This window comes from Pinus tabuliformis, chromosome 5_1, assembly GCF_031772625.1.
Source record: "Pinus tabuliformis cultivar Carrire ecotype Pingquan chromosome 5_1, CPIR1, whole genome shotgun sequence".
In the NCBI taxonomy this organism is placed as follows: Eukaryota; Viridiplantae; Streptophyta; class Pinopsida; order Pinales; family Pinaceae; genus Pinus; species Pinus tabuliformis.
In genome coordinates this window covers 244020158-244164336 of record NC_142305.1, presented here as the reverse complement: position 1 = coordinate 244164336, position 144179 = coordinate 244020158, and the positions used below count along the sequence as shown (strand labels likewise).

Sequence of the window (144179 nt, the reverse complement as noted above, 5' to 3'; positions counted from 1 at the left end):
AGTCCTATTGATTTATACTCTTAATATATAGATCATATCTTAATGACTTAATCTATATAAATAATGTCAAAATTAATATTTTAAAGGAGAAAAGAATAAAAAAAAAGGTAATAGATTAAAAAAAAATTATAAATATTTTTATGATTATATAAATGATTAATAATAAAAAATTTAAATTAACTTAATTTATAATTAGATTAAAACTTTAAGTTCTTTTAATAGAAAATAATTTAAATTTATCAAAATATATTTCATGTTATTAAAATATTTCACAACAATAAATTCGGGAGTAATGACATTTTTATTTAAAGACTTAAATTATTAAATCGAATTGTCTTTAGTGAGACTTTTTGGAATCTTTTCCGATGGGTTGTTGTAGTCTAATTTCTCTAAAATTCGGCAAGAATTTATTGAAATTACAAGCTTGATAGGTAACCCCTACAATTAAAGTGCCCTAGGGGTTTTTTTGGGTATTGAATCCATATATAGTAAAAATACCAGTTTAAATAACACAAATCAAGATTTCACCTCAAATTTTTCCACCAAATTCCAACACTAGAAAATCCAAAAAATCACATTAAAAACAACTCGTTATTAAATAACATATTTAAAACCTTATAATTTACTAAACTCCTTTCCTTTCCTTAATATTCTGTTAAAAGTTGTGAGTTACTCATTTTTTTAAGTTGTGCATATTAAAGACTTAAAAAAGGAATCTAAAGAAATGAAAACCCATGTTTAACATATGCAAGATGGCTTTTGATAAGATGGTCACTAACCTTCATATTTTAAGAATTTCCTCATCTTATTCTAAGATTTTCTTTTAACATCCATCAGACTCCAATTCCAACTTGATAAATTCCATCACCTATTTCTAAAAACTTTTCATATTTTAACAATTTCCTCATCCTATTCTAAGATTTTCTTTTAACATCCATCAGAGTCCAATTCCAACTTGATAAATTCCATGGCCTATTTTAAAAAACTTTTTAAGCATGGAGATTCTCTTGAGATTTCATATTTTTTTTTAATACATATGGTTTTATTTTATTTTATATTTTTGGTGACATCCACATGGTCTCAATCCTACTATTCATGATTCGAGGTACGCTTTTGGAAAATAAAAATCCAATCATATTTTAACAATTTCCTACATTCGTTGGACTCCCATCCCAATTTTGGTGACTCCATTCTCTATTTTTAAAGGGTTTTTTTCTTGTTATATGATCGTTAAATGACAAGGTTGGGACTCCAATCCCAATTTTGGTGACTCCATTCCCTATTTTTAAAGGGTTTTTTCTTGTTATATGATCGCTAAATGATAAGTTTGTGATCGCTAAATGATAAGCTTGGGAAACTGTATTGAGAGCTCATATTTTAAATTGTCAAGTGGTGATATTTATTATTTATTATTTTATTTTTGTCATATTCATATGGATTCAATTTTATTATTATATATATATGAGAGGTTAAAAGCAAACATCCAAAAGATTTAGATTTAAATTATATTAATTATATAATAATGTGAATTTTAAGTTTGATTATTGAATTTTTAAATAAATTTGGTTATTATTTTATTGATGATAAAATAATATAATAATGTGTATTTACGAAGTTGTGTTTAGAGGCATTCTCTAATTTAATTTGGTAGAGATGTTGTAATGTAATGTCCTATTAAATATTTTGATTCAGTAATAAACATAAACATAAATTTAATAATTAAACTCTTAACTTCAAACCTATGAAGTGCTAATAGGAATCAAATCTCCTTAAATGTAAACCCTTTTTTAGTGTGAAAAGAGATTTGATATCTCTCGATACTTGGAAGATCCAAAATTAAGATAGACCTAAACTTTTATATATATATATATATATATAATTTTAAAAAAATTTAATTTTTTTTACTAATTTTTTTCACTTAGTTATTATATGATAATAAATCATTACAAAACAAATATTAAAAATAGTATTTGAATTTTGAATTTTTTATTATTATTTAATGTAATAAAATTTGTTATAATTATTATAAAATAACAATATTAGCACTTTGGGATGAAAAAATTTGTCGACTTTGTGATACCAAGAGGGTTGAAGATGAAAAAAACTTTCTCTTGGATTGCCCAGCACTTACTCATATCCATCCTCATTTCCAAAATATTTGTCACACTACCAACTTTCTTGACTTGTCCAGTAAGTAAAACTATAGTGATGTAAGAACGCTTCTTTCCCTTATTTTTTATCATAGAAATAAAATATTTAAAAGTATCAATTAATCTATTACTTTCTTAAAGTTTGATAGACCCCATTGGTCTTGCGGCGGTGGCACCGCCGCCGTCGTCATCGTCGTCAAATATTATAAAATGAATTTTGATATCATTATTTAATTAAAGATTTTTTTTTTTAATTTATCATTTTATAATGATGTAAAAATTATTTAAATCTTTAGAAAAGATAAAATACATGTCTAAAAAAACACAAACATATAAAACCAACATCCAAATGAATGAGAGTCTATGGTTTGATTTTTTTTATCTCAGACTGTTATTAAACAATTTTTATCATGATCAATCATTATTAAACATTTCATACATGGTGTAAGAAGCTTTAAAATTATTATGATTGAGAAATAATTAGTTTCTATGCCATTTAATATATATATTCTTATATTTGTGTTGAGAGGTGCTCTCGATTCCAGTATGGAAGAGATGTTGTCACGTCTTGTCCTGTAAACATTTTAACTCCGTCAAAATAAAAATAAAAATAACCCTATAAAAATAAATTAAAAATAAAAATAAAAATGACACATGGTATTCATGTGGAATATTGCCTATTTAAAAGAGGAAATTAAACCAACCTAGATCCATCTTAACTTTGGATGTACCAAGTGCCATGAGGGATCAAATATCTTTTCATTATAAAGAGATTTGCATCTCAAGAGATTTGATCTGTCTCGACGATTTGGTGTTCATTGTGATTGGTGTGTGTTTTCATTTCACAAGAGGTCAACTTCTGAGAGGCATAACTTTTGCATTCAAACCTTGATATACATCTTTCTAGATCGTTGGCAAGTTCTCTATGTATAGAATAACTTTACAGGGTGTATCACTTAAGCATCAAAGTTTTACCATTTAAAACATCAAACTAACCCTGAAAGGTTTCATACCCCAATTCTACAAACTAAGTCTCACCGCTAAAACTGCTCTTGTAAGTTGATTCTTTCAAATTTTCCACTCTAAAAGCATTGAGATGGATGAAAAATTATATAGCAACCGAATTCGGATTATATATCCCCATTTTTGGAGGATTTTGGTCCTCAATATATTTTACTGAAAGAGGTGAGGAAATTTTCCCTCTACCTTCTTTTAGGAGTACCATTTAGCCTTACCTAGAAGTTGTTCTTTCAACCTAATCTTCCAAAGGTCATATTGCCTCTATCTTGTGGTTTGGACCTCTTCTGCAAAATTGGATCCACTGTCAACTCTTCTAGACCATTTGGAGCTAAGTCATATATGGAAGATAGGATTTGTTCATATTCCTAATTGAGCATGGATGTCTCATAGAATTTTAGTTTTCCACATTCACCACTAAGTAAATGCACATATATGGTAATAGCTTGAATCGATAGGCATTATGTCCCCATTTTTCAGTATCTTGAATGTATCATAACACAGAGCCTTGATTTTCCTACCAAGACCCTATACACTTTCCTTATTCAATTGTGAGCATACTCTGTCTCCCATTATAAATAACTTCTATGTTTTGTGTTGATTATGCCTAGCTTTGTACTTTTCCAGTGGCTTCTTGAATATCTTATGTACTTGCAGATGAATTTTCCTAAGCTTGTTTTGGATATTCTACACCTTCACCTTTGGCTATCACTTATGGACAAAAAGGAGGAGTGAGGAAATGTCTCACAAGGGATATTTTACAGGAATATAAATATAAACACACCAAATTTTCATCCTAAGTCTTCGCATGCTTCCAATTATAACTCCTTAAAAGTTGCAACAAAGTCTTGTTGACTACTTCTATTTTCCCATTTGTTTGTGGATGGAATGTTATATATTGCTTCAACTTTGTGTCCATATTCTCCCACGGTTTAGTCCAAAATCCACTGAGAAATCTAGTGTCCCTATCTAAAACAATTTTCCTTGGTATCCCAATGTACACCCAAACTTGTCCAAAGAATACATTTGTTGCTTCTTGCCAGTTAATGGTCCTTTTAGAGCATGAGAACGCACATCTTTCTAACCCTATTAACTACCATGAATAGAATTCATGTCCCTTCTTGGTTGTTGGTAAACCTCCCACAAAGTCCATTGAAATGCTTTCCCTAGGATAAGTGGGTACATGTAAGGGATGGTATATAACCTATTTCATATTACTAGTCATATTAGTACAACAATGTATACATCTTCTTCTGAACCTAACTACATATTCTTGCATTCATGACCAATACACACAACTCTGCAAATTGGAAACTATATTCCCTATACCAAAATGCCTTGCAACCTTGGAGGTGTGAGACTCTCCAATTAGTTATAGTCACTCACCTTTAGGAATGCATAACTTGTCCATCCTATAAAGTATCCCATTTTGGGGATGATAATCAATTTTGTTATCTCCATTGTCTGCATGACTCTAGTTCCACAACTATTGAAACACCTCCTTGAGGCGTCATCCTTTGTATACACTTCTTTGTATGCATCATGGGTCAAATGTTCCATGTGCATCAAAGTTCCCATAGCCATAATTTTTCACGTCGGTGGTCTCAAAAGAATGTCAATCAACTTGTTTGTTTTTCCCTTCTTGTACTTGATCACTAAATGAACTTGTTTTAAAAACTCCATCCACTTGTAATTCATATTACGTTGTAACTTACTATGGGCCTACATATATTGTAATTGTTGGTGATTTGTGTGCATGGTTATCTCCTTTCCCATTATATAATGTTTCCATTTTTTATAGCTTGTACGAGGGCATAAAGATCCTTGTCATATATAGGGTAGTTAATAATTTTCCCCATGAAATACTTTGAAATGGTAGCATACCGGAATTCTTCCCTTATCAAGACCACTCCCATAACATATCCACTAGCATTTGTCTCCACTTCAAGGGAATGTTGCAAGTTTGATAATGCAATAAATAATGCTTGATTGAATTTGTTCTTCAACTCTTCAAAGGCCTTTTATTGACCCTTCCCCCATTGGAAACTCTTACCACTCACAGTTATGGTGTGGAGTGGTGCAGCTACCATTGAAAATGAGGCTATGAATTTTCTCAAGTATTGTGCTACCCCAACCGAACTCCTATTGAAAAAATGCAGCAAGAAATTCTTAATTTGATTTTGCCTTGATTAAATCAAGAAAATTCGAATTTCCACTCACAATGAACACTAAATCATCAAGACGGATCAAATCTCTTGAGATAAACTTTGAAATATCAAGATGCAGAAGAATGACACTGCTATGCGGTACCTGAGCAAGTTCACACAATGTCGTATTAAACTTGGTGGGGTTGGTGCTAATGTTACAAAAGATTACTTGGTAATCCTAGCCCTTCTAGTCCTTCCAAGAGCTAGCATAGCTACCAATATTTGGTGAACAGGAGGGATAAACTAACAAATTATTAATGCTTATGGTCTGATTTGGTACATGAGGAAATAAGGTAGAATACTAGAGATGGGACCTCATCCAAAGAAGAGGAAAAGGAATTTTCTCTAGTCAGCAAAGGAATGAAGACCAAGGGAAAGAAGTCCCAAGGTGAGGCCAAATCCATCCAAGAGAGAGAAGAAATACTTGTCCAAAATTAAATGCTTCAATTTTCATGAATTCATGCACTATACTACTAAGTGTCCACAAAAAAATTCTAGAAAGAAGGAGTTTACAGTAGTAGTAGTAGGTGAAGCTTTGGCTTCACAGTTTGAGCTAGATTTCACCATTATCACATGCATGGAAAACATTGTGATGGGGACTGTGTGGTACTTCGATTCAGGTGCCTCATTCCACATGAATGGGTGTAGAGATTTTTTTAGTTACTTGGAGCAGAAATATATCCAGAAGAATATTGAGTTTGGAGAGGACGGAAGGTACAATGCGATCAGGATTGGTATATTCACCTTTTAGAGAGATTCAGGATCCCCTCTCAAACTCAATGATGTCATGTTTGTTTCATACCTAAAGAAAAACCTCATCTATGTTGCATTTTTGGAAGACAGTGGTTATGATGTGATCTTCAGCAAAGGAAAAACATTCTTGAGACACATAACCATAGGACAGGTGAATCAGATCGGGATTCAAGTCAAGAACCTATATGCACTTGAGGTAGAAGATGCATGCACAACCTTGAGGAGAAAGGCAAAGATTAGAGATATGGTGGTTGAGAGGGATCATGATAGACCTCTCAAAATGGAGCCTCAAGAATTTTTAGAGTAGACACAAATGGAGAGGCATATAGGAGGCAGAGTGGAGACATCCACTCAAGTAGAGACCTATAGTAGGGGGAGAATTTGAGCCAAGTGGGAAGAGGGAGCACATGTAGCCATACCTCTAGGAGTGAGGTCGGGTGATGTATATCCCTAGTCCAGGAGTTGCAAAAAAATGGGCAGGGTCCATTGAGGTGTTCTCCTCATGGATCACTACCTTATTGCAGGGGCCCACAGTATTCAGTAGCAGGAGGATCAGTGTAAGCTAGATACTAAGGAGTGTAGAGGACTGTTGACAGTAGAATAGAAGGCTCAGTAGCAAAGTTAACAACATCACAATTTTCCCAATAGACAGTTGCAGACACAATTGATTCAGTTTTTTTTTATGCTTCTCAGTCGCAAATGTTGCAGTAGCAGTAGCAACACTAAGAGGTGTTGCATGCAGTACATTCCACAAGTTCAGGATAGGGGTGATTGATAATCCATTTCCTGGTGAGATGGAGTGTTGAAAACATGCAACAATAAATTCTTAATTTGATTTTTCCTTGATTAAATTGAGAAAAGTCGAATTTCCACATCAGCAGATAACTTGGATGCAGCTAACTTGTGTGACATGGCTTGTGCCACCCAGTTTACTCAGTAAATTCGAGTTAATGAGTTGGAGTTCACTTTGCATTTGTTGATTTCTAATTTATAGCAATCCAGTTCAATTAGTTTCAGTAGTACTCAGTTAAACTAGTTCTAACAGTCAATAGAGCTAGTGCATGGTCAGTTGAGTAGTGGAACAACAGTCTAACTCATAGATCATCTTGTAAATTGATGCTTGCAACTAAATTAGCTCATGCATGCAGATAATTTGAGTTCCCTAGTTGTGTTGGAGATTCCAAGGCTGTGTACAATTAATTATATACTAGATTGAGTGTATTGTTTATTGTATTGGTCAGGTGATCAACCTTGAGGAATTGCACAAGCATTTTGGAGGAAATTCCTAAATAATAAGGGCCTATTTCCTAAGAAATTGCACAAGGAAATAGGGGCTCAAGCAGAGGCAGAAATTGACTAAGTATAAGTCAGAACCTCTTAGGGAGAAGAGAGATAGGTTATTTTGCAGGTTGTGCTCAATTGAGAAAAGAAATTGTAATGCATCTTTATTCATCAGATTAATGCAAGCAGACAAAGGGGTTTTAAGCAGATAACTTTCCCCTGGAAAAATACAGTGTGCATGCATGTTATTTATCATTGCATGTTTATTATTGATGCTCTAAATTGTGAATTGAATTCCGCAGAGAAGTAGAGTAGGTTTGTGTCTTGTGATTTTGAATAAAATTTCATGAGCAGTTGCAAATCTACATCATAATTTCTACACCTTATTGGGCCACTAATTTATCATTATTATTACCATTTCTTGACACATATTTCATCTATTTCTACCATTCTTTATCACGATATTTATTATATAATTCCATTTCATAATTATTTATGCTCTTATGGATAAGTAATATTTGTTCTCCTTTATTTTTAATAAATTGATGATTAGTATGCATGATTTTTCCAATGCTGGTTTATTAATTATTTTTTTATAACATCACTCACGATTTTAGCCTCCAAGATCTCTTCTAGATTGCAAATTTGATCCTCAGCTCATAATCAAATATTTCAACTCGGAAATTTGTTGGGATAAAAAGTGACAGTTTTACATTGGACATTTCGGGAAAACGAAAAAGAATCTTGAAAATCTTAGACACATGTTTTGTTCAAAATGGACCTGTTGTACCTCTGAGATAGTAGTAGGTCAGCTACCAATGCCAGAGCATCTAAAATAATTTTTTTGGGGTTTTTGGTTTTAATTTTGGAAGACCAATGAATGAAGACAGATGTAGAATTGAAATAATTAATCCTTTGGATAATATTAATATCTCAGTAAAGGGCTGCTATAAAGCTTTACACAGTGATATAGATCAAAATAAAGGTGAGAAGAAGACATAAAATAATATGATTATCACAGTTTCCAGACTATAAAACAGAACAATCATAAGTATGAAAACCTTCTAAACTACGTTCCAAAGGTTCAAGGCAATATACTTAAGCTTGCAAAAGATGTTGATGATTTATTGATTAGAGGGGATTAGCTAAACAAACAGTTCATTAATCCATTCTCTTAATAGATGATCACTTCAGGAGCTTATAGGAATAAATTGAGACGCAATTATTCCTACCTAGATATCTCTATAATTCATAAGCATATGAAGAAAAACACAATGATTAATAACTGGAAAAACTTACAGGATAACACAAACTGTGTAAAACCAAATTCAGAATCCTTTGCTTTGTATTAAGGTTCTAGAAAAACTGAGTACATCAATTGTCTATAAATGCTTCCTTCAAAGGTGCAACAAGGTTCAAAGTAGAATGAATATTCACAACTTAACAAGCAATGAACAATGAATCTTGAACTTCGAACCCATAACAACTCGAGAAGGGAGTTATTTATACAATAATGAAACTAAAAAATATCCTAAAACTGATTGAGATTTATTCTAGGAAGGAAAGATCTTCATACAAGAAGATAGGGGCAGCTATTGAACTGCTTCTTGTTGTCCCTTCTATTCAGGTTGTGCTGGCTTTGTTGTTTGATATTTTGCCCTTTAAGCTGCTAAATTGTTTGTATCCTTTATGTTGGTTGAATCCTTCATTTTGATCTTTCATCTGATACTTTTTAAACTCTGTAAATATCCTTTAACCCTGTTGAGTAACCTTTACTGTGTCCCTTTTTACCTTTACTGTGTATTTCAGGTTTTTACTGTGTTTTTCAACAGTAAATCCTTTAGGTTTTATGTTACAGGGTAAATTGATTTGATATGATATTCATATTTGTCTTCAAACTGTATGCAGGCTTTTTCTTTGTAAGCCTGGAACAAAAGTTTTTACCTACAAAACACAAAAACTGTTAAGAAAAACAAGGGTGACAGAGAAGGTCATCAATGGCTTTACTGAGCTTGAAAGGATATTGGAAGGAGTCCAGAGCATATCGAAAGGTAAAACAATGGTTTTATTGGTCACAGCAGCTTATTGAGGCTTCACTGTAAAAACAAGCAAAACATAGCAAAATGGTAGTTTTTCGTTTAAACAGAAAAAGGTTTTCTTTTCGAATTATGGTGCAAAGTGAACAGTGGCCATTTTGTCGTTACGCAGGAAGCGGTTTTGGTTTTCATCGCATCGCTTATAAGGCATGGGCAGTTTTGGGAAGGGTCACCCGATATGCTCTAGAGCCTAACACGTAGCAAGGGGAGGTCAGTGGAATACCGTTTTTCGGGTGGGTAATGCCCGTACAGAGAACCAACCTGAAATCGTTGAGGGTTGTTCGATTTGAATGCATGTGATCGGACAAGAAAGAGCAGTATGCAGGGGCCAACGATTAATTATGGTGGTATGGGCTATATTATGGGTTAAAACTGAGATTAGCGGTTAAAATGGAGGCTTAGGTTGACTTTTCATTTAAATCGTAAAAGCATTTTAACAAAGAAAACCTTTGCAAAACACGGTATGGCAGACTTGAAAAAGTATGAATTCGGGCGGATAATGATATTAGGTCTGGGTTCATCGCATATCACAATCGCAATTTAGCAAAGGAAAGGCACATTGCAAAGGAATGTGATAGGGGCCGGACGCGATGTAGGAAATAAACCATGGATAATACTGTGTCGGGTCCGGGTTCCCATTGCATATTGGAGATTGCAATGGCGGAGGGTAATGCTATTAGCCGGGACTTGCGATGGAGTGTTAGGCCCCTATACTACTAGTGTAACCCCTTATTGTTATCAGTATAACCCACTTATTATATTGATGTACCCATGTAGTGCCCATATTGTTACTATTGTGCCCCATAGAAGCCCACTATTGTTATTATTGTGCCCTTATATTATTATTGTTATGTCGGCTTTGATTATGTTATGACCCCTTAGACTCCTATATATAGAAAGGAGGTCTTTTCATTTGTATCATCCAAGAATTGTTCATTTATGTAATGTAAAGGAGGTTGCCCCCTTGAAGAGGCTAAATTCTAAGGCGTTGATCTATCTTTTCTATCTTTTCTTGAGCTGGTTTCATAACATTTGGTATTAGAGCTTTGGATTCTAGGGTTTCGCTGCTCCAAACAGGTCATCGTGGCATTTTCACTATAACTTTTTTCTGTGACGTTTCAGAAGTCGCAAAAAAAACCCATTTTAGAAGAAATCGTGTTGAACCGTGGGTCCGAATTTCGTAGCTTTTCGCACGATATTTGCGGAGATATGATCTGAGGAAGTTGGTCTTTTTGTAGACTCCTGAATTACATTCAAAACAGGTGACCTGGGGAAAATCGTCATAACTTTCTCTCTGGGGATCGGATTGAAATTTCGTAAGAAAGTATAGAAAAAGGACGGACTGTAGTTTCTTATATGCATGTTTCAGATCCAAAGGTCGAAATAGTGACTCGTGGCACGTCGTACAAGTTCGCTCTACTGAACTAGTCTATAAGCAAGTCACTGTGGGAGATTTCACATAACTCTTTCTTGGAGAATCCAATTTGGGTCAGACTTGTGGCATTGGAAAGAGGACACAGAGGGCTACTACAGCTCACAAATTTAGAACTAGATGATTGGAAAGTACATAGATACATCAGAGGCAATGTCGAGCTCCTACAAAGTGAAAAAAGGTGTGTAGATTTTCTTAAATTTTTGCTTAAGCTTGGTTTGAAAATTTATTTTGAAGGCATTCAAAGGGCATAGTAGAGCATTATTATCGGTAACTGATGCCGCGAGGAAAGAAAATGCAAACACCTAGTAAGGAACCTGAAAGCTCTAGCATGACTCATGAAGAAGAGGAAGAAATGCAACATGATATATCAAAATTACAAGACCAAGTGCAACAACTGTCCCTTGCACAAAAAGGAACAGAATCTAAGATGGATGGTTTAAAGAAAGATGTAGAAGCTAAGATGGATGGTTTAAAGAAAGGTGTAGAAGCTATGATGGACTGTTTAAAGAAAGGCGTAGAAGCTAAGATGATTGACGTGGAAGCTAAGATGGATGATTTGAAGATAGATTTGAAGACAGACATGGACGAATTGAAGATAAATATGAATAAGTTGCTACAAGAAATAGTCCCTAAGGGTGAAAGTGTACTAAAGGAAACTCATGATGAGAACAAAAGAAATGTTAATCATGATTCCATAGACGCTAATTTTGGATCGAAGACTCACCATATTCCAAAAATCGATATGAGGAAGTTTGATGGCAAGGATCCTGCCACATGGATATTACAGATGGAGCAATTCTTCGATCTCAATAATGTGCAAAACACACAAAAGGTACGTATGGCAACTTTATATTTGGAACCAAATCAGTTTGTATGGTATCAATGGCTTTGCTCTCGTAAACCATTTATCACTTGGGAAATTTTTACAGAAGAATTGATAGCACATTATGAGGATACAAAAAGCAACACTTTTTTTAGCCAATTGATAAGTCTCAAACAAAAGGGTTCAATAATGGAGCACATTGAGGAGTTCCAAAAATTGAACATAAAGGTAAAAGATATTCCAGAGGAGCATAGGATTGATGTGTTCATAGGGTCTTTAAAGGATAATATCCAACATGATGTTCGCCTTTGGGAACCTGATTCATTAGAGAAGGCATTCAGGTTAGCAAGAAAAATGGAAAGCAAAATTATGGCAATGAGGAAGCATACCACTCACAACTATATAGAAGTACATATCAAGAAGAAAGATCACATCGAGCATCAACAACAAGTTCTCCAACTTTTAAAGGATAACGCCACTTCGGTGCAAAATCAAACGAAACAATAGGTAGATAAACATCGTAGTGAAAAATGTTTTGATGTAGGTGATTGGGTATTTTTACTGCTACATCTCAAGCAAGCTATTTATGAGAAGGAAATGTTGGCAATACTACATGCACTTAAAAAATGGCAACCTTACCAAATGGGAAGACTCTTCAAGGATGAGGATGTGGAAGCATTGTTTTGTGCTATTTATATTATCCAACCAGATTGGATAAACAAAGCAAGGGATGAATGGAAGAAGGACGAAGAAGTATGGCCACTTATTCAAAAGTTGCAAAAGATTCCAATTCAAACAATATTTCCAGAAATTGAAGAGGAAGGAAAAATCATATTGGAACCTGGAGCAGTCACAGAAACAAGAACCCGACAGCAACGAAATCGATCAATTTCAGAGTATCTCATCAACTGGAAGAACTTACCCGCTGAAGATTCCACATGGGAGGACAAGAATTTTATACAGAAGCATCAAGAACTACTCAAGCGTTGAGGACAACGCTTTTTGAAGGAGAGGGGCATGTTAGGCCCCTATACTACTAATGTAACCCCTTATTGTTATTAGTATAACCCACTTATTATATTGATGTACCCATGTAGTGCCCATATTGTTACTATTGTTCCCATAGAAGCCCACTATTGTTATTATTGTGCCCTTATATTATTATTGTTATGTCAGCTCTGATTATGTTATGACCCCTTAGACTCCTATACATAGAAAGGAGGTCTTTTCATTTGTATCATCCAAGAATTGTTCATTTATGTAATGTAAAGGAGGTTTCCCCCTCGAAGAGGCTGAATTCTAAGGCGTTGATCTATCTTTTCTATCTTTTCTTGAGCTGGTTTCATAACATGGAGGCGTATACGATATGGCATGAAATATGAAATATATTTGGGTCGGGTCCGTCGCACATCACATATCGCAATCACGGTTTGAGTGCATGCACGTTGAAAGGCTTGCGATCCGCCGATGCGATGTTTTATTAAATACATAGTTTTAGTACAAAACTTATGGTTTCAGAATATTTTATTAAAGGGAGTTAATATATACGGGAAAAGGGACTTTTAGGGGTTTAATACTATAGGTTAGTGTTAATAGGAAAATATGAGCGGAAAGGGAAAATATACGCGAGGAGGGGAAATATACTAAGTATTATGCTTTTCATGGGTTATTTGATTTTCGCATATACTTCAATACTTAGGCTAAAATTCTTTTTGTGGGTTTTTCAGGTAAAAAGGGATTTAACATGGGGTTTTCACTTTTCCTAGGCAAAAAGGATTTTGACCTTAGGAAAAGGGATTTTTATGGGAAATGAATGAATATGAATTGTATGAAGGTAGGAAGGGGAAATTAGTAAATATAGGGATGAATGGGGATGATGGAAGTTAATTAATTGATCTTGTAAACCTTCATTTGCTTTGTGTAATTGCCTCATGGACATAGAAACATGATAAATGTACATTTTTTCTAATCAATAATCAAACTTTTGCAACCTTTCTTCTACTTACCCTTTGCTTATCCTATCATTTTTTCTTCACTTAATGGGTGCATTTAAGCTAGCAAACCCTTTTCCTTTCTTTTTATTTTACAAAAGAAAACTATCTAATTCTAACCTTATAACATCCAAGGGCTCAGATTAAACTGATGAGCACCTTATTATTCTCTACCTAACTACTGATCTGCCAAGATTAAACAGTTTGGCCAGATCTTTATTCTCTAACTATAACATCAAATTTAAAGCATGAAGCAGTCAAGATTAAACTATTTGACTGTCATGGGTTGTGGCATTTAAGACAAGCTGCACACAACCATTATTTTGCAGAAAAATAGTAGTGGCATTTAGACTTGCTCACTTTCAGAGTTTATTTGTTTTCTTTTCTTTCTAACCTAACATTTTCTTTTTGCCTTGATTTTTTAGGACATCTAACCTAACATTTTCTTTGATATGGACATCATCATCAAGATATTTTCAAAAACATTTTATTCACTATTGTTATGTCCATATCCTAACTTAACATTTTTTCAAATATTCTATCTTATCAAAACCAAAAAATGCTACAACAGGACCAAATTAGTTTTTCAATGAGAAATTTTCCAAAATTTGGTCTAGATTGAGAGAAAAGCAAGGTTCTTCGAAGGACATTTTCGTAGATTTTCTGTTGTGGCCATTTTCCAAATTGCTCCAATTGCAATACCAGATTCGACTTGTTCCAGTTGAATCATGATGGAAAGATCTCTCAGATCTTATCTTGCTCATTGATATTTTGTAATCAATCTAAATTGTACGGGAAATAATTTTGTAATCAATTTGTTGTAAATTTCCCTTTGTTATTTGTGCATTTAAAAGACACAAATCAGATAGAAAAGGGAGATAACACATATAAAGGATATCATATATTGAAGGGTCTTCCTTTCACATGTAACAACAAAACTTTAGTTTGTAATTGCTTTTTATGAATTAATGAGAATATTAGCATATTGTAATTCAGTGTAGTCTATAATTCTCAGCCACTGCCGTGATCGGAGAGTTGGGCGCACTCTTTCGATCAGGTGTTGTTGGATACAGTTCGTGTGGATAGGTATATTTTTTAATTATATCATTACTTCTTTATGATTGTTGTTCGTTTCTTTGTTGCTTTATTATCTTGCTATTATTTCATATTTCTGTTATTTCAGATTGTTGTTACTCAGAGTTAATGTTATCTAAGATTGTTGTTATTTGGTTTGTTAATTTCTGCGGGATTTATTTAGAACTCTTTTAGGCCAATGACCTTGTATTTCGTAGTTGATCAATGATGGGTAGGGAACTTGTGGCCTACATAGACCTTGCACGATAACCTTGAAATAATCAGATGGACTCGGATTCACAAATAAATGTAAGAGGGACTAAATCTATAAACCTGTATTAAGACCCCAACACTTTTGACCTCAAAAAAATTTGTAAGCACTAACCACTTCATGATGGCCTCCATCTTGGTAGGGTCTATCTTGAGTTCCCCTCCACCAATCACAAATTCTAAATACACCAAAGATAGTTGTGAAAAATCACACTTCTTGAGATTTACAAGAAGCTCATGCTTCTTCAATGTCTCTAGATCCTGCATTAAATGTGAGATGTGTAACTCCTAAGCAACATTGTAAATCAATATATCATCTAAATAAATAATAAAAAATGAATCTAGATATGGGCACGATATATCATTCAATAATATCATGAAAGTAGCTAGTGCATTGCATAGACAAAATGGCATGACTAACAACTCATAGAAAGGTTGTTTGGTTTTGAAGGTGGTATTCTAGGCATATTCTTCTTTGAATTGAATTTGGTGATACCCTGATTTTAAATCCAACTTGGTGAAGTATATTGCTTGTTGAAACTAGTTCAATAAGTCATTAATCCTGGGAAAGGGGTACCTTCTCTTGAGTGTAGCTTTGTTTAACACCTACATTCAATGCCCATTCGCCAAGTTCCATCCTTATTAGGCACAATTATGATGGGTGACCCACATGGTGAGGTACTTGGTTGAATAACATACAACTCCAATAGTTGTTGCAACTGCTTCTTCACTTCAATTGCTTCTAAAACAAGGCATTTATATAGCCCAATGTTTCGCAATGAGGATTCCGGAAAAAATGAATCTCGTGCTCCACTTCCTTCTTAGGCATTAGCCCTTTAAGTTTCTAGAACACTCCCCTGTATACATGCAATAACAATTCCAGTTGTTGTATCTATTCATTAATGCACCCCTATAGGGATGTCTTTGCTCACATTGACTCTTCTACAAATTTAGTTTCTCTTAAAAACAATAAAACCTATTTCTTGTTAGAACTAATCAATTTCTTGGCTTGGTCGGCATTTACCAAAAAAAATTTAGGCTTGCTCTTGTGCCCATTGATGATGATGGATGTTACATCATTGATGAGACAATACTAGTTGACTCTCCACATGAAAATTGCATCTTTCGTGTACATATAGGTAATCCCAAACACAACCCCACATGTGCCACACACATAAAGTGGAACTACATTCAATTCTACTTCATCAATAAAATCAACACTAACAAAAAAATTTGTTTCACAATGTTTTGTTACCTGATTTATGCATCCTTATTTACCCATCCCAATGAATATGGGCTATGATGATATTGAACCTCCAATCCTAATTTGTTGACTAAATCTAATAAAATAAGATTTTCATGTGATCTTGAGTTGAATATAGCATCAATTTTTGTCTTCTTGAGTTGTATCTTTATATGGAATAATATAGTCATCTCCTTCTCTTCTTCTTGTCAAAGGCTACTCATATTCATGCCCTTATACATTGATGTGCATAAAATCTTATCATCCACACTTTAGTTTCTTTTCATTTGATTGCTTGAATATGTGGTTATGATATTTTTCTTATTCCCATCCTTCTGGTTCTTTAGGTTGAGTTTTGTATGGAATTTCCAACACTCCTCTGAGTCAATGTGGCCATAATCTTATAATGGTTGCAGTTGTTTCTAGGATCTTTACACTGGTGTGTTTTTGTTGTTGCCTTCTTGTTAATTCCCCCTTTCACTTTCTTCTTCCCTTCTTTATAAGCTTCCTCTTGTTCCTTCTACTTTAAACTACTCGACTTCCCTTTCTTCTAACCCGTGTTTTCCAGGTATTTCACCTACACATAAACTTCGTCCACAATCCTAAGTCTAGATAGCATCACTTTCTTTCACAAATTGCTATGTATACCCTCGAGATACTTAAGGAGTACATATGGGTTCTTCCTCAATTTTGTGGTGTACTCTTATACGCTCTACCCCTATCTCATCTTGAACTAATGGCATCAAATCCGTTGGTCCTCTACATACCCAATAGGATATAATTGAGACCTTTATGAGACTTTTAAAATCCTCCTAGTTAGTTGTTGGGGGATCCCCCTTAGGATTCAAAGTTTATGTGTGGATTTCCCACCAAGTTAGGGCATGGACTTCTAATTTCAAATAAACAAATGAAATTTTATGTTCCTCATAGTGAATGCTAAAGTAAACCTCTTAACTATTGCAACCATTGATTTAATTTCAAAGAACCAATATCACATTAGCATGGCTTGATGTCCACCTTTGCTTCCATCTTGAAGAGGGACTATGAATGGTTCATGATGCTCAAACTTGGTTTCTCTTTTTTAACTTTGCTAGACACCTCCTTTGGTTCTTCTTGATCCCTCAATTTCCCATTCAATCTAACCTCTGCATTGGAACCTCCATTTTCTCCAAATGAGCTGATATTATTGGTTAGGGTTGCAATGAGAAGGCTCACATTATGATTTATGTATGTGACTTTCACTTCTAGTTGTGTAAACTTCTCCTCTTTTAAATCTTGAGGATCATAATAAACTAATTCATTGGCCATGGATAAGGTTTTATGACGTTTTGCTTAAACATATTTGATCTCCTGCAACTTCCCAAAAAATACCCAAAGAATCCTACTTTCATACCAATACAATCTGTCAGATTACCATGGATATTCCATTGGATAGCTCATCATAACAAATTTGATAAAAATGGACTAAAATCTAAAATCTATATTATGAGGGTTAATTTTCCTTATATTGGTGGATTTATTAATTATTTTTTTTCTACTTGTGCATGCAATAGATAAAATGTGAAAAATAGTGAACAATGAAATACAAACACACATTAATAACAATGAACAACAAGATATGGTTTGGGAAAACCTTTCAGGAGAAAACCTAGCTAGAAGGTGAGGCTACTTTGCTCTCTTTTTTCTAAATGGAAAAGATGCAAATACAAAGGGGAAGAAACTCTCTATGGAGTTACCTCAGACCTGTGGCCCATGGGCTATTGTAGAACACAGGCCCTTTTTTATTTATTTTCTCTTTTATCCACTCTCAACTACTTTGTTTTAACATGGAAAAAATAGTGCTCGAATGGAATGGAACCCCCTTTCCTCCTAGTGGCTTGGTTATAACATAACCAGATAACCGTCTAGGGGTTAATTTTGACTCCCTAAACTCTTAATTAGAGTTACAACTTTGAGCCTTTTAGAGTCTTCTCCATAGTCTCCATGTGGTTATCCCTTTCTCCATGAGTAACAAGGGTTGATGTGACATGCTTTCGAATTATGGTGGTCAATCATGTTATGTAAACTTTCAAGGGGGATAACTTTTGCATCCCAACTTTGATTGACGTCTTTCTTGAACCATTGAAAAGGCATTTATGTATAGAATAACATCATGAAGTGTGGCTCTTTAGTGACAAATTTTACCCCCAAAAAAAAATCATTTCATTCCTCAAGCAGGCCCTAGAAGGTTTCAAACCCAAATTCTCCAAATTGGGTCTCGCTGTTGAAACTGCTCTTCTAAGTTGATTCCTTCAATTTTTCCACTTTGAAAGCATCGAGATGGATGAAAAATCATATAGTGATCAAACCTGGATCATAGTGAATGCATTTTATCCATGAATATGTAAGTTAAAAATGAATAAATGAAATATGTTGATAGGGTGGTATTAAATGATTTGTTTGTTAGTATTATTTGATGATTGCGTATTGACATATATGTTTATATGAGCAAGAGAGTTTTGTTATAGATTATATTGAGAAAATGTTGAATATGAGTACCTAATGAGAGCCCATACCCACGAGGGAGTGTTCAAGATATTTTCAAGATGTGAGTTAAGGACATAAAAATACTTTCACCAAACCTACACCAACTAACCTAGACTCATGCATCACTAGAGGCTAGAGAGTCATATAGATAATAGAACGTTAAATTCCTTATAAATGTTAAAATTTGGATAGACCCTCAAATAAATATGGTGACTTTCAATGCTCTACAATCACCCATGCGATGAGTTAATATACCATCCCATGAGGCATAAAGACTAGTCTTGGTAGAGGGGCTTGTGCCATGGTGAGTGGGATTCTCAAGCATCAAGAGGAGGAAAATTGGGGGATATGAGGGATGGAAGGTTGATTTATTCACCTTAACACCAATATGGGGAAATTATGCTTCGAATGAAGAACCACTGATGGATGTCATTTGATATTTTATTTATGGGTTTTATCTATATTAATTATGCCATTACACACTCATTATTTATGCATTAAAATATTTATTTTGGAGTTTCATATGAATGAAAGATTGACCAGATTTGGCTAATACTACTTAGGATTAATGTGTATGTTACAATTTTCCATATAATACAATAAATATAAGGAATCTAATATCATAAATATATGAAACTCAATGAGGGAATTCAAACAAATATGTGGATATGATTGAATTTTGATGAAGTTGTGTGTTTAGATACATGCATGACAACCACGTGGAGGGCCAATGATATCTAAAAATGAGGGGGGGGGTGGGGGTTGGGGGTGGGGGCGGGGGGGGGTGGGGGGGGGGGGGGTGGGGGGGGGGATTGGGGAAGGCGGGGGGGAGATGGAATCATCATTTTCACTTCTACTATGGGTTTTTCCTTTATGTGATAGAGTGGTGTGGATCTAGTCTAATATATTTGAGTGTATCACTTTATGTTCAATTTGTGTGTTGAAATTTGTCTTTAAAGAGTTGAACTGGCTAGCAAAGGGGAAGTAACATTAGAAAAATGAGTTGAAAACATCATGACAATGTAAATGGAATATTGGTATAGTTTTAGTGGATGTAAGCACAAGGGACCTCATCCTTTTAGGTTGAGGGGTTGGTTGGGAGAAGAGCCTTCTATCCTCCATTAATTGCTTCTACTCATAGAAGACCACCAAAGATCATCACCTATAACTGAGGTAAACCATGTTTTGGAAGTTAACAAACATGTAAGTAAATTATGGTAAGTTATATATACTAGTTTTACTACTTAGTATTTAGAATTAAGTAATTGGTAATGAGTTTTATGATTAATAATTTAAGATGAATGTGAATGTAGGGAATATAGAAGTTGTGTTAGATATAGAAATTATAATTGAAGGCAAATATAAATACTTGTATGCTTATGATACTAAAATGAAATTGTAATTTTAAAATATAACAATTGTAGAGTTTTAGTATTATTCAACTCAATTGGTTTCTTAGAAATGAAATTGATTTCATGGTTAAGATATTCTACATAGATGATATTTTGGTTTTTCTAAGCTAAACAAGGAAATTTATACTTGGCAATTTTTGTTTAGAATTGTAATTGCTACAAAAATTGTAATAAGATATTATAAATGAAAGTTAGACCTTTATATATGGGGTATGCTAAAGATAGTTGGCGGTGGAAGCTCTGAAGTTTCGAGAGGATTGTCATTTGGTACATAAACTAGATTGTGATTTGGCTCTGATGTTTATGGCTTTAGGTTATGGGTGATTGTAAGTGTGGTGAGAACAACGTCGAGTATGCACAGGCTCCCAACCTGTGCATTCTCTTCAGTTTGGTGAGCTTTGTATCTACGTTTTCAGTTGGTTGGTGGGTTTTGTAGGGAAGCTCTATTAGAAACCAACTCACAGGATTTGCGATCTTGGAGCAAGGGTCTATTGGAATTTGTATTGTTGCTAGTTTGTTTTGTTGTGGGAGGGTGTTTTGTCATTTTGGCTCATGGGTAATCGTCGACAAGGAGACGTAGGAACTTTTGGCACCTTCTTGGTATGTCCTTTTTCTCTGGTCACTGGATTTCATAGATTTTCTCCTGCAAGAAATTTGGGTGTGGGTGAGTTTTTTTTCAATTATGTCCCCTCTCCCTCGAAAGTGGTGGAACTGTTCTGGAACTGTCTAGTGGATATTGGTAGTTATGGTTTGATTTTGAACCCTGATAGTTGTGGGGTGGGGGTCTAGAGATTGGAGTGTCAAGATGGCTCTTTATGTTTCTGGAGTCCTTCTCCCACGGTCACTCATGGTAGTGTAGTCCAAATATGTTTATGGTTTTGTAGGCAAGAGGTGTTTGCAACCTTGGGGGCTATTAGGTAGTGTTTGAAGGCCTTCCAACTATGTTTCTTGGGAACTAAGAAATTGAGATAGTCCCTCGTGCTTGGGTAATAACCAAATGAAGGTTCTAGTTGCTTGTGGCATCTATTACAATGCTCAGGCAGCGAGGGAAGGCTCGACGGGGGTTGGTGCCTCGTGGTTAATTGGCGAGTCATTTTGGTCAGGTGGAAGATGTAGATGGTGATGGGGGCGTAGAGGCGACCTTCAAAGGTGAAATTTCTCAAGATTGGGTCCCTTCTCCTGGTCAAGTAGACCTACCACCTTCCATGGATTCTTTAAACCTACAAATGTGTAATATCACCACACTTTTGAAAGACTTGGGGCAGCAACGACGTGAGGACTACAACAAAGCGATAATGTTTATGAATGACCTGCAACAGAATCAGTGGGACATTGGGACATCCTCGAACGCTTGGCTTCACTTAGGAGGAGTCAAAGGAGCACAATTGATCATTTTAATCAGAGGGTCAACTTGCTCACCTGGAGTTTCATGTACATGGGGATCCTAGACCTCTGGATGCATTGAATGCAGGTAATGCAACACTTCCTCATGTTCCTTGATGGCAGTGAGTTGTATGTTAATTCTTTATGTGTTTTGGGCTTTGTGCTCATTTTTTTCTGGCTACTATGTAAATTTTGGCAGTGTTTTCTCATTTTTTATATTGCTCGTCTAACCAACAAATCTGGTAGGAGTTAGGCCAGGAGAGCAGGGATACTCATGGTTATCTACTATAAAGTTTTGGTAGAAGATGGTTGACCAACAAAGAAAAAGAAAATTAGGCCTTTATAAAACAATTATTTGTATTATTTCCCATCTTTATAATAATAAATTACATGCTTATAACTATTAATTACATATTTAACTAGAAACCAAGTTTCTTTTTGTGTAAATATGTTCTATCTTATGTATCCTCATTGAAGTAAATAAAAAAAAGGAGTAGCATAGGATTAAGGCTTTCCATAAAGCTCATATTTTAGCAAGAACAAAATTTCCCATCATTGAGAATGATAAAGTAAAAAGTTTACATTGATAACACGTGTAATAACATCTCCTCTCAAAATCGAATTGACATGAGAGATACATCGAAAAAACTATTGCATGGAACATGACACCATATCACATATGAAAATACTTGTTTTTTTTCATGATTAAGGATAAGGAAATAAAATATCATGATAATCCTCCTTTCTCATTTGGTCTCACATATTAAGTATAATGTTCATTATGATTCACTATCTAAATCCCTATTTTCTTTGTTATCACTACACCCCACATTTGAATTGAAAGGTTCATTTTCTTGATATCTTCTTCTTGGTGATAAGCTTTTAGCTTCAAAAGTGAGATATCTCTATAATGGGTTTCCAAACTTATTCGTGAGACCTTACCATCTATGCCCTATAAATCTGCGTGCTTTGTTTTTCTCAACCTTTATCTTTATTAATGACACTGAAAAAATTTCCCATATAATAAAAAAAACACACCTTATATACTTATCGTGGCCAAAACACTAAAATTTAGTTCTCACACTCTATATATATAATTTAATTCTTAAACTTTCTAAACATGCTCTCAATGCTCTTTACATTTGGATTTAATCTTCAATAAACTAGTGTAAGATGATTTTCTAATGTTATTATGCACTTCTCAAAAAGAAAATCATAAACTCGATTCTCTTTACAACACTTCAATCCAATCTCTATTAAATTATTATAAAATGACTTTTTAATATCATAAAAAAATTAAAATATAATCACTCAAAAGAATTTGTTAATATAAAATCAAACTTTCATAAGTTGAATTTTTACACTGTTATTAGTGTGTATCACTATTGTCAACATAAATAATTATGTACTAATATAATTACAACTATCTACCAACTTTAATCATTCTAAAAAATCAATCACTCCAAATCTTTAATGTTCACATTTTCTATATAATTTATTTATTTATTTATATTAAAAAAAGCAATATCATAGAAATTGTCATTTACATTATATTTCATAATTGTAGTCATGTATATAAAAATAAAGATAATATATTGTGTTATAAAAAATAAAAAATTAATACATGAAATACGTCATTTACATCACACTTCATGGTTATATTTAGATATATAAAAATTAAAGATAATCTAATTTTTAATAAAAAATATTGTTTTATTTAAAAAAATTATATATATATATATATATATATTATTATTTATTATTATTATTATTAATATATATTGATGATTACTGTTGGTTTGTTATTTAAGAAATTAGATTAGTAGTATAGGTATAAATTTTTTTGATTGTTCATACTGTTTTTTTTAACAAAGACGGTTATATTTTGCATTAATTTTGAAAAATTGTGGCCAAAAATGCCTTGGTATAGATTTGCAAAGAGAAATGGCAACATTATTGCAAGAGCTCCCTACACATAATTCCTAACTTCTACACAAAAAAAACCATCTATTTCTATTGCACTGATTATGTAAATTCTTACAAATTGGTAAAGGAGAAGACTATATCTGCACTTCATTGGTCACATCAAATTTGGTGGTCTATTAATGCTTCTTGAAAATGACACTTTCCTTAGCCTTGTTATGCCTTGTTGATGGAGTGTTCCTCTACCGGGGGTTGACTAAAGTTTCGATTATCTGAACCTGAGTTCTCTACAACTTTCCTCTCCTGGATCGAGATATGTTGCTCCTGACTTCCAATTCATCTATGATGCACATCGATGACTTCTTGTAGGATGTGTATCACCTTCTCAATATGAATACACCATTGATTTGTTTTGTTGATCACCTCTCTTATTGAGGCTGCATTGGATTGTAAATAGTTGATCTCAGTTTGGCACTCTTCATTCCACTTCTTTTGCAATTTCTTAAATTGATCCAGTTCAACTTTAAGAGAGAGACAATGGTTATAAGGGGTATTGGAGGCCATTGTGAATTTATTATAACCAAGAAGGAGTAAAGGAGCATAGGGGAGTAGAGGAGTCAAGAGAGGGTAAGGGTAAATGGGAAGCTAATTGTGAGGTGTGATCGCAAGGGGAGATTTAAAGGCATGCGATCACAAAGAAATTAGTGGACCGAGAGATTGTTATCTTTGCACCGGATCAACAATGATGATGTAAAAGGGATCATCCTCTAAACGAATCATCCTATGAGGTTGTTTAAATCTGCAGAGAAGGATGAGATCTGACATTGAAGGGTCCTTGTATTATCAAAGGTACCATGGATGCTAACTTTTATGTGCAAACTTGTCTCAGATTCATAGGTGGATGAGACTAAATTCACAAGGAATCTATGATCTGAGCACATGGTCAGGGAATGTGAATAAACCATAAATCAACATTTATTTGAGCCTCACCTTGGGATTAGTGGTAGGCTTGATTTGCTTGGTTATCTGCTACTATTTTTTTTATCTCTTAAGACATGGTAGCAAGATAGATCCCCCAAGTGTGTTAAGTGTCATCGAACATGGGATAGAATTTAACAAAACTTTGCGTTTTGGGGAATGGAACCTTCAACCAACTAGTGGATGAGCAAAGAAGAGTCTCCTAGCACAATGGGATTTCGAATGCGGAGGTCACAAAATATTATGACACCTAAGAGAACACCATAAGATTTTTCTCTATTGTTTGATTCATAGTCGAGGTATCATTCGTAATATGTCTTTTCTTTCCCTTCAAAATATAATATGACTCCCCCTGCCCCTGCTCTACCTGGATTATTTTTTAGATGCCATCAAATAAGAGACAGGTCTAATTTTGCTCTTTTAACCATATCTTAAATGCATTGTCTTTCAATTTGATTTTTCAGTTAAGGAGAGCATGAGTGCTTCTAAGAGGAATGTGGGCGATATGAGGAATTTTTTCCAAGACATATTGAAACCACGATGTCTCTTTCCCCTGCAAGCTTTGTTGATCAAGTTTGTTGTTTCCTTTTGAAAGAATGGTTTCAGTTGTGAGACCCCACACTTTTTCTAGAATATTTCTTTTCTCTGGCTTCTTACAATGAAGGTACTTTTATTTCTTGCTAACCAGAGTTGCTAGCAAAGGAATGTGGAAAGCTTATCTAGAAGCACTTTAACAATTTTTTTCTTTTTGAGAGTATAGGGGTTACTTGAGTTCTAATGTGTAAAGAATTTTATGATGTTCAAATGAGAATTTAAATGAATTGGGAGGGGATGGAACAATGCCTTCCAACACATTTGAGAGAAGGGACGGGAGAGTAACAAATATGGATTGTTTCCTCAACATTCATGTAGAAGGGGCATCTTGAAGGGCTAGGTATGTTGCATTTTCTGAGTTTTTCGACTATCAAGATCTTCCCCCCAAGGAGGGTCCAAATGATGAGCTTGATCTTGGGCGGACTTTCTACTTTCCAAATGACCTTCTAGTAAGGCTAGAAGGGTTGTTGCTCTTGATCTCCTTGAAGTGCACTGTAACCACTTTTAAATGAGTAGTTTTTCCCTTTTAAATCCATTTGAAGTTGTCATGTTTCTCAAGCTGAATAGGTGTTACACATTTTAAGCGCTTGAGAAGAAGAGACCATTAATGAAGGAGCTCAACTACAATGGGTGGGGATTTATAGTCCCTCCAAGATGAGTCATTTTGAACGCAGGTTGAGATTTGTGCCAACTTGGTTATGCCTTTTCTTTCACACCAAATCTTGAGTTGTTGGATTTCTAGGATGGATAATTTTGATTTGTTGAATATACTATCTTCCCAAAGATTAATCTCTTGTTCGCCCTTAGGAATTCCAGATGTATGGGATTGGATAACAGGGAAGATTTTTTTGCACAATTTCCAAATTGAAGAATAGGGTCTAATTAGGATCTGGATTTGAAGAATTTATTGATGAGAAGCATTCAAATATCTTCTTTTAATGACATTCTTCCATCAAGCAGGCCCTTCAATGACTAATCTCCATATGATTTTTGCTCGCAAAGCTAAATTCATCAGATTAGGTTGTTTTATGGCTATCCCCCTTCTTTCATATGGGCTATTACCTTTTTCCAACTGAGGAAATTGGATTTTTAGAGTCTGTACTACCTCCCTGCCACAAAAAATTTCTTAGGATGTGCTCTATTTGTTTTTGAATCCTAGCAGGTGCTTGTAGAATAACATATTGATATATGGGAGGGATGATAATATGGATTTGATTGAAATGACCTTGCCTACCAAATTTAACCACGGTGTTCCCCATCGTTGTAGTTTCCTATTCATTTTGTCTATGGTCTCTGACCATACCTCAACCTTCACATTTTTATAAAAATTGGCATTCCTAAATATTTGAAATGTTTCCACTCTGACTTGTAAGGAACCTCAAATATTTGTGAGATGTGCCTGGGATTCTAGGATAGGTATCCAACCATATACATTTCTCTTTAGCTTGTTGAGTATTCCTCCAACACTTCCAGGAACTGATCTAGAGTGTTCTTGAACCTTCTAGCCACAATGGGAGATGCTTCTCTTATTAATAATGTATCGTAAGAAAATTGGGAATGATTTAAGCTTTTAACTCCTTAGTTGTAGTGTATTCCATTAATCAACCCTCTTTGTCTGTCATGCTCAAGTTTCTTGCTAAGGGTTTCTGCCATAATTATATAAAGGAAGGGTGATATGGGACACCCTTACCTTATTCCCCTTGTGCTCTGAAAGAATTTACCTGGTCTTCCATTTACAAGTGTAACTGTCTAAGGCTTATAGATGTAAGCTTTGACAAGATCAACAAAATCATTAGCAAAACAAAAATTTTCTAGGACAACATAAAGGAAAGAGTGCCTTACTCTATCAAAAGTGTTCACCATGTCGAGCTTGAGAATGAAACCTTGTTCTTCTTGGGAGTGGCTTGAATGGATAATTTCATATACTAAGATAATATTATCAACAATCTATCTTTTCTGGATGAAACCACCCTGGTTTTGAGAGATCGGCTGAGGGAGCAGAATTTTGAGTTGATTTGCTAGAATTTTGTATGATGAATTGCACAAATAAATGGGACGAAATCGATTGAAGGTGGTTGGCCTAGTTTCTTTGGGAATTAGAGCTAGGAAGATTGAATTGGTATTACCCCCTATTTTGTGCTTCTACTGAGCCCATTGAATCATCTTAAGGAGATATTTTTTGATGAGATCCTAATAAGAGCGGTAGAAGGTTATGGTAAATACATCTGGGCCTGACATCTTGATTGGATGCATGTTCCATACTGCCCATTGCAATTCTTCTTCATGCACTCGCTTTGTTAATGTTGGATTCGCTTCTTCTGATACCATTTTTGGAATTTTCCTAAGGATATCTTCAAAGTTGGCAGGAATTGGATCTGTTGTCAATGATATTTTGAAGTGTTGGTGTTCCTTCTTTGACTGCTTATGGCCCTTCAATGAGGATTTTTCCTTCTCTGAATATCAAATCAAATTAATTTTTATTCCTTCTGGATTTTGCTTGATTATGGAAAAAAAGATGTATTCTTATCACTGACTTGTATCCATAGGCTTCTAGATTTGATCCGCCAACTCTCCTCTTCTTTCCTATTGGTTTGGTATAATTTCCAACATAGGTCCTTTTCTTTGGCTTGCAATTCTACTGGTTTTTCCTCATTTTCTAATATTTCCCACACATTTTCCAATTCCTTTTGAAGATCGATCTTCCCCTGAGCTTTGTGTTTGTAGCTCATTTTTGCCCAACTTTTTAAAGCTACTTTCACAAGTTTTAGCTTTGTCTCCCAAACATAGCTAGGGGGGCCATTGATTCTGGTGTGCCAAGCTAGTTGGATTTATTGTTTGGCATATTCATTAGTGGGCCAAATGGGGTTATATAGAAATGGGAGAGGTACCAAGTTGATGCTTTCACGAAATATTAAAGTGACGGGCTTACAATCATATGTAGTTGTTGAAATAATTCTAGATGATATCATTCGAACACCTGCAATGAGAATTTTGTGGATTACGAATCTATCCAACCTTTCCTTGATATTGCTTGGCCCTATGCACTTGTTGCTCCAAGTATACTTGTCATTCTTTGGCTTGATATCCATTAGGTTGTGCTAAATCCATATAGCCTCAAGCTTATCTTTGCTTGGATTTGGAAGGAATAACCCACCTCTTTTTTCTCCAACTTTAATAAAGAGGTTAAGATCGCCACCTAGTATGACATGTTTATTGTCTTCATATTCTAGATTGGTTGCTAATGAACTTCAACATTGTTCTTTGTCTTTGTAATGTGCAAGGGCATATATGTTATATATTGTAAGATCTTTCCCACTTTCTTTATTATGTAAAGCAGTCTTAATCCAATGATGATCTCTGTAAATTCTTTAGATATCCATGATTGTTTGGTTCCATGTAGTGCAAATTCCTTATGATGCCCCTCTTACAGTAATTGTTGTTTCTATGAAATTCCTGGTCATCTTGACTACAAATGACATTTCCTCCTCATTGAGCTTGCTATCCTGGAGTAGTATAACTACAAAGTTTTTTTTTTTTATCTAGTTAGGTATTTTATTACATTTGTTTTGGTTGCATGCCCAAGGCCTCTGTAGTTCTAGGAAACTAGATTCATTATTTACCTTGTGAGGGGTGGCAGAGCCCTTGCATTTCCCTACCTAGGTCTATGTTTCCTTCATTACTGGCCCTTTATCTAGATATGTGTCCATTGGTTGTTGAAACCCCATTGCCATGTTTTTTTGTGCTGCTTCATCTCAAACTTATTTATTATTCTTCCTTCCAGTTTTCTTTTGAAGCATTTTTGGAGGTGCTAAGACCTCTTTAGATTTGGTTATAGTTAGAATTCCTGCAAAGGAAGGGTAGAGGAATTCAAGAGAGCATAAGTTGTTTTAGTTGGGAGGGAGGTAACATCTATTGGAGTGAGATCATATACAAGAGGATTGTCTAATAGAGTGGGGGACGATGTATTGTTCTGACTCATATCAAAATATAATGAAGGTGACATTGAAATGGAGCAAGTGGATCTTCGAAGGTTTCCTCCTCTTCATGCTCAACGATGGTAGCAAGATGATCATCTAGATCTAGAACAATAAGGATATTATCCAAGGATATGAAAAAGTTGGGGGAAGAGGGATGATATTTCATAGTTTGAGGTAAGGGGTTGACATTTGAGGAGGAGGGAACAAAAGAAGAGGGTATAAAATGAGGGTGTGCAAATTGTGTAGTGGGTTTGTTAGGAGTTCTAGAATTTTTGCATCTAACAATTTCCCATTATGATTCTTTAGCCTCTTGTGATTCCTCTGATGATTACTTTGGACATCTGTTAGCGAAATGATTGTATTCATGACATACCTTGCAGTTGAATGGAAGTTATTTGTAGTTGAGTTGTTGGATTTGCGTCCAACTTTGTACTTTTAACTTCATTGCCTCTAGTAACCCTCTAGCTAGATCAAATTCTACACAGATCCATGCACATGCATGCAAGTTCTCCTTTTGTTCACTTAAATCGATATATTTCTTGATTGCATTACCTATGGATCTTATCGATTCATCTCTCCAGTAGTGGAGAGGAAGATGGGGAAGGTGAACCCAAACCGAAACTACATTAGGTATGTTGAGCTTAGAATCGAAGTCTGGAGTCCATCAATTTGAATAAAGTCCCCTTGAGTCCATGAAGTATTGTCTGTTCCTAAAGATCATATTATGATCTTCCATGGATTCGAAGTAAAAGTTGAAGTATCCTCTTCCACAAAAACAAATCGAGATTTGCCCTTGAATTTTTAGAGTCTAGTTACGTTCTATCAATTTTTGCACAGTTTTTGGTGAGGGCCATAGTCCAGTGAATTTTTTGACCAATCCATGCTCTATAAGAGAGAGCTACTTTGCTGGGGATGGTTGGAGGCAAATCTATCTCAGGAATTGAATCCATTCACTTGAAAAACTTGGATACTAAAGGGCGATCCCGAGTTAGTCCAGGCAAAGAGATGGGTTTCAAGAATGCGTGAGTAGTTGGATCAGTAGGAGGAGGAGAAGGAGGGGACCGCCCCCATAGAGTGGTATCGATAGGGGTCATTAGGGAAATCTAAACCAGAGGGCGAGATCAAAGTCATCGTTGCATTTGCTTCAGAGCTAGAGCGCAGTATTACTGATCTTGCACTCACAAATGGAAAGAACTTGAAACCTCCTTTCACACTTGAATTCATCATAGCTGACCTCTTCCCTTACTGATTCTTCATACTATTCTTAACTTGGGATTCTGATAACCAAAAGATTAAACAAAGTATTGCATAGAAAAGCAGGGATAGACTAGGTAACACAAAAATGCTATTAGAAATTAAATTGTTGTTGCACAAAAGCGCCTTATTGATCTTCATTCTGCAAGGGTGTCCTTCGGGCTAGGTGGTTATGGATATGTGTTAGAGTCTGATGAAGAATGGTCCATGTTTTTCAGACTCTTAGCTAATAATATGACCTTTCTGTTGATTTTTTCCACCTTCTCCAAATGCTTTGTCATGCATATGATAATTTATTAATGTGTGTTATCCATGTCTATGAGGACTCTTCCCATTAAAGTTTTTATGTTATAATACAAGTTGGAAATTTCATGCATGTATGAGGAGGCTCTGGCTTTGGTAGAGTTCCCAATATTTGGGATCTAATCTCTTGTTTCCTGCTCCATGTGTATGTGAGGAATGAACCTCTAGGATTGCCTAACTTTCCCTTCCACGTCATAAATAACTCTTTGAATAGCTAGAGGGATGATATCCCAATAGCTTTCCATTATTGCTTTGGAAGTTGTTTGAGCTTGAGTGCCACAAATGGAGGGAGGAATAAAATCGGAAGGGGGGGAGGGACCAGGTCATCCCTGCCTGCCTCTGGGGAGTGGACCAGATGGTCTGCATCTAGTCATGCCAAGGGGAAATAAAACAGGGGTGGAGCAAAAGGGGAGAGTGACTTGGGAGGACAAAAAATAAAGGGGGACGATAGAAGGGGAGGGCAAGAGGGAAGCTAGGAAGCGCAACTCAGGTAGGGGGAGATAATTAGTGCAATAAGAGGGGGAAAGAGTAATAGGGGAGGAGGACAACATGGGGATGAGAGGGATGACTACAAAGCGACCATAGAGAAAGAGGAAGAGACTAGAGAGAGACGTAGAGGGGAGAGCAATGAGATAGACGAGGAGAAACTTCTAGGATAGAAAAAGACCCCCGGAGCAATTAATCCCAATAAGGGAAGGAGAAACCAAAAGCCAATAAACCCTGAAATTGAATGAAAACCACTTATAAGAGAGTTTAATTTGACATACTATTTAATTTGAATACTAAAATATAGTCATATACTTTACTATATGTATCGACTCTTCTTCTCAAAAGATTAATAAAAAGGGAGAAATGGATTTTGAGATGGTTGGATCTTTGAAAGATTAATTTTAGAATTTAAAATCAAGTAAGCTAATATTATAGCAATGTGATTTATTTTCCTCATTACAAATTTGACAATTTTTTTAGGGATGAATAAAGTTATACCATCATTTTACATCTTTGTATGGTGAAGGAATATCTTCAAGATTTTTTCTCAATTTTGAATCAACTCAAAACTTCAAAAAAATTAGTTGGAGTTCCAAATTAATCAATGTTTTGACTTCTTATATTATTGGATTCTAATAGATGGAAAGAAATTTACTACAAGATCAAATAATTCTAATTGAAAGTCTAACATAATTTATCACAAGTATCAAAGGCTTACATCATATAAATCATATAGCAATTTGCAAAATCAAACAATGAATTTAGATATATGAATCTCAACCTTTGCACACATAGACCCATACATAAACTAATTTGCAGAGATTAGTTATCAAACTATGATAAACCCATTATGTTAGGGTCCCACCCTAACCCCCTTATTTATGTCATGGGATCACGTCATAGTCAAGAGTCAATAAAGCCCATATTAATATTTGTAAGTGGTTAACCCGCAATTAATGACGGGACCACAGTTAGTTGCAAATGGGCAGTAGTATTAGATAGATGGTATTAATAAAACCCACAGTATTGGCCCGTGGTATTGCATGTATGAGTCATATATAAAGGATAGAGACTCCCTGCGAGGAGTATCGTGTCTTATTTTTGTAATCAAGCTCTGCTCTATTGGAGGTTGCCCCTTCGAAGAGGCAAGTGAACATTACTCTTTGAATAATAAAATCATTGCTATTCTGTGTTATGGGTATATTTTCTTCGCATATTCTATATTGGGTATCATTTTGCAGGTTAAGAGCATAAGAAGTGGTATCAGAGCACTTTCCAAGGCCGGTGGGATCTCCAATTCTTAGCAAAAAAAAAAAATTTGGCTAGAGACTTGTTCCGACGTCTTTAAACCACGGGATCTGTCGTTGAGCGCATAAACCTGCGGATTTGGGGAGGCATGCACGCAGGAAATACAAGAGGTGGTCACGTCTGTTGGACTCCCTTGTAACCCCTGTGGGTACCCCTTCGAGTAGTAGCTTTAGACAGAACCGCGCACGGACTGTCTTCCACATACCCTCTGGGTATATCGGAAGCCCCTAGGCTCCCTTGAAACCTCGCCATAGATAAACCATCGGCCGTCTTGTGGCTACAGTACACCGAGAATAGCACTTGGAGAGATTACTCGCCTGTACGATAGGGTAGTCGGGTTGTACGGCTAAGGGTACGGTCGATCCTCCTTAGTTAGAGCCCTGAAACATTGGGCCGAGTACTACTGCCAGACCCTTATGTATATTGCGATCTGTAGCACCTGACACTCCTCAAGAACATAGTTCCCTTTTCTATCGGGGGATCGCGCATCATCTCTTCCAGATCCGCTGGTGCAACGGGGTGCAGCAGCAGCCGACATCAGTCCCGCAGTCTTGAGTTCGCAGATCAGTCATTCCGATGTATTAGAGCCAGCCGATCCGCAGCAGCAGTCTGTTCCACCGCCCAGAGCTATTCGATCCACCATTCAGATCTCTCAGATCCACCAGATCGGAGTTGTTGTGAAGGGTTCCTATACCGAGGTATAATTTTCGCAGGACTTTTGGCTGCATGGACATTTTGAGGATTTGGCAACTGCAGTATTGATCAGGAAGGAGTAAAACTCCGTTAGGAGTTTTCAAAAAAAAAAAAAGTCTGAGATCTTCCAGGGCGCTTATTGGTGATCTAGCCCATCAGAATCAGGACGACGAGCTGAGCACGGTGGTACCATTCAATTATTAGTGAAAATTTTTAGGCGGTCCCAATTTTTCATCAAGTTGGTGTATGGTAGAAACTAGAGCTCAAGCAATGGCCAATGAAAGAATGGACGAACTTGAAAAATCCGTCCAATCCATCAATAAGCAGCTTACCAGACTATGTCTCCAGGTCCAGCAATTAATCCCGAAGGGCAAGGAGCAAGCCCAAGAGGAGGAGTATAATGACAATGAATACAATGAGGGTGAGTCTAGCCACTCTCCTCACGTCTGGCACACCCACCCACCACCCAGTCAGCGACCTCCCAAGTTGGATATGCATAAATTTGACGGTTCTCACTCGTCCGCATGGATAGCACAAATGGAGCAATATTTCAAACTGAATCATATCTTAGATGATGCAACTAAGCTTATGTTGGGGAGCATGTACTTGGACAATGAACGGTGGCAATGGTGGGAATGGCATCAACGTTGCAATGGACCTTTTAAGACTTGGACCCAATTTACCAAAGCTCTTCGAGACCGCTTTGAACAGGAGGACTCTTTTTTGGGTCGTCTTACTAAGCTCCGACAGACAGGTACAGTGGATGAATATATTACATCTTTTGAAGCCTTAGCCTTCCGCACTTGGGGTATCTCAAATGTGTTCTACATGGAATGTTTTATTAGTGGTCTTAAAGAAGCCATCAAAGGTCAAGTCTTACTGCACCACCCTCCCACTTGGACAGAGGCTTGCAAGGTAGCCCATAACGTGGAACGTGCATTAGCAGCCCAATACAGTCGCCCAAATTTCCCCGCTAAAGGTCGTCCCCCACAGGCTCACAACACGACTCAAACACTTAAGGTCCAAAAGGTGTCACCTGCGGAAATGGCCGAAAGAAGGAAGCAAGGACTATGTTACTACTGTGATGAAAAATACTCCCCAGGTCATAAATGTAAGGAGCCCAAATTTTTTCAAATAGATGCCACTGACTACAGCTCAACAGAGGAAGATCCACCACTTGAGGAACATGAGGCGCTAGAAGAAGACAACCCAAAGGAGAATGTCTCTGACGAACCAGTTATTTCACTGCATGCGTTGGCAGGGATTTCTTCCCCTCAAACTCTCAAAATCAGGGGTTTTCTTAAACATCGCCCAGTAGTAGTCTTGATTGATAGTGGAAGTACCCATAATTTCATCCATCAAAAAATCGCAGAAGCAGTGCATTGTTTTGTACGAGCAGTTTCTAACTTCCAAGTCCAAATTGCGGATGGGGGCACAATGAAATGTGGAGGCCGCTGTGAAAATGTCAAACTTCAAATGGAGGATTATCAGTTGAAAACCCACATGTTTGCCATACACATGGGGGGTTGCGACATTGTCCTCGGCGCTGAATGGCTCCGCACTCTTGGGCCAATCACAATGGATTTTCAGGAGTTATATATGAGTTTTAAGCAGAACAACCACACACATACCCTCCGTGGACTCCAGGCGGGAGCCCCCTCTATCATCAGTTCGCATCGGATGGAAAAGTTGTTAAAAAAGGGCAATCATGGAGTGGTAGCTCAAGTTAATGCCATCCAGGTCGTCGAAACCAAGTCTCTACCAATTCATCCTGAGATGCAACAGATTTTAAATAACCATCTGCCGGTCTTTGACAAGCCTCATGAGCTTCCACCCTCGCGAGGGGAACATGATCATAACATCACCTTGGTTCCAGGGGCCCAACCCCCAAATGTGCGGCCATACAGATATTCGTTCACCCAAAAGAATGAAATAGAAAAAATCATCAAGGAACTTTTGGAAGCAGGTGTCGTTCGTCCCAGCATTTGTCCTTATTCATCCCCAGTGGTCATGGTGCTCAAGAAAGATGGGGAGTGGCGGATGTGTCCCGACTTCAGGGCCCTCAATAAGTTGACAGTCAAAGATAAATTTCCCATTCCGGTGGTTGACGATTTGCTGGACGAACTCAATGGGGCTCAATTCTTCACTAAGCTGGATCTTCGCTCAGGCTACCACCAAATTCGCATGAAGGAAGTCGACATTCCCAAGACTGCTTTCCGAACTCATGAAGGCCATTATGAGTTCCTGGTCATGCCATTCGGTCTTTGTAATGCCCCCTCTACTTTTCAGAGTCTTATGAATCACATTCTCAAACCATATCTCAGGAAATTTGTCCTTGTCTTCTTCGATGACATCCTCATCTATAGTGGCACTTGGGCTGCACATCTTCAGCATGTAGATCTACTTTTACACCTGCTCCGCAAGCATAAATTATTTGTCAAGATGTCCAAGTGTTCGTTTGGCATGGAAGAAGTTGAGTATTTGGGCCACATTGTGGGGCGTGAAGGTGTCAAGGTGGACCCCAAAAAGATCCAGGCAATGCAAGAATGGCCTCAACCTAAGACCTTGAAGAGCTTGAGAGGATTTTTGGGTCTCACAGGCTATTATCGTAAATTTGTCCGCAACTATGGCCGCATAGCGAAGCCCCTCACTCAACTCCTAAAGAAAAATTTCTTCTTCTGGAATGAGGAAGCACAACAGGCATTTACCGCTCTCAAAAACGCCATGTGTTCCACTCCAGTCTTAGCACTACCTGACTTCACCAAATCCTTTGTCATTGAATGTGATGCTTCGGGGACCGGTATTGGGGCAGTCTTAATGCAGGACGGGCGACCTTTGGCCTTCACAAGCCAACAACTAAGTGGGAGGAATCTGGGCCAATCCACCTATGAAAAAGAAATGATGGCCATCTTACATGCAGTCGAGACCTGGCGACCTTACTTATTGGGGCGACGTTTCCAAATCCGCACAAATCATCACAGTCTTAAATATTTTTTGGAACAACGCCTATCCTCCCCACAACAAAATAAATGGCTCGCCAAAATGCTGGGATATGATTATGAGATCATTTACAAGAAAGGGAAAGACAATAGTGTAGCAGATGCATTATCTCGCTAATTTGAGGAAGAAAGTACTCTGCTAGCAATTTCCCTCCCCATTCCAGAATGGATTGAAGAGGCTCGCAAGGAATGGTTTTCACACCCCGGGCTATCCCAACTCATTTCTCAATTGCAGGTAGATCCAAATTCCACCAAGGGCTACTCGTGGCAGGATGATATTCTTCTCTACAAGGACAGAGTCGTAATATCCCCAACATCCACCCTCAAAGGTCGCATTTTGGCAGAATTGCACTCATCGCCCATTGCAAGACATTCGGGCTTTCAGAAGACGTATGCTCGCACCAGAAGATCATTTTTTTGGACGGGCATGAAAAAGGACATCCTTACTTTTGTAGCAGAATGCGATGTCTGTCAACGCCACAAAGGGGAAACCGTCAACACTCCAGGCACATTACAACCATTGCCCATTCCGACATCAATTTGGATGGAAGTTTCTATGGATTTCATTACAGGTCTTCCAAAGTCCGGGAACAAGTTAGTCATCATGGTGGTTGTGGACCGACTATCGAAGTATGCTCATTTCTGCGCCCTACCCCACCCATTTACACCAACTTTGGTCGCTCAATATTTCATGGATCAGATTTTCAAATTGCATGGCATGTCCACTTCTATTGTGTCCGATCGCGACCCGATCTTCACCAGTAATTTTTGGCAGGAACTCTTCAGAATACAAGGCACTCAACTAAAACTTAGTACTTCCTATCATCCGCAAACAGATAGTCAAACTGAAGCCGTCAACAAATGTCTAGAAACCTACCTTAGGTGTTTCACTTCAGAAAAGCAACACCTTTGGGTACAGTGGTTACCTCTGGCTGAATGGTGGTATAACACCAACTATCATGCCACCACCAAAATGACTCCCTATGAAGTAGTATATGGTCAACTTCCGCCTTCCCCTACCTCTTATCTCAAGGGGTGCTCCAAAGTGCAAGCAGTGGATCAACTCCTACAACACCGCACAACCATGCTCACCCATCTTAGAGAGAATCTTCATCAAGCTCAGAACCGCATGAAGCAACAGGTAGACCAGCATCGCTCAGAGCGCCAATTTCAAAAAGGGGATCAGGTCTTTTTGAGGCTGCAACCATATAAGCAAACATCACTCAAAGACAAGGGTTGTCAGAAGCTATCTCCAAAATTCTACGGACCATACCAAGTACTTCAGCGCATTGGAGAAGTGGCTTACAAGTTGGCTTTGCCACTTACTGCAAAAATCCATCCAGTTTTCTATGTATCGTGCCTCAAGAAAGTGATCGGGAACAATTGCCGAGTTCAAACCAGTCTACCTGAATTGGACGAAGAAGGGTCAATCTGGCTTCAACCCGAACAGGTTCTAGACATAAGAGACAAACACCTGCGCGGTCGCATGATTAAGGAAGTCCTCGTCAAATGGAAAGACACCTCTCCGGAAGATGCAACTTGGGAACCAGCCACTATTCTTCAGCAGTTTCCACAGCTTCAGCCTTGAGGACAAGGCTAGTCTTAAGGGGGAGGGCATGTTAGGGTCCCACCCTAACCCCCTTATTTATGTCATGGGATCACGTCATAGTCAAGAGTCAATAAAGCCCATATTAATATTTGTAAGTGGTTAACCCGCAATTAATGACGGGACCACAGTTAGTTGCAAATGGGCAGTGGTATTAAATAGATGGTATTAATAAAACCCACGGTATTGGCCCGTGGTATTGCATGTATGAGTCATATATAAAGGATAGAGACTCCCTGCGAGGAGTATCGTGTCTTATTTTTGTAATCGAGCTCTGCTCTATTGGAGGTTGCCCCCTCGAAGAGGCAAGTGAACATTACTCTTTGAATAATAAAATCATTGCTATTCTGTGTTCTGGGTATCTTTTCTTCGCATATTCTGTATTGGGTATCATTTTGCAGGTTAAGAGCATAACACATTAGAATATATATTTACCAAAAGATTGTGCCCATATGTTGATTTCACTTTTTCCTTCTTTTTGAGAGGCATCAAGGATTAAACAAATGGTATAATGTAATAAATTCAATTCAAAGATTAAATAGATGAATCACCTTCATGTAATCCTTTAAACTCTACTTCAAAATAGACATATTTAATTGGACTCTAGTTTCTAGATACTACCATCTAAAGAGCATCTTTCACAAATTAGGCTAAGCTTAGAGAGGAGATATGCACACATTGGGTAAATTAAAATCATCCATCACTTATTTTGAGAATGTATATCTACTTACATTGATTGTGATTATTTTAAAAAAACTAAACATTACATTTTTTTAATAAAATTGACTTTAGTATCATTTCACCACTATAATAATAATAATAATAATTTTATTGTATTTAATAATTATAATTTTTTATATAAATTAAATTAAAATTTATTTTTATAATAATATTTATATTTAAAATTATAAAAAATATCATATATATATATATATATAAATTGAATGTGAAACTTTATAATAAATTTTTTTTTATTACACTAAAATATATATAAATATTTTTTAAAATACAAGATGGTTTTATTAATTTTTAAAAAATCCACATAAATGAAATTATATATAAATATAATAATGAATATTTAAAATTTTAATAAAGTTAATACATAATTAAAATATCTAAAATAATAAAAATTATTATTATTATTTTAAAATTAATTTGGTGGTTGATTATGATTCTATTTTTTATTTAACATTAGTTTCTTTATTATCAAATATTTTGCACAATACTTCAAAATTATATATTAATATATTATTTTTTATTTTCTTATTATTATTAATTTATTAATTAGAGATTGTATTGTGACAATGTTTTTTAAAATTTGTTGGATTTTCCTCTATCTTTTATACTATTATAATTTCAATCAATATCATTTAACCATTACTCTACTAGTACAATGACATAAAAATTAAATTTGAATATATTAGAAAAATAAATTGATAATTTATATATATATATATATATATATATATATATATATATATATATTTTTTCCTTTTGTAATTTTCTAATTTTTTTTGCTTGGCCTTTCCAGTGCTAATTCAATCACTACTTTTACCAAAAAAATTATATAAACCACTCTATTTAATATATAAATAATAAATTAAATAAAAAAATCTATATAGATGATTCCATTCCAATTCAACCACTACTCTGTTTTTAAAAAATTCATATAAGCCACTCAATCTAATATAAAAATAAAAAATTATATAAATAAAAATTAAATGAAAAACCTACTGGGAAAATTTTTAAATAAAAAACCTGGTTTCTAAGAGGTCACAGGCAATGGACATGGTGACCTGACACATCATCCCATAAAAAAGTTTGCATAAACCTGTCACATCAACTAAAAATGGGATGAATCTATTCCAACTAAACACATCATCCCATAAAAAAAAGTTTGCATAAACCTTTCACATAAACTAAAAATGGGATGAATCTACATTTAGAGAGGATCCAACTAAACATTGAATTGATTAAACCTGTCACATCAACTAAAAATGGGATGAATCTACATTTAGAGAGGATCCCAACTAAACATTGAATTGATTTAAAGGGCGTTGTTTATAGAGAGGCAAATTTGTTTGGATATGGTTATTTTTTTCTCAATAAATCTAATAATGTTTTAATCTTATTTATGCTCGTGGAAATAAATTTAGTATTGTGAAAAAAAATTTAAATACTCAAAATTTTAAAACTTACCCCTATAATTAAAATTTCCAAAAATTAAAAATTTCCACTAAATTTTATCAAAACATTACCCGAATATTTTGCAAAAGCCTTATCAGACTAAGCGGATCTACAGCTGCACACCACAACGTACATGTTTCAACATTATTGGAATCTGGATTCTCGGAATTTTGGAAAGTGGACTCTGAGTGAGTCGGACCAACGTGGACTTCCATCCAATCTTCCCGGCGATGCCCTGCTACTTTATGCTCATGATAAAAACCAGTGGAGACGGGCTAAGGTTCAGTCTTCATTCCCTTTCAGACGCAGAGGCTTCATTCCATTTTACACGGGGAAAATATGTTGAGATTTTTGCTTGGCAGTAATAGCCTGAGGTCGAAGGTTCGATCCTCGGGGTCTCTCAGCAGCTGCCGTTTCCTCTCGCAGCAATCAGGGACCTCGGCTGTCAAAGATGTCAATGAACTGGAACTTCCACCGTTCGACTACAGGCCGCGGCTTTACAAAGGTCCCTCCGCCGATGAGGTTTTGCAAAAGAGGAAGAAGTTCCTCGGCCCCTCTGTCTTTTATTATTACCAGAAGCCTGTAAGTCGATTCCTCCTCGTTTTGCTCATTTTAAAATACATTCAAGTTTCAAAACCCTTGTTCTTTTTAATATATGGGCGTCTCGAATTTCCTCTGACATAAATATCACACCTGTGATTTGCATGTAATTATAAGTATATAGTCTCAGGAATTTGTTAGAGTAGCCACAAAATCTACCAGGTATTCTGTGCTGTTGGAAATTTCTGGCCTGAAAGCTTCTTCCTTTTGCTTCTCTTTTTCTAAAATGTTGTAGTTTTAAAGAGTGGTGTTTCCATGATTTCACACTCACTGAACCGTCATTTTTTTGTTTTAAATATGCGCGTCTGCAATTTTTCCTTGACATAAATATCGCACCTGTGATCTGCATGTAATTATAACATACATAGTCTCAGGAATTTTGTGAGTAGCCACTAATTATAACATACATAGTCTCAGGAATTTTGTCAGTAGCCACAAAATCTACGGGGTATTCTGTGCTGTTGGAAATTTTTTATTTAAAAGTTTGGGTCAGATTATGGTGAAACGTTTAGCTCTAATTTAATTAGACTGTTTTTTTTTTTTTGAAAATTATGGAAATTTCAGTAATATTTTGATAAATTTCAGTGGTTATTTTTGTAAATCTAAGTTATAATTAGATTATTTTTTTCTTTGAAAATTATGGAAATTTCAGCAATATTTTATAAATTTTAGCAGGGATTTTTGTAAATTCAGGTTATAACTGTGAAACTTCAAGATTTTAGGTACGTCAGATCAGAAATTTTTGATGGTTCTGAATCTATTTCCACCATAAAAAAACATGATTTAAACAGATAAGATTTGTTGTAACCATTATTAATCATCCGGTAATTCCTCAACTGAGTAGACTTGTCCAAAAGTTTCTGCCTTTGCTTCTCTTTTTCTAATATGTTGTAGTTTTAAAGAGTGGTGTTTCCATAATTTAACACCCACTGAACCATCATGATAGGGAATGGTTATCACCCAGTAAGCTAATGCTTCCATCTTTCTCTCTTTTCTAGCAGGATCGGTTTAGTGATTTATGTGGACATTACTAACTACTTCACCAATTCAAGCCTTTTGAGTTTTAGTATTTGGAATTGATTTGTAGTAGTGTTACTAGTATGTATGTTTAGTATTTTAATTAACTTTATATTTCAAGTCCAGATTTATCAGGGTTTTAAAAGATCAAATTTTTTAAAATATAAATATTTAATTATTTTAAATAACAAATTTTTTTCTATGTAAAAATCATATTTTATAATATTTCTACCTGTGTAAATCTAAAATTTTCCCTATCTTTTTATATATTAATTTCTTTTTTTATATATAATAATATATTATTATAATATCAATATGTTTTTTTCATATATATATTTAATATCTTCTTTAGACGGGAGGAAATAGGTTAACCGCCCAAGACCCAGAGGTATCTGGCAGAGTGAAAGCCTGCCCCCTTACAGACCACCAGCAAGTTATCAAAGATGGCTTGATTTTCCTTGAATAAAGATAATGAATCAGTGAGAAACAAAATCGCTGTCATCATTATTGGTTTGACAATTGAATTATAATAAATTTTCCAAGTTTAAAAAAAATAAATTAATATTATTATTTATTTTATATATAATTACTGTAATCGTTAAAAAAGTATGTGCTCCATCATAATTATGTACAGGATCTCGCGACTCTCAGTGCAACTATCATAATATATGATATATTTATTATATAAAGTGCATTTTTATAAGTTAAAGTGCTCTGTAGTAGAAAATTGGCATTTTCAATTTTAAAGGATCATCTCATCTTTAATATATTCTGTTTTTATTGGCATTTTCAATTTTAGCGGATCGTGTAATCATTATATATATTAAAAATATATTTATTATATTATATTATGATTTTAATATAAAAATGAAGGTTATTTAATTTTTAATGATAATGTTATTGTTTTAGTTTGAAAATAAAGACTATTGATAGTGATAATAAAAATATTAATAATAAAAATATTAATATAATTGGGATTAAACTTTTTAAATATATTTATATTTATTATTTTATGTATGTTATGTAATTTTATATATTATTTTAAAAGTTTTTAATATAGATAGAAAAAAATGATATATTAATTTGGTATTTTTCTTAATTAAAATAATTAAAATTGAATTATTGTTATTTATAAAATTAATTTTAAAAATTTAAAGACGAGAGTTTAATATGACAAGTAAAATATAGTTGAGTAGTAAAAAATCGTTATTTATTTTAGTATATGTATTTATTTTATTCTCAAGAGATTAATAGAAACGTGAAAATGGATTTTGAAATAGGTTAGATATTTAAAAGATAAATTTTAGAATTAAAATCAAGTAAACTAATATTATAGTAATATAATTTTTTTTCCCTATTGATTTTACAAATTTTACAAAAAATTTAGGGATGAGTAGAGTTATTCTATCATTTTACATTTTTGTATGGTGAAAGAGTATCTCCAAGAATTTTTGCCAAATTTTGAATTAACTTAAAATTTCAAAAAACTAGTTAGAATTCCAAATTAATCAAAGTTTCAATTTTTTATGTTATTATATTCAAATAACAAGAAGGAAGTTTGCTACATGATTAGATGACTTTCTTTGAAACACTAATATGATTTATCACAACTGCAAGACTGGACTGGGGTTTCCTCCGCATCCTCCTTGCTAAAATTGGTCTGGGGTCTCAAGGAATTAATTGGGTGATGGCCTGCGTTGAGAACGTTCAATACTCAGTAATCATTAATGGTCTCCCAGCAGCTCCCTTTAAGACGGAAAGAGGACTTCGTCAAGGATGTCCTCTCTCTCCTCTTCTTTTTATCCTAGTCATGAGCACTCTCAGTTCGCAGATCAACAAAGCTGCTACAGAGCATCGTTATGCCCCGATTAAGATCTGCAAGAACATCTTTCTTTCACACAATCTGTTTGTCGACGATATTCTTACTTTTGCTATGCTATGCAAATCCAGTTGGTTATGTCTCTCAGGCATCTTTCAGAAATTCCAATCTGCAACGGGCTTGGTCATTAACAGAGCCAAATCCACTTTATATCATAGTGGCTCAAATCTGGAACTTGCGCAATGGATTGCTGATCTCTTTGGTGTCAATTTGGCATCAATCAATGACGGATTCAAATACTTGGGCTTCTTCCTCAAGCCAAAGGCATATTGAAATCAGGACTGGGCATGGATGATCGACCGTTTTTATAGGAAGATTTCAAGATGGGAGATGCGATTTTTATCCCTTGGAGGCAGATTAATTCTCGTCCAATCTGTTCTTTCCCAGCTTGCGGTCTATTGGGCTCATCTCTTTTATTTGCCTGCTGCTATTGTAAGGAAAATGGTCTCTTTATCAGCAAATTTTCTTTGGGGAGGGCGTTCTCATCATTCTAAGATCCACCTGGCAAAGATGGATATCATTTCCAGGCCCAAACGGTCAGGCGGTTGGGGTCTTCTTCATATGCGCTCATTTGGCAGGGCACTCCCCTGCAATTCTCTTCACAGGGGCGTCTTTGGTAACGACATATGGAGTGCCATCATCAATCAAAAATACTTGAAAGGCAGGCCTTTGGTTTATTGGTACAGGAATAAGATTCTTGGTTCAAAGAGAGGATCCGCTATTTGGCTGGGATTCAAAAAGGTACGGGACCTCTTTTTCGATTTTCTCAAGTGGCGCTTTTCCTCCGGCTCCAATATCATTATAGGCGTAGATGCAACTGTTTATGGTCTGGAAAAAAAGCTCTCCCCAGATTTGATATCATTTCTACACACTCGGGGTTTGTTCACTTGGGACAAATTGATTCTATCATGGTCATCCTCCTCGCCGATCTGGAAGGGTGCTGAGGATCTTGGTCTACCTCCTTTGCTGCAACAGCCTTGGGAACTGGCGAAAAAGTTCTTTGTAGACAAAGGCATCATTCAGACAGGTGATACTGACGAACTGATATGGTCCAAGCCGAATTCAACACAGCCAGTACGTGTACAAGATTTATATGGTGCTGCCTCGACTTACCAACAGCTGCGGCCATCTCCAATCTTCCCTTACAAATTTTGGAAAGCTCATTGCCCGCTTAAGGCAATTTTATTCTCTTGGCTGCTTTTTCTAATAGAAACCTCTCATGGGAGGTCCTTCAGCGAAAGGGGTGGTCGGGCCCAAGCAGATGTGTTATGTGTCGTCAAGTGCCGAAAACGAATGCCCACATGTTTTTCCAGTGCCCAGCATCGGCCCAAATCTGGTATGAACTTTCATTATCTCATGGTTTTGCTCAGCAGGTTTTTGCTTCTGTGCAGGAGGGATTCAAATGGTGGTCAGCTCAAAGCCCAGAATTGCAATCTTTATTCATCATTACCTGTTGGTGTCTCTGGAAGTGGAGGAACGCCTGCATTTTCCAGGACTCCAAGGATCCTATTCTCTCTTCTCTCATTTACATATCTGCGATGCTCACTCCAGCATGTCAATGATGTTTTTCTTTTCATGATGTTCAGCAAATGGTTTTGCTTGGCCTTGCTTATATCTTCGGTTTTTTCAGGATATGTTTTGTCATATTGGGTTTTCTCATGGACTTATCTAGGCTCCAGGCCTGCTAATATCTACTGAATGCTCAGAACTGCCGGCCATCTGCATGCCGATTGGTTTTTGGCTCTTATGTATCTGCTTTATATTTCCTTAATATAAAATATGATGATTTTCATTCTGAAAAAAAAGATCATATAATAATTTGGAAGATTAAGCAATGGATTTAGATATATGGAATCTTTATAAGCTCAATCTTTACACATATGGACCCATTTGCAAAGATTATTTGTTATTTGCATATATTAACTAAAAGATTGTGTCTATATCTTATTTTCTCTTTTTCTTTCATTTTTCCTTCCTTCCAAGAGTGTAATGTAATAAACTCAAAGAGAATATATCTTATTTTTTCTTTTTTCTTTCATTTTTCCTTCCTTCCGAGAGTGTAATGTAATAAATTCAAAGAGAAAATATGTGAATCGCCGTCATGTGATCTTTTAAACTCTCCTTCAAAACATACATATTTTATTGGACTCTAGTTTTTGAATACCATCATCTAAAGAGAATTTTTGACAAATGGGGCTAAGGTTCACAAAGGAAATGTGCACACGTTATGGGTAAGTTTTTTTGTATTTTTGTTTTTTGACAAAGATGAGAAAGTTTACTATTAAGTCTGAACCCAGACACAACAAAATACTTGTGAAGTTTTACATTCTATTCTAGGACACAAAAACTTCATAGAGGATTATGAGAGGAGTTTCAAAATTTACATCAAGTTTGTTATTACTATCATACCTAATAAACAAACTATTGCTACCGCAGGCTCGACCAAACTTGTCGCATAATAAAATACATTTATATAAAGTAAACATAGCTTACGAGGAGGACCAATGGACATTTTGTTCAAGGGGCCGCCATGGGCATTGTTGGTCATGCTTCAGTTTTCATCAGGAGTTCTCTAGAACTGCATGTTTGCAAGTTGGCGTCGAATCCAATCAAGCTCGTCTTCCAACTGAATAATTTTGTATTCGTGCATTTGGACTTCCTTAGTCAAGAAGATAATGCTACTGATTGATGACAAATTTTCTGACGAATGTCACTAATCTCTTCTTGTTTGTCAACTGGAGGATGCGGGTAGCGATTACAGGGACTGAACCTGCCAAAAGCAGGGGGGCACCTTTGTTGTCCACTTTGAGCTAGTGTCCCAAGTTGCGAAGAGAAGAAGATTGAACAAGAAGGACTTTTTGAATAGGAAGGCTTAGTGAGGCACAACGTCAAAAGAGAAAATTAGAGAGAGAGAGGATGACAACATAACACTTTAAAGTATACCTCTTGAGGGAGGACCAAATAGGTGACTCTGGAAACAGACCCAAGGAACCGTGTAATTGACTCTTATTGTTCACTTGAGCTTCTGCATTGAACACGCGAGGTGATAGAGTGTACTTTCAAATAGAATTAGAAGTCGTTGTTGATGTAATTAGAATTTACAAATTTATATTCCAGAGAAAACCAGAATTTGCTATATCCATTCGATGGCGATGTATGCCTATGACTTGTAGTAGTAGAGACAAGACCATAGTTGAGAGAGAGCACAAAAATTCACAACTTGTTCCTATGAAGAAAAGAGGGTCGAGTGTGCTTCCCACATTCAGGATGGTAAGCCTCAACACTTGGATTGAAGGATTGAATACATAAGACATAGTAATGACTGCAAAGATTACAATATGTAAAACTTTGAACCATCTACATCATCATAAGCATGAGATCATCCACCATGAATGCAACTCGCAATTCAAAGAGATCCCATGCTTCTAGGGGTGATGCCATCAAGTGTTTCATAAATTTAATCCATTTGTTAACCATCAAGCCTAGTACAAAGATGGAGGGGGAGGAGCAGAGGTGTTTGCAAGTTATCTGCCTTGCATGCCCTAAGTTAATGTTCCCATGGCTTTCCTTCACACAGGGTACCACCTCATACGATATAGACTTGTGCATAACTCCACTTGTTGATTGTTGAATTAATATCCAAGAGGGGAAGCAACAGGGGCTTGGGAGGGAAGCCTATATCATTTTCCATGATATAACACACAGATTGGTTTAAGGCATCAATTCTATTAAGAGGTATGGGGCTAGGACATCCTTTCTATAGATCACGGAATAACTTTCCAGCTTAGAGTTCCATTAACATCGCATTGCCCTTCATCTAGTCGACATGCGAGGTTTGCCTAAATATCTGCTTCTTTGTTTTGGCTACGAAGTATGTGCAAAGATGACTTATGTGAGAATGATTCTGCGATGCAATTAATTCTTCAGAGGAGAAGGGAGAGAAGGTTGTTCTTTGGAAGAAAGCCTAGTTGGAGGTGTTGGATTGTGATGAGGGAATCCTCCAAGATGACTATGGAAGAGATGCATCGATCTTTTTCCCACTGAAGATTCAAGTGAAGCCCATACATTTCCACAAGATTATTCGTTTTTTGGCCCAGTCCCCAAGCAAACTTTACTTCCTGATTTCCATCGGGTTTTAAAAGAATCTCTCCCCCTCCTGCGACCCTTACATTATGGGTAAATTAAAACCATCCATCACTTATTTGGAGAATGTATATCTACTCATAGTGGTTGAGATTATTTTTGGAATACTAAACATTACATCTTTTTCAATGAAATTGACTTTAGCATCATTTCACTAGATATTAATAATTTTCTTTTTAATAATGATATTTTTATCTTTCAATAATTACAAAAAATATATAAATTAAATTATATATATATATATATATATATATGAAATTATAAAAAGACACCATATATAAATTGAATTTGCAACTTTATAATACAAAACTCTTTATTACAATAGTATATGTACCAACTTGGATCCATTTTAACCCCGGATCTATCAAGCATTGAGAGGGATCAAATCTCTCAAGACGCAAACCTCTTTTTTGAGCACAAAACTTGTGGACATGTTTGCACCTCAAGAGATTTGATCCCTCTTGGTGTTTGATATATCTGAGGTTAAAATGGATCTAGGCTAGTTTTAGTCATGTGCGACCATGGAGAATTTGTTGAACATCTAATTATTTTGATAATTTGGAATATGCTAAATATGTAGTATGGTCACTTTAATTTTAAATTTGCTAAGTTATCTCAATTTGTTGAGATGAGAGAGACTGTTAATAACTTGAATGATGAAAAATATTGAAATAAAACTTTTGAATGCAAAGTGACAATGTAATAGTGTTGAATTATAGAAAATGTGAATAATAAGAATGTAGTCAATTACAAATAGTGTTCATTGTGATCAATCTAAAACTATTTTCTTCTATTGTTCTTCTGGTCACACCTGTTAGTTTCGCCATCTTTTCATATGGATCATATGAAAAGGGCGGTTAAACTTGCAGGCCATTCAAATCTTTAGTTCAAGCTATTGTAGTAAATGTCATACCTCGCCTCTCTTGCTCTCTGATATTAATAATAGTTTTCTCCAAAGTCAATCATTGTGACTTACGGAGTGTTAAGTCCCAAATAAGTTTCAATGATAGTTTTTTTCTATTACCTCGGCTGAATGCTAAGTGACTAACACATTGGAATGATGGAAAATGTGAATAATAAGAATGTATTCAATTATAAATAGTTTACAATTTCAAGAAGAAAACAATTGAATTGAACATTTGATTTAAGATGAAAACTCAAGTATTTTATTTATGGTTGAATTAGTGTGACACAAAAATCAATGCACACTATTAATCTAGTTGTGTCGAAATTAATGTACATCACACTACTACCTACATCATATCAAAAATCATCTACACCGAAATCAATGCATCTAGTGCAAGTAATCGAATAGAAATAGAAAACAACATCTACATTGAAATCAATGCATCTAAAGCAAGCAATCAAATAGGATTAGAAATCAACATGTACACTGAAATCAATGCATGCGCTGCAAGAAATTAAATAGGATTAGAAATCAATGTATCTAGTGCACACAATCAAATAAGATTAGAAATCAACAACTACACTAAAATAATGCATCTACTGTAATCAATCAAATAGGATTAGGAATTAACATCTACACTAAAATCAATGCATCTATTTCAGTGACTAACATTGTATCTCCCCCTCCCTCTTTCTCCCATCTGTCACTTTCTCTCTCTCTCCGCCTCTTCCTCCCCCTTCTCTCTCTTCTCCACCATCTATATCTATATTTCCCTCCATTTGTCCTCCTTTGTCTCTCTAACTCACCCCCCAAACACACACAATCTCTTTCTCCATATCTATCTCTCCGTCCCTCCCTCCCTCTCTATCTCTCTCTCTTCTTCCCTCTCTGCCCCCTCCATCTATATCTTTATCTCCCCCCATCTCTCCTTTGTCTCTCTATCTCACCCCTCAAACATACACTCTCTCTCTCCATATCTATCTATCTATCTATCTTTCTCCCTCCCTCTTCCTCTTGCACCCTCCCTCTTCCCCTTCTCTCCATCTCTCTCCTTCACTCTCTCTTCCCTCAATGCATTCATCAATATTTTTTTTGTACTTACACTGAAATCAATGCACACTACTAATCTAATTACTTTGAAATTAATGTAAATCATACATATAGCTACATCAAATCAGATATCAACATCTACACTAAAACAAATGCATCTAGTTCAAACATTTAAATAGAATTAGAAATCAACATCTACACTAAAATCAATTCATCTAGTGCAAGTAATCAAATCGGATTATAAATCAACATATACATTGAAATCAAGGCATCTAGTGCAAACAATCAAATAATATTAGAAATCAACATCTACACTAAACTCAATGCATCTAGTGCAAGGAATCAAATAAAATTAGAAATGAACAACTATACTAAAGTCAATGCATCCGGTGTAATCAATCAAGTAGGATTAGCAATCAACAACTACACTGAAATCATGCATCTATTTCAGTGAATAACATTGTATCTCCTCTCTCTCTCTCTCTCTCTCTCTCTCTCTCTCATCACATGGCATCTATATCTAGATCTCCATCCATCTCTCCTTTGTCTCTCTATCTCACGCCGCCCCCTAACTGCCCCACCCCACACACACGCACTCTCCATATCTATCTATGTCTCCCTCCCTCCCTCTATTGCTCTCTTCTTCCCTCCTCCCCCCATTTATATCTCTATCTCCCTCCATCTCTCCTTCTTTGTCTCGCTATCTCACCCCCCAAACATACACACTCTTTCTCCATCTCTCTCTCTCTTCCTCCCTCTTCCTCTCCCCCTCTCTCTCTTCCTCTTCTCTCCCTCTCTCCTTCTCTTTCTCTTCCCTCTCGCTCTTCTCTCTCCATCTCTCCCTTGTCAACCCCCCTCTCTCTCCACCTTTGTCTCTATGTATTTATTCTTCCCTCCATCTCTCTCGCCCTCCAACTCCATCTCTCTCTCCCTTCCTATCTCCTTCTCTCTCTCTTCCTTCGTCTTTCTCCCTTTCTCTCCCCCCCATAATACTCTCTCTGTCCCCACCCTCAATTTTTGCCTCCCTTACATTTTACATTACATTATATTTTGCATTTTGCATTTTACATTTTACATACTTATTATCCGTACACATCTCCCATATATATATATATATCCTTGACATTTAAAAAATATTGATGTCTAACATCTAACACCTACACATCTCTCCTATACTGGGCTATAGAGTGCCTCTCGGTGCAATAAATATTTTTTTAAATATAACATAATTTTATTATTTTTTAAAAAAATCATGAAATTTTATAAGGAGTTGTCTTTAGTGCGACTTTTTGGACTTTCGACAGAAAAATTTGAGGTTAAATCTTGATTTGTGTTATTTAAACTGGGTTTTTAATGCATATTTGCATTCAACACCCTGAAAAACCCCTAGGACGCTTTGATTGTGCAGGGATTACCCATCAAGCTTGTGATTTCAATAAATTGTTGCCAGATTTTACAGAAATTTGACCAGAAAACCCATCAGAAAACCCACCAGAAAAGCTTCCAAAAAGTAGCACTAAAGACAACTCCAATATATAATTGACATATTTTAAATCATATTTTTTTGTTATTTTAAAATTAATTTAGCTAATGACTATCACTCTATTTTTTATTTAACATTAGTTTTTGCATTATTAAATGTTTATGTTTTGCACATGAAATGACTAACATTAGTTTTTGCATTATTAAGTGTTTTGCAAGACGTAGCCTAACTTATAGACTAAATGACCATTTTCATGACATATTTTCTAGTTAATTTTAATCAAAATATGGCATAGATTTTTAAAAATTTGAATTTAAATTGTTTAATATATAAAATTAAAGTGCCCAAAAATTTTTAGTGTTCAAAATCCATTTATACATTCAATAAAATCACATTCTTTCTTAAAATTGTTTTGAGTGATTTTAATAAAAAATTCTATTTCATAAATATTTTACACAAAACTTCAAAAAATATTTTTTTATTTTTTTATTATTATAAATTTGTTTTTTGTTTTTCTAATTTTTTAATTAAATATTTTTATTGAAAAATATTTATTTTTAAAGCTTTCTTCTATATTTTTTACTATTTCAAATTCAACCATTATCATTTAACCATCATTCTATTAATAAAAAATAATATAAAACCAAATTTTAATATATCATAAAAATAAATTAATCATTATATAATTTTTATGTAAACAAATAAATATATTATATTTCCTTTTCTTATTAAATATAATTTTTTTATTTTTATTACTATTCCAATTCAATCACTACTCTATTTTAAAAAAACTCATATTCCCAATACTCTATTTTTAAATAACTCACATATATATATATATAAACCACCTTCCATAGGTTTGATTTATATCTCTGGTTTGGTTTAATAAAAAATAATATAAAAATCAAATTTAAATATATCATAAAAATAAATTAATCATTATATATAAATAAATAAATATGTTATATTTCCTTTTCTTATTAAATATAATTTTTATTTTTTTTATTACCATTCCAATTCAACCACTACTCTATTTTAAAAAACTCATATAAACCCAATACTCTATTTTTAAAAAACTCATATATATAAATAATGTTTGATTTATGTCTCTTCTTTGGCGGTCCGACAAAAACCTTTGCAAGACATGTCACACCAACTAAAAAGGGAATGAATCTACATTTAGAAAGGGTCCCAACTAAACATTGAATAAATCTACAGCTGGACAACAAACCATACATGTTTCAACATTATTGGAAACTGGATTCTCGGAATTTTGGAAAGTAGAGTTACAGTAAGTCGGACCAACGTGGACTTCCACTTTAACTTCATGATAAAGCGCCGCTGGGTGGAATTTAATAGGCAAATCTAGTTTTTTTTAAAAGGTTGCTGGGTGGAATTTGATTCGCGAATCCATTTTTTTTTAAAGATGAATTAGAAAGTATAAATTTTTTTAAATTTTATCAATAAATTTTATTGTTTTGAAATTCTAATTTTAAATTTATAATAACCTAAATCAGTTGATAATGAAAAATAAAATTTTAATGATAAAATTTTAAATAAAAATTGATAATGAAATTTTATTTAGATGGTAATATTTTACATTAAACTCGAAATTTGAAGGGTTAACTTAATTGGTCGAGTATTTTCATCCGTCAAATCTCCTTGATGCCTTTGAGGTTAGACTTTACTTACTCAATCAAATCTCCTTGATGCGTTTCGACCTAACTTGACACGAAATCCTCCAAAAAATTGATAATTAGATGTAGGAGCATATGCATGTACCCCAGTATACTATGAGCGTGCTAGATGTATTTAGAGCTATAAGCTCCAAACACTTATATGCTTTATGTGATACATAATATGTCCAGTTAGAAATTTCTTACTTATAAGCTTCTTCCTTTTGTTTTTTTCTTAAATGCTGTAATTTTAAAGTGATATTTTCATGGATTGACACCCACTTAACCTACATGATAGGTAAGGATTAACGGGGTCCAGCCACCCTTTAAGCTCATGCTTCCATCCTCCTCTTTGCTTGGGGATGTATTTAGCTCAGTCCACAGGTGGCTATTTCATGTGGATATCACAGGATTACCCGTATAGATCTTATGTTCAGATTTATGAGGCCTCTACCTGTATGTTTGGTGCTTTTGGTGTTTTAATTAACTGTATAGATTTTAAGTCCAGTTTATTAGGCTTTTGGGAAGGATCAAATTTCCAAAAATTAAATATTTTAATCAATTAAAACTAAAAAAAATGTTAATTTAACAATATTGCTTCACAGATATCCTATTTATAATATTTTTGATTTTTTTTTTTAATCTGAATTTCTCCATGTATGTTTTTATATATTATATTAATATATAATATTATTATTATTCATATGTTTTTATATATTATATTAATATTAAATTAATATATAATAATATTATTATTAGTATTATCTATTTATTAGTATTTTAATTTTAGTGGATAATCTAATTATATATATATATAGATATATATATTTTTTACAAAGTCGGGTGTTATATTAAGGTTTGAAATAAAAAAGAGGAGTCAAATCTCCGAAGATACAATAAGTGCCGGATACAGCTTAGGTTAATAGAGTTTCAAAATGAGACTCTTTCTATTACCCTTGTCCTACTTGTTCTGATTCTAAAACTACTATAGCTGATATAGATTCTTACAAACTGTCCTAACCAAAATTTACATTTAAAGACCATTTTAGTCGATTTCGATATGGCTAATTTCTCTTGCAGTAAACTCCTCCGGGTTCGGGTCCGCTTCTGGTTGTTTGGCACTTGAGGAGCTGGGTGCCGCTTTGTTTCGTTTATCCATCATCCATTGCAGTATTGAAATTGATTCTTTTGCATGGCTGCATCGGTTTGCTAAATGACGAAACTGTTCATGCAATGAAGACACCCTGTGAAAAAACAGATCTATTTCAGCTCTGTATTTTTCATTCAGAATGCGGTTATGGTCTTCCAGCCTTGTTTCTAGGATCTTTTGCCGATTCTCCAAAATGTGCTGCTGGGTTCTAACTTCTTCGAGTTCTGCTTGCAAATCTGAACAATGCAAGCAATCTTCACTTCGGTCCATTGGGATTGATAAGGGGGTACAGAAACAAGAAGGAGGGAGCAGAGAGGTAAAAACGTGGCAGTCAAACTGAACGGGTGAGATAGGAATGGCAACAGGAATTAAGATTATAAGAAGATACCAGGAAGGACATAAAACATGGGAAGTATACAGAGGAGCGGACTTTGGGGTGCCATGGATGAGAAGCGCAGCATAAATCCAGATCAGCTGAAGGAAGCAATGGCTTGCTATACTCCAGGCATTCAAACCCGAGGAATCACTGAGATTAAGACAGAGAAGAGGGAGCTTTCTGCAAGAACCAGGGGACAAGAAAGGCTTGCTGTGGAAAAGAGAGGGATTCACGACAAAGGGATTCGCGAAAGAGAGAAAGATAGTGCCAGAGAAGGGAAGAGGGATGTTGATTAAATAGTAGAGCTGGTGATCAATTAGGCGGGATCCAGATTGACTAGTCACGGGAGGCTGAAGGGAAGTCTGTTGGCGAGACTGAAAAGAGATCAAGTGTCTCAGAGAAACAGATCTGGTGAAAGATATGCCGGCGGGCATGATGAAGTTAACCTGGTTACTGCGCCTTCTGCAGCCGGCGCGTCCATGTATTGCCCCTATGCTGATGACAGTCCAGTTGCCGGCCCAATAAAAAGGACGATTACCAGGCCTGACACCGGATTTGAACTTGAAGCGGGAGATATCCATTGTGATCATGGCAGAAATTGGATCGATTCCCTGGAATTGCATCTGAAGGTGCCGACGGGTCTTCCACACGCGTTGTTGGCATGTTCATCGGCCTTTTTATTGAGATTTCGGAGGATGTGGAAATATTGGATGTCATCCATCATATGATGAAGGATTTGATTTCGTTTATTTACTTGTTGGAGCAGAATGTTGGGGGAGTTTTGCTGCTACGCCATTAATCGAATTACAATTGAGGAATCCCCGAATACCTAAGCTTTTTTAATTCCCATTTTGCCTAACTGGGTTAGACCTTGGAATAAAGCCAGAGCTTCGGCTTTGTTGTTTGAGACTTCCCCAAGATTCCACTCGTAGTGGAGGATGCATTCCCCTTTGGGGTTTGTGATCAATCCCCCTGCTCCAGTTATCCCAGGATTCGATTTGGAAGCCCCATAAAAAAAAAGGGAATAGCAGTTACTCTTTTGAATCCAATTGGTGAAGTCCTGCTCTTTTAACCTGATTTTCCAAGACCTGATTTCTTCTTTGTTCTAAGCTTCTCTCTTATTGCCTTCTGGTACTTTGCACTACCTGTGCAAGATATAACTAATTATGTCTCGCACCTCAACACTGTACTGTGTAGCATCGTTTTTGCCTTTGGTATTGTTTGAGATAGTTTCCAAGGCAAGAGTTTTGGCTTTGTTGCAAGTGGTTCGAGTATTTGTACTCTTATCTTGAAAAAAAAATTTGTTCCTGGCAAGCCAGATTCGCCACAGCAAGGTGTGGGAAAGAGCATTCCATACTCTTTTCACCAAGTGATTTCTTTTTTCTTTCCAAGGGCAACTTTCCCTCCACTTGTATATTGTCTCTACTATGGTATTATGAGGGTCCCAGTTTATAGCTCCAATGAGAGACATCTTTCTCCAGCAATCGGCTGCAAATGGAATCTAATTATATATATATATATAGAAGAAGAATTATTATATAAATTGATTATTTAAAGTTATGGGTTTTAAAACCGGTGAATCGGTAACTGCCAGTCCTAATTTATGAAAGATCCAAAATCAATCCTCGTAGCTGCCACTATAACACCAAGAGTACATCCAACCAAGAGTACATCCAACTACCTCCGCGGTCTCCTGAGCTTCGCAGTAGATTGTAAAACCACACATCACTGTACATATGTCTTGGTAGACTTAGCAGTCAAATCCCTTCAAGGGGTAGAGTATGTATGCCTTCGTAGATTTAGCAGTGAAATCCTTTGTCCCACAAACAAGGGTCTCATACACCAATTTGGTGTTTCGCGTGGCCATGACTTTAAAATTGGATATTATTATTATGATTATTATATTAAAGATTATCTAATATTAATGATAAAACTATTTTTTTTTTTTTTTTGAAAAGGTGCATGATTGATAGCTCTATTAATTTTTTTTAATTAATTTTTTTAAGTTTGACAATAGTGAGGCTACCTCATGGTCATTGAACCCATGACTTAACATCTGGGAGTGCCTTAATAAGGACCCGTCATGGCCATTGAACCCATGACTTAACATTTGGGAGTGCCTTCACAAGACACCCGATCCATCTGTTCTATCCAAGAACCATCCATCTGTTCTATCCAAGAACGAGTGAACAACTCTATTAAAAATATTAATATATTTGAGATTAAAATTTTTAGAATATATTTATTTTTATTATTTTATTTTTTATATTATTTAAAAGTTTTCAATATATTTATCTTGAAAAAATAATTTTTATATATCAAACTAGTGAACCACTCTATTAAAAATATTAATATATTTGGGATTAATTTTTTTGAATATATTTATATTTATTATTTTAATTTTTATATTATTTAAAAATTTCTAATATATTTATATTGGAAAAATAAATTTTATATATCAATTTAGTATTTGGCTTAATTATATTTTAAAATTAAATTATTGTTATTTATAAAATTGACTTAAAAAATTTAAAGACTAGTAAGTAATAAAATATAGTCATCTACTTTAGCATATGTATCCACTTCTTTTCTTAAAAGATTAATAGAATGGAAAAATAGATTTGGAGATAATTAGATATGTGAAAGATAAATTTTAGAATTTAAAATCAAGTACACTAATAGTATAGCAAAATAATTTCTTTTCTTAATTACAAATTTGACAATTTTTTTAAAAATAAATAGAATTATACATCATCTAGCAAAATAATTTCTTTTCTTAATTACAAATTTGACAATTTTTTTAAAAATAAATAGAATTATACCATCATCTACAGAGCATATTTCTCAAAAGGGGCTAAGGCTCATAAATCCGTTCATAGTGGGTTGAAATTATTTTTGGAATGCATTACATTTTTTTTCAATGAAATTGACTTTAATATCATTTTACTGGATGATAATAATTTTTTATTTAATAATAATATTTTTATTTTTCAATAATTATAAAAAGAAATTATATTTAAATTGAATTTGTAATTTTATAAATTACATATAAGATGATTTTAAAAATATTTTTTTCTTAAAAGAATTAGCTAGTGTGGTTTATTATTAGGACTACTAGTTCAAAACGTGTTAGCAAAATTTTCACTTATGTAATATGGATCACAAAAATCACATTTTAAAAATAAAATAATTTTTGAATTGAGGCCTCTGTGATCCATATCAAGTTTATGAGAAAACGTTTTTCGGTGTAAATCACATGATAATACATTTGTCGACGCGTTTCAAACCAACAAGTGTGGTTCATCGTCAGGACAAGTTGAAGAATCAGATCCTCGCTGCAAATTAAGTAGGGAGAGTAGATTGTCCAACGACTAGGTTTGACTAAAAAAACGGCTAAAACGGCCATATTGGGTTAGACTGGACAAAATGCTATAATTGACCAAGAAACGACTAGATTTGACAAATTAAATTGTTTAACTATAATAATATTATTATTATGTTAAAACAAATATTATTTTAATATTTATCAAGAGTTATTTTAAGTAAAAAGGATTCTGGGTTAACACTATTTCATTTAGGGAATATTTACCCTAATTTATATAATAACTATTAGTGAATGAAAGGTTTTAATCTAAACTAATAATGATAGATTAATAGTATTGATCTTCTTCTTAATGGCTTGTATAACTGATTAATATAAATTCAATAGTAAAGGAATTAATTATTGTTTAAGCTAGATTGTTCAAATTAGACGTGTATAATTAGTAATAGTATGGATATAAATATTAGTTATTATTATATTATTGTAGTTATAATAAAGTATTATTCTTATCATTAATGGTTAGTTTATCTAATGGGAATAGATCTAGGGATGATATTACTAGTAAGGATTAATATAATAGTGTTATAATAATAGTATTATTATTAAAGGTTTGTGTAACTAATTAATAAAAAGATGTCTGATGGGAACATCAACTTGCGATTAAAATATTAGACAGTCTCTTAAACCAAGGGAGAATTACAAAGAGGAGTAAGGAAATATGATTAAACAATCAAGAAAAAGATATTAATAGAGGAAGGGGAGGAAGGGAAAGTAACGACTAGGAAGAGAGAGCCGGGATCCAGCAACTACTAATCTTCCAGCTATCATCTCTGTTGAGATTGCTTGGTCTTCTTTCAATCTCAATTGCCTCCCTAAATTTTTCGGTGATGGAATTGCGCCACCCTTGCAATAACCTTGGCCTCCTCAATACACACATGATGCTTGGTCTTCTCTGCATGCTCCGCTAGTGCGGAAGACTTTGTTCTCCCGTGCTTTAGGTCAGCAACGTGCTCATTAATCCTTTGATTAATAGAGCGTCCCGTCTCACCAACATAGGGGGTCCCACAGGAACAAGGAATAATATAAACACCCTTCATGTCCTTAGGGTCGATAAGATCTTTTATTGGCCGGAGGGATTTACGAATGGTGTTGAGGGGTCTAAAGGTTGTGGGAACATTATGCTTCTTAAGAACCTGAGCAATCTTATCAGTCGTCCCTTGGATAAAAGGTAGATAGACCCTTGGGACTCGTTCTTTAGGCTCTTTTTTAACAACCGAATTTCTGGAAGCTTTAAGGAAAGCCTTCTGACCAAGGTGTCTACTATAACCATGTTTTCTTTATCAAAGCTCTTTTCATCAGAGATCCTTAGGGCACGAGTAGCGAGGGTGTTGAGAACGCCCAACTTTTGAGCTAGGAAATGATGGGAACTGGCATGAAGATACTGCTTCGTATGTGTTTTCTTCCGAAACACTTGGTGGGAGAGGGAACCGTCAATATTCTTTGAAATAAGAATATCAAGGAAAGGGAGGCAACCATCGACTTCTTGCTCAGTTTTGAGGGCGAGTTCTTCGAACAGACCTGTGGTGTTGCCATGGGCTCGCCCTTATCCCCTGTTGTTGCTAATCTTTTTATGGAGGATTTTGAATCCAAGGCTTTGGCCTCAACCCGTCTCCTACCAAAGCTCTAGAAAAGATATGTAGATGACACTAATGTCATCTGGTCCCATGGCTAAGAGGAGTTAGATCTCTTCTTCGATCATCTCAACCGTCAACCATCCTCCATTAAGTTCACAATGGAGCAGGAAGTTGATGGTTGCCTCCCTTTCCTTGATATTCTTATTTTAAGGAATATTGGTGGTTCCCTCTCCCACCAAGTGTTTCGGAAGAAAACACATACAGAACAGTATCTTCATGCCAATTCCCATCATTTCCCAGCTCAAAAGTTGGGCGTTCTCAACACCTTCGCTACTCGTGCCCTAAGGATCACTAATGAAAAGAGCTTTGATAAAGAAAAATCTCATCTCCTTAATGTCTTTGTTGAGAACGATTATAGTAGACACCTTGGTTAGAAGGCTTTCTTAAAGCTCCAGAATTTTGGTTGTTAAAAAATATCCTAAAGAACGAGTCCCAGGGGTCCATCTACCTTTTGTCGAAGGGACCACTGATAAGATTTCTCAGGTTCTTAAGAAGCATAATGTTCCCACGACCTTTAGACCCCTCAACACCATTCATAAATCCCTCTGGTCAGTAAAGGATCCTATCGACCCTAAGGACATGAAAAGTGTTTATATTATTCCTTGTTCCTGTGGGACCCCCTATATTGGTGAGACGGACGCTCTATTAATCAAAGGATTAATGAGCACGCTACTGACCTGAAGCATAGGAGAACAAAGTCTTACGCACTAGTGGAGCATGCAGAGAAGACCAAGCATAATGTGTGTATTGAGGAGGCCAAGGTTATTGCAAGGGTGACGCAATTCCATTACCGAAAATTTAGGGAGGCAATTGAGATTGAAAGAAGACCAAGCAATCTCAACAGAGATGACAGCTAGAAGATTAGTAGTTGCTGGATCCCGGTTCTCTCTTCCTAGTCATTACTTTCCCTTCCTCCCCTTCCTCTATTAATATCTTTTTCTTGATTGTTTAACTATATTTCCTTACTCCTCTTTGTAATTCTCCCTTGGTTTAAGAGACTGTCTAATATTTTAATCGCAAGTTGATGTTTCCATCAGACATCTTTTTATTAATTAGTTACACAAACCTTTAATAATAATACTATTATTATAACACTATTATATTAATCCTTACTAGTAATATCATCCCTAGATCTATTCCCATTAGATAAACTAATCATTAATGATAAGAATAATGATTTATTATAACTACAATAATATAATAATAACTAATATTTATATCCATACTATTACTAATTATACACGTCTAATTTGAACAATCTAGCTTAAACAATAATTAATTCATTTACTGTTTGTTATACTCCTATAGTAATAGATGTCATATCTCATGATTGACTGGTTGAGCTCTGTAATATGTTCATCATTTCCTTGTTGTAAAGGTTTCCATATTATCAACAAAAAAAAAAAAAATTTAAAATGTAAAGAGGGTATACCCTAAAAGAAAAATCAAATGGTGAAAAAAAATAATTGGTCAAAAGAACCCCAAACAAAAAGACCAGGAAAGTGTGCAAGTCCAAAAAGCCACTACTATTTCATTTTCTGTAAATAAAGCATCATGTACAACGTGTTGAACTTCATGCCACAATTGATGAATGGTCAAACAACTTAATCTTGGCCAGTTCATGTTTGAATTTCATGTTTTAGAGATAGAGAATAAAATCTGTCCAAACTGTTTAAACTTGGCAGATAAGTAGATAGGTAGAGAAGCAAATGAGCTCAATTGTTTAATCTGAGCCCTTGGAAGAGATAAGTGCAGACTTAGATAGGCTTGTCATGCAAAGAAAAGAAAAGTTGAAAAGGGTTTTCCAGTCCAAGTGCACCCAAAGAAAGAGAAGGAAAAAATGTTAGGCAAAATAGGCTGGGTAGGTAGATGATGTTGCAGAATGAGACTTGTGATGGATTCTGTTTTTCAAAATGTGTGTTAACTTACACTTCTATCACAAAGTACTATGGCAAACATTACTCTTGAGGCAGCTCAAGCGAGGCATGACTAACTCCCCTCATACTGTTTCCCAAATCATTTACTAATTCCCCCCAGAGATACTAAGATCTGCTTAATATCACCAAGCAACTCCTTCCATCCATTTCATTTCATAAAAAAACCTAAGTAAAACCCCTTTTACTTAGGAAAATGTACAAATATCACATATCCCTCAAAACCTCTTTTCCCCTTTAAGCCTAAGTTTCCTAACATTATGCTTAGCTCTATCATTTGCATTTCTTCCATATTAACTTTAATATGTATTATATAACTCCCATGTAAAAGTTACCCATTACCGTATTGCATAAATATATATAAAAACCCCAAATAATACATAATTCTCGCCCCAGTTAATATATAACCATAAACGTTTTTTTGGGAATTTACAAGGTTAATTGAAACTTGTTAAATAACCCTTTCCACCATGCGTAAAATCATAGGATTAATTAACCCCTGGGTAATTAATAAAAAATCACCCCGCCAACCAATAACATTGCACCCGATGCCATTATAAAACATTGTTTAAATGCATCCCCCGCGCATTAACCTCCCACCACCTCCGCTAAGCGCCCACCATTAGATCAACCATCGCTCATCAGACGGCAAAGATCCATTTCACAACCCATCTTACCGCCGAACTTTGCCTCCCGGGAAACAGTGGTTTTTGGTCCCGTACCAGGGACACGTGTCGACCACCTGCCGTGTTTGTTGCCCCTCCGCCCGAAACCGCCCAAGCCCAAAAGCGATGCGGGCAAAACAGCTTACCGCCCTCCCGCTGACCCTTCGCTAACGTCACCCGCCATGTCACCATCCGTATTGCCATGTCACCTGCCACGTCATCCATACCGTACCCTCGCTGACTGTAATATCCCTCCCCTTAATAATAAATAATAAATAATAATATAATAATAAATAATAAATACTACAAAATAATAAATAATAATATAAATAATAATATAATAATAAATAATAATAAATAAATCACTTAATAATAAATAATAAATAATAAATAATAAATGTTAAATAATAAATGATATTAAAAATATATATAAGAAAATAAATAAAAATAGTAATAACCATACTAAAGCTCTAAATAAGAAGAAATAGAAATAAAACAAGAAAACTATCGAAAAGAAGAAAATAAACAAGAAAGCTAAAAATCAAAAGAAAAGTTTAGAAATAAAACAAGAAAGCTAAAAATCAAAATAAAGTTGCATGTAGACACATGGAGTGTGTACATGTGGTTTCCCATCCAATGTTTGTTCTATTTATGAGATGGTGAGGAGGATGGGAGACATTCCATCATTCCAAGATTCTATCTTTCATTCTCTTGGGAGAATGGGGTTCTAAGACATAGGAGTCACTGGCAGTAGTACGTTGATTGAGGGCTTGGGGGTGGCCAGTTGTAGCAAATCTTTGTGCAATTGAACCTACGGTTGGGTGGAGAGTCGTCCCCAAAACCTTGTTGTCATCTAGCAGACTTCAATCACAAGTAATATAGGTATGTGATTATTTGTTTGATTATAATTTTTAATTAGGAAATTAACTTTATATTTACTTTGGACTGCTACACTGACGTCATGCTAACGTCATCTGTCCTTTGAATTAAATTTTCCCGCCAAAAATTCTTTTTGTCGAAATAAAGGAAAAAATGTCATTTTTCTATGTTTTTTGTTTGCGAACAACGCACCGGGTTTGATGTTTGCCGAGGTTGCATTCACAGTTTTTCAACTGCCTCCGATCAGAAAAGCTACAGTGCGAGCTCGCGACCTCAATCAACCCACCAGTTACAGTTTTCTTCCTCTTTTTAACACAATTGAACCAGCACAAAGGGTTTTTCAAAGCTTGCAGAAGAGAGAAACCAACATATACAGAGATATTTTGGGCTAAACACCGGACATATATGAACAAAGAAAACAGGGTACGCAACAAGTCAGAGTATCAAATCAAGCTTTAAAGAGTATCAGGGTAGAATTAAAGACAAGTCAAGTCAGAATTAATGAATATCAGAGCCGACTAAGAGAAGCAGATCAGAAGTTAAAGAACAGTTAATACAAACAGTCGGCACAGAGCTACAAAGGACACCTACAAGCCGAACCCTAAAGAGCCAGCCTCCAACACAGCATAAGTTAGTTGTTTCTACTTTGCTTGTAAATTACTTTAGGTTAAAATCTAGATATTATCTCACAGCTTCGATAAGATGCCTGTTGTACATATTTTATTGTATAAATACCCCCTTCATCAGAGTTTTGTGAGGTTGGGTATGTGTAGATTTCCTTAGACTTTACTGTAATCTTGAACTTTTGGAATAAAAAAGCTATTGGAATCAAATTGTTGTCTGGCCTACTGGATGAAGAATTGATGCAGAGGACTTGTTACAGAATTCTTGAATCAAACTCCGAATCAATAAGTCCCTTATACCTTGTGTTTTACAGTTTCCTTGTCTATTATGTCATCTATGTTTCATGATCTGAACGATAAAGAGAAAGATTAATTCAGAATTTGCTTAACTGCACTCTGTTTTCAGTCTTTATTATTCTCTGTATTTTCTTCAGAATTAGTATAAACAGTGAATTCTTAATTGCTCTTGTTTCTTGATTCTCTCATGTTGTTTATTTGCTAAGGAATTCTTAACTGCTCCTTGTCGGTAAGCATCCATTTTTCCTCTTTCAATATGATGAAGGATTCTTAACTGCCCTTCACCCGTTTGAGTCCATTCCATCTGATTCTAGCCTTTGAATTGTTCTATGTTTGACTACCTTGCTCTGTGATGCCATCCTCTGTTAAGAAACCAAATCCAGAAAACCATCTATTTTGACTCCATCATGCTCAATGGACTGAACTACTCAGTTTGACCTCACTGTTCTATTGAATCTCACCACCCAATCTCAAAACAAAACCCTTGAACTTCATAACTAGCCTAATACCTTTAAAAAACAAAGCTAAATCATAAAGAGAGAGCCCTCTCTGGATGCAAATTGGCTAGAATCTGTATCTAAAAGATTGGTCTGTGGTTACCTCGGCCGTATTCCCTTTCTTACAACTTTTGGGAACAACCTGAGTGACAACATTGTTGAATTTATATTAATCAGTTATACAAGCCATTAAGAAGAAGATTAATACTATTAATCTATCATTATTAGTTTAGATTAAAACCTTTCATTCACTAATAGTTATTATATAAATTAGGGTAAATATTCCCTAAATAAAATATTGTTAACCCATAATCTTTTTTACTTAAAATAACTCTTGATAAATATTAAAATAATATTTGTTTTAACATAATAATAATAATATTGTTATAGTTAAACAATTTAATTGGTCAAATCTAATTATTTCTTGGTCAATTATAGTTGTTTCTCCAGTCTAACCCAATATAGCCGTTTTTTAGTCAAACCTAGCAGTTGAACGATCTGCGCTCCCTATTTAATTTGCAGCCAGGATCTGATTCTTCAACTTGTCCTGACGATGAACCGCACTTGTTGGTTTGAAATGCGTCGACAAATGTATTATCATGTGATTTATGCCGAAAAACTTTTTCTCATAAAAAATAAAATGATTTTATTATTTTTTAAAAAATTTATCAAATTCTATATAAATATAATGAATAAGAAAAATATAAATATATAATTACCATATTTAAAATCATATTTTTTATTATTTTAAAATTAATTTGGCATATGACTATCACTCTATTTGCAATTTTATAATACAAAATTATTTATTACAATAATATATGTACAAATAATTTTAAAAATAAGACATCATTTTATTATTTTTTAAAAGTTATGATTATCAAATCCAAGAAGGACACCTATGCTAATTTTATGTATGACAATAATAACTTGGAGGAAGTGTATTCTTACAAGTACCTAGGAATTGATATGCATCATAAGCTCAACTGGAACTATAACATTGAGAAAAGGATTAATGGGGGGTGGAAAGCTTACTTTGGTCTTGAAAATAATTGTAAAATGACAAACCTTGTAATGTGGGATAAAAATAAGTTCCTCTTTGAAACTTTAGTCACTCCTATTATCTTATATGGATGTGAGGTTTGGGGTTGCAGCATCTTTAGAGAATCCTGGAGAAAGATTGAGCAAATCCAGAAGCGCTTTATAACGTATAACCTGAAAATTAAAAGCAATACACCCTAACCTATTCTCCTTATAGAAGTAGGTATTTCCCCTATCGAAAGCCTAGCTATGACTAGGCTTCTCTTGTACAAGCACAAGCTCAATAACATAGGAGATCATAGACTTCCCAAGCTAGCTTTAAATTTCAGCCAAAACCAACTAAGGCTCAAACGGGGGTGGTATAAAGACACGAGGGCCTAGTTAAACCATTGGGAGATCAACGAGAATGATGGATTGCAAAACATTAATAACATTAAAAATATTGTTACTTCTAAGTTCAAAGAAAAAATGTGGTGTGAAAAATATTTAGCGGCTAAAAGAAAATTAAGTTATTATAAGAGGGTCATCAACCCCACCCTAGAAGATCAAAAGTATCTCTCTGTTTTAGCTAGCTCAAAGAAGAAAATTAATATAGTGAAGATTAGAACGAACTCTCATGAGCTCCATAGTGAAACAGGTCGTTGGGCAGTTCCTAAAACACCATGGATGAAAAGAATATGCCATCTCTGTGATAATAGGAACATTGAAGATGAAAACCACTTCCTCTTAGAGTGCCCCGCATACAACCACATTAGATCTCAGTTTCATAATCTTAGTCGCAATACTGACCTTCCTAGTCTTTTACGATGTCAAAATTATAGTGAGCTTGGGAGGCTTCTCTCCAAGCTTTTTGAGCATAGAAATAAAATCTTAAATCAAATTAAATAATTTGTTTCTTTAGGTCTGATAGACTAAAGTTTGGTCTCAATGGACCTTAACCATCATCATCATCATTATCAATAATATATAATAAAAATGTAAATATATAATTTCCATTTTTAAAATCATAATTTAATTTTATAATACAAAACTATTTATTACAAAATATGTACAAATAATTTTTAAAATAGGACCTAAATTTATTATTTTTTAAAAATTAGGTGAAATTATATATAAATATAATAATATATATTAAAAATGTAAATATATAGTTTGCATTTTTAAATCATAAAATTTTTAATTGATTTTTTTATTATTTTAAAATTAATTTGATATATGATTATTACTTTATTTAGCTATATTAAATATTTTGTCTAACACTTCAAAAGTTTATATTAATAAATTATCTTATATTTTCTTATTATTATGAAATTCATTGGTTTATTTTATTATGAAATTCATTGGTTTATTTTGTAATATTTTGTGTAATAGTTCAAAATTTTATATTAATAAATTGTTTTATATTTTCCTATTATTGTGAAATTCATTTGTTTATTTTGTAATATTTTGTGTAACACTTTAAAATTTTATATTTTCTTATTATTATGAAATTTATTTGTTTATTTTGTAATATTTTGTCTAAACCTTCAAAATTTTATATTTTCTTATGATTATAAAATTCATTTGTTTATTTTGTCATTAATTTATTAATTAGAGATTTTATTGTGGCCATGTTTATTTTTTTAGAAGAGATTTTATTGTGATTGTTGACACCTAATTCTCAATGGATGGGTGAACTGGAATGTGAACAGTCATCAAGAAGATGAACTGTTCAGTCACACTCATGTATATAAACAATAGCTACCTAATGAAATACACGAATCAGTTTTTCTGTCCATTTTGGAGTTACTCCTGGTCTGACATGGTATCAGAGCCAGTTCTAAGAATAGTCGTAACTCCTCTCATTGATTCTCTGCGCCACAATACCTGAGCGCTACCTCTGTCGTGCGCATGAATACCTGAGCGCTGCCTCTGTCCTGCGCATGAATACCCGCGCATCTCATTGATTGTCCTGCGATTCTCATCGGTTATGAGTCTTTTTCGCTGCCTCTCCACACCGTATACCTTGCTACCATTACTTTGAATCCCACTGCGTTGAAACCCTCTCTGGTTAATACTTCCTTGCTCCACAAATCGCCCGACTCAGAGCTTCTTTTAAAAGCTTCCTGAACAGCTTCAATCTCTGCAACCGCCTCTCGATTACTGTTCAATTCTCGACTCCCTTGGAGCACTACACCTGAAGCATTCCATTCTACTGGGCGAAGTTATGCTCATTACATCCTGACCTACCACAAATCCAATCACCAGATTTCCACTCCAGAAGTGGAGCATTGATTATTTAACGACATATCCTCCAAATCATCTGCCTCGCCCTCGGCGTTGGCGTCCATCATATCTACATCTGAAGAAAGCCTATCCCAATCAGACGCAACATCTTCGTACATTGTCTCTAATACACTCTCGCTCCAGTTGTTTCAAGTGCGGGGCATATAAAGAGGAATCTGGCAGTGAAGGTTCTGGGTACGAAACCTCCGGAGGTCGAGGATCCAGAGGATTTGCTTCTTTCAATAGTGGTTCTGGCGCACGTTCCGGTTGGAAATCTCAGTGGATCACAGTAGGAGGATATGGAGAGCGAGAGCGTGTACATGTCGAAGCTGGCGGAACAGGCCTTGTTTAAGCGAGGCTCAATTTTCACAATCTAAGCTAAAGCATGTGGGCTGGTAAATTAACGTGCCTTTAAATGATTTAAACTCCCGGCTCTTACCTTTAATTGCAAAATTTTTGATATATTTTCTGGAGTTAAGGTGAATTCACATTCGAATTTGTGAACTGAGTATAGTTTTTGAGACTTTGAAACTAAGCGCGTGGAGATCAGAAGCATGAACCCGAGCAGGGATATTCTAGTTTTTTGTTTTTGCATATCTGACTACGTAAAGTTCTGGCACCATACGTTGAGCTATGGAGCAGCTGAGAATATTCATGAGATTCAAGTAGATCTGTGGGTAGTAAACAGTTACATCTTGCAGACAGAATTGATAATAGACGGGTGCATTGTGTTAGCGTTGTGAAAAGTTTTTTTGTGATCTTTCTGCCAAGAGCGACATGCTTCTGCCATTACAAAAGCAAATTTTTGAATAATGGATGTGCTGACCGATTGGTTTCTGGTATCAATTGGTTTCAGTCTTTTTGAATGAAATACTCTTCAAACTCTTTGAACATAGATTTTATCATTTAATAGCAGCAATTAGTCAAGAAAACAGAGCTCCCGCCTGTCATCCTTTCTTGTGAAATTTGGAGAGAATGTCTCAACTTTAACATCGTCATATTTTATTACTGTCTAGAGAATCAAAGGGATTTATGGTGATTTGATTGATTATTTCCCACAGAGATTTTTTTTCTCACTGTATATCAGCAGAAATAATTTTTTACAGAATGCATTCAATCGTCTCTATGGTAGGAATAGTTCTCACTGGCAAGGAGAACTATCCTGAATGGTCCCGGATGGTAAAACACACCCTCATCTACAATGAGTTGTGGAAAGGAGTGTGTCTCGGAGAAGAAGACAAAGACCCTGTGCAGCCTACATCAGATAAAGAACTTGTCATTTGGGAAAACAAGAACAACAAAACCTATGCATTGATCGCAGCATCTGTAAATGAAGAAGTAAGTCGTCATATTTCATCATATTCCACTGCCTTTGAAGCTTTACAAAAGCTGAAAGAACTCTATGATTCACATTCTGCACTTGAAGCTGTTCAGCTCATGATTAAACTCTTCACTCTTGAACTGAAAAATAATGATCCTCTTGCTCTTGCATCTGAAGTAAAGTCTACAATGCATGATATTAAATCCACTAAGGTTGAGCTGGATATCCCTCTTATTGCTTTTCTCAAAGCACTCTATCCTACCTACTCCAATTATCTTGAGTCATTACAAGCAAATGGAAATCTTAAAGATATAACTTTTGACTCTCTTGTGAAAAAGTTTGCTGAAAGAGAGAAAGCCTTTGGAAAGAAGACAGTCCCTGAATCTTCTGAAGAGACTGTTTGCCTTGCTCATAAAGAAAAGCATCCTGCTTAAGATTCTACAAGAGGAAGAGGTGGACGAAGAGGAAGAGGAAGATACTTCAGAGGCAGGGGGGGCAGACATTCTCAAGCAGAAAATGCAGATCTGCATTGCATTCACTGCAAACGAAATGGATCACATGATGCTTCTACATGCAAGCTACCATGGGACAAAATTGAGCAGAGAAGAAACCAGCAGAAAGGTAAAACTGATGATACAGACAAAGGTAAAGCACCTGAATCTGCTCACTATATTGAGGCACAATGTAACATTGGAGTAAATGAAGATTTGTTTAATGCTTCACTTGCTTCTTCGAAAAATGATTGGTTGCTTGATTCAGGAGCAACCTGTCATATGACTCATAGGAAAGATTTTTTTGAAGATTTCACTGACAATGTTGATGGAGCAGTATACTTTGCAGATCAGTCAAAAATCAAGCCATCAGGGCTTGGCACAATCAGGCTTAAACTGCCTGGTCTTCTAGACTTTCTTCTGGATCATGTTCTATATCTCCCACAGCTCAAGAGAAACTTGCTGTCCTTGGTCCACATCCGCCAGCAAGGTCACTCCATTCATATGTTTGATGGAAAGCTTGAGGTAAGAAAGGCATCTGACCACTCACTTGTCATGAGGGGAATAGAAGAAGAAAGACTTCTTAAACTGCAATGAACCTCTGCTCATGCACAACATTTCTCATATATTTCTCATCATGAAGAAGGTACACTTCCATCAAGTTTATTATGGCATGCTAGATTTGGACATTTAAACTATGACAGTCTTCGCTTATTGAAGAAAAATGGTGTTACTGGTTTGCCTACAATTCCTAGAAAACATAAGCAATGTGATGCTTGCATTCTAGGAAAGCATAGCAAACAGTCTTTTCATGATTCACATTCAAGAGCACATAGGAAGCTTGAACTCATTCATTCAGATTTATGTGGTCTAATGCCTGTTCCTTCTGCAAAGGGAAATAAATATATCATGACATTTATTGATGATTACACCAGAATGTGTTGGGTTTATTTATTGAAGAAAAAATCTGATGCTTTTCAAACATTCAAGAATTTTCATAAATGGATTGAAAATGATGCACAATCTCATTGGGTCTATTTGCACTGATAATGGAAAAGAATATACATCAAATGAATTTGAACACTATCTTCGCCAACATGGGATTAAACATCAAACAACTGTGCCTTATAATCCCCAACAGAATGGTGTAGCTGAAAGAATGAATAGAACAATCTTGAATATGGTACGATCCATGCTTTTCTTCAAAAATGTAAAGATAATGTTTTGGGCTGATGTTGTTCTATGTGCTGCATATATAAAGAATAGATGTCCATCTAATGCTATAAGAAACAAGACTCCTTATGAATTGTGGTATGGACATGTTCCTTCGGTAAAACATCTCAGGATTTTTGGTTCCACCTGTTATGCTTTAATACCAAAGGTACATAGAAACAAACTTGGTGCTAGAAGTCGTAAGTGTATCTTAATGGGGTATTCAAACACCTCTAAAGCATACCGTCTCTATGATGAAGTAAATAAAAAGTTTGTTGTATCTAGAGATGTCATTTTTCTTGAATCATCCAAATCTGACAGTGTTGTTGAGCGGCAACTTGATCGCTTGGATAGATTCACAAAAACAAAATCATTTCAAGAGTTTGATAATCAGATTCCACATCTTGAAGGGGGGATTCCTATACTAGATCAACATGTGGAATCTTCTTCTGAAGAACAATCTCCCCTGCATGAAAATCCAACACCGGATGATCCTTTAAGTGATGTAATTGATAGAATTGGGAGACTCAATCTTGATTCAGTCCCAACTCAATCAACAGAGCAGCCTGGACCATCTCAGAAAGGTCCCCCAAAGTGGCTGACAAAGACACTTGAAAGTGTTCATCCTGATGAAATTGGAAAAACAGGAACCAGAAATACAAACCGACAAGATGGAGGTGATGTAGATAACTCTAATTCACCTGTTGATATGGATGTTACTTATGATTGTGAATTGAACTTGTCTACAGATTTTGAACCAACTTCCTTCAAAGAAGCTGCTTCTCATGATGAATGGAAAGAAGCGATGCAGAAGGAGTATGATTCCCTCATAAAGAATGGCACTTGGAAGCTGGTTGATCCTCCATTTGGAACCAAACCAATTGGCTGCAAGTGGGTCTACAAGAACAAATACAAAGCTGATGGCTCACTTGACAAGCACAAAGCTAGGCTTGTGGCAAAAGGTTTTGCACAGAAGGAAGGGGTTGATTATGAGGAAACTTTTGCCCCCACAGCAAAATGGGCCACCATCCAAACACTCTTTGCACTAGCTGCTCAGAACGGTTGGAAAGTCCATCAAATGGATGTAAAAACTGCATTCTTGAATGGAGATCTAAAAGAGAATGTTTTTATGTCCCAACCTGAAGGATTTGCTGTGAAAGGACATGAACATAAAGTATGCAAACTTGTGAAGTCCTTGTATGGCCTCAAACAAGCACCACGAGCCTGGTATGAAAAACTAACTGAGCATCTTCTGAAACTCAACTTCAATCATTTTGATCTTGATGATGCAACTTTATTTGTCAAGAAAGTTGGCAAAACAGTTGTATATCTTGTGGTATATGTAGATGATCTTTTAATGACAGGGAATATTGAAAGCTATATTGCATCCATAAAGAAAGAATTAGGAAAAAGTTTTGAAATGACGGATTTGGGCTATGTTCATTACTATCTTGGCATTGAAGTAACCCAACATCCAAAATCCATATTTCTTTCTCAAAAGAAATACATTGGAGATTTGTTAAACAGATTTGGCATGACAGAGTGCAATCCTCTTTCTACTCCAATGGAACAAAGCTTGAAGCTCACATCTATTGAAGGAAAGGAATTTGAGGATGCAACAAAGTATAGACAGCTTGTAGGAAGTCTCATCTACCTCACTACTACCAGACCAGACATTTCATTTGCTGTTGGAATCCTCTCCAGGTTTATGCAAAAGCCTTGTGAGGGACATTGGTCTGCTGCAAAAAGAGTTCTAAGGTACTTGAAGGGAACTCAAGACCTTGGAATCAAGTATACACAAGTGGACGACTTCAACTTGATTGGATACTCTGATTCAGACTTCGATGGAGACAAAGAAACTGGGGTATCTACTTCAGGATATGCTATGAGTCTTGGATCAGGAGCTGTCTCCTGGAGATCACGCAAACAATCAGTACCAGCAGATTCCACAACAGAAGTAGAATACGTGGCAGCAGCTGAAGCAACGAAAGAAATTGTGTGGCTTAGGAAAATTCTTGAAGATTTGCAGGTAAAACAAATACAATCAACTCCACTCATGATTGATAACACCTCTGCAATAAAGTTGGCCAAGAACCCAAAGTTCCATGATCGTACTAAGCACATCAATACTAAATATCATCTGATCCGACATCATGTTGAGGCCAAAACAATCCATCTCCGTCATTGTTCCACAAATGAGCAAATTGCAGACATCTTCACCAAAGCGCTTGGAAGAGAAAAGCTTGAAAGATTCAGAACGATGCTTGGACTCACCAACATCCCTTCAGATTAAGGGGGGGAATGTTGACACCTAATCCTCAACGGATGGGTGAACTGGAATGTGAACAGTCATCAAGAAGATGAACTGTTCAGTCACACTCATGTATATAAACAATAGCTACCTAATGAAATACACGAATCAGTTTTTCTATCCATTTTGGAGTTACTCCTGGTCTGACAGTGACCATGTTTTTTTATTTTTATTTTTTAGACTTTTGTAACATACTCCGATAGCCTCACATGAAAATATTAATAAATTATTTTATATTTTCTTATTATTGTGAAATTCATTTGTTTATTTTGTGCAACACTTCAAAATTTTATATTATTAAATTATTTTATATTTTCTTATTATTACGAAATTCATTTGTTTATTTTGTAATATTTTGTCCAAGCCTTCAAAATTTTATATTAATAAATTATTTTATATTTTCTTATGATTATAAAATTTATTTGTTTATTTTGTCATTAATTTATTAATTAGAGATTTTATTGTGACCATGTTTATTTTTTTTAGAAGAGATTCTATTGTGACCATATTTTTTAGACTTTTGTAACATACTCTGATAGCCTCACATGAAAATGCAGGGAGTTAGAAAATTTTTACACAAATTACCTGTCGGTAATTATCCAAACCACTATTGCACATTCTTCATTAACCATTAAATAGAATGTTCGTCAATATATAAAATAACTTTAGTAGAGGAATAGTAAGTTTCGTAACCATTAACCATCACTCTTATAGTATATTAAGATAAACTGTATGATGTAATATTGCATCTATTTCATGATTCCCTTAACCACATTAATTAATCACATACTTCACATTATCAACATCACATTAATTACATACTTGACATTATCAACATTATGCAAAGAATCGCATCATCAAACTGGCCTAATAAGCAATCACATCATTGAACACCAATAACTGACATAATAAGCAATCACATCATTGAACACCAATAACTGACATAATAAGCAATCACATCATTGAACACCAATAACTGACATAATAAGCAATCACATCATTGAACATTGATATACCTTCGAAACCCCGTAGGGCTCACATGAAAACGTTGGGAGTTAGAATTTTTTTACACAAATTACCCACCGATAATTATCCAAACCACTATTCCACATTCCTCATTAACCAGTAAATAGAATGTTCATCAATACATAAAATAAGTTTAGTAGAGGGATAGTAAGTTTCGTAACAATTAACAACCACTATTCCACATTCCTCATTAAACATTAAATAGAATGTTCATCAATAGATAAAATAACTTTAGTAGAGGAATAATAAGTTTCGTAACCATTAACCACTACTCTTGTAGTATATTAAGATAAATTGTATGATGTAATATTGCATCCATTTCATGATTCCTTTAACCACATTAATTAAATTATTACATACTTTGACATTATCGACATCACATTATGCAATGAATCACATCATCAAACTGATTACCCACTAGTAATTATCCAAACTACTATTCCACATTCCTCATTAACCATTAAATAGAATGTTCACCAATACATAAAATAACTTTAGTAGAGGAATAGTAAGTTTCGTAACCATTAACCACCACTCTTATAGTATATTAAGATAAACTGTATGATGTAATATTGCATCCATTTCATGATTCCCTTAACCAGATTAATTAATCACATACTTGACATTATCAACATCTCGTTATGTAATGAATCACATCATCAAACTTACATAATAAGCAACCACATCATGAACAAAGATATACCCTCGAAACCCCGTAAGGCTCACATGAAAATACAGGGAGTTATATTTTTTTTTACACAAATTACCCAATGATAATTATCCAAACAACAATTCCACATTTCTCATTAACCATTAAATAGAATGTTCATCAATACATAAAATAACTTTAGTAGAGGAATAGTAAGTTTCGTAACCATTAACCACCACTCTTGTAGTATATTAAGATAAATTGTATGATGTAATATTGCATCCATTTCATGATTCCCTTAACCACATTATAATCACATACTTGACATTATCAACATCACATTATGCAAGGAATCACATCATGAAACTGACATAATAAGCAATCACATCATTTAACACTGAACACCGATATACTCTCGAAACCCCATAGGGTGAAAAACAACAAACGTTTAATTTTATTATTAAACGCTCATGAGGGTGTCCACCCCACTCAATGGCTTATAAGGGAATATCCCTTAACCATTGTCACAAAATATTACAATGAAATATCAATTGAAATACAACATACCAACTAAAAGCTATTACAATGATCATGAAACCATTTACCCACAAATGACCACTCTTTATATGCTTGTGGCATGATTGTCCCATTAGTGGACCATCCTGCAGCTCGTACTCATCAACATGGACCATTAGTTCTTATCTATCACAATGTTAAACATAATTTGTCTTTTGCACAAATCACCATCATTTCTTGTCATTGATGTCATCAACAATCTTTGGTAACATGATTAGATAAAGTATTAATCAATCAATAATCATTCTTTGAAAGCGATCTTTTAACATCTATTCATGTGCATACATGAGATGTAAATATAATATCACAACATGCTTCTTCTTACAACATTATGCATGTATAAACAAATAATTATCAAGCATGTTAAAATAATTACCCCATTACTATGATCATTCTCGCACCAGCACACATTCATATCCAAAAGAAACCACTGTAACCATCCATTTCACTTAAAGGATACTAGAAACGTATCTTTGTTTTTCATGCTAGACATTATTATCGTGCAAATATAAGTCCCTTTTCAAAAAAACATCTTTTCCAAGATAGATCTATTTACAAAATCTATTATATGCACAAAGACATGCACATATCCAAAGGAAACCACTGTAACCATCCATTTCACTTAAAGGATACTAGAAATTCATCTTTGTTTTTCATGCTAGACATTATTATCATGCATGCAAATGTAAGCCCCTTTTCGAAAAAACATCTTTTCCAAGATAGATCTATTTACAAAATCTATTGTATGCACAAAGACATGCATTGTTCTAAACAGAAACTAATGTTTTAGTCATTATTTCTTGCATGTGAATATATGTATTTTGCAAAGGAAAGATAGTACATTTATTCCAAGTAACTACTTGTTTCGAAAACATCTTTTCCAAGATAGATCTATTTACAAAATCTATTGTATGCACAAAGACATGCATTGTTCTAAACCAGAACTAATGTGTTAGTCATTATTTCTTGCATGCAGATATATGTATTTTACAAAGGAAAGCTAGTACATTTATTCCAAGTAACTACTTGTTTTAGTTTCCATAATACTTACTCTTTTCTGCACACAAATCCATATTTCTCTTTAAAAGATCTAACACAATAGTTCTACAAATCCATGTTTCTCTTTAAAATATCTAACACAATAGTTATATCTTCATACATGTAATCAACTATGGTAATCAACTATTGTTTCTATGCTTCTGCATATTTGCATGTTTGTTCTTTTCACATAGTTATTTTCAAGAACCCAACATAGTTTCTCTATCATTTATGTACACAATTATTACGCATTTGTTCCCAAGAAAGTATCATAACAAAGTTCTGATGCATTTGTTTTCAAGAAATTATCATAATCAACCTTTCTTTTGGGCATAAGAACTAAGATAATAATAATGGTAACCTTTATGCATTAAACCATGCAATTAAATCAAACTATCCAATATGCAACACACAAATCATTTACCTTTTTACTCGCCAAACATGTAACTTTTGCAAATCTTGCAAATGAATTAACACCATTAACTTATCTTTTATGCTCAAGAAAAACATATTATTTCCAAAGAAGATTCCTACGACTTATATTATCTCCGTGCATTTTATCCATGCATAGGTTATTATATTTTCTCGTAACTAAGTATTCTTTTTATAAAAACTCTCTTACCCATGAGAATATTTCACAAATTACTCTCTTTAATCTATATTCACTTCCAAAGAATATTTCACAAATTACCCTCTTTAATTTATATTCACTTCCAAAAAAATGAATACGAAATCCCTTTTTAAGAAAAGAGCATGCATCCTATATTTTCTTACATAAAAGACATATTCAATGTTATATAAAGACAAGAAAGGTTACTTATTTTATCATAACTAAGTATTCTTTTTCAAAAGAACTCTCTTACCTATGAGGATATTTCACAAATTACCCTCTTTAATCTATATTCACTTCCAAAAAATTGTCTACGAAATCCCTTTTTAAGAAAAGAGCATGCATCATATCTTTTCTTACATAAAAGACATATTCAATGTTATATTAAGACAAGAAAGGTTTCTCATCTTTTAATGTTGCAAATATATTTATAATAACAATCTTTTTCTATATATAGTAATAACAATTATCTACATGTAGTAATGTATTTTCTCCACTAAGAAAAATATATAATAACAATCTTTATCTAGATGCAGTAATATATTTTCTTTAGCAAGAAAAATATATGATCACAATCTTTATCTACAAGCAATAATATATTTTCTTTACCAAGAAAAATATATAATAATAAATCTTTATCTGTAGTAATAATCATGCACATATATATGTGTATATATAATCACTAACACAAAAGCAAGACTGTGTATAAACTTGTTTTTACTTTTAAGAAATTCACATTAATTTCTACTATTTTATGCACACGATGCTCATAGGAGAAAACGAATGGTTGTGAGCCCTTTTCATACACAACCATGAGATCCATGTCTAAAAATACAACCATATTCTTGCATGAAGTTCCACCCTCTAGTTTGAACATTGCCTCCTTCCACCCAGTACCATTAATCTCTGTGGAGTCAGCCAAGGAACAACTTTCCGTTGTCCTTTGTTACAATGTCCACCAGAAATGAAGCTTCCTGAGGAACAACTTTCCTTTGTCCTTTGTTACAATGTCCACCAGAAACGAAGCTTCATAAAACAAGACAAAAACTCCATAGTCCTCAACGACTGAACATATTATCCAAAACCTCTCAAAAACGATTATTCCTCTCCCTCTGAGCCCCGATTCATTGTGAGATCAAAATATAAAAGGGCAATTTCCAAGTAGTTTAACTATTTCTTCGTGATTTGGCATATGATAGCAACCATTGTTAGGGTAAAATATTGATACACCTATTCTCCTTATCTCAATATCATCCCTTCATGTTAAAAAAAATGGTTACTCTCCGGTAGTTTCACCATACCGAACCCTAACTACCTCATGGTATCACAAATTGAGAGTTTATTTCATGTTAATAATTAGTTATACAACATACGCTAACGGGAGATATTAAAACTTTCTTCTATGTTTTTAACTGTTTTAAATTCGCCCACTACTAAATTCAATTCTATTGTTTTCACTGTTTTAAATTCACCCAATATTAAATTCAATCAATATTATATTATTCAGTCATTAATCTATTAATAAAATAATATAAAAACTAATTATATTTTAATATAGTACAAAAATAAATTAATCATTTATATAATTTTTATATTAATAAATAATTATATAAATATGTTATTTTTTTTACTTATTAATTATATTAAAAGTTTTTTTTTTTTTTTTTTTCAAACCAATTATAATTTTATAAAAGTTTTCGTATTTTTTTCCAAACCAATTTCAATTCAATCATTTTTTTATTTTTAAAGCACAATTGACAAAAAAACATATTTGTAAGTGATTGTGAATCCAAGTGATTGGAAGTTCAATCCCTTGGAAGTGTCTCATGCATTGAACCTAAAAAAACTCATTAAACCACTCTATATAATATATAAATAACAAAGAGAAGCCGAAGTGAGAGAGGTAATATTTTACTGAATTGATCAAATAATTATAATGGGAGACTCGATGATATCCATCCAAAAGTTCCATAGCGTTGACGAGCCAACTAAAAAAGGTGTTTGTCTTGAACAAGGGGTTCTTCTCCATGATCGAGGAGATCCAATTTGTCAACATATACCATGAAGCTTGAAGCTTGGTTTGTGTAGCATGGAAGAAGTAATAATCCAAAGGAGTTGTCTATGGAGGCAGAGGAATTGTGCAAACGACCAAAAGTGGGTGGAATCCAGGCAAAAAAATTTCAAATTTTTTTATAGAGACAATGTTTGAATCATGTTTTTGATGGTGTAAATAGATTACAGCACCATCAAAAAACGTCTAGGACACCTACTTGAATTTACAAAAATCCTTGTTGGATTTTTCAAAATATGGCTGGAATTTCCATAACTTTCAGGGAAAAAAACATAATTGTTAGACTACAGCATAATCCAAATGTTAACTTGGAATAATTGAGTCCCAATGCCTTCCCTGACATTAATTAACATTGTTAATGCTCCGGTAATGATTACTTCCAATTTGTCAACATATACCATGAAGCTTGGTTTGTGTGGGATGGAGAACGTAATAATCCAAATGTTAACTTGGAATAATCAGGTCCCAATGCCTTCCATGACATTAATTAACATTGTTAGTGCTGTAGTAATGATTGCTTTGGAATGTTAACTCTCGATTAAGGTAATTAAAGTTAAGTGCTCCTCTAGATGGATGATGAGGAGGAAAAATGTCATTTTCAAGGACAATTGGTGTCATTCTGCATGCGATCTCAAATCGAGCCATAAAATCATTCAGGTTAGTACTCCAATTCCATCTTAGTTAAGTAAATTCAGCCAAGCAGCATGCTTAGGTGTTGGGTGAAGGATCTGTTGTAGGGTATAAGTGAATTGAGAATGCAAATAAGGATCAGAAACATTCAATGTGATCCGATGGTTGTTGACATGGGAAGTGGAAACAGTCATGGCTATAAATCGTGCTTGATAAGGTTAATTTGGTTCAGGATCAAGGTTAATTTTTGTTTGTCTGATTCCATGGCCTCCCTAAGTCGTGAAGGTAGTGGAAATCCAAGCAAGGTTCAGAATCTGGTTACGTTGGAGTATGACTTTGCCAAAATGGATAAAATTGGTGAGCAAGTAGTGTTGGAAGCTTGCTCTCATTTCTCTCTGATTATTCGACAGCTGGCGAAATTGTGTGAGGACTTAGAGAGACTCCAAGTGTTGGTGGAGAATCTGGGTATGAAAGTGGACTCTTTGGGTTCAAAGGTTGACGATCTTGAAGTGACAGTGGAGACAAATGTAGTGGCATTCATTGGGTTCAAAGGTTGACGATCTTGAAGTGACAGTGGAGACAACTGTAGTGGCATTCATTGGGTTCAAAGGTTGACGATCTTGAAGTGACAGTGGAGACAATTGTAGTGGCATTCATTGGGTTCAAAGGTTGACGATCTTGAAGTGACAGTGGAGACAACTGCAGTGGGCATTCTCAAAGTGGGCATTCATTGGTTTGCAGGGTCCTTCTCCTCTTGGAGTGCATGAAGAAGCTCAACAAGCCGAGCTTAGGGAACAACTAGTTGTAGAATTGCCAATGCGAACATTAGAAGAAGAAGAAAACGCACTGGAGGACAACGACGCATCACGGATGTAGAATCTCCGTTTTGCTTAAATGTTTTGTAAATTTGCAATGTTTGGTGGAGTTTTTTTGGAGAATTTATAAGATAAATGTTTTAAGCAATGTCTTTCAAGATAAATTTTGAAAGAAATTTTTGGCCACGCTTTTCGAATCACCAATCACCAACAAGAGTGGTTCATAACCAGGTGGCATTTTGAACCACTAACAAGTGTGGTTCATCATAATCAAGTGGTTCATCGTGTGGTTCATCATCAAGATCAGATAAATGTTTCTCTTATGTGATTTTTACCAAAAAACTTTACTTCATCAGGTGATTCATCATAGTTTATCATCAAGATCTCATTCATCATCAGAACTAGATACAGGACCAAGTAAAAGACCAAATAAATGTTTCCCTTGTGTGATTTTTACCAAAAACTTTACTCGAAATATTGATGTTGTTAAGAATAAGATATATTAAAGATATTATTAAGCCTATATTGGAGATAGACGCATAGAAAAAAGACTCTTTTTTAAACAAAATTATTGTAAACAATAAACAATCCATATAGATAATGCACGGTAAATGATAAACAATCCATATAGGTAATGTATAGGCCATTTACTAGAATGATCAATACAAACTAGTCCTCCCTTTAATATTAATAATATAAGATACTATTTTAAATAAAAAACCCTTAAATTTTAAATTTTAAATTCAATATATTCGATTGGAGAACACATTTCTGGTGTCTAGGTCATGAAATGGACATGGCCCCTTCACACATCATCCATCAAAAACTTTCCCATCAACTAAAAATGGGATGAATCTACATTTCGAGAGGATCCCAACTAAACATTGAATAAAATCTATACCTCGACAACAGCCTGACACATCATCCTATAAAAACTTTCCATCAACTAAAAATGGGATGAATCTACATTTCAAGAGGATGCCAACTAAACATTGAATAAATCTATAGCTCGACAACAGCCGCGCGTACACGTTTCAACACTATTGGAAACTGGATTCTTGGAATTTTGGAAACTGGACTCTGAGTAAGTCGGACCAACGTGGACTTGTATCCAAAAGTCGACTCTGAGTAATTCGGACCAACGTGGACTTCCATCCAATCTTCCCGGCGATGCCCTGCTACTTTATGCTCATGATAAAAACCAGTGGAGACTGCCTGAGGTTCGCTTCATTCCCTTTCAGGCGCAGAGGCTTCATTCCATTTTACACGGGGAAATATGTTGAGATTTTTGCTGGGCAGTAATAGTCTGAGGCCGAAGGTTCGATCCTCGTGGTCACTCAGCAGCTGCCGTTTGCTATCGCAGCAATCAGGGACCTCGGCTGTCAAAGATGTCAGGGAACTGGAACTTCCACCGTTCGACTACGTGCCGCGGCTTTACAAAGGCCCCTCCGCCGATGAGGTTCTGCAAAAGAGGAAGAAGTTCCTTGGCCCCTCTCTCTTCTATTATTACCAGAAGCCTGTAAGTCTATTCCTTCTCGTTTGCTCATTTGAAAACACATTCAATTTTCAGAACTCTTGTTTTTTTAATATATGGTTCCACCAAATACGGGTGTGAATTCAGGGCCTCGGATCCTCCAATTGCAAAGCTTAGACAGCAGAGATTGTGGTTCCGCGGATTTACATCCCATACACTACCTCGATCAGAATCCATTCCAGGGCAGAGCAGGGACAATGGGAACCTGGATTTATATTCTCCACCAATAGGCTAGGGCGGGTAACTAGGTTCATGAGGGCATGGATGAATGCCATACCCGATGGTGTCTCGAGGAACGAGATGAACAAATTCCCTTATCCGGTCTCTCCCTTCCTTCCTCAGTAAGGGATATAGATGAGATGAGTCGCAGTAAGAAATCCGTAGTGATAGGAAAGTCCCGAGAATAATAGTAGTAAGATGCGTAGTAATTCTTTCAGAATGAACTCTTTAGCACTTTGACACAAGAACAGGGAACAAGGATGCCCCAACCAGTATATACATTATTATATAAGGGGGAGTTGCTTAGATGGAGGCCCTCATGTTTCCGCGATTGATTCAGAGGTGGGGAGAGGGGGCGAAGTGAGCGAATTGCATGCAGAGAGAATCGTAGGGGCTTATAGTTTAATTGGTTGAAACGTTCCGCTAATAACGGTGATATTGTAGGAAGTAGATCCTTGAAAGGTGAAAAAAATAGGGTATTTCCTTCAACCTCGTTTGCTCGTTTAGGGTATTTCCTTCAACCTCGTTTGCTCGTTTTAAAACACATATACCTTTCAAAACTCTTGTTTTCTTAATATATATGGGTTGGAAGTCGCACACATTGGTTATAATGTGTTATGATATAACCATGATATAGTCTCACCAATGCCATATTATATTATAATAGTTGGCATTTATAATATATTTATATATAGATAGATATATGACTTTATGGGTGAATTTTTTTATGAACCTGAATAATTATGATATATGATCTCATATAATTATAATATATGATCTCATGTAATTATAATATATAATCTCATAAATTTGTTGAATAGCAACAAAATTTACCAGATATTCTATGCTGTGGGAAATTTCTTACTTAAAAGATTCTTCCTTTTGCTTTTCTTTATCTGAAATTTTGTAGATGACCACTATCTTTTCCAGCAGAGCTACCGCTTTTTTTTCGTACTTTGTTTGCTTGATGGAGTTCTTTTCATTCCTACCTCGAGTTGTTGTCCAAATTACTGGTGTTTCCATGATTTGACACACAATGAACCATCATGATAGGATTAGCAGGGTCCAACCACCCAGTAAGCTCATGCTTCCATCCTTCCGTCTTTGCCTCAGGGATGAATCTAGCTCAGCCCACACATCGCTGCTTCTTGTGGATATCACTAGGTTTGCCAGCCAGTCCTGGATCTTTTAACAAGAACATATTAAAATTTTTCTCATACTCAAAGCACTTTTTAGGTTAAATTTGGGAGAAATTCCAACAACTTTTTTAGGAGAAAGTATTCTTCAATAAAGTTTACCAATCTAATTTTTCCTGAAAATTTGTACCAAAATCTAAATCCAAATAATATCAGTCAAACTTGATCAATGTTCAACAAATCAATGCTAATCAAAGCAACCAAAAACACAGAAATCAACGCTGGTCAAAACTGTCAGAAATTTGGCCCTGCAGCCTTTGAGGTCAACTGCGGTCAGAAATCTGTGGTTAAAGTCCGCATGTGCAACCTCCTGCTGCTCGAACATGTGTTTTGTGTTTTAATGGTATACTTACTACCACTGCAGGTTTCTTTCTTTATGTTATTTTGAGCATTATTTGGGTGTTATGCTTGCACTACCACATTCTATTCACACTAGTTGTTTAAGTGACATGAGATTAGTTGTTTAAGTGATATGATACGAGACACGGAGAACATGTATTTGATACTGAGACACAATAATTTGGGAAACATGATATGAAAATACATTTTATATATATATTAAAAATATTAAAATATAGTGCTTGATCTATATTTTTAACGGGTTTTGAACCAAGAATAGCCGGACCGACCAGTTCCACCAATTCTGATAAGATTGCTCTCAACCAATACAGCTTAGGGTTATAGTAATTTAAGCCAAACCTCACCAATATTTACCTAGTAATCTGAATTCTCCTACTAACTACACTGTTGCATGAACATCGCTAATAAATCCATCATATAGGTAAAATGTAAAGGCTCATTAGCAACAATACAAATCTTGCTAAAAACAAGTGTTTGAACTTTGTACGTATTAAAAAAAGTGAGTGGTCAAAGGTGGAAGGCCTAAGCCACCTCTTCCATCCTTACATATTTAACCATGGTATTTTTGGAAGATTCAAATATTATATTTATGTATAATATTTTAGGTGTATATATATATGTAAATATTACAAATATTTAATAAAAAATATATAATTTACTTTTAAAATTTTGATGAATATTATAATATATAAACTTAATCACATTTATGTAAAAAATTAATTTTTTAAAACTAATTGGCAAGTATTTTTTTCAGAAAATTGGCAAAATTTTTTGGCCCTAAGAAAATACCCTGATTAAGACATTTGGGGAGCAACCCAATCCCGCATCAAATAATTATGCATGTTATTCTCCAATCAGTCCACAACATTAACATATGCTATTTGTTTTTTAAATATAAATATTTTATATATCAACCGTGGCTAGAAGGGAAAAGATCTCCCCTGGGTTATAGAACACAGAACTCCAGTTTCATGACATTCTTCAATGCAGTGTGATGTGTTGTTCTATTAGGCCAGAAAATATTTGCTTGGAAAAATTCCCTGCGCCCAAGATATAGGCTGCCTTTTTGTCATCGAACAAATATTATTTGCTTAAATTTCTCTTTGAATTTTATAATGCTTTAGGAACAAAGCAGCCTACAAGACTTAGGGGTTCAAAATTGGGCTGCAAGGTTCACCTTTTCATAATTTTTTCTTAACTCAAATCCTATCATGTTTTTCTTCAACAACATTGCACTTGCATCTTCTCTCTCACTATGTTGAATCTTGAGCATAGATGCGAGAGAGCAACCACTCCAGAACAATGATCAACTAGTATTTATCAGTCTGTAGTGGTTAGCCTTTTTCGGCATATTTAAGGGTCCAGTATGTTGCCTTAATACTTTATTTATGTATCATGTGTTCCATATGGTTCTTGCAACAGAAGGAAGAAGACTGGCAGGTATGGACTAACTGTTATCAACTGGAGAACATCTGCATCCTTTTACTAATATCCCATAGACATGGTCCATGTCTGCATTGTCTAAATTTTTCTAAGATGTTGTGGAGGTGCAGTATGATGTCAAATATATGCAACCAATACAATTCCATATTCGTGTGTGGATATAAAATCATTGCAAACCATACCAAATGCTTTAGGAACTCAAAGTTACTGAAATTAAATTGAAAGATAATTAAAATAACAACAGTCCATATGAATTTCCCCAGTGGAGTTGATATGATGCCGATGTCCAAATTATACCACTAGGAATCTTATGAGCCAACTGTCCTTTCACTTTAGGTCCAAATCATTATGGAAATTGAGCCAGTGACTAAAGACAACAGATTGCAAGTGTAATGTGAAAAGTATTACCCTTTGCTTAGGTGCAGATTGCTATGGGAATTAAATCTGTAAGTGAAGATGACAGACTGGAAGTGCAAGAACATTGATGTGAGATATCTACTCTCAACAAATGCGGCTTAGGAAAAAAGGGATAAGTCATATCTCACTAGTATTTTCCTTATAATCCTGATTATCTTAGTAACTACACTGTAAAAGCTCAATTGGCAACAGTGCAAATATTGTTAAAACCAGCAGCAAGGATCTTATTAGTATCTAAAATGTTTGTCAATATAAAAAGGTTGAGTGGTTGAAAAATTGAAGCCCACTTTTCCTTTCTCTCCTGGAGATCCTTAGACATTTTCTTTCGATACAATATTAAGACGGTTGGGGAACTACCCTTGCTGCCTCACCTAATTATTGTTATTTATATTTTGATTATAAATTATTTTTATACTAACAGTCTTAATTAATAATACCATAAGCAGCCTAGCACGATGCTGTATAATTTGCAATGTGAAAAACTTTGACCCTGAGAGGCTCTTCCAGTCTCATTTTTGTCATATGGAGGTGAGATGCAGTGAAAAGAGCCTGGAAGAAAGATCCACACATCCTGAGAGAACTACCTTGGCTGCCATGAATAGTTCTCTCCTCATTCAAGCATAGTCCCAGCGTAGCCCTATTATGAGCTTGCTCATATATGAAGTGCCCCTTACATGAAATTGGTGACATAATGCGAAATGGACAGTTTGCAGATAAACTCTTGAACTCATAATGTCTTGATCCATGTTTAAGGTGAGATTTTGACATGAGGATGAATGAAATTTTTCTCTACCAGCGGCCTGTCTCAGTGTTAGGGAAAAATATGAACTAGTGTAATTGTTATTTCTGTAATACAAAGGACCATATTCATAACAGATGCTATTAAGCCCATTTAATATTCATCTCTCTAATAAAAGGAGCATTTTCATAATAGAAGCTATTGCCAAATTCTAAGCTCCATGATAATACCAACCCAGTAATCATTCCAGTATGATTACATAAGAGAGATTCCGTGAGCTGTGAGTAAGGACATGCTTGACTTGTTTAGACACCATGCAAAGGCTTACACAAATAATTAATATTGCTGATTTTAAACTTGTTTAGAGAACCTTAACCTGATTTTTTCCTGATGGATCACGAGATATTGGAGTCCATGATTGATATGTGTGATGTTGTTTTGGGCTCTGTTCACTTTCTGTCATGCTAATCTTGAGAGGAATAGTGTTCATTTTTAAGTGTTTTCTATTGCTTGTTTCACTTAAGTTGCTTCTGGAGGATTCATTTGTTCAAACAATAAGTGATGCTAATAATCATTGTTCTGATACCTTGACTTCTTTTTGGCAGCTGAACATTGTTGAAGGGAAGATGCAGTACCTGTTTGATGAGAATGGACGTCGATATCTTGATGCTTTTGCAGGTATTGTGACAGTTTCCTGTGGGCATTGCCATCCAGATATTCTAGAAGCCATCAGGAATCAAAATGAATTACTACAGCATGCTACAACAATATACCTTCATCATGCAATAGGAGATTTTGCAGAGGCACTAGCTTCCAAAATGCCCGGAAATCTCAAGGTCTTCCCTCTCAATACCAAAGTTTGATGACAGCAGTGGTAAAAGTATTGTTTTGTATCTTATCAATTAGCATTTGGAAGCTGTTCAGAGGTCAGCCAGGTGCTAATTTGTGAAATTTTATGGGGTATATGCGTGAATGTCATGGATTGGATACTGTGATCTAAAGTACTAGGTGATTTGGATGACAGAGTTGAGTCGTAAGATTTTAATAAGCATTGGACCCATTGGCTTTCTTTCGGTGCCTAATAAAATTTCTAGAATTGTGAGGGGTTTGGTTAGGTCCTTGCAGTAAAGCTCAAGTCATAATACAGTCACTTTATATTCATATAAGCAAGAAAAATCTAGTGTGATTGAAAGCCTACAGCAAGGATATTCTATTAACATTTTAGCACCATCATTTGTTACCGTGGTACTATAATCATTTTTTTCTATCCATGTGTATGCTAAAGAAGCAGAATTGATTGAAACTTTTGATAGCAGTGGACCAAAATGCCCAATACTAAATGACTGCACACAGGTACAACTGATTTGGAACGTATGCACTGGAAATTCAAGACTAATCAAGTAGAGCTTGCACGACAACTATTCTATAAAATTTCTGTTAAACATTCAGTGTTTTGATTGGCTAAAAAATAGATTGTATAAAGCATGCATTTCTTTTGATTTGAATTTTTTTTCACAGTTTTTTCAGTCTTTTCCGGATGCAATGAAAATGAATTAATAGCTTGAGACAATGTTCTTCACCAACAATTATTTTTCTGAAGTCAAAGAACGTTGTCTGTTGGGGACTTTGATACAAATTAACATGTGCTGAATGATAGTATATTGCCCCAAAGATCAGCCAACCTGTTACTAATGTAGGAAGAACACGCTTAACTGTCAATTTTATCTGGATATATCTTGAACCAATTCTTAAATATCTATAGATACAGTATTTGCTTTGTCACTGTGTTTGTTTAATAGATATATAAAATGGGATATTCAACTCCCTTCTAAAACATCATGTCAATGTTTGTTTTAGAAACTGTTTCCATTTTGGAGCCTTATGCCATTTCTCAGTTTCAGAAGCTTGCATCGTAATGATACCATCACTTGGAGGAATATAAAAAGACATTAAATGATCTATAGGTGGATGCTGTCGTGATTGCTCAGTTTTAATCAACTTAAACTCACTAGTTTCTCTTGGAGTAATATAAAAGGACATTGGATGATCTGTAGGTGGATGCTGTGGTGATTACTCAGTTGTAATCAACTTAAACTCACTAGTTGCTCATTTCCAGCTTCATAGAATCATAAGCCTAATATAGATTACCAATATTGACAGAAATGTGTTGAGCCGCAGGAGAGCAAAATTTATTAGAATTTGAGTTTATCATTTTATCCATAGAGTTTGAGTCCCTTGTTGAATTTTCTGGTAAAATGGCTCATATATCCAGATCTAACTAATGAACGTCTATAAGATAGTTTTGAGTGTACCACTGTTACATCTCAAATATATCTAGATCTCAATCCATGGACCTCTTACCAACCATAATCTAGAACCACCTCAAGGTCTGATTGGCTTGGCTTCCGAGTATTTGAAATCATTGTCTACGACAAACCTGTCACTTGTTGGGATTCTTGTTATTGAACAAAAGCAATTCTTCCTGATGTTTTTGACACCGATGGCTCAGACAAAGGTTCTTGTTGTATAAACTCCTCTAAACTCAGATGAATTGTGTACTCTGGATTTTATTTTTTGATAGGTATCAACTAAATGATGCTGGGCCCTTTCTGAGTTATTCTCTTGGTTTGACAAATTACTTTCTTAAATTTTAATTTTTTTTTTAACAGTTGCTTTCCGGGTACTCCCCATGTTTCTTCTTCTGGTACTTTAATTGATACTACTCGTAACATAGATATTAGAAATAAAGACGCTACAACATTTACAAAATGTTCCAAACTGCAAGGGTAGGGTTGCAACTCTTTGACAGCTTGCATTCTAGTTTAAGTCTCTGTAATATGTATGATCAATTTCTTCGATGATTCACTGCAGTATATATGATTTTTTCTTTTTGTTCACTATTATTAGTTGCTGTACTAATTTTTACTGTCTTTTAACATGGAAAACCATGCAGGTTGTTTACTTTGTCAATTCAGGATCAGAAGCGAATGAGTTAGCCACATTGATGGCTCGATTATACAGTGGTAATCATGACATGATTTCACTTAGAAATGCATACCATGGTGGGAGTGCTGGCACAATGGGATTGACAGCTCTGAGTAGCTGGAAGTACAACATATCTCAGGTTTGTCATACGATTATGAGAATATATCATATTTTGCCTTATTGAGCTTAAGTGGGGAGGAAGCAGTTGAAATAATGAACATAAAAGGAAGCATGTGGATTTTTTTAATAACGATAGTAGGTGTGAATAGATGGTTGCTTTTTGATTTTTCAATTCTGAGAAAACAATGTGCAAGTTAATAGCTTCTTAATGAAGGTTACCAAACGATGGATGTATTTCTGGGGCTTGGAATGATTTCAGTAGATAGCATTGTTAAGGACATAAATGTTTTGTGTAGTTCCTTTTGAGTCACCGGGTTTGAGTTTGGCAACCTTCAAGTTGGCAAGAATTCAGCCGTGCTTTCTTCTCGAATCACTGGGTTTGAGTTTGGCAACCATGAAGTTGGCAAGAATTCAGCCATGCGAAGCTATGTGATAAAATTTGTCATTAAGTTCAAGAAACTATATAATTCAAAAATTTCGAAAGTTTATATTTTCCATGGCCTCATTAAACATATAATGAAAGTTACATGCCAACATTAAGCATATATTTCGAAAAGACAATATCTCGTTAACAATTTAGGGGTTTAGGATAGGTTTTATGGATTCGTTTTTCTTTTTTCTTTCTAAAAAATAAATTCGAAAAAATGCAGCTTGAAGTCAGCTAGGGTTGAAGTTCGTTAAGTTTCAAATTTCTAGCTTAAAATTCGTAGAACATGGTGGCTAAGGATTCTTCACTAGTTTTACTCATTTTCATTAAGGCCTTGACCGATGAAAGTTCCTTAATAGTGTTTCTTGTTTGGTTAGCACTCTGAAATGTAAAAATATTCCATTCAGCTGGCTAAAAATGGTGAAATATTTCTTGGGTAGCGGTGGATCTTTCGTGTACAAGAGAGAGTATCTACATTTCCTTGAAATGTTTTGACTGAATATTTATTATTTATTGTCTGTTTAGGAAACCTTCCTTTTTCTTCCATATGGTTTTGTTTGTTGTAGTATGCTTCCTTTTGAAATATATTATTTGGGTCTTAACATGTGGAAAGTTCGGGAATGATGCAGTTTGTTAAAACGTAGTTTTGTTGTTATGTCTTCTGCCATGACATCTGTTATTTTGGGTTGTACCATGAGCACAGTTTTGAAATGATGCAATCTGTCAAACATTTTGGAATACAATTGTGAGAAATAGTCCATATCTCTTGTTTTGTGAAAATCTTTTACCGTTGCATTTCAGAGGCTTAAAAACATATATTATTTATAATTTTGTTTATATTTGTACCAGTTAATTGTTTGTAAGTCCTCTCCAAGTTGCTTTATAAACAATGATTGCGTTGCAGACTGGGAGTATAGATGGTTTAAGCTGTGCATGATGCGAGGATAAGAGTTTTGAAGTTTTTCATTCACAGATTGATATTATTTATCTTTTAATTTTTTCTTGTTTGTTATTTTTGTGCTTTGCCGTATGATATTATGGTCCTCGTTGTGTACCTAACCACATCTGTATTGGGTATTATATATTTTTTTTATTCCAAGGAAAACCTTGTGGGAAATCCTAGGGATGCTTCTCCACGTTTTTGGATGGCATCCAAACCCATTGGGATAGACTAGTGTGCCTCATCCAGGAGGATTTAGACTGGATATTTTTTGGCATGGAATTAGCCAAATGCCTAACTTTAGGTGACAACCAGTTGAGCTGATCCCTTGGGTATTAGATTTTCTTTTATTCCAAGGAAAACCTCTCGGCGAGAGCCAATGGATGCTTCCATACATTTATGGATGGCATCCAAATCCATTGGCAGAGACTAGTGGATGCTTCCATACATTTATGGATGTTATCAAAATCCATTGGTATATACTTGTGTGCCTCATGCAGGAGGATTCAAACTGGACATTTTTTGGCATGGAACTAGCCAAATGCCCAACAACTTTAGTGACAACAAGTTGAGTTGACTCTTTGGGCTTTTTTTGGAAACATCTCATACCACCCTTGATTACTAAAATGAGAGTGAGATTGCTGGTACTTGCCAACCCCAACTGGTCCATGAGGGGAAAATCTGTCACAAGTGAGATTTAAACTTAGGTGGGGAGGATAACAACTTCTTTTCTTAAACCCCTATTCTATACCAATTGACAATTGAGTATTATATTTATTTATATCAACTATTTTTATGCTCATGGTTTTGTAATAATGTTATAAGTCCTTTATGGTATCATATTCTACATGTGTAAAAAGACCACTTTTATGTAATAAGGCCCTAGTCACTTTTATTGGAAACTTGAGCTTTAAGTTAGGGCTTTTGCTTATTTTTGGTATAAATAGGGGTTTTCCCCTCATTTGTAATTCCTATCGTTTTATCAATCAACGAGTTTATTGGATAAGTCTTTCTCCATTGTGCATATTTGTTGGTGCAATCCACCCTTTGGTGTGCAGCTGCTCCTACTATTTTTTCTGCTTTTGTCTCTTTCTCTCTGTTACTGTTAGTTTTCCGTTTCAGTTAGAATCTAAATCGATCTTGCAGTAGTAGTTCAATTTCCTTTACAGGAACATTGCTGTCTAGTTGAGTTTCTATAAGAGGTTGTATTACCATTTTGCAATTAATATTTTTTATGGCCACTGACTGTAACAGTTCCAGGCTTACAGATTAGTGAATTTAACTAGTCGGCTGATTGGACTACCTCTTAGGGCTCATCTATTGTGTGTATGCATGTGTTGCTGTATTTGCCTGTAACATTTATATTCACAGATGTCTGATTTTTCAGTGTGAGTCCACTATGCTGTGAATTTGCATGTAAATCTTATTTCAAAGTATTTCTGATTTTGCAGGGTGGAGTCCATCATGTTCTCAATCCGAACCCATACCGTGGGGCGTTTGGCTCTGATGGAGAGCAATATGCAAAAGATGTTAAAGATCATATTGACTTTGGAAGTTCAGGACGTGTTGCTGGTTTTATTGCAGAGACTATACAGGTGTTTCAGCTAAATCAATCTTTATGCTTTCTTCATTATTTTTCTTGTTCTGGTCTTTTATACGTTGTTTTTCCTTATGGACTGTAGTAGCTCATGATGGACTATAAAGTAAGAGTTTGATTTGAGGATTCCATTTTCAGGGTGTAGGTGGAGCAGTGGAATTGGCTCCTGGTTACTTACCGGCGGTGTACAAATATGTTCGAAATGCTGGAGGTGTTTGTATAGCAGATGAAGTACAGACAGGTTTTGGTCGCACAGGAAGTCATTACTGGGGTTTTCAAACACAGGGTGTTATCCCTGATATAGTGACCATGGCGAAGGTGATTTTTCTTCTGCTTTTCTCCTATAAATTAAAAACTAAACTTGAAAATTCTCTACTTCTGCAGGAAGATTTATTTATTTCTATTCTTTGAATTTCTATATATTGCCAGTTATAAACTTATCTTATATAAGTGATCATCTATGAGCCTAGATAAACAGTTGATAAATGCCATACCGTTATTGCTGTTGAGATTGTGTTTCTTCTGCGTCTTAATGTACTTTGTTTTAATTGTCAGGGTATTGGAAATGGGCTTCCGCTTGGAGCAGTTGTAACAACTCCTGAAATTGCAAGTGTATTGGCAGAACGTATTCAATTCAATACATTTGGGGGAAATCCTGTTTGCTCTGCTGGTGGCCTTGCTGTTTTAAAGGTGCTGGACAAAGAAAAACGGCAAGAACATTGTGCTGCTGTGGGTTCTTATTTACTTGATCGCTTCAGAGCTCTCCAGGAGAAACATGAAGGTAACTCATTTTGTCTGTAATTTTTTTTTTCTCTACTTGGTATGGTAGTAACTATTTTTGGCGCAATTAATTCAAGTTAATTATTGTTATATATCATTTTTGGAAATTGGGATCTTTGGGAGTTATTTTTGTCTGTAAAGCTCTGAGAATCTGACTGTACTTTTGGATAATCTTTGACAAGTTGGTAATTGTATTTCATACTAATTAAAGATGTCTTTATTGAGAGTATGGTTGAATAAAAAGTAAATAAGAGAGAGCTATACTTTAGCACTGTTTAGTTGTTGAGTTCATGCTTATCTGTATTGAACAACTAAGGCCACACTTGTCATTTTTCGTTTTTTGGAAATACTAAACAAAAAATATCATCCTATTGCAGTCATAGGAGATGTAAGGGGAAGGGGCTTGATGATTGGGATTGAACTGGTGACTGACCGGAAGTTAAAGACACCAGCTAAGGCTGAGACAGCAATTTTGTTTGAGAAACTAAAAGGTGCTTGTATATTGTTGACTACATTCCCTCCTACTTTTGGGTTCTTTATCAAGTGGTTGCAATGATTGCCGTTTTGTACTGATTATGGTATTTGGGCCTATGCAGATCTGGGAGTATTGATAGGGAAAGGGGGCTATGAATCAAATGTGTTTAGAGTAAAGCCTCCAATGTGTTTCACTAAGGAAGATGCTGGTATGCTTTTGCTTAAAAATATATTTCTTTTTAGGTTATCACATTTGCATTCAAGCAATCTAAAATTAATTTTTTTCCTCAGCTGTGTCTGCATTCAGCATTAACATAGTCATGTATAATTTGCAAAATCTTAGTTCGTAGAGTCTCATTGCAATGTCATGTTCATAAAGAGTTAGCCAATAGTATGTAGTAACAGTAATGCAGATAAATGTTAATAGACTGTGGAGTTACCTTTAGAACATAATGATATAATATGGAAGAAGATTGATGCATAGTTTCCAAGTTACCATATGTGATTCAGATTCAGAGTTGATATGACTTGGATGTTGGAAATACTGAGAGGAGGGGATGGGGGTGAATTAGTATTTCACTTTTTCCTACAATTTAATATCAAAACCATTAACCGATAACATCACATCAAAGGAACACAAGATATATGTGAACAATATATTTATATTACAAGGAAAGCTACAACTAGAAGGGCCACAACCCCAAGATATTTACCAGCCACAACTGGAAGGAGCCACAACACCTCGTTTACCAGCAACCACTGGAAGGAGGTGACAACCTCTTGAAGGAAGCTACAACTTTCTTCCCTAGAACCACCCTGCCAGCCTATAGAATAAAAGATAAAATAAAAACCTCTTGGGCTCCTGTACTGGGGACAATGACCCAATTATAACAATACTCAAACCCTGGTTATTTACAACTTCAGTACTGTGCCTTTGTCATGTCCAACTTGCATGCTGCATTAACTCATACTATAGACAGTTCAACGATAAAAATGCATACCTCAGATCATTAATATAATTATCCTTACTCTGCCTTTGAAATGCCTTACAAATTCTTCAAGTTTTGCCTGCCCTACAACTTCATCAAGGGGGTGCTGTTTCAAGGCTTCTCCAAACAGCTGCTTCAAAGTTATGTTCAAGCATGAATTCAAGGTCTGTTCAAAAATGACTTCAAGAGATTTGCTTTTCCATAAGATGATCAGCCTCCAAAAGAACTGGATTTATGCCTCAGTTATGACTCTGAAACAGTCTTGGAAACACCCTTAAATATTCACATAAGGACAGGCCAAAAAGGAGACTGAACAGATGCTTTAGAACCCGAACCTTGATCAGAGATTTAGCCCGAGGAAGGGGGCTGAAATTTGGCCTTTGAGACAGCCATAGAAGAAGCTTCAGGATGGCCGAAACTGGCCTCAGGAGTAGGTTTGAAATGGGCCTCAGGAACTTGTCCTAAACAGGGCTGAAAACTTGACTTCAGAGCAAGGCCGAATTAGGCCTCAGACAAGTTCAGACCAGGTACAAATTTGTCTTCAAGTGAAGGCCAAAATTCTGTCCAGCAATCCCTCAAACATATGATAGAAATAGGCTTAGAAAATCTTTACCAGAATTATCTTGAGGCAGATTTAAACCATTCACAGCAATGTCCAATACTTCAAGCTTGCTCTAGATGATCTCAGCTCTCTTCAGATATGTCTTCAGGGCACGGCCTGTGTAGAAGAGCAGAAGATATGTGTTGATTTGATGCTTCTTGTTGTGCATTTTGGATGCCACAACTAGGGCATATAAATACACATCGTAGGGTGCCCTTTCTTAGGACTGACCTGACCAAAATAACTAGGTTACCGGGATTTGGATTCGGATATGGATCCGGATCCGCTAGTTTTTTGAAAATCCAAGATCCAGATATTGCAAGGATACATTAAGTACAAAATAATAAAATATAATAATATTTTTTAAATTTAAAAAACACTTTATAGTTCAAAAATCAAATACTCCATCAAACACTTTTAGAACTGAAACCATTAGATATATTATAAATATGAAAACTGAAACATTGAAATGGTGCATCCTCCCTCATACAAAGTAACAAAAAGTATCATAATATCATAAATGATAAATCATAATAGTAAATACATTTACATATTGGCAAATGGATCTACATTATCTTCTGCATATTGCAACTCTACATCATGAATATGTGACAAGGGTCCTAAAATGTAGGAAGTTGCATCAGTACGCTGGACTGGTGGTGGAACACTATCCTCAAGTAGGTTAAGGTGAGTGCATTCAATGTCAGGTTCAAGTCAGAGATCTCAGGCTCCACATCCCACATCTTGCTCGAACCTTTTTTATACTCTGGTTCAACATGTGATAGAAGATGGATGTTGGAATGAACATATACAAGATCCTCAGCTTTTGTTGCTCCTAGCTTGTTTTGCTTCACTGAATGGATGAAGCAAATGAGGAACTAGCAACCTGTGATAACAATGTGGTGGCTAGAGTGGAGAGATGGATGCTATCCCGACCATGGAATCCCCACCAAGTAATAGGATCAAGATGCCTTTGATCATCCATAGCTACTGGATTTGAAAAGCTCCAAGTAGATTGTACAAATTCTCCAAATTCTTGGCGTACTTCCATTGCAACTCTCATATCTCTATAAATTTGTCTCAAAGCTGTCGTGTATCCTTGTACCACTTCAGAATTCTTGTTTGATGTTGTTCTACCAAGTAAAGACAAAATTTTGGAATGATAATATTTAGGGTGCAATGCATAGGCCAAAAGGTCTAATGATGTGGTCATTTTATTCCACCTTTCTGTAACTATGTCTTTCACTTCATAATAGAGTGTTTCAAAAGGGTCATTTTCACTTGCCCTAACCTTATCCTCTACAACATACTATCAATGTTTTCATAAACTTCTTCCAAGCAAGGTGTATCTATGTCAAATGCCTTGATCAAGGTCAAGATTGGTTCAGCAAACCACAGAAGGTATCGAACCTTGTCCCACCATGCATCATCAAGAATGATGGACTTGATTTTTTTCCCTCTATCAGAAGTGGAAGTTCTCCATGATTCCCAAGGAGGGTCAATGACCATTGCTTGTAATGCTTGTCTCACCTCCACAAGCTTCTTTATGACAAGAGTGTGGGAGGCAAAATGAGTTTCAACAATCTACAAGTCAATGTTACCAGACTCGGAATCGACAATAAATCAGCGAGGCAAAAGAGCGAAGAGTTTTAATTGGATCGGGAAAAAATCGGGAAAAAATCGTTGAATTCATTAAATAAAAATATACACATATATTGAATTAAAAAAACATTTTTCATTAATATTGGGTAAAGGCATGTCCAAACAATGCATAATATCAATAGATGTCCAAAATATCATGAATGAATAAGTATCTCATATATGTTATGAGTCCAAACATGATCCAAAGCACTGAGTCTTGAGTCCTTAGAAGCATATGCTTCTAAAAGTTTACAAAAAACTGCATACTAATTAAAAAAAAATCAGCAACTAAGAGTCTAAGACTCTTAAGAGTGAGAACTAGAAGCGATTCCTTCCACTCCTTCGCTTGCTTGACTCTCAAAGTTCTCCAAGTCATGAAGGTTTAAAAGAGGAGGCTCCTCTAATTGAACCCAGTCTGCCGCATTTGTAGTTTGCAAATCTATCTCTTCAAGGTCGATTGGTGAATGATCCATACCTGTCATTATCATGAGACATTGAAATGTGAATTAAAGTTTCACTTTGAAGTTTGAAGTTTGAACTTTAAAGTACGAACTAGATTATGAAACCTTCAAATTCAAGCTCTCGAGTCTCACCTAGTATTTGTTTGTTGCGAAGTCGTAGATTGTAATGGACAAATACAAGGTCATTCAAGCGTTTTTGTGTCAATCGGTTGCGCTTCTTAGAATGTATTTTCTCAAACATGCTCCAGTTGCGTTCACAACCTGAAGCACTGCATGCTTGGTTTAAGATTCGAATGGCAAATCTCTTCAAATCTGGCGTATCACTACCAAAGTTTTGCCACCAAAGACCTAGCAAGTGGTAAGGGTTTGTGAGTAGAAGTACTAAATAGTAAAAACTTAAAAAGAAAAGAAAATTTAATAAAACATTTAACATACAAAATAAAGTTTAAACAAATTTAATGAATTGATGAAGCCTTCAAGCTTGGTACCTGGCAACATCTTAGACCTTTCTCTTATAGTACAGGTATAGGAAAATAATTTAGATGGCGCCCTATAATCTTGTAGTTAGGAAAAGACACGACTTTGATGTTCTGGATCAGGGAAGCACCTTTCCATGCATGTCATAAGTCCTCTGCCAACCTCCCCATCCTCATTAAATTTGCTCTTATCATAAAAATATTGTGGGTTTAAGAAGTACCCAGCAGCATGTAAGGGGGAATGCAATTGCCTATCCCAACGTGCATCTATAATGTCCCAAAGAGGCATATACTTTGTCTCATCATCCCCATATCTTCTTTTGATGGCCTCCTTTGCGAGATCCATCGCCTCATAAATGTAACCCATAGTGGGTTTGTCACCATCAACCATCCTGAAAGTTCAAGCATTCAAATTTAAAGAAATATGAAACATTATAAATAAAAAGAAGCTTGAAATGAAATTTAAAAAATGAAAAAGTTAAAAGACTTGAAGTACCTGAGAACTCTAACAAGGGACTCCGTCAAAGCAATAATCTCTTTGGCATCTTCCAGAAACCATCATTAAACACAAGTGCAGTAATTTCGATGCCTTCAAGGGTCTTGGAATGTTTAGATCCCATCCACTCAGGTCCCAAGAACATCCTCTTCAGATTTATCTTTTGCTCAACCACAGATTGCAAAGATATGAAATTTGTTGCAAATCTAGTCACTGCAGGTCAAACAATTTCTTTACCTTCAGTGTATTTTCTCATAGTGTTTAGGACAATAGTGTGGTTGTATAGGTATTTGGTTATGGATTTTGCCTTCTCCACAATCTCATGTATCCAATGAAGCTTACTAATGTCCTCAAGCATTAAATCTATGCAATGGGCAGCACAAGAGGTCCAAAAAATAGTGGGGTGCCTAATCTCAAAAAGTCTACCAGCAGCCATATAATTAGCTGCATTATCGGTGACAATTTGTACAACACGTTCTTCTCCCACTTCTTGAATGACTTCCTCCATCATTTCACAGATAAGTTGGGCAGTCTTAACCTTATCTGAAGCATCCACTAATTTGAGAAACATTGTGCTTGCGGGACAAGATACAAGGAAATTTATTAAAGTTCTATTCCTTTGATCTGTCCATCCATCACTCATGATGGTGCACTCTGTTTCTACCCATGATGAACGAAACTCAGCTAGCACAAGCATGACATCTTCAACACTCTCTAACAACATATCTGTCCTAAGGCTCTCTGATGTAGGGGCTTTGAACCCTGGACCTGCAATAGCAATTGCATCAATCATAGCTTGCCAATAAGGACTTCTGGCATAGTGGAAAGGTATGTCAGAATAGTACCAAAAGTTAGCAATGGCCTTCCTTGCCTGACTATGGATATTTTTTTTCCAACCAGTGGCATCCAAGGTAGGTTGGGAACGGGTTTTGTGCGGGGAGCAAAAAAAGTGTTTATGTTTCCACCTCCGGTGTTGAAGGAAGGAGTCGAAGGACTTGTATGGCTTTGAGTTTGACTTGGCCTTGGAGGCATGTGTGGAAAACTTGGGAACGACATTGAGGATTCAACAAAGTGAGGTGACATGGGGCTAGTGGTAGAAAAACTATCAACTCCAAGAGTTCCTATTTCAGTATTTTGCTTTGCTTTCTTGGCATTATGCTGATCTAACATATCAAGGGCCAAGGTTGCTTGGTGTTTGACATTATCGTCAACCTTGCTGCAAAGACCTATATCATGGCCAGGTATTTGTGCAAGGTGGAACTTGAATCTATAAATGCCTCCACTACATTTCGTTTTGCAAAATTTACAAAGGAGCCTGGGGTCTCCGGGAATCTTGTCACAATAAGCCCAAGCAAAGTCCTCTCTCGGCATTGTTGTTGCTTTGAACTTGTGTTTAATTTGTGGCTTCTGTTAAGATTTGGAGTCGTGGCTTCTATTTAATTTGTGGCTCCTGTGAAAGACAACAAAAAATCAAATTTAAAAATGATCCAAAAATTTAAAATATGCTAGAAATCTAAAAAATTAAATGAAGACAGATGTCAGTAAACAACAGTCAACTAAACATATATATTATAGAGATTATGCAAAAGGCGAGTGAGGATCACTGTTATGGAGCAGTATTCTAATGTACTAGGAGTCTAGGAGATAGATAGATCATAGGATCATAGGTGTGACTCTGTGAGGATCACTGTTATAAAAACAGGGACAATTCTAAAGACAGGCTATGGGTAGAGACCAGTTTTCAAATGCAAACTTTCAAGCCACCTCTGATGCCAGATGCAAGACAGAAGAATTTTCTTTCTCTTTGCTGTTAGGAAGAGAATTAGCTCTAGAAACTGCATTGCTATAGCTGCAACCTGCAACACTTTCCTTGTTTTAGTATTTCTCCAGCTAATGAATTTCTCTTGCCCCATTGTGACCAAAATTGCATTTTTCTTCATTGCCCATACCCTGCATTCTGTCTTTGAAGTTGCATTCTTGAAGATGCTTGTTGAAAGGCTAAAATTTAAAATTAACTTTAGTGCCTGTCCTTTACTATTTGTCATTTGTTACCTCTTATGACATGCTTCTTTCTGGTTGAAGTTTAATGGAACAGCTCAGAAGCCAAGGCTTTCAATTTTTTGTTCTAGCAAGCACTTATATGCTCAATTGGTTGATGACTCAAAAAAGGAGACACTGGCTTTTGCATCCACTGCGCAAGAATCTATACATGGTAATCAATCATGCAATACTGTTGTGAGTATTCTTGTCATTCTTACGGTAGATCCATATCTATGACAAGATTTCCTCATGAATGTTTCTTGAATTTTCTCTTGATCAAATGGTGCTAGGCTTTTCAATGGATGGGTCACTGTCCAGGCATGCCAACAATGTAGGAAAAAAAGTTTAAATTAATAGTGATTAAGAACATTGAGAAGATGCCTAATAATGTTTCTAGGACTAATTCCAGCGAAAGAACGAAGATTGTTAAGCATGAATATGTAGCAGAAGAATAACTGCAAGTCGTTGAAAATGGATAGAGTGCATAGGAGAAGAAGAATGTTCTTTTCTACAACTATTGCAAGCATAGAGGACATTCCAAGGATGAATGTTTGATGCTACACCAAACAAGTGCCAGAAGTAACTGCAACAAAGCAAGGAGAGAAGGAGATATCAATACATGATGCTACAATGGGAGGCAATTTGTTGATGACAGTTGCACAACATGCAAGTCATCGTTCTTCTTTAAAGTCCAGATCAAGAAGCAGTAATTGATATTAGCAGCTAGTGATATTTTTATCCCAGAAGCAATAATAAAGAAGCATAACTTACCTACAGTTGTGCATCTTGAATCCTGATTCCTACTATGGGTTGGCTCAACGGCAGCAAGGATCTGCATGTCCAGTGCAATGCAAATTGAAGTTTGCCATCTCAGCAGACTATATATGTAGATGAAGTGGACTTCAATGTTGTTCCATTGGATGTGTGTGGTTTTCTTTTTGGAAATCCATACCTATGGGATAATGATGCTCATTGCTGTCTATGGATGACACATAAAACAGTACCAACTTGTCAAGGATAGCCAAGCTAACTCAATGACACGGTTTTTTATTCACTCTTGTTAACTTCCAAGACCACTCGAAGACCAAATCAACATTATTTACATCCTCATATTGTTCTCTTTCTATTGGTCTTGGCACATTATTTAACAAATGTGAAATCAAGCATTTTAAACATGTTAGTAATTATAATTAAGAATTTAAGGCCGAAAAAAAAAGTCTGGAAAAACCTCAATACTAATTGCAGAAGGCCGAAATGCCTCACAAAACTTGTCTGCGAGTCGTGGACAGTGGAAGCTCTGGAGTCTGCGGCGTCGACGGCTCTGCGGCGTAGTGGAATGGCTCTGGAGTCTGCGCGTCGACGGTGGAAGATGTGCGAGTCTGCGGCTGTGTGGAATGGCTGTGCGAGTCTGCGCGTCTGGTTCGATATATTAATAATAACGACAACCTGAACCCCATAAACCTAAACTGAAATATGGCGGGACTCGGAACTGAAATCTGGCGGGACTCGGGAAATCGGCAATAATCGGGTAAATCGCCAGACTCGCGAGTCAAACTCGCGTTGACCACGAGTCAAACTCGGTCAACGCGATTTGACTCACAGAGTTTCAGATCGGGTCTTTTCACCGGCGAGCAGATTATGAATTGCGATTAATCGGCAAAATCGGCGATCCCTGTTTCACTGCTACAAGTTTCAAAAAGTCAAATCTCAAATGAGAAATCATATATAAATTTGTAAATGAAATTAAAAATTTCCAATAGAAATTTGAAACAATATTGATTAAAAAAAGTACTTTCAGTAGCTCCAACTTTGCAAAACCTCAATATATGGCCTTGGACATTGAATGATTGGTTATGAACATTTGAATTTTTTTTGCTGCTACATATATTTCATTAATCCATTCAATCTCACTAATATTGGCAAGCATAAGATTCAGTGAATGTACTGCACATGGAGTCCAAAAAATGTGATGATATCGACTCTCCACAATCAAACCTGCAACTCTACAAACTTGTGTTGTCCCTAGTGACTTGGACAACATAATGTGGCCCCACACTTTCTATTGCATCAACAAGAATTGTGGATATGAAAGATGCATATTTCTCTATTCCATTGCAATCAACAACCTTAAAAAACATTGCCCCTTGGGGGCATACTGCAACAACACTAATTAATGGACGATTTCTTTTGTATCTCCATCCATCAGAAATGATAGACACCCTTGTTTCTGCCCATGTATCTCGGATTGCCTCTAACTGTCTATCCACAAATTGTCTCTCTGATGCCAACAAAGTAGTGCAGACTTTTTTATATCCAGGGCTTTTGTACCCTTTTGGTGCTTCATTAATTGCCTTAATCATTTGTTGCCAATAAGGGGAACACACCAAATTGAATGCTAGTCCATTTGCATAGATGCAATGAGTTACATGTTGATCGGCTATGTCTCTACCTTGATTATTGAAACACACTTCAAGAGGGCTTAAAGTGGGCCTTTTAATAGTTGTGGCAGCAGAGCAAGATGGCAATGGAGGCCTAGTTGTAGAGCTTTGCGCAAGGTGTTTTCCCTTAGCAAGCTTCCTATTAGCAACTTCTTGCAAAGATGCATAGAATTTCATTTTTTGAGGACTCAAACCTTGGCCAGGTTTACCATTTGCATCTTTTGGCCCAATGCATACTTGCACCCCTGTGTTAGCTTGACCAGTGAGATGGGCCTTCACTCTAGTATATGACCCATTTTTTATATCTTGGCATTCATTGCATTTCCATTTAAATGAACCACCTCTGGGATTTTTTCCAATAATCTCTATATATTGCTATAGAGGATATTTTGAGCCTGTTTTGATGATTTCCCTTTCATTATGCTCATGCTGTATGGTTCCATAATGATAATAGTCTAGAGTCTATAAGTTACTGCATATAAAATTCAAATTATAATATATTATCAATAAACAATTAAAAATTAAAATACATAATTAAATACATAAAAAAATTAAAATTAAAATACATTAAAATTTAAGAAGAAATACATATAAAATACTTTATATCAAGATTGGGAATTACCCTTTCTCCATGGACATGGGAAAATAAATCACTTGTATAAAATTTAAACGTGTTTATGCCAGTGAACAACTCAAAGATTGTCCACAAAAGCCGAAGTATTAAGTTACCTAAGATACTATCAGTAGGGAATGCCTTGGAACCAGATGGGAGCATGGTCTGAAGAGGTATAAAAAGAAAAGGTTTTTAATTATAAGCTAGGATATAATAAGCAATATACCTGCCATATGGGGCCTTGCTGGTTGGTAGAAGAGGGGTGGTGATATTCCACTCCCTAGAGTTAAATTACCACTAGTACATATTAGCCCCTTATGGGCCATTATGGACAGACAAGCTGGCCAGAAGATTGAAATCGGACTCTAAGCGCATTTCAATAAAATAAGTAATATACTTGGAGGAAGATTTTGATGTGGATGGGATACTGGAAGACATGGATATATTGACTTCATAAAGAGCTCCTTTACCATCTTCCTAGTGTTGTCAGATTGCAGGGAAACACATAATATTTGTATAAACCGACATGGATGTATTGATTTCATAAAGAGCTCCTTAACCATCTTCCTAGTGTTGTCAAATTGCAGGGAAGCACACATAATATTTGTATAAACCATCTTAACAGAAACTTGATTTCTCAAAGACCATATGAGTAATAAGAGCATCAGAAATCAAATAAATATATAGGAAGACATAAGAGTAGGTGCTAAAGACGAAGTAAATAGTGAAATTGAACTTATAACTACAGAATAATTTCAATGAAGGAGGGCCCCGTTCTTCAACATTTTCAACGATTATAAGGTGGGTATAATTAACGATTACCTGTCACTTTCTGAGTGTTCGTTCCTTAAACCGTAAACGATTAAACCTTTCAATTGTTCCTGGCGGGGACAACCTTAAGGCTTAAGTTCACTTAAGTCGCTGTGTTCCTCGCTGTGTTCCAACTTCCAACCAGTTGCTGCGTTGCTGTGTGCGGCAGGGGTGATCGGGGGTGAATACTAAACACTGCTTGGGAGTGACTGCCGACAAAGGGATGCGTTGCTGTGTGAAGCAGGGGGCTGGCAGTGAAAATCGGGTTTATGACTGGCGATAAAGGGAACGGGGACCACACTTTATGAAAGACAAAAGCCTAAAATAAAAATCGGGTTTGTGATTTATGTGACTTCACTTCAAACCATTTTGGCGGTTTCGACAACCTGTCTTGGGATATGTTTCCTCACAGCATGAGCCGTTTCCGAAAAGTCAAGGTTCGAAGGCCGTATTTCACAGGTATTTTTGCGGATCCGGTTTAGATCTGCGGATCCGGCAATACTGGCCCTTCCTATGCCGGATCCGGCAACTTAGCAAAATAATAATCATCTTATTTGAAAAGCCATGTCTGATTAGGAGCCAACCTGAAGGAATTAGGTCTGACTTGGAGCAGGAGGCTTAGGCCACTCAAAACAATATTTTTTTGTCTTTCATTAAGCTCCTTTCAAAGCAGACTATGACACATGATTTTAGGTCTATTTAAAATATAATTTTGACCTTCTTTAGCCTTTAGGGGCTGTAGTGAAATGATAAGGTCATAAATTTTGGGGCAGAGGCGCTGGTGCAAAACCTATCTTTGGGGCATCAACCTTCAAAAATCAATATCTCTCCAAGCAAGAGGGGCCACAAGGTGTGACACCTATTAAACCAAATGGCGTGACAAGGGCCACCAATCTAGAAGGCCCTTGTACCCAAATTCACTTGATTTGTGCACGGCGCACGCAAATCACCGAACAAACGCTGGCTCATTCACCATTTCACATCAATGTTAATTTTTCCAACATTGGAAATTTTTCATGTTGGAAAAAACGGATTCCAAAAAACTTTGAAATCGTACATCTAATTAATATGAAAAAGCATGCTGCTGATTATACTCAATTTTTCTTGGAGAACATGCCTGAAAGTTTTTCCTGCAGGACAAAGACCTGAAAGTTTTTCCTACAGGACAAAGACCTCATTATGTACCTTTTTAATTTCCAACTACCTAATTTTGAGATTTTCATGTCATAAACTCAAGTGCATTTTAGTTCTGTAAGTAGTAAAGTTAGGTTTTCACGCGAATTTTTGATAAATCGAATCTTAATTTGAGGGAAATTCAGCTATAGCTTTTCGTAGGAACGGGCCCGATTTGGCCATATTTCCTACTTTGGATTGATGATGGCACTCAGACATATAGCAGAACCTCAGGCAATAAAAGCTATTAGTTCATACCCCTAAACTTGGTCTACAGAAAAATGAATTCCTGAATACAACATGACTCATAAATAGAAGATAAGGGAATACTGGCTTATGAACGTAATGTGAATATTCCAGCACTATATATATCACATAAAGAGACCAACACAAAATAAGCAATAAAATGTGTTAGTCCATACCCCTAAAATTGGGCTGTAGAAAAATGAACTCCTGAATACAACATGCACTTTAAACACAAGATATGCAAATAACGCTGATAAGCTTTACCCAATTGAATTTGGCCCAACCTTCATTTTTACTGCCCTATGACATTGCAATCAAATCTGGCATCTATCTGATTTTGTGGCATAAAGCATATAGTCGTCCCAGTTGCACTAGGCATCAGATGATTTTTATGGATGGTCCATAAGAAACAAGATATGTGAAGTAATATTCCCATCCATAGAGCATGCTTGCATATAACCGGAGCTCTTCTCGATGAAGCATCACTTTGAGAGCTATTTTTTTGATCATTTAGATTTACATATTTCTCTCTTCCCATTGGTATGCAAGAGTAAAATAGACTATCCAAGTTTACTACGAATTTGGGCTAGAGATTGAATGTCTGGGAGTCCTAAGAATGCAAAACATAGGATTTTGAAAACAGCATGGATTTAATTCTTACACCGTCCAAACTGATTCTAATTGTGTGAGAGTTGGTTATATATTGTCTAAATCAGTTCAGGGAAGTATTCTAATTTTTCTGTTCTTTCTCTGGTTAACTTCTTATTTTTTAGAAAGAGCACTGTCTGCAAATCTTTGGCAGGCTAAAATGAAGCCATTAGTCATGAAATCTGTAACGGAACTATTTATCTGTTGGTAACTGGCATTGAGAAATTGTTTACGAGTAAATTTTAGGTGCAGAACAGAGATTAATGTATATTATATACGACAGTTCAATGCAATTTGTCCGACTAAAGTTAAGGGGAAATTTCAAATATGCAGGTTAACAATATGGACAAGGTTTAGTCGTGTTGGTACAATCTGTTAGTTTACGTTAGTGCATTTCTGTCTTTAATCTCGGTGGAGGATATATGTGCAATGATGCATATTCTTTAATGTAATTAATATACTTCTGTTCATACTCGCAAAGTCAAAAAAGGATGCATGTAGACACCAAAGTATGACGTGAAAAATATGGCATTAGGCAGAGAGTACTGCAAAAAAGAAACCATAAATGTAAGAAAGCAAATGCAAAATCTAATACTCCGAAAATATCTAAGAAGAGGGTAAAATAATAAAATTTGAGGTCAGAGATTAATACGATTATAAAAACCATCATAAAATTCCAAATTTTGACTTGATTCCTTGGTCAACACTTTTACATAATACAGAGTATTAACACATTGAATATGGGAAAAGCAATAATTTTTTGGAAATTTGAGAGTATTTTGTGACTATGCACCTCGTTAATAAACCTGCTAGTATTTAAAACTTTGCTGTTATATTTCTAACATTTTTTAATGCATGCAGATTTTCTTGTGGATGCCACGGACTTTGCAATGTCAGGACTATGAGTTATTCTAAGCCCATTTGGGGACCACTTCTGTAGATACTGGGACAAGTTACACCGGATGGTCGTTTGTTTTGGGTTTCTAAAATGGGATGACCTCATTAGTCCCTTTCTGTTTCAAAATCAACTTGTACCAGACTTTTCATCTGTCTGACATAACCTGCCTTTCTTATTCTGGTCCTTTGGAAGGATAAGATGTATATCCTTTTCTTCTGAGTGGAAAATAAAGGGGTCTCTTTTTTGTTTTTCTTTAACACTATTTTTGATTTATTAGGCGTAAGTGATTGCTTATTTTCTTTCTGAGCTTGCAAGGAATGCAAATACTTTACTTGGCAAGGGACAGTCCCTGGTTTTAAGCTAGTTTTGGAAACATTTACGGTTGTTGAAAACTTGTAAAAACACTAAACTAATTCTGTTGCTCAAGTCCAAAGAAGCTATTTAACTGCATGGCATTAGGCCCTGTTGAAATGGTGTTATAGATTCATGTATTGACAGACCTCAATATAACAGGAACCACAAATGTAAGTTCGTTAAAAACATGTTATTATCGAATTTCCTTTTAATAGCCTCTTCAGTCCAGTTATATGTAGCCATCCCTTTTCTTTTCATGCTGTCTTGTTATGCAAGGTCGACAATATTACATCTGTTCAGTAATGTTGATACAGTTGAGCATAATTGGTTAAATCAATCTTTTCCCTTCTAATTAAGCCTTATTTTATATGCTAAATAATTTTACCCTTTCCCAGGCAATGAAATTTGTTAATTAGCCTCAACAAGATACTTTGATGTATTGACTAATCTTAGAACACACGTAGCAAACTCATACCCTCGGAAAACAGGATCAGTAGGGTTCCATGGGTTCTTTTTCTTTTAATGACTTATACAATGGCCTCTCTTTAGGTAGATCACTTTGCGACAACTTTAAATTGATTTTACATAGAAATAAACTAATCTGGACGTTATGTCAAATAATTGGGACAATGATTCTGCAACCTCGTATGCTTTTCTTTCTTTACATCCTTTACATTCCTTCTGAGGGCCTGCGAACCCCTGGCAGCTCGGATGCCCAGCAATAGATTAATGAAATAATAATAACCATAATAGTGAGTTTAGAAATTAACAGATGCCAACATATCATCACCAAAAGCAGGATTGACACAGGTACAGATATTTGCACAGAATGTTTCTCATTAACTCATCTTCAATAACAAACAGAAAGAGATATACGTACCGGTATCCCAATGATGACTGAGAATATTGCAAGAATCATTGAAACCTCACTATATAGAGATTTAAAATGAGGCACAACCGTGTATTTATACTCAATTTTTCACTTAATTACTTTCCTAGATCTATAAGACGAGCCATTATACAATTCAAACACTAGTTCTTTCTTCACCCAAAACACACATATACACATATTTTTCCAAAGAATAATTTCATGGGATACCCCAATCTTCCCTGTATTCCTCGATGGAAGATGGTAGTAACCGCCTACTGCATTACTAACTAGTAACTCAGAGGTCAGTTCATTGTATATTAAGAAGTTGCGTTTGTCATAGGAAATTTAGTTTGGGAAAACTTTGAAGTGGCTAATGGCAAAAGCCAAACAAAATTGGAAAAAAGAGTAATTTTACAACATAAAATTACAATTGATTTGATGAAATGTTATCAGTGGGGTACTGGTGGTTTCTATGTGTCTTGATTCTAGTTTCTTCTTACTTATTTCAACCAAGTTATCAACATGATTTTTAAACCCTTGTTTTTATGCATTATCGATCTCTTTACCATTTTACATAATCTTCAATACTGCGTTTGTCAGGGGAAGGTTATTGCAAAAGAATTTCTCAATCCAGTCTGTTAATGGCAACTTAAATGGACATTATGTTAACACCACCTTCAGTACTCAAATTTCATTTGTTGGGGGATGGTTATTGTAAAAAAATTCTTAATCCAGTTTGTTAATTGCAACTTAGATGAACATTATGTTTACATCATCTTCAATACTCCTTGGACTGCATTTGCTGGGAAAGGTTATTGTAATAAATTTCTTAACCGAGTTTGTTAAGAGCGCCTTGGATTGGAATTATGCACTTGCTTGCTAATGTTTCAGTCTTTTATTGTGCCTCTAGCTTACCCTTCATCAAGAAACTATTGGCATCGATGTCACCCATCAATGGTTGATGGAGGTTGGTGTATAGCATTTGCATCTTTGAAGCATTTCACAGCCTTGTGAAAAAACACAAACATATGCTTGGTGCTATCAACTTTTATTGTGTCACTCATGCATGGAGGTGTTAGAGCTCATGCTGAACTTTTATTGTGTCACTCATGCATAGAGGTGTTAGAGGTCATGTTGACAAATCTAGTGATATTGGTAATCTATCCATGCTTCCAAGGATTGGGAAATTCTAAGCCCCTCCGTAGCTTTTGCTTGCTTGTTATTTTAAGTCAATGAATTTTTTATCTCATTTATATAATGCATTATGGCTGTCTTGACTTTCAGTTTTTGCTTTGCATATTCTCTAATTAGAGACGCTAGTGTTGGAAATACTAAGGAGGTGAATTAGTATTTCACTTACAATTAGTTAATTATTTAATTTCAGAATGTTAACATCAAATCAAACATAATCATCAACACATCAAGAGTAGTACACAATAAATTTTTAGGTGGAAACCCTTCCTCGAGAAAAACCATTGAATGATTTCCTAATATAATTTATGAGTAAAATGTTTCTAAGCTCCAACTGAAAGGAAAGCACCAACTTCTTAGTATGGTAGAAAATCATTCAATTTATCAGAAGTTCCAACTCTTTAAAGGATGCTTTTGCACTCTGGTTTTACCAGCTCTAACTACAAGGACGCTCTAGTGCCCCAATTTTATTGTTCCAATTGAAAAGATTTTTCAACACTTTGCACGTTCCAACTTGCCCTAGCACCATCCTATCACCTTGAAGTGTTTTTAGGCTTCGACCTGAAGGAGACTTTACTCTCTTGCCTTGCACCACCCAACCACCCTGAAAATATAAAATAGAAAAATATATTGTGAGCTCCCGCTCCAGGGACAATGACCTACTTACAAAGATATTAAGTAAACTCCTTTACAATTGATGCATGCTTCATATATGAAATGGTGACCTAAACTTTGCAAGACCTTCAAAACTTCATAGTTGCCTCTTAATGTTACAAATAGATCATACCTCTAATTTCACAATTGATGATGTCACAGATTCCCTCAGTGTGAGAGATTGCTACTACCTTGACCTTGCCTTGATTATGCCTCTGCGATGACTCACAATCTCACTTGAAGAGGAATATGATTGTCTCTATATAGTATACCCCCTTTTTGAACTTCCTTTGGATCACTGGAATGTGTCTTCGACAAGTTGCACCTCTACTTCAATTCAACAAGTTCTATACTCTCAGCCTTTAAACATCTTGGAATAGAGTTACCAAAGACCTTAATCAACCTTCAAGAAGATTCCAAAAACCCAATCCTTTGATGCCAACTCAAGCTTCAATTGTGATCTCACAATTTAGTTTTCTGATCACAAAACTACTCAACCACCACAAATTGCTTCAGATCTTTGTCATAAGAAGTGCCAAATCAAGTCTCCAATGTTGATCTCCGATTCAAGATTCAAATGTGATCTCACAATTTAGTTTTTTGATCACAAAAATACTCGGCCACACATATTGCTTCATATCTCCGTCATAAAAAGTGCCAGATTGAGTCTCCAATGTTGATCTTCGACCTGACTTTTTACAGTGAAGCAAAAATCCATAAAAAACTATTGTTAATGCTTAGATCTATGCTTGAATAGCCACAAAGAAGAGGCTGATATGAAATCTCTGATTTTCCCTAGAGAGATAACAACTTTGCATCAGAGGATACCTAAGCCTGTACTTTAAACACCACAAAACCAAGCCATGAACAACTTCAAAAAGATTAAGGCTTAGATCTGCTCTAAATCCACCTTAGAAGTAAATGTGAGGATGTCACTGAAATTTGTCACAAACTCAATCCAAAATCAATCACAAAAATAAGTTATTAAGCTCTAGACATTGTGCTAATCCAAGCCCTAAAAACATAGCTTTTAGTTGTCATGGATCCACCAAAAAAATTCTTTTGAAACAACTCAACTGCTTTTACTTCAGATTTCCCTAAAAAAGTTGTCATGTCTACTTTAGGACAGACCCTAGAAGAGGCCTCAATAAACTTTGAAATCCTACAAAATTGATGCCAAAAATTGTCCTTGAAATTGATTCACAAAGTTCTTGAAACAAGGGTGAATAAATACCCGAGGAAGGTTGAGATTAAGCCTCATAATTCATCAACAAAAGTCTTCCAAAAGGGTTGAATATGCCTCAAATTATTGCCACAACCAACCCAAAAATGCTCTCATAGATATATCAAATTAAAGCCAACAAATAACCTGATAATGCTCTCACAGATATATCAAATTAAAGCCAACAAATAACCTGATAATGCTCTCACAGATATATCAAATTATTGTCCATTGTTGAAAGAATGGAATCTAGAAGTTTGCCAAGAGCACGCTCTTCAAAGTAAACAGAAAATGAGCAGAGGCCAGCGCATCTTACATGTCGGCTCCATATTTTATAGCAAGAATATGTGCATGAACTGACAAAACGTAATTTGGCCATTGTGCGAGAAATGTTGAAAGAAGTGAGGAACTCTTTCTCTTATTGCAACGAGAGAGTCACATTACAATGAATAGATCTTACGTAGACCTCAGAAGACATGAGTGTCATCTTTTCAGAAGATATCATGAGAGTTTGGCAACGACCATTAATGGTTGCAGGGGAGTGTTTCACTTGGCATGTCCAAATATCATCGATAAAGTTGATGATCCGAAGGCAACACTCATCGATCTAGCAGTTGAAGGCACTTTGAACATGTTGAAGGCATCAACTGCAGCAAAGGTGAAACACGTAGTGGTAACATCATTCCAAATCCAAATCAAATAGATTTGTTAAATTATGAGTCTTCGGAAAGAACTTTAACTAAAATTTCTAGTGCTTTATGGTACTTAGATCACTAACCCCATCATTTGTACCTAACAATATGATGGCAAGAAACAATAAAACATAAAGTGTTTTAAATGGCCATCAAGGGGATTTGTAGCCATTTTGAGGTGATGTGAGAGAGAGGAATTGTGCCTAAGTTTTTGTAATGGGTTTTGTAATCATCATTATGTAATCGATTTGAAAGAAGCAATTTGCCTAAACCATCTTGGCAATTCCATGTCAACTTGTCTAAGGAGTATTTTAAACTCTTGGAAAGTAAATTGCTTCATTGTAAACTCGATAATGTCAATTACAGATGCAAGTAATGACTTCATCGTTCAAACTCCAAAGAACAAAGGTGAAGGAGACAAAGAAGATGTTTCAAACACATTGCATATAGTTGATTGATGATTTGAAATTTTTGGAGACCAAAAGATTTTTGGTGGGGAAAAGTGATGAGGAGCTCAAAATTTGCCAAAATACCAAAGTGTCAGAATCTTGATAATCTTAGCTTTAAATTGTAGTTCTCGTCATTCTGATTCTAACGGTGTGAACGACACTCAAATCTGAGCTCATATGCAGAAGTTAGAGTAAGTCAAAGTTCAGGTTTGACTTGGACACGTGACAAGATTGGATAATATGGCAAAAGTCCCAGCGAATAGAAAAGCATATAATTGTTACAAAAAAATCATATAATTGTTTAACATTTTAAACAATTTTAAACAATGTATAACACGGATTTTTCTATCTCCGATTTCAATATTTTTTAAAAAATGTTGCTATTTTAATTAGATTTAAAAATGAAGTTATGTTTTACGTAGAGTTGTATAAATGAAATTAATTTAAGTAACCTTTTAATAAAATATTATTAATATATTAAAAAATTCAAAAACAATGTCTTATCCCTGGTTACCTGAACTAAACAATTATTCATAACCATTATTAACTAAATTCCCAAACAATATCAATAGAAATACCTGGTTCGACGTGCTATACACATGGCATTAATTGGAACAAGTAGTATCTATATTATCGTATCGTTTCGAGGCGTTGCACCTCTAGGAAAACTATATATCAAGCATACCACCAGAGTTCGATTATATTTTACGAGCAAAGCAATCCTCAAAGCCCTTGAAAACGCAAAATCCATCCACAAGAAGATGGCATCTCCTTCTGAAACTCAATGCAATAATGGTAACTACAGCACGCAAAATTATGGGCATACCCAAACAAGCACAGTTGCCCCGAATCCGTTTTCTGTCATATTCAAAACAGAATACAATTTCTTGCTATGTTGGCATCTGCATCTCGCTCACATCTTCAACGCGACTGCACTGGACGTGCTCTATGGCCGCCTGAACGACGCCTACCACAGATACATTAATGCTAATCATCATGATGACAATGACCCACCCAGTGACAGCGATGGTTGCAACGGTAATAATAATAATAACGATGCCTCCATTATTAATGGTATTATGAATATATATAACAACACATTGATCGATTCGTCTCACATTTCTGGCGCTTGCCCCGAAGAAGCCAACCGAAAGAGGGAATTGCAAGGAGTGATAGATGCCTTCATTCAGCTGAAGGAGACTACAGACCTAATAGCAGGCCACATGGCGTGGTTAGAAGAGTTAAAGCTGGAATCTCTTCTCCTCTACCCTCAGCTTTACTGCAAGAAGCCCAGCTCGTCTCTCATGTCGTTAATGGCTATGTGTAGCAAAACCAGGCTATTTATGAGATGTGTATTGGAAAATTTGAAAGTCAGGGATTGTCAGTATCGACCACAGAATCCCAAGTATGCCCACGTTAATGAGAAGTTCGTAAAAACTTACGTGCCTCATTGCTTAAAGTTGGAACACACCAAGAAGCCCCCAGTTTTGAAGCCTTGCTCTTGCAATGTACGTTTGAATCCTGCAAATGACATTGTTAATGGAGATCAGAAGGACCATTCGGCCAGAATTCCACAGAATTGATGATGCTGGAAGTACCACGTTTTCAAGAAATAGGTGGCAGATTTTAGTTACCTAAATCCATGTAAAAATTTACGAGCCTCAGTGCTTGAAGTTTGAATACGACAAGAAACCACGAATTTTGAAGCTCTGCACTTGCAATTGAGATTGTTAATAGCGATCAGCAGCACGATTCGACCAGAATTCCACAGAATTGATGATATTGGAAGTGCTATACGTCTACAAATTACAATTCGACATGCAAACACTATCAATGAGTGACCTATTATACTGCCAAGATCTATGTCTGTAACAATTTTTTCTGAAAGAAGCCTTAATTATCTTGATATCTAATGTCTGTCTTTACATCTGATTGATGAAAAAACCAAAAGATTGTATCAGCATTGTCCCACGTATAAATCCAAGTGTCTTACTATTGATTTATGATCCATATGGCACACTTAAAAAGTGTGTATTTATAAGTAAATGTAAATATAATATGCAGTTAGATAAGTTTGGAGCAAAAAAGAGATTAGAGTATGGATAATTCTGATCAAAATATTATTCTTAATTTATCATTTGTTGCCAAAGTTATGAGTTTATTTAAATATATTTGTTCACATTTTATTTTATTTTATTTTTAACTTAGGAGATTATCTAAATAATGATTATTAGTTTTACTATAATTGTATTAAATGAACAAATTTGTAATTGCATTAAATGAACAAATTTATAAATATAATAATGAAGTACATTTCAATACCACTAAGAAAAGTAATTAATGGACTAGATTATCTTGGAAGAAAATAGAGATAGATGTATGGATAAAATTTTAGAAGAAACATTAATCCCATCATAGTTTCTTACAAAAATTAAGAGTTCATTGAAATGTGCTTCACATGTTATTCCACCTTTAAATTATGAGATTATTTTAATAATGATCATTATTCTTACTATAATTACATTAAATAATTATTTATGATTAAATGGAAAATAGAGTAAATGTATTACAAATTAAGTTTTTGAAATATTATGGTAGAGGAGATTATTACAATTAACATAAGCTTATTTTCAAATCAATATTAATATTTATTTCTCAAATTTTTTATTATATATATTTAATAATTTTTTAATTAAAATTTTGAAATAATATAAATATAAAAATTGCTATAATTTGCTAAATATTACAATGTCATCACATAATTAACTTATATCAATACAAAATACTAATTTGTAATAATTTATATAAATATTATTTAATATTTTTTCAAGCATAAACAATATGTTATTAATGGTTAATCATTCCAAAAATATTATCATACTTAAAAAAAAAACTTACATGGTTATATTTTTGAATCTTTATATCCAAAAAGAAAAACCTATTTTTCAAAAAAAAATTAATAATATAAAACTTGCCATTTGTTTTTTATATAAAATAATTCATAAAAACAATAAAATTCAATTTGTTATATCATAATTTTATTTTGCTTAGCCCCTCCAACTCAAGTTAGAAATTATGCTCTTGGAAAAATTGCATAAATAATTAAAAGTTACATTGGTCAATGCTAAATTAATAATAGTTGATAGACAAATCATCCTATAGCCTTTCTTTCGCAGTCACTAATAAACTGAGATGTGAAGTGGATAAGTACATTTCTGGATAAGTGAAAATTGAAAATACTCCAATTGAAAATTATTTTTTTAATAATTATTGAAAAATAAATATTTATTTTTCAAAGTTAAACATAATTTGCATTGGTCAATGTTAAACTAATAGTGATCAACAAATTTTCAGGACTAATAATGATTCCATAACCATATTTAAATTTAATTAATAAGGACATAAAAACTTAATACTAACAATACAGTTACAATATAACAAGTTTCTTAATCATGGATATTCACCCTCACTTTGCCATGGATAATATTAACTTGTAAATAGGTTTTGTTATAATACCATCGATCAATATCATGACTTATCAATACCACATGGGGAAAAACCATAACTCATTTCACAATAAAATATTAAAATGTAAAATATTTTAGACATTACGTATAGAATTGATTACATAGGGTGAAAATTCTTCATCATGTGGATGGAGAGAGAGAAGGGGAGAGGGGGATTGAGATATTGATAGAGTTGGAGAGTAGAGAGAGTGATGGGTAGGAGAGAGAGGGCTTTGTAAGAGAGAGGGAGAGAGATGAGAGATAGAGGAGAGAGGGAGGGAGAGAAGGATGGAGTTGGAAGGGGAGAGAGGGGGAATGAAGAAAAAAGACATAGAGAGAGAGGTAGAGAGAGATGGAGTGAAGTAGAGATGGAAATAGAGGGAGAGATGATAGGAGAGAAGATAGAGAGATGTGAGAGAGGGAGAGAAAGGGAAAAGAGAGAGGGAGACATAAAGATGAAGGTGGAGAGAGGGGGAGAGAGAAGGAGAGAGGGAGGGAAATAATGACATAGATGAGGGTAGAGAGAGAGATCGGGGAGAGAAAGGAAGAGAGAGAAGAAGAGGGGGATGGAGAAAGTAGAGGAGGGAATAAAGAGAGGGGGAGAGATGGATCTAGCCTAGATATGGTATGTGTATACAAAACCTAGCCTATATCCATCTTAACCTCATATCTATCAAGCTCCGAGAGGGATCAAATATCTTTTCACTTTAAAAAATGTTTACATCTCAAGAGATTTGATCCTTCTTGGTGCTTGATAGATCCGAGATTAACATGGATCTATACTAATAGTGTAAAATATTGATTTTGTACTAATTTACATGAATATTATTTAGTATTTTTTTAAGCATAAAAATATGTTATCATAGGTTAATCTTACCAAAAGGGATATCATAACCTAAATAAAAAATTACAAGGTTAAATTTTAAAATTCCTACCTATATAAAACTAATTAAACCATGACTATAACTTACAAGATTAGACATCCTATTGGTGCCATTTATTTTTTATATAAAATGATTAATGATTATTAATATAAATTAATTTATGATTATTAATAGTAATTGTTCATTTAAGAGACTTGGCTTTGGATTTTTTGATTCAATAAAAACTTAAACTAATAAGAGCCATGTGGTGGCATGTCACTACTTATTTGTATACATGAATTGTGTGCACATAGTTTTTAGTTTATTTAGTTGAAATGATATGTATGAAGATGAAATCATCACAACACAACTCTTTAACACATTATATATAGCTCAAGCTCACATGCACAAGTTACACAACTTTGTTTCACCTATCCCTTTGATGTCAAATCGAGAACACAGATTGAAAAACCATTAATCCCATACAGAAAAACATATAACTAAATTTAATAAGAAACCAATTACAATATATGGAAAATTTAGGCCTAACTAATTCCTAAAAACAAAGATAAAATAAACCTAAGTATTTTGAAAATCATTCCAAGATATTCAATTTTAATTTCTAAGTGTAATTTTATAGATTATTATTAATCCAAGAAAGCCATTAGCTTTTGATAATATCAATTTTTTTTTTTTTTTTAAACCTATTTTTATTGGTATTTATTTACGTAGGATGGAAAAACAAGTTTTTTTTTGCAAAATTGACTTTTACCTAGCCTTTTCCAAAATGACATTTGTGTCTTTGTTTTTTTATTTAAATAGGAAAAAACATTGCACTATTTTCCTTGGTTGTTTACTGATATTTCCAGTTATTATTTTAATAGAAATTTTATTTCTTATAACAAATAAGAAAACAGTTGGAGCACTTTGACATTTGCTCCACTTTACATCAGATCAGGGAACAAGGATAAACAACAGAAAAGGGTTTGTGGTGATTGTTAGTTTTCAGAATTTGAGTAAAATTTTATTATCTACGTGATAGTCCCACTCACGGTTATGGTATGAGCCACATTGTAAAAAGGATGTAAATATTTTGCAATATTTGGAATAACAAAAAAAAGGGGATTGCATCTTGGGACATGAATTCCAAAGCTGGGGATGGAGAATTGCTGCTAGGGATGATATGGTTTATTGTGCAAAGAAAAACCTAAAATTGAGGACATGCATTAAAAGGTTGGCTAGTGCATGAAGTAAAGGGTCTAGTTCCTGAAATTAAATGGGCTGAGGAAAGTACTCATGCCCATGCTTGCTTGAGATAATCCAAGAAGCAAAAGAGAACATAATTTATGAAGGACTGCACCAACAAGGATGTAACAACAATGGTGGGGCAGGAAGCTTGCCCCAAAAGAAAGGGAGGCATTCAGAAAAGAGGATGTGAATAGAGGGTCAGACTCAGTTTCACTACAAACGAAAAGATATTGTATGATTATTGTTTGCAATTATTGGGTTATGCTGCATTGCCATTATAATAGATATGGATAAACATGGACTATAATATGTGTTGTTGTGTATATATCTATGATGCAATTGTGAAGGGATATTTCCCTAATTTGTATATTGATTGTGGTTATTATTATGCATGGGTACATGTGTGCTATGCTTACATGAAAAAGTAAATAAGTTAATATCCTAAACAATAGTAATCATAGAGTGTTTGAAGTTCAGAGTGGAGAAGAGTCCCATAACAGTGTTGCCTAAATGCTTAATGATATCATAAATAATTTAATAATTGAAGTTAAGGAGCTCAATGATCTATTCCAGTTGAAAACCATGATCAGTTAGAAGAAGTGGGTTCTGAGACCCTTTGTATTAATGTACAAATTGATAAGAGAGACCCTATGTTTTCCTGAGTTGGTCAATGTTTACATTAAGGTATCTGTTTACAAAGTGTTGTTCCGACAGGAAAGCAATATGCAAAAGATCAAGGGAGTGTCCCGGGGATGATCATGACTTGTTGTCATACTTCCATAGGCTTTAGCCTTGCTTGTGCACAAGTCTATTCCCACCACAGGGAATTTGGCAATGAGGGCCACAACCCCCCGCCATTAGCCAAATGCTCTGGCTACCCATGAGCAGTTTGGAGGAGTTGTTGAGAGAGTTTGTGAGGATTCTAGAATAGTTGGTGTATGGCGGGCTAGGTGGAAGCCCATCGTAAGGTGGCTCCAGGCTTTTGATAGACAAGAGATGTAGGAGCTCCTACACTGCCATGCGAGGAATCCCCTACCCAAGGGCAAGGAAGGCCCACAGGATAGTAACCCCTCAATATAGTTATCCCCCAAGCTCATAAGGGGTAACATCGTGGAACATCTTAGTATGAATTCGATGGAGTGGAGAGGTCCTGATGTATATCTAGAAGCTGAATGGATCCCTAAGAGCAGGCCACAGTCAAGAGGATTAGCTTGTGGTAGTTCATGCAGTAGTAGATCTGGTCTTTGGGGAGAGTGCATAAATCTCCATTGAAGGCTTTGCATGGTGCAGAGTCAAAGACCCATGACCAATCCATTCTTGAATAATAAGGAAGGGCATTTATTTTAGAGCAAAGGGGCGAAACCATGAGTATGTGGGAAAAATTCCGATTGGAGTATCTGAATTCTCTTCTTGCACGATTGGACATCAGGCGTGGATTATCTATTGGGACCACGCAGCTAGGCGAATAACCTAGAGATCAGAGGATGGAGTAATACTTGGATAATAACATAAGAAAAGTGGTGCCAACTGTAACTTAGTCTAAGGTTGGGAGGTTTGGTTGTATGAGCAGTAGAAGGACGTGCGAGTGATATGCCAAATGATTGGGTTAAAGGTTCGGTGGTTGGAGGGAGCCCAAGTTACAAGATATAGGATGAACTGATCGCGACTAGGTCGGGAAGTCAAGAGTCAGGATCAAGATGATGTTGTGAAGTAAGAGATGTGTATGCCATGACCACCCATCCGTTGAGTTGGCGAGCCCGTGGTTGACCGCCGCGTGACAACATGCAATTGGTGATTGCCATCCTCTGTGAGCGAGAAAGGTAAGGACGAAAATGCACCAAAGCCGATGGAAAATAAAAGAAAAGAAAACTGAGGGTGCAACCCTCCTAGTCCTGTTTCTAGGAGCGGATAATGGGGATCAGATTCACCAGTAATGACTCCCCTTCCTTAGTGAGGTAAGGGCATTTGTTACAATCTATTCATCCATGTGTTTCCCATTTCTCATGGAATTTTATGTATCAGAGAAGCTATTGAATATGTTTTCCTTTAAGAAAAATATAGACCAGAAGCCCCTTCTTGTAATGCTTCAAGCTACTGCCCATAGTGTAAGCTATTTTTTTGTAATTGATTTGGCGACTAGTTCAAGACTACTGTCTAGATTGTAAGTTATTTTTTTCAATTGGTTTGGTAAATAATTGAAGAATAAGCTCAATTAATTGCTTGTTGTCATTATTGTTACATATTTAACTTATTTGAAACCAATATATGTGTAGTTTAAAATTAGAATCAAATCATATCCTATTAAACAAGTTGTTACATAAATATATCTTGAAAAGTCTCTTTTAGATGATAATTTGCAGGCAATGCATATGAGTTTAATTATTTTATTTGTGTTTCCTATGCATGCATATTAATAAGAGTTTTGACACAAGTAATGAGAAGATTAAGAAACTTGATACTGAACTGACTCAATATAAAGAACAAATAAAGAAGACTAAATTTGGCTCTGTCCAAGAGGCTATCAAAATACGATACTGTGTGCACAATCACAATTATTTTCTTGAGTCTCAGGTCAATTATTGATATCATGAGTGTATATGTTATCTGACACTATAAAGTATTTCTGGAATTTTAGTAACTGATTCTCAAAGCCCACATTTCCTGTCTATTTATCTCTACAACCATACTTAGTAATCTATTTCTACATTTTTTTCCTTTGGTATCAATGTGGTTAAATAAGAAGAGTTCTCTAGTTGTAGTTGTATTCACAACTAAATACTTGACATGGATTAATACAAGAACATAGTGAATGACAGGGAAGTTTTTGATGAAATGTGCAAATATTGCCACAACTCCTTGTGCTAGTTATGTGTATAAGAAATTTTTCCCGGAACATTGGGTACACCCAATGTCGAACCCAGGTTGAACATGAAATCATGTGTCACCTTATACTCCATCCCATACACATAACTATTTGCATGGAAATAATGACACACATACATTACAAGTAACAATACTGCAACAAAAGCTATTGGAATGTACCCTCTTGGTGAAACTTGTAGCACAATGTTGAAAATAATAGTAACTCCATTGTGCCCTATACAATGATAAACATTATAATAAGAAATAGATGAGTCTGCTATATTATAAGTATTACCAATGTCAAGAAGGATCAAGTGACAATCATGACTCCAACAACCGCTATGTTTGCATCCAATTTACATAAGGAATTGTTGACAGGTGGAAAAAATCCTCCTGGAGCAAGTGAGTATTTGGCCAATCAAAGTTCTAGTTAGAATTTTTTTCATTTGGTATTGCAGTATACCCTTTGTAACAAAGAATTGGTTTCCTATATAAAACTAAAATTAAACTAAGAAAAACTATAATTAATTTAAGAAAAAATATGTAATATATTCTAATAACTTACAAAATATGAACATAGTCTGCTACAATGATTTAACTAATCTAAAAAATAACAATTAAAGGATTTAAATGAGCATAATACCATGCAGAATATCATGAGATTTAAAATCCTAATTGCAATTGAATCCATAAAACTAAATAGATAAGTTTTGACTGAAGATATAAAAAGAAACTTCGAAAATATTTTCAGGTTTTCATTCTATTCAAACATGTTTTTGGTATTTTCTGAAATATGTATGCATGCATAATCTAAAGTAAATAAATAACAATTTATATGTTGTAGACGAGAGAAAATATGCCTATATTTGAATACTAGATTGCAATGATCAACCGATAATAAGTAAATTAACAAATTTTTAATTCGTGATGATAAAAGGATGTAGATTGCAACATTGTCATAAGGAATCTTAAACATAATTATCAAATATTCATTCAGAATCAAATAGCATAAGTCATAGAGTAATATCAGAGACATTTATTAAGTAATTAAAATGATATGTTGACATAAATCTCATAGCTCATCACACATTAACACTGAAAATGGTCTTCAAAAAAGCTGGTAATTCAAAATTGATTAAAAACATTCAAGTTTGTAGTCTTCATTGATTCTTGATCCTTTGCACCAACACATAAGGGTCTATAAATACTCAAAAGTAATAAAATAACTCTTGATTTAAGAAAATCAACAGATTTTTTGAAAGTAAATACTTAATTCTAAAAATAAAAATTCTATCTTTGTTCAATTGATATCTAGCAGAGAAGCAAGCATCCTTTCAGTTGGAATCACAATTAGCGTTATAGAAAAAAACAATGTGTTTTAGTCAACGATCACATCACCAGAGATAAGGATCCATGAGAGGCGGTTAATCCATGTCATGAAACACATGGAGAGTGTTGGTTTATCCAATGTCCAACAATCTCCCCCAATGCGAGTTGAGTGTGTATTGAACTTGCGACCTGCGCTCTGATACCACTTGTTGGAATCACGATTGTCATTGCACCAAAACCTGTAGGTGTTAGTCAATGATCACATCGCCAACGATAAGGATCCATGAGAGGCGGTTAGTACTTGTCACAAAACACACGGGGAGCATTGGTTTATCCAATGTTCAACACTTTCCTCATCTTCAAATTATTCGTAATTGAGACTAAGTAGCAGGTGAGGTGCATGTAGTTCGATATAAGTTGCTCATTGTGAATATATTTGGTACATTGCAGAGAAATAAATGGAAGGAAATTGATTGATGTTGATATGACAACTGGAAATCAATCATTGGGCCTTTTTCTTCTTCTTTTGATATTTGACCTCAAATTTGCCAATAAGCTTGATTTGTTCAAAAGAAAGTTGCATAAATTTTTGGAAAGTTTGTTGTTTCCAAACTTTAATGTTTTTTGTTTCTACCTGGTCCTTGGCAACAAGATCTTTCGTAGAATATTTTAATTCTCTTGGAACTACTTGCTTTAATGACTTAGCACCATATAGGTCAAATTATTCTATAAAGTTTGTTCATTTTTACCAAATTGTTAAACATTTCTCATATGTTGTTTGTATGCATGCTCTGATTTATTTTTCCTCTTTCTCCGTGCGAATTAAGGATGCAAGCTCATCAATATTTTATCTGTCTTAGAAACTTTTGGAATTTCATTAAGGATGCAAGCTCATAAATTTGTTTTTAATTGTTTTTTCTTCTTCTACCAATGAATCAATTCTTTCATTTAAATTCGTAATTTCTTGATAAAACCTTGAGATTTTATTCATATTTTTGTAGAAGTTTAATTGATTTTTCCTTAAAATTATACAAATATGTAAAGCGTGTTCCTTAAAAAATTCCAAACTCAGTGGTGCTTGTTGATTCTGATGCAGTTGATTCTTAAGAGATTCATTTTTCTCTTTCAATACTGTGACCACAATCTCATTATATATATATATATATATATATATATATATATATATATATTTTTTTTTTTTTTTTTTGCTTGCTTCCAGATTTGGGTTTGATCTTCATGTAATTTTTTCAATTCTTGAATTTCCTGTTCATGTTTTGCATTCAGTTCTTTTAATTCTTTCTGTAATTTTTCTGCATAATTTCCATTTACACAACAAATCCTTGAAATAAAGTGGCATAATTCCTCTGCTAGTTTTCTTCATTGAACAATTCATTTTTCTTCAATTTTTCCTCCAAAACTTTATTTTTTTGTAAAATATTATCATATGAAGTTGCAATCTCATTCAAATTGTATTGATTGTAATTAACAAAAGATCTTAAATCTTGAGAGGATTCTTGAGATTTTTATTTTACATCTCCCTAAGCCTGCCAGCCGAATTCAGATATAGTCTCCAAAGTATCATGTTTTCTTTTCTTTGTTATTCTGACAACTAATTTTGTTTGATGTTGGGCACGGGATCCCCCAAGGCAAGTTTTGGGGCTTAAAGCCCAGATTTTGACCAAATTCGATGTAAAGACTCCGCGTTTTGTAGGCGTATAGCGCGAAGATTGTAAATGAGTCATAGGGCTGTCCACCCTCATTTTTGTAATGTAATGTCAGCTTTAAAGATCTACCCATGGTTCCCGGATCATGGGATTGTATAAATAGAGCAAGGTTCTAAGTTGTAAATCAGTTAACCAAAGTTAGTAAGATCTAATGATGAAGGATTGAGTCTTATCTAAGTATCAAGTCGAGTCTTTGGGTCGTAGAGTAGGAGAAGGCTCTGCAGCTGAGTGCACAGAGGCCTAGTAGTCTGCAGCTGAGTGCGTAGGGCGGGTCGAGTATGTAACCTTTGGAGAAGTAATAAAGAGAAGTTTTACATCATTTTTGTGTATCTGTTTCCTGTTTTGTGCATTGAATGTATTGGATATAAATTGCATTTCTATTGTTTATATGATGTGGGAACTTATATGAATGTGTTGATAAAGTGAATATAAGATAAAATATATGTTTACGTGAAGATAACTAATTGTTATAAGAAGATAAGTAAGATACACGGTGTAACTTGGGGAAGTAGCACATATCACTACTAGGGCAACGCGAAGTCATCTCAGTCCCTAGTTAGGGCTGCACGAAGGTGATTATAACAGATTGCGAAGGCCTCACAGGTCAGGATAGTGCGCGAAGCGACTTGTGCGAAGGTGCTCACATTTGGACTAAACTAACCCCTCAGACATCTCAAGGGTGTAGAAACTTGGTTCCAACATCCCCCCATACTGCTTCGGGTGAGACCTCAGTTCGTGCTCCGCGGGCTGTTGCCGAAAGGGCCAGTAGTACAGGGACTTGCTTGGCTAATTAACTCCAAACTTGGGTTAGGCCTCCTCAATCCAACATTTGAGTATTAAAATAATAATCTATCAAATAAGAGATTGTATATGGCACTGCCTCTAACTCAGAAACCAGTTAAAAAAAAAAGAATTTCCGAGGAATATTTGTAGAAATGGGTGTTACTGATGCCTGAGGAGATGTGGTAGATATAGTATCCATCTTCTTATATCATTCCATTTTTTCCTCATTTTCCTTGGTGGTGGTTTCACTAGATATTTGTTTTTATTTCTTCTTATCTAATTCCATTTCTTTGACTTCTATAGTTTTTGGTTTCTTTTTCTTTATTTCCTCAGGAGAATTAATCACAATAATCTCATGTTCAATTGTTTTTTCTTTTTTCTGGAGTCTTTGATGTTCCTGTACTTTCCTGCTTCTCTTTCAAACTTTTTATTATTGTGACTTCAACTTCTTTACCTGTGACAACAAAATCTTCTATTTTTTCAGTTTCTACCCTTTGTTCCTTTTGAAAAACAATAAAAGGATATGAAGTGAGTTGGTTGAAATTAAACTGGAAAATTCAGTCGACTTTAACTATTCAAATGAAATTTTTAGATGGAGATCCTTTTCCTTTAAGAAAATTTCGAACATATTTTCCCTAAACTCTTGCAATTATTTTATTGTTTCACTATTTAAGAGTTTGCCTCTTTTAACAGCCTGCTGAAAATCATCAATGTTTATAAAAATCTCATCAAAAGGGGGTTTTTGATGAATATTTTTATATAACTAACTGTTATATAATGAATGCCAAAGATTCCACTAGGATCATAGTCATAATTAGGAAAAGGAAATAACCAAACTTCATGAAGCTCTTTGGCTTCTTTGAATCTACACCCTTTGTCTCAGATATTGATGTCACCAAACTTGATTGGAAAATTAGACTATATTTTATTTTGTAGCTTACTCAAATTTTTGGCTTTCCCATTCAAAACAACTTGATCAGCCATTTCTCTCAAAGCAAGTCTTTCTGGGATATATCAAGGCAGAAGGTGGGGACCAGATTCATTTCCAAAAATTCTAACGTATGAAAATAGTTTCTCAACAAACCAATCACCTATTGATTCTAGGCCTTGTCTCAAACTTTCACTTATTCTGGGAGGTACTGTTCCAAACAGGATTTCATGGAAAGGAATCAAAACATAACGGTAAATATCATAAAAATGGTATTTAAAAATAGATTCCCATATAATAGGAGCATAATTTTGAATGGGTAGTTGTTGGTTAGATGGATAATTCCATTTCATGAGTGGGAATGGAGTTGAGGTGATAACAATATATATCAAATAAGAACACATACAAAAAATATGTTTAAACCTAGGGGGAGATGATAATCAAGGAAAATTTTAAGGATGTAAAATTTTCTTGAAGTTTAAAAACATTGGCAAATCTCACTAATCCCTAATATGCAAATTATAAAATGTTTATTGATATATTTGTAAAATTATTCAGATTTATAATGATTTTATATATAGACTCTATATAATGTTGGTGGTTTTTAAGGTAAAATAATTTTATATTATAAAATTTGGGCGAATCTTCTTTTATAAAAATTGGAAATTGGCGAATCTTTTTTTGTGGAAAAATCATGGAAAATTAGCTCACTAGGCGAACATTAGCCCCTAAAATTTTCCATGATGGTAATGAGAGTTTTAATGAATCTGTGATATTATGTGACAAGATGTCAGCCAAGTTTAGGCATTTCCCCTCATTCAAAATGCTATGGATTAGTGGGAACCATTTAATTTTGCAATGCTCAGGATCTTGTTCCCTATATAATTTGGTTAACATTTTAATAAGAAATATAACAGGCTTCTTAAAAATAGCTATGGGATATTCCTCTTTTTCTTTGAGATTGAAACCTTTCTCTTCTTCTATCAACTGGTCTTCAATTACTATATCATAATTCTCTTGACATTTCTTCAAGTTAGTACTTCGAAACTTATTACGGAGGTCAACATTAAGGTGGATTTCTAGGGGACTGAGAGTCTATATGGCCGATAAGACTTCAACTTTCTAGGAGGCTATGACAATTTATTTATTGTCTTATATTGTTTGGGTTTTAATATCAACATGAGAGAAAATCCATGAAACCATGTCATAATAGAGGAAAATTCAGTTACTACTTTATGTAACTTTGTTGCTATGATTGCTTCAAACTGATTTTTCTTTGTTTCACTAGTTCTCGTGTTTTTTAACCATTCTCTTTGCTCAAAGAATTCAAATATCTTCTCCCATCTCATCGTACCTTCTTTTTGTGTTTTGTAAGTTGAATTTGAGATGAGGAATGCGTTGAAGTTGACTTGCTCTAGTAGTGGATCATCCATATCCTTAATCTTTTCCCTAATTTGCTCCATTTGTTGCTTTGCTACTAGAGATTTTCCCCTTTTTCCCGTTTTATAACTTGTAAATAGTAACAGAGCATATATAAGTTTTTCTTATTTAAAATTTGAAATTGAATTCAGGAATCTCTAAAATAACATTATGCTTACACAATTTTTTTTGAAATTAGTACTTTGTTCCCTTAATTCAATTCTTATTTGAACAAGACTTAAGAAAAGAGCATGCAAGCAAAACACCCTAAAACCTTAAAATTTTGTTTAGAAATATGAGAAAACTGCAATTGAACATGTTCACTAGTTTCCTGTAGATAGACCAACTATTTTTCTTTTCATGAATCGATAAATCATTAAAAAAATTATTATTGATTTAACAAATAACCAATTGAATGTGAAACGGAAAAAAATGAAAATATTTATAAAAAAACAGACTGTATGCAAATCAAGAAAAATAATATTTTATTTAGATGATCATACAGTTAGGAGGTTGGGTGTTTCTTTATTTTATGATTTATTTGTTCTATCCTGACTCCAACTATACCACAGTCAGGTCTTTTCTTTAGGTCGGGTAGTCGGAGAGTCAGGCGATCGGGTGGACTGTTTATAAAAATTTTGGTAGTCGATCGAAATTGCTAGTCAGGTGGTTGGAAGGTTGGGTAATCAGGAGGTTATAATTTTATTTACAAAACCTTTATGAATTTGATCTCTGAGTTAAGATTTCAAAAAAAATAAAATATTTAAGGCCTTTTGTTTTTATTCATTTTCCTATGTACAAAACAAAAGAGGGTTGTTGTAAACTGATGGGACCAGCCCAACAATTTTATAAACTGTCGTATGGGAATGATTTTGTAATGTTTATTTGGTTGATTAAATCATATGGTAGTGACTACACGTGGATGAAATGCAATTCAGATATTTTTGGTTTTGGTTTATGTGGCATTCAATTAAGCAATAATGAAAGGTACTTGCCTTGGAGTTTGCATTTCCCACTCAACTCTATGCTTGTTCCCTTTGTTCGTTGGTCTTTTCGGTCATTTGCTGTTGCCCGTTGAGGGTTTACTCCACAGTGCTCTGCAAGGTCTCGGTGGGCAGCTATGCTGCAAGTCCTGGGTGCGCTTCTAGTTGCTCTTTGCTATGACTGTGTTGGTCTTTAATCTTTGGTTTGTTGACGGATGTGGTTCGTCCTGTGGTTGCCTGGGTAAGTGACCTCTGTTGTGTTTCGGTTTCCTTCTACCGTGAGTTCTACAGGCCGCCGTATGTCAACTCATGCACTGGTATCACTCATTCCGGTTAGCAACTCAATGTTTGCTTGCTTCCAGGTTCGGCTCGATGGCTTTCTTCCGTCTCCGGCTTAACACACAGGTAATTTCTCTTTCTCTGTTTCAACTTATGAGTTTCCTTCCACAGTTCCTGACCTGGATTGCTCCTTGATCTCCACAGTCAGTCGACGCTGTTGGTGGGATGCCTGTCTTTGGCCTCACTACAAACTCTCAGGTAATTGTTTGCAATTTCAACGTTTTGGTTTTTCCTTTCCAGCTCTATACTTCCACTTTTGCTGCAATGTATTTGCTAACACCTGTGTATCATGGCTGTGCAGGTGTTAAGGGTTTGTTGTTGGAGGGTTTGGCTATACACGTCTCGGTTTTGTCTGGTAGGCTCTGCCTCTTCGAACTTCTTTTAGTCTTCATTTTGGTCTTTCACTCCGTCTTCGGGTTAGATCGGTTTGTCCAATGGCTCACTATGAGCAAAGCCCCATTGCTTCGGAACTCTGGCTTCCACTGTGTATCGATTGCAGTCTTCTGTTTGTAATTGCAACTCCTTTCTAAACCCTCACCTAGGGTTTATCGTTCAGGGTCTATGTATCTATGCTGTGTATGAATATTATGGTTGAAACCCTCGCCTAGGGTTTATAGCTCATGGTTTGAGCGTTCACGGCTTTGTTTTTACAGTTTTGTTATGTAATTATAATACGCTGGACTTTGCAATTTTTGGAAGGAAATTCTTCAGGGAGATGTAATAATATTAAGTTTGTTTTACCTGAATTTCGTTCGCTGTTTGTTTACTCCGAATTCATAGCCAGAACTGCTGTTATGCACCTTCAGTTTGCTTGAGATATAATGTATAGCTCTACATGAACCCTGTAACTATGCTGGCAATTTTATATGGCTGTCAATTGAAATGTATTTGTGGAAACTCTCGCTCGGCCTGTAGGTGTTTGGCCTGTACTAAACCCTGGTTGTACCACTCCTGTTCTATTTTCGTTGTTTGCTTCGAACGAATTACAAACCCTCGTACTGTGTTTGCTCTTTGGCCTCGCTATGTGAACTGGTTCTTTCTCTCCGGAAACATAAAGAAGAATTTATTTTCAAGAATCTGTATATGGTTAGTTGTATGCTCAGATAATCATTAAATGGAAAACATAAATTACAGTAGACATACAGATGGATAGAACTTTGATTTCTCTGTTGTTATTTTTATTTGAGTGCAAGAGATATTGAACTGAACCCCTACATGATTTTATCCTGTTACATTTATAGCTTCCCAGTTCCAGTTAATGAAACTGTACAGTTGCTTTTCAGTTACAGAATTTTATAGTTATTTGGTTACTAGTCATTCTTTCTATCTCATGACAGGATTTTCCCTTAAAATACATTTGCCTTTTTCTTTTTAAAATAATAGGACAATCATTAATCCCTGACTTGTTAACAATAGACAAAAAAATGACCCTAACTGATCAACTACCCTTAGTTAAGTTGGAAATTAAAATAAGAATAAAAGTCCTACCTACTATACTGTAAACCAACATAAAGACTAATAAAAGTAAATTCAACTTTTCTTTTTGACCTGGCAGAGACTGACACTCGGTCATGGTGCCTGAGTTGGATGCTCCTGCGTCATAAACCTAAGAACAAATGGTGACACACTCGACTAAGAATTTATCTCTGTCAAGTGTGAATTAATAAATAAAAATTAAATGAAGTTTTCATAAATTTCTTCTAAATTATTATCTATCACCAATATACTTGATACAATGTCAATGGTACCAAAAATTGGACTAGAAGTAATAATGAAGAGAATGAAAATTCTATGCAATAAGAGTCAAATAATGAATTTATTTATATTTCTTAGAATCTTCTAATCCAATCATCATCTGAAATTATAAACACTAAGTTTAAGATTTTAATATTGGTCAAAGTTTTATGTACTTTGCGTTATAATCATCTCTCTCTGAAACTTTCACTAGTAAAAAATGAGAAATTAGTGACTAAATGACTAAAAAAGCTAGTCACCACTGCTTTTCCAAGTGAAATACTACCAAAAATGAGAAATTTTAAGTGACCTAACTAAAAACGACTAACATAAATGACTAATTTAGTCCCAAGTTGAAATATACGACTAACTAATAAGTAATACAACTAAAAATAAATAACATGAATGACTAGATTACTCTAAGAACAAAACTACGACTACCTAACAAGTACTACAATAATATGAATAAGTCATTTATATTAGTCATTTTAATACGAATTGATACCCTTATTTTACTTCGACTCAAATTGTTACATAAGGCATAAGGTATTAAAATTCAAACTATTTTAACCATTATCCTAGGTTGGCTTCCCTTCTTTCTCTCTGACCTTACCTCTATAATGAGGAGCCTACTCTCTCTGTGGCCTTTCACAATTTTGTGGGTGCAATTTGTGCCATTGACTAAAACATTTCAAGATTATATATATATATATATATATATATATATATATATATATAGGAATTCTTGGGGTATTCAGATAGTGACATAAGTACCTTTGGGGCCTCTCTTGGAGTTGAAGTTTATGCTGGATTTAGCAAAATTCACTAGTACGTATGGGCAAAAAATTTGACACTTCTATACTTCGACAGTTCGGTCATACTGTCAGATTTTTCTTGCATTTTTTTTAAAGCCCCAACTTTTATCAGATATTCGATAAACACAATTATTGTCGGATATCCAATGATACACTAGTCAGATATACGACACTAATTATGTTCATCTAATATTTGAATTTTTGTTAGATATCCAACAAACATTCACATTTTTTCAAATATATGACATTTGACTAGATCAATTATCAATTGACCTTAAATTAACAAACTAAATACATATAACACTTTATAAATCAATACTATTTTAAACTTGAATTTAATTCATTTACATTTACACCCTACCCATTTATTTTTTCTTGATCATCCTGTAATTTGTGAGCTTAATGATCTGATCTTTGAAGTCGTGATAGAACCCCAACAATTAGAGCGCAAGCATATGGTCATGGGAACTACCGGGCCGAGACTAGAAAAGGCATTGGGAGATTAGTTTCAATAGGGTGAACGCTACCTTTCCCTTGAAAATTTCGGCAACATCTGCTACTATAGAAGCATCCTTTAGGTATGTGTGAAGTCAAAGGTTTTCACATTGAAGGCTTCAAATTATTGAACATCGGGAAGCCTAGTTGATGATCCCTATCCTATTGACCGCAACTTTTGTATTCATTATTTCTTTCATTGCAACACCTCTAGTAGATATTGATGGTGTTCATGAGCCTATTTTTGGTTCTCTTCTTTATGGAAACAATATTATCTCTCACGCCATTATTCCTACCTTTGAAACTATCAGTTTTTACTTATATCCCATGGGGGAAGTAGCTTTCATCGATGAATGGCTACACAATAGGGACCCTATGAGCCAATCATTCATGTTGTTGATGTAGTGTCCACATGCCACAGACATTCGATGGTCTATCATAGCTAGACACTCTATGATGGGTTTCATAGATACCCAACCTATGACAACAAGTTGCATTCTATTGTCAAAGCCTGTAAGTAGTGGAAGAATTATATTCAATCCTACTATGAAATGTTACACTCACATGCTTATTTGAGCGTTGAGAAGCATACTTTATTCACACTTTGTTTGATCCTCTCCTTAAATTATCACCTCAAAGGAAGGCTTCAACCGTGTTTGTGAGGTGTGAGATTAATATCCTTCTACCAAAGACATATTTGATATCCTAGTTAGATTTATCTTTTCCCTCATTTTTCTCATTTCCTTTTGTTATATGTATGTGTGGAGATGTAAATACCTTTTTTCTCCTTTATAGGAGGATCATGACATTGTAGGTGAGTAAGGAGGCCTAACCCCTTTTGATTTGTTTGCATATTATTTGATCTATTTTCACATATTCTAATAACATTGTTTATCATAGATCTCACATAATCATGGCCTCTTATGCTCCTAGGAGTTCAATCATTTTTCATTCTACTACCTTAACTTGAACATTGAACACAATTGGCAATACCCTTCAAATGCTTGGCCTTTAACAAAATTGGAAATATAAAAATTAAAAATACTTTTAAGTTGAAAACATAATCTAGAGTGATTTTTAATTGATTGAAGATTTTTTTTTTAATATTAAAATATGGATTAACTATTGAAAATCCAAATATATCTAAAAAAGTGAAATTGGCTTCCTTATAAATCACCACTAATATTTTTTGGTTTTCTAAGTTGTGTGAGTCTTGAGATGACTACACACTTAACCTTTGGCTTAAATAATCGAGACCCAGGGGCATATAAGCCATTAAAATCACTAGGGGATCGCACCTGAGTTAGGCCACACTAGCCCTTAACATGACTAGATTTTTGCCTATAGAGTTTCGAATTGGTGACCTTAACACCATTGAGTGCCTTAACAATACACCCTGTCATTGTCTATTCTATGCCCCATGGGCATAAATTACCACTAATTATTTTAGATAATTTACTTCTATTTACATGATTTATATTTTTTAATTAAAAATTATTGGTTCAATACCATAATCTCCCCTCGCTACTTTAATCAATGGTATATGAAAATTATTAATTTAAATTAAAAGAAATGGTCCACTTTCCCCCTCCCTACTTTAATTAATGGTTTATGAAAAGTATTAATTTAAATTAAAAATAATGGTCCACTTTTATACTTTCCCTTGACCCACCCTCCAACCCATACCCAAGAAACATTTAGGGCTTACACGATGAACCCAAAAAAAGCCAAAACCAACCCAAAACAAAGAAAATGAAAATTAAAGTGGTTGGGCTAAAAAGTTAATGAACTTTAAGCAGGAACTTAATAGAGATTTATGCCGTCTGTTGGAGGGGTTTATAAAAACTCTCTTCTTCGATGTTCAACCTTGATAAGCACTAAAAATGAGCAGAGAGGCTAGGTAGAGGTGGTGTTCAGCATGATTCTCTTGCCTTGAATCTTGTTCATGTCTAGTAGTCGCGTGTGCATGTCGAAATTTGGGCTATGGTTGTGATTCTCATGACGAAGCAAATAACATGGGATGAGACATACACATGGCCATAATTGACACTGCCTACACATAGTGCCATCAAGGCCCACCTCATTTTCATACAAAGGGAGGAGGCCAAGAAAATCATGAAGAAGCTCTGAGACACTGTTGCCAAGCTTGCAGCCTCCATCATGGAAGAGTGCTAGTGGCTAGAGATCTTTCCCTTCATGTTATATTGTGTGAAACCAATTCAATGTGTCTCAAGGAGAGCGTGTTTCTCATGTCCAGGAACCAAGAGCTTACCCGTTGTAGTGCATTGACCTTGGTGGCATTACTCATAGTGTTGTCATGGTATCCTCTACTAACTGCCTTGCTCAAATCTGGCCCTCGATGTCCTGGGGGTGGGCTCTTATGACAGATATATTTTATGACTCGTATAATGAACACAACACCTTCAAAGTAAGTATTTACTAAGCCTATTATTCTGCATTCTGTATGCTTCAAGTTGTCATTTTATTTTGTATGTTATTGGACCAACTGAGTGTTGAGATGGGAAGGTGATTGTCTCAAATGTTGGTGAAGAAATGGGAGGGCAATACTGGCTTCCACGTGAGAGGATTTTTTCAAGTACTACATGGTCATTATGGAAATTTTGAGGTTTAAAATGGGCCTCCTAAGGAAATTATAAATCAATATTGCAAATAATAAAATAATATTAGATTACATCATCAAATTTTAGAGGGAGAAAAGAAAAAACTAATTTTTCAACTTATCTCCCTACGAGTTTACTCAAATTTCCAGTGGAAACACTCGTTTGACGCATAATTCGATTCCTCATCTAAGGAGTACCCATGTTGCATACATTTTATGGACTCCGCTACACGAAAAATGAGAAATACATGAAAAAACGTGATTGCAATCATGTTTCTCATGTATTTCTCATTTTTCATGTAGTAGGGTCCATCGAAAGTATGCAACATGGATACTCCTTGGATGATGAATTAAATGTTGCATCCAACGAGTACTCCCACTCGATATTTGAGTAAAACCTTAGGGAGTTAAGTTGAAAATACGAGTTGAAATATTAGTTTTATTATTTTTTAATCTGTTTACTTTTTTACTCCAAAAATGGTGAATCATCCCCTATTGTTTACATCATCATATTGAATAGTATTGGTTTTTATAATTTTATTTTGGTTGTACATTTTTCTTAGGAGGCCCATTTTAGACATCAAAATTCCCAGTTGCCTCGGAAGTGAGGATTGTGCCATGGTGACCCCAAAGCAAAGAATTATAGGGAGGGGATTAATAACCCTATCAAAGATCGAGAAAAAAAACCACAATTAGGACATAAAAACCTAGTTTGCTATAAAATATAGTGTGGAATGGGTTGAATAAGGTACTTTACATTAGAAATGCAATGTACAACAAGATACCAAAAGACTCAAGAAACCTATTAAATATATTATTAAATTCCTAATGTTTCATGTTTAACATAACCATCATGGATTTTTGATGTAGAGAGTGATACAACGTGAGTGTTGGGAATAGATATTGGTTGAATTAAATGGCATGGTAATCCACCAAAATGGTTTAGATAAACAACTACTTATGAGAAAATATCCAACCCACGTGAACAACTACTTATGACCAAATATCCAACCTGTTTTTCAAACTAATAGCATGTTCTTTTCCATAGAAATGTTTTTGCCAAATGTACTATCAAGCTCCTTATAATTCCAGACTGCAAAGATAATTAAAAGAGGTACACTACCAAAACATCGAGAAATTGTAAATTCTCAATTAGTACCGATACAGTGAAGATGACCCTAAGAGTGAAGGATATGAACGTCTAGGAGGAGATGTGAAGTCATATCTATGAAGGGTAGCATCATCAAGGGCAAAATCATCGTATTCAGCCTCTCTTGGCACATAAGGCCTATTGATCTCATCGAGATAATTATGATCTATATTCAAGCCCTGTATCTAGCCCACGATAATCAATATCCAATAACAACCCATTCCTCATAGGCAATGGATCAGCAGGAGGTAGAGCCTGCCTCTGATACGAAGAAGCATAAGGATCTGATGCTTTTAAAGAATAAGCATCAAACAACAGTGCACGCTGAGGCAATATTGTGTCAGGTCGATATAATGGAAATTGGGGAACCTGATAAAAAAATGGTACACGTCTTTCCACCCTAGCATTATCATGAACAGATTTCTCGGGCCTACTATCTCATGGACCACGATTGTTCTGAGAGGGTACCTGTAAGGACCTGCGGTTCATAACTCGTCCGCCGATGCGAAGTGCGAAGGAGAGTGCACGAGCGACTTGGAAAATAATGCGAAGTGTTGAGAACGATTATGTGTTTATACGGTGGACAGCGTGGGCGTTCACCTAAGTCAAGCCGATGGTTGATGGATCGCGTTGGAGAGTTGGCCGACGGGCCGACCACATAGAAATGTGATGGAAAGGCGTTGGTTGATGAATTGTAAGGGTCGGCCAAGGGAATGGCACGACTGTGTTGGACAGTGTATATATTGGAGCGATGGATGGCATTTGAAACATCGCACATCGACCTTCGATCAAGTAAAGAAGGCGCAGTTCGCATAGATACAAGGTGCAGGTTGGAGTGTAGCTGGATGCGCCCAAGTTTGGGCAAGGCTGCACGAGATATCGCACGGAGGTGTATCGGGTGGAAGGCATAGGGTGAGGAGCGCCCGTTGGTTGAACGAAGGAGCACGGTGAAGGCGTCGGGGCATGGGTGAAGGCGCGGGTGCCCGATTGTGCGAAGGTGTGCACGGGTTCTTGGGCAGCTCAGGTAAGTGCCCACCCATCGTGTAAAGGCAAACGCGGGGGTGTCTTGGTGACTTGGGTGAGGTCACCCACCCACCGTGTGAAGGTAAACGAAGGGTGACTCGGGTGAGGTCGCCCGCCCATCGACAAGGTTCAGTTGTGAAGTTTGGTTGGCAGCTCGTGTGAGGGCGCGCCCGCTCGACTTGGGCAAGGAAATCTTGGCTATCACACGGAGGTGTGATGATGATGTAAATTTGGCTAAGTATGAAACTTGGTGTTTCCAAGTATACTTGTAAAGCATTGTAACTGTTGTAAAATTGCATAATATATTATTCGGGCAGACTCATTGTTCAGGGAGTTGCCCCTCCCTTTATATTGTGCAATTGTGTTCTTTTGTATAATGGCTGATGACAATGAATGTGTATGGGTGTTCATTGGTATAAAGGAAACATTAATAATTACTTGGTTGTGAAACACAAACTAAGTAGGATAAGTGGTTAGGCGTAGTCCACGAACATAAGTATTGGTGAAAAGAAAGTGTTCGGTGGTGCCACACCTCGCAAAGCGCGGTTGAAAGACTACCGCCGGCCTTGGGGTGTGACAGGTGGTATCAGAGCAAGGTTGCTCGTGATGAAGTGCAGGTGTATATACACTTGGGAGCTTGGAAATTGGTGATAGTGAAGCAGGTACTTGCAGGTGAAGGAAGTTGTTTCACATACAAGTGGAACAAGAGCTGGTTCATGGTTGCAGGCATCTTGGTGAAGCTGTTGGATGGTTGAAACTAGATTGCAAAGAAGAAGGAAGCTGTTAGCAATGGAAACTGAATCTCAGGTTGGGTCTAGTCATGGTGCGAAGGATGCTACTATGGCATTCATTGAAAAGGTGTTGGAAAAGATGGAGGACTTAGAGGCTTACTGGACTAAGAAGATGGACTTGGTTGAGAAAGATCAAGAGGCCAATTCGAAGATGAGGGAAGAGCTCGATGAACTCCAGATTCAACACGAGTACACTGATCTTATGTGTACACAACTTGAAGTAAGGGTCAAGGAGATTGAAGAGGCAAGAGACCGAGGCTTGGCAGAGATCGTGGACTTGCAGAAATCTCTTGACGAAGCCAGAGATGAGATCGTGGTGTTGAAGAAGGCCGTGAGGCATAAGTCAGGTGGAGGAGTGCCTCATGTGAAAGTCAAGGAACTAGAATCTTATGATGGTACAAGGAGTGCAAAGACTCTTGGAAACTTTCTATGGGAAATGGAGTAATACTTGGAACAATTGGGTATCTGATGATGAGACGAAGGTGAAGGTAGCTGCTTAGTTCTTGAAAAAGGATGCTAAGATGTGGTGGCGAAGGAGAATGGATCAGATTGCCAATGGTAGTGCTGGCGACATTACTTCGTGGGATGAGATGAAGAAAGCTTTGTAGACCCATTTTAGTCCTCAAGATGAAACATGGGAAGCAAGGATGAAGATAAAGTTCATAAAGCAGACAGGGAATCTACAGACATATCAGCGGGAGTTTGCTAGTGCGGTTCTGGAACTTCCTGACATGGTGGAGAGGGGCAAGGTGTTCAACTTCATCATTGGATTGAAGCCTTGGGCACGCAATGAAGTGAAGAGGTAGAAGATTAAAACACTTGAGGAAGCTTTTGCTGCTATGGATAGGTTGGTGGAGCATTATGATGAGACTTCTGATGATAGGAAGAAGAAGTTCGATAAACTGAAAGAGAAGAAGAAGGATGATGCTTCGAAATTGGATGATAAGTCGAAGACGAAGAAAGCCTTGAAGTGTTGGATATGTGCTGAACCACATACGGTGAATAATTGTCCTTCTAGACCGAAAGTGGCTGCGATTGCACAATCTAATGCGAAGAATGAAGAAGATTCTATGGGGATGATGCAGATACTTGGTGGTGGTGCTGCTACAAAGGTGGTCTCTTGGAGGGATCCTGAGAGGAACAGTTTGGAGTATGTTCGAATGAAGATTGGGAGTGTTGATATACTCACTATGGTGGATAGTGGGGCTACTCACAACTTCATGGGTGAAGACTGTGAGAAGGATTGGGCTGAAATTTGTACCAGTGAAGGCACAAATGAAGACAGTGAATTCTCCTCCTGATTGGGTTCTTGGTGTAGTTGAAAAGGTGGACACAACACTAGGTGAATGCATAGGGAAAGTCGACCTCACTATAGTGTGGATTGATGACTATGAAGCTGTGTTGGGGATGGAATTCTTGAAACAATTCAATGCTATGATTGTTCCACATTTGAAGAGGCTGTACATTTACGATGGAAGGGAAGATGTACCCATTGGTGTACCAACCATTGGAGTGACAAAGCCTGATTGTAAGTTGGAAGTGATGCAAATGGAGGATGAGAAGCGAATGGAAGATATGGGTAAGCAGCTGTCCATGGTTGAGACAAAGCATACCGAGCAGTCATTGATCATCAGGACACTTTCTGATAGTATCTTGGATTTGTCAAGGAGGCTAGAAGTGGTTGAGGATGATGATTATGATGATGAGGCTTATGTGAGGCCGAATGTCTGAGAGGAGGATCGGGTCACTTATCTATAGAGGATGGAGATAGAGAATCCTGACAGATGGATTGAGATGATTAGTGAGGGTGAGCCTTCCAGCTCTACTCCTTCTACATCTTCTTAGATGCCAAAGAAGATGGGGCTCATTGTTAGCTGCTCATGGCAGTGAGTCCTTGAAACAGGTTGAGAAGGTATGACAGATGGTGCAGGGATGGCTTGGCATCAAGCATCATGACATGTTGCAGATGGGATGGAGTTTCCATGGACCTGAGCATGGGTGAGATTCTTGGTGAGTCCAGGATGTGGCAGTATTCGAGATAGAATGGTAAAGGCATAAGGATGTTCACTCTCATGGCTTGAGCGTGAGAGTTGGATTAGCTACCAAAGTAGTTCAAACATGGGGTCCAAAAGTGCATGGAGATATGTTGGCATCAGGCAGACAAGGAGGACAATTCACAGGATGGGACGACACATGATGGAGATGGGAGTTCTACATATGTTGCAGGGATGTTTGCAATATGTGGAGGAGTTGATATCGTGGACCGAGGATGAGACAGTTGTTGATGTTGATCTTGGTGGATGGCTACCAGGAGGATATGTTCTCGAGGATGACAATGATTTCAAGTGGAGGAGGATGTAAGGACCTGCGGTTCATAACTCGTCCGCCGATGAGAAGTGCGAAGGAGAGTGCACGGGCGACTTGGAAAATAATGCGAAGTGTTGAGAACGATTATGTGTTTATATGGTGGACAGCGTGGGAGTTCACTTAAGTCAAGTCGATGGTTGGTGGATCGCGTTGGAGAGTAGGCCAATGGGCCGACCACATAGAAATGCTATGGAAAGGCGTTGGTTGATGAATTGTAAGGGTCAGCCAAGGGAATGGCACGACTGTGTTGGACAACGTATATATTGGAGTGATGAATGGCATTTGAAACATCACGCTTTGACCTTCGATCAAGAAATAAGGCACAGTTCACATAGATACAAGGTGCAGGTTGAAGTGTAGCCGGATGCGCCCAAGTTTTGGCAAGGTTGCATGAGATATTGCACAGAGGTGTATCGGGTGAAAGGCATAGGGTGAGGAGTGCCCGTTGGTTGAATGAAGGAGCACGGTGAAGGTGCTGGGGCGCGGGTGAAGGTGCGGGCGCCTGGTTGTGCGAAGGCATGCACGGGTTCTTGGGCAGCTCGGGTGAGCACCCCCCTGTTGTGTAAAGGCAAACGCGGGGGTGTCTTGGTGAGTTGGGTGAGGTTTCCCGCCCACCGTGCGAAGGTAAACGAAGGGTGACTCAGGTGAGGTCACCCGCCCGTCGACAAGGTTCGGTTGTGAAGTTTGGTTGGTAGCTCGTGTGAGGGCGCGCCCGCCCTACTTGGGCAAGGAAATCTTGGCTATCACACGGAGGTGTGATGATGATGTAAATTTGGCTAAGTATGAAACTTGGTGTTTCCAAGTATACTTATAAAGCATTGTAATTGTTGTAAAATTGCATAATATATTATTCAGGCAGACTCATTTTTTAGGGAGTTGCCCCTCCCTTTGTACTGTGCAATTGTGTTCTCTTGTATAATTGCTGATGATAATGGATGTGTATGGGTGTTCATTGGTATAAAGGAAACATTAATAATTACTTGGTTGTGAAACACAAACTAAGTAGGATAAGTGGTTAGGCGTAGTCCACGAACATAAGTATTGGTGAAAAAAAAGTGTTCGGTGGTGCCGCACCTCGCCAAGTGCGGTTGAAAGACTACCGCTGGCCTGGGGGTGTGATAGTACTGGTCAAAACAGTTGGGACAAATTTTTAACCTGTTCTATGTTTAGTTGAAACTTGAGCTTGTTTTTCCCATAGTAATTATCTTTAATCACAACCTTGTCTTTTTCCTCTGGCAATGGCAAGAATTTCTTCTGAATACACAAGTGTACCTGGGCTGGAAAAGGCTTCTTTGAAGTCTTGAATATATCAGGTTCAAGTTCATATCCACCTTTACCTGGAGGTTCAAGTCTGATGTATATTCCATACATTAGACGAAAGTTGAATTCATACAAAAAGAGTTGCATTCCATTTGTAACCTTTTCAACAAGCTCCTTGTACGCCTCAGGCAACTCAAAAACATGATAACAGAAATAATCCTCCTTTGTTTTTGAGTTACACATAAATATTAGCCCTTGAATGTCTTCCTTCATGCCACCAGTTGTTTCAGGTTTCTTATCATCCTCAGCCTGTGCCTTCTTCTTATTCTTTTTCTCCTTGTTCTTGCCAGATTTCTTGTCTCCTTTCTTCACATATTCTTCCTTTTCCTCGTTCTTCTCACCTCCAGTCTTTTCCTCTAGAGCACCATCAACAACTTCATCTATAGCCAAGTTCGCGGGTTCATCAGGCTTTTAAGAATCTTTGTCTACCTTAGGCTCTTCTTTGGTTTCCAGCTTTTCAGAAACAGAGATTTCCTTCTCGACCTCAACCTCATCGTTGGCCATCGACTTTCCCTTGTTCTTCCCCTTTCCCATAACCTAAAAAATTAATACTGGCCTAACTAGCCCACCGTTACAGAGCAACTTTTCTTCGACTCCTGCCCTCAAAAACCAGCCCGAACACCTGTGGGTCCAAATATACGAGACACTAGGGTTTCTTGAATAGACACACCTCGCCACTGTCCACAACCCAAGTGAAAACCGAAGTCCACAACCGAGGGCGAGTGTCCACAGCCGAGGACAAGTGTGATAGAAAATACCTCTAACCAAATATCCAACCTACGTGTTTGTCCTTTGAGACCATATTTTCAATTACAGTTATACAGTATCTCACTACCGAACAATGCAAAATCATGTCATGTTGTAATACAAGATTATTTACTAGGAGCTTATTTTATAAAGAGATTCTCAGGAGAAGAAGAGTGTAAGCAGTTTGTGGAAGTTGGTGCTGATAAAATTTGTTTGGAAAAATGTAACACCAACACGATCACAAGCAAGATCTCGAAGGAAGAATAGAATCCTTGTCCCCTACCTTTACTTGTGTTATCTCTCAATCACGTTTCACTCCTTTGCAAATTTGTGACGGATTGCATGGAATTCTATGTGAATGTTCTTGGATTCTAGCTTGTGAGAAGGTTGTCTTCATTCAATTTTGTAGGAGCTTGGTAAGTTATAATTTTCATCAAAATAGTCAATGACCCAAATCTAGCCTTTGCATATAATATAATATAATACATAGATATTGGTTATGAGGATCTAACATACTACTGTGATCCTGGCTATTCAATTACGACATGGGCATAGATCTCTTGCAGTGCAAGTCTTTGGACGATCTACCTGAAAAAAACTAAGATTGATCCAAGAGATAACCATATCTATTTTTAGGTTAAGTTTAAAGTCCCACCATTATCTTTAAGAGATTATAATTATTCTTGTGTGATGGACTTCATGTTATAGTGTGCTTATCATTGTTTTTGGTTTTTACTTGCAGTGCCCATATATGCTTTAAGTGGAAAAAATACTGCAATAAATGGACATTAAATATAAAAAAATGTGTTGTGGAGGATGGAGGATTGTACGTGGGCCAAATTTTCTTTCTTCCATGATCCTGATGGTTACATTATCGAAGTAAGTAACTGCCACAATCTTCTAGTTATTTCTACCCAATTAACCTCTTGTGTGAGATCAACCTCACTGCGCTTTTCTTTACCTCATTATAACCCTAAATTGGAGCCAGAAGACAACCTCTTAGAAATCGCTTTAGTTCCAGTTAAAGTTGATATGACATAAATGGACTTCACTCCTTTGAGCAAGCTATTCATGTGAACGACTAATATTAGAAGAGGACAGTGACTAAGTATTATGTAAAATCTTTCAATAAAATTTTTGATATGTGGGTATACATCACAGAGAAGGGTGCTTGTTATAGATTTTTTATTATTCTAAAGTAGTGTAGTTGTTCTTTTCCATCTAGTTTTTCCTCCTCTCTCGCTGTTTCTTTCCTCGATTATTCTCCTCTCGCTGTTTCTTTTTGAGGAATATTGAATGAATTTGAAGCTTACCTGTAAACCTTACTTCTAAGTATGCCATCCATTCAATCAATTTTTATTTACCATCTTTGTTGTCACGTGGTGAACAGAAAAAGAGATCGAATCCATTGGACTAGAGAATCACTACTCATTAGACGCACTCGATGATAAAAAACTGTTATTTCTAGACATCATGGATTTATATTTGTTATATGAGTGGGGAAAGTGGATGCCCCCCTAGACCCACATCTCTCCACATTTCATAGTGTCTTCCACTAGTGTCTCTCCCTGCCCTCCTCATTGGACGTTCAAATCACCACCCTTGCGACTATGACCAACTTTGTCCAAATAATCAAGACCCCGCAAGACCGTGACTGATTCTATGACCTAATCTGTCTTGCCCCCAATTATTTTTTCCTTTAATTGGCCAGGTGCGGCATCGCCTAAGTAATTAACATGTTCCATTGTTATCTTACTTTACGAACTATGCCTTAACATCCATCTTCATTCATGAATAACATAACATTAATGTGTGGAATCCATTAACATTATAAACATCAACAATAGACATCCATAGAGCAGCAGGAGAACACATTCATATGTAACAACAATCTTTTATTATATAAGTATGAGAAATTTTACATTGACTGGGAGCTAGGCTCCATTGGTGTTACAACCGAGTCAGGCGCCCACCCGTGACCGCACGGTGGTCTCACCCTCCAACCGATCAACACAACACCCACGAGTTTCTTTGCCAAGTCAGACGAGCGCGCCTGTGCACGACCCACCGCCCAACCCCCAATCGAAAACTCGTTCAAGAACTTTGGTGGACTATCACCCTCACACGCCCACCACCCGCACCTTCAACCGATCAAACCTCGTACCAAGACTGCGTATAACCTTGCCTGACGAGCGGACACATAGCCTACTCCTCATTGCGGTTATACCTCCTTCGCTCGAACCTTTGCTTGATGATTGAAGACCGAAGTGCGATGCTCCAAATGGCAAACTCCATCACATATATATATGATACCTTGTGTGGAGGTCGCACCCTCGGCCAACCCTCCATTCATTCCTTCAACCGCCTGCCCTCAAAAGTTATGTCGCCTTTGTGTGGTCGGCTCGCCCATGGCACGGGACCGCCCACCAACTCGCCCTTACGTTTGCCTTCGTCCATGGTCGGCTTCATGGTGCGAGTTACCCAACTCGCCCATATAAACTCGGAACGCCCAACTTGTCCGCATAACATAATGCCGCGCCCTTGGTCACTCCACGCCTTCGTTCATGACTTTGGCTACTTCGCACAGTGGGAGGGCACGCCCGGTTGACTTGCCAACCGCAGGGTGTTACATCCTCCCCCACTCAAAATATTTGTCGCCCTCGACAATCCTGACCTCCTCAGTAGTTTCTTATCATACTTCTCAATCTTCTTCTTCCAT

General features: G+C 35.6%; 1 protein-coding gene, 1 long non-coding RNA gene and 1 pseudogene across 3 annotated transcripts; 1 reads left to right on the top strand and 2 right to left on the bottom strand.

The window, feature by feature from the left end:
- The first annotated feature begins 40132 nt into the window (after positions 1–40132).
- On the top strand, positions 40133–107282 carry LOC149164327 (alanine--glyoxylate aminotransferase 2 homolog 1, mitochondrial-like). 2 transcript variants are annotated; one of them, XM_089432046.1, is made up of 9 exons: positions 40133–40554; positions 86734–86964; positions 89082–89252; positions 92052–92195; positions 92336–92515; positions 92753–92978; positions 93355–93468; positions 93574–93660; positions 106945–107282. In XM_089432046.1, the coding sequence occupies exons 1-9, from the start codon at positions 40312–40314 to the stop codon at positions 106986–106988; spliced, it is 1440 nt and encodes a 479-aa protein (XP_089288172.1). In that variant the 5' UTR covers positions 40133–40311; the 3' UTR covers positions 106989–107282. The 2 variants fall into 2 exon arrangements, with proteins under 2 accessions (XP_089288172.1, XP_089288171.1); XM_089432045.1 differs by lacking the exon at positions 40133–40554 and adding an exon at positions 81216–81739.
- On the bottom strand, positions 94379–106938 carry LOC149164328 (uncharacterized). The gene is made up of 2 exons (XR_016260681.1): positions 104029–106938; positions 94379–95267 (listed from the first exon to the last, which is right to left on the bottom strand). It is a non-coding gene; the product is annotated as an uncharacterized LOC149164328 (long non-coding RNA).
- Positions 107283–135214: 27932 nt separating the features above from the next.
- LOC149164326 (uncharacterized) lies at positions 135215–141247 on the bottom strand (annotated as a pseudogene).
- Positions 141248–144179: the final 2932 nt, after the last annotated feature.

Coding starts and splice junctions, on each gene's coding strand:
- LOC149164327 (XM_089432046.1), top strand. CDS start 40,312: ATGTTGAGATTTTTGCTTGGCAGTAATAGCCTGAGGTCGAAGGTTCGA. Junction 92,979..93,354: donor TCTCCAGGAGAAACATGAAG/GTAACTCATTTT, acceptor ATCCTATTGCAG/TCATAGGAGATGTAAGGGGA. Junction 93,661..106,944: donor TTTCACTAAGGAAGATGCTG/GTATGCTTTTGC, acceptor TAATGCATGCAG/ATTTTCTTGTGGATGCCACG.